The following is a 121,896-nucleotide window of genomic DNA, read 5'->3' as shown; positions in this document are numbered from 1 at the left end:
ATGTATCCACATCAGCACAGCGCATGCCCTTATTCACAACAAGATTTAAAGTACAAGTGCCATAACAAGTCGGTACAAAATGTAAAATAAGTCATATGCGATGGATGTACAAGGAAGTTTTTTTTATGAAAAAAAAAAAAAAAAAAAAAAAAATCTGTTCCTTTTTTTTTCCTTTTCTTTTCTTTGATTGGATTTTGATGCTCCTTCCTCGCAGTGCTGTCCCGAGTTCTGCCAGCAAACATGACAGCCGACTCATCAGTGAGGGAAAAATATATTCAATACTTCTCAGAATTGTATTTCTCAATTAGAAATTCACAAATGTATACTCCATAGTAGGATTTACTTAAGAAAATCTCATGTTTGTAAACAGTTTGCCCTTTTTGTCTCTAGTTTTGAAAATACATTCTAATCAGATCGAACTGGAGATCCATATATAGATATATATATATATATATAGAGAGAGAGATATACACAAATCTGTGGCAAACACTTAAAAAATAATCTGCAAGGAAATATATTTGCGAACAAAAGCTTCTCTAGTCTTCAGTTCCACTGATGATTGTTCCGGAGGCGCGGTCCAGCTGGATTTCACTTCACCTGAAGAAAACTACCAGATGTTTCACCACAACGAGCGTCATCGCCGCTCCGGCTGCCGGCTCCGGGCTCCTCTCCTCTCCCGAGCTGTAGGAAACGTGCGCTGGCATTTCGGTTGCTCCTCAGCATGGCGATGGGGTTGCTATGGTGCGTAGCCATGGTGACGAGGTTGCCACGGCTACGGGGAAGGGGCAGGAGATTGTGGGGGGGGGGGGCATGTGTGGTGAGCTGGTGATGAAGGGGAAAGGAGCAGGGGGACTCGGGCTCCTCCACGGACCACCTCGCATGTTCCTCGCAGTGTTTTTTTTGGTTTGGGGGTGGTGGAGGAGGCGTGGCGTCTCAGGACCGATCCTGAGTCACATCCCAGCGCTGAAGTTTCTATGCCGCCAATAGAGTATCTCAGTGATTTGTGCGTCCTTGCGGGGAGCTGTACGAGTGCATCTCGGTGTGTTTGTAATGTAATCTGTGTGCGTACTTCGATTTGTGCGTACACCAACCGCTTTGTGAAGCATATCTGTGCGTCGGCGAAGTCAGGTTTGTGTGTTTCTCTTCACCTCCCCCTCACAGGAGTATATTTTTAGGATTTGTTGAGGACACAAGTTTAAGTAGTCCAGACTCACAGATTCACTACGAGGACAGCTTGGTCTGCAGAATTTGATATAGAATTGGGCACAGGGGACACGGAAGGTAAATATAATCTCCCGTTGCAAGTTATCCCTGTGCATGATTGGGTTTTATTCTTCTGCGTTTTTGAATTTGAAAGACAGGTGTAAGAAAATGGATGACTATGTCGTCCTGCACCGTCACGTTTGTAATCACTGAGCACTACAGTAGAAGGTTGCGTCGCTAACGAAACGCATTTTAAGACCCATCGACCTTCAGCCCGACAGAGTGAGCCTGCAAGTCCAGACCAGGGGGGAACAAAACCCAGACTTAAAAGGTAGCCCAGTGAGAGGCCTGTCTGAGGTGCAGGTGTCGACAGAGATAGTCACAGATCCTTGTGGGCACACGGATCTCAGTAAACACACAGAAAAACGATTACGCGTGTAGAGATTGGATTATGTACGCACAGATCTCGTAACGCAAACACAAATCTCAGCAGAGCCACAAATATCAGCATCCGCTGGTACGAGTCCCCATTATGTACGCACCAAGCATTTTGCTGCCGTGTGTAGCTTCACATGTTTAAACCCAAAACTGCATTGTTAAAGTAATATTTGAGAAACGTGAGCTGAAGCGTGCGTGAAAGTAACTGCCCAAAAAGTAGGTGTAAACTGTACTTGTTCACAACTGTCCTTAAAAAGCACGGATCACTGCGGACATGCTGTTTATGTCTTTCACATTAAATCGATATTAGTGGCAGTGGGTGCATGCAGAGTGGCCCTAAAGTGATCGACTGCATGCACTTTCTGACTTTTGTACACTATGCACTGCAAATCCAAGTGTGACTCCGTGTGTGTGTCTGTTTTTTTTTTTTTTTTAAATTTTTCTTTTTTCTTCTTCTTCTTGAAAACGTGCGACACTCTCGTTACATTCAGAGTCTGTCACTGCGGAACGAATCCTCCACAGATGGGTCCGGCAACACCATGTCGGGATCACTGAGCATGCTCAGGCCGTCCAGGCTGAGGGGCTCGATGCGCAGCTCGTCCTCCAATGGGAAGCCTCCCTCCGAGTCGAAACATTCAGGCACCGTGGAGAGCGCACTGCTTATGTCCTTTGACAGACTGGGGTTGGAGTCATCTGACAGAGAGAGCGAGAGAGAGAGAGAGAGAGAGAGAGAAGGAATAGAAAGAACAAGAGTCAAGAGATGGAGAGAAGGAGACAGATGATGGTGGGTGAAGCTTCCTCTGAAAATCATTCCCTCTTGCAAACACTCTCGCTGCCCTCATCATGAGTCATTATAGCCCTTTTTTTTTGTTTTTTTTAAAGTCCATCTGATATTCCCCTCAATACAAGACCGTGGTGTTCACATATTTTCAGCTCTGATTCGACCAAAATATCAACGCTTCAGGATGAGGACATACAAAAAACAAACAAACAAACTGAAGCCATATTTACATCCCTGTGAAGTAAAAATAAAATCAACACACAATCTGTAATCGCAATAAATAAGCTGCTGACCTTTTGATTTGAGCTTCAGAAAGAAAGAATAAAAGAAACTTGCCTAGTTCTTTCTTTCGGGGACATTGTGCATTTAAAAGGTAACTCGTCAAAGATTCAATTCTTTCCGAGGCCAGCGAGCCAAAAGGGAGCACTGTGGCTCCTCCCCTTACCTTCAATTCAAGGCTGTTTCCTCACCTCCCTCATCATAATCACTCAATGGGACAAACAATTAACTGAATCGCCGCATGCAAAGTGAATGAGGTCACACAGTTTATAAAAAAAAAAAAACTACTTTGAAGCTCACTGGGACTTTTCTGCCTCGTTCACTTCGTTCTTCGGAGACCGCCCACATCATTTCTCAACTTTTCCAGCGACAAAGTGAAAAGTTTCAGATCACCGCGGGTGTGGAGCAGGTAACCAACGACCAAAGATCCAGAATGAAACGCACGTTTGTTGACTTAAACCAATGTGATAATTGCGGACTTGTTTTATACATAGTATATAGTTTACATATTACACAGATTGTAGTACATAAATAATGTACTTTGGATGAAAGAAATGTGAAGAGAATGTAAAAGTAGAGCCTGTCGGTGAAGTTGGCATCATAAGACTGGTGGGTTTTGTCTAAATTATTTTCTCCTGATGATGGTATGAATGTCTCATGAATTAAAGAATGAAATGTGACGTTCAAAGATTGCAGGACAAGATGTACAAGCAGGAGAAAGTCACAGAGTTTAGAGCACGTCTCTGCAATCCGGTATTAAGACATCAGTGGAACTCTTTTTGACCAAAAATAAAAGTAAAAACGAGGCCTGGGGTCTGAAATCCAAAGAGCCATTTTATCACCAACAAAATCAGTCTGGAAGAGAAAAACTAAATGAAGACAGACACGCCTTATAAATTTGCCATATTCACCAAAAAACTGTAGTTTGAGCGGCATTAATAAAATCAAAGTGATATTGACTGTTACACCCCGAGGAGGGACGGAACATATCTGGTAGGACACTGGGAAACAGTTGGATTTTTACAATTTTTATTTAATTTTCTTTTAATTCACTCGTGGGTTTTTAATTCAAAAAAAACGTTGAACCTGAAAAACAAGCGGGTTATGTACAAACTAGACCCCGACAAAACCCAAAACCACCCCGTGTCCCAAACTATCAAAATATCCAAAAGAACAAGTACCTGGTGGGCTGGCACAAACAAACAAACAGGTGCGGTACCGGGCCAACCCTGTACAGGGCCGTCGGAGCCGGTACCAACACCCAATCTAACAAACAAAACCCCCAACCTACTGTTGCAGGACAAACAAAAAACGAAAACAGGACCACCGATCCCACCAGGGAAAAAGGATCTGTGCTAACCCCAAACATACAACGAAGGCGGAAGAGCCGGAGAAGGAAGCCGCCTGACTGCGGGTACGAATGGGAGAGGTCGAAGTAGAGAAGCCGCCGGGCTGCGTGTCAGTACGGGATTCATCGAGAGAGGGCAGCCCCGAACGCTTTAGACACCGCCTATTTATAGGCGGAGAGGCGGGCTTTAACGAATCCTACAATAATAATAAATAACAAATACTGAGATAATCCCTCAAGAAAACAAACAAGGGGATATAGAGATTAATTCACTATTATTATTAAAATATTACTTTATATATATATATATAACAAACTAAATAAATTGACCTCTCCACGGAAGTAGGATAATATATATGGTTATAAGAAAACCTTCACTAATACCTAACATTGACATACGTTGAACTGTTTTCTGCCTAAATTCTCAATTAAGTCCCGACACCAAAATATAAGACAGCAAGATTAATATTAACGTTTATTCAAAGTCACCGAGATGCAACAGCAGCTTTAAATAGGCAGATTTAGCTGTATGCCTGGTGGTTTCGTTCAGATGCTTCTTTTTGCTGCTTTGTCGTTGCTTCTTGTTGTCATTAGATTGTATTGCAAGTTGTGCAAAGACCCAAACTTTAGAGGGTTTTCCTCCAACTGATGTAACTTCCACAGAACGGAATGAATGAATCAGTCATCACACTGGAATGCAGTGGAAACAACTTAGCTGCACGACCAAAACTCAAAATCTTACCAAGTTTATTAGTCTTGTCAAAATGTCTCTTCCCACTTGATTTAAGATGATTCACATACCAAGGAATATTTCAGCACCGTAAATATCATAAGTCAAACAATCACAAAATGATCTTGTTTTGAGTTGTATCTTAGAAGAAGCACGGTTTATTTTATATTACGTACATTTTCTAAGCTGAGGTTTTATTTCTATAAGATAGATCATTCCGATTTTAGAATTTGTGACTTATTTTAAGACAGAGTGTTGAAAAATACTGGTAAAATATAGCTTAAAGCTCAAGTTTTCCCTGCTAATTTTAACATCTCAATATTGTAAATCACATCTTAGTTCAAGAAATCTTACCAAGACAATTTCCACTTGTTCTATTGGCAGATTTTCCCCAAAAACTTTTTTAATTAAAAGTACCTTGAAATTAGTTTTTTTTTTTTCTTGTTATGAAGGGCTTTTTTCCCAGTGCAACAAAACCACTCTGTGCACATTATTAAGACATGCCCAACAGCGGAGTCACATCAAATAGAGCAACTTTATCCAAGTAACTATTTGCTTTCAGTCTGCAGTAACGAGTGAAGGAACTCCACTACTGTTTTAAAGAAGCGGAAACCGTCGTCACATTACACTTTTCAGTAACGAGCTGTTCTAACCACAGCAAAAATGCAAACATAATAATAATAATAACAGAATTCCCAACAGGGTGAGAATGACAACATTACATGAGTAACTAGTTACTTCTTATTTTCAGTGAATATTTGCATGAAACACGACGATACATTGGGAAGGACTGTTTCCTCACGAGGAAAGGGTTTTGTGCTGAGTTTGCATGTTTTCTCTGTGCACGCAGGGGATTTCTCCAGGTGTTTTTGTTTCTTTCAGTCTAAAAGCATGCAATCGAGGTTAGTCAGTGAGTGTAAATCATGTGTGTGATCGTCAATCTTTCTGATAGATTAGCAAATTGTCCAGGGTGGTACTTCTGGTACGTTTGCCCATTTTCAGGAGCGATTTTCTCCAGTGGCTCACGACCATAAGTTAGATAAAAACAATAGAGCAGATGGATGAATGGACGTCTAGCATTATATATCAAGAACCTACTGTAAAGTTTTTGTTGTTGGATGTGTGTATTTGTCCTTTTTGTATCATTTATAATATTTGTTTAGGAGGATCAAACAAACAAACAAACAAACAAACCAGCTTATTACTGAGCCCAGAACAAGCAACCAACTGCTGGGACTCACCAGTGAGAATAATGTTCGGTAGTCCTCCGCTGCAGTTTGAGTACAACATGTTGGACCTCATGTGCATCGGGTCCTGCAGGCTGCCATGGCTGCCGCCCAGCCCCGACAGAGCCGCCTGGGAGTAGTAGAGCGAGGAGGAGGAGGACGACGACGAAGGATCGAAGCACGATCCTCCCGCTGTGGAGCTCATTGCGTTCTCCAAAAGACTGAACTGATCCAACTACTCGGCAGATGGTGGAGGGAAAATGGCAATCGAGAGGAAACAGAGCGAATTAGTGAGCTGAGTTGGCGTCACATTCACCCTGGCAGCGTCTTTTATGTGATGACTTCCAGCCATTTACAATGTTTTCTCAAAACACTGATGGTACAATGAAAACATTATTAACGCTGCAGCGGAGCACACTGATGTGGAAATTCACTGCTGAGATCTCAATATAGCATAAAGAGACACTGACCGTACAAATATCACAACACCAGCGGGGTCATCAGCTGATTCTCTACATAGTTTCTGCTTTTTCACAGAAAACCTAATTTATGTTGCTGTGTGAATATTCTTACTACATCTGTGTCAAGTAGAAGCAAATATTATTTGTCTTTGCCTTTGGAGATGTGGTAAAGCTTTCATGTTACACATAAACAAACGTGATCGGTGTGTTTATCGTTTTCACCTGATAGGGGAGATTCTTGGTCTGACGATTAGAGAACTGTTGCTCCATGAAGGGGTCACCGAACAGTGCAGCCATACTGTTGTGCTGTCAGGAGATCGGGAAAAAAAAAGAAAAAAAAAAAGGGGTAAACGCTTAGCAGCTTGCAGAAATAAAGTGTTATGTATTTGAGTTTGTGATTTGATCAATTTTGATTAAATCCGCAAAATAACATCTTACGGAAGCTTCAGTGAATTTGTGGGTATTTAAGTTACAATGAATAAAATGCTCATTTTCTTTCTATCAGTTCAAACTCAATGACCTCAGGAGGTGTAAAGGTTGAGGCGACACTCGCAGCTCCATCTGGTGTGATGTAGGAGCAATGGCACAGCCAAGCAGAACGGGGAGGATGCAGTCGTGCAACACCTGCAGCACGAGGCATTACCAGCAGCACAGCAACATAATCGAACCAAAGTGATGTGTTAAACGTGGGACAACTGCTTTAATCTGAATAGGAAACGGGATGATTCAGAGATTTTGGCTGGACAGAATACTCAGGGTAATCTCTGGAGGAACCTGAACTATAACATTTACAGTTGAACTTAATTTAACCCTCTCGAAACGTTTGATTGCACATTTTTGCACAACTTGTTCTCTAACGAGCTTAACGGCTCCACTTGTGAACAGCACAAGGGCGTCATGGTCAAGCTGTAATTCATGCTCAAGAGCTAATGACAAGTTATTGAGGCATTTTTTTGTTGTGGTATACCCACCGTTGATGGTTTTTGTTACCTTCGCCAACAAAAGTTAGGCCGAACTATTAACCCAAATTGCATGAACAGTTCAGGGATGATTTGTCATCAACCAACAGAACTTCAGCATTTAACCTGAACATTGCAACAACATGAAGCAATTCAAACGACCATGGCAAATGATGGAAGGAGTAGTGCGGTGGATCACCTCGTCATCCATTGGTTTCCATGGTGACAAATATGGCGTTGGCGAGCGTGTGCGTTCTACTGAGTGCCCCTTCTTGTTTCAGTAATTTGTTTGACATGAAGAAATTATCACTACATGCTTCAATTGAAATTCCCTACTTTCACGATATAATATCACTGTAGCATCAACTTCTTACCTTTTCCATCAACTTCCATCCAAATATCCTTTATGTAAGTAGCATATATATATATATATATATATATATATATATATATATAGTTCATGAAGGAACAGGGCCTACGTGTGGATGGATGGCATAAAACATCAACTAGGTTAAAATGAAACGGAAGTGAAAGAAAATATTTATTTTAGGAAATATCTATGATGAAGTTGTCGTGTGCAATCAGTTTCTTGGATTAATCAATTTGTAGTTGGTTCTCATACTGTATAATGTACCTTAAATCTTTATTTAGTTTTACAAAAAATATTGAAAATTTCAAAATACAAGGTTTTAAAATTTGCAGTTACTGTAAAGAATGTCTGGCTGTAAAAATGTCAAAGGGTCCAGGAAGGATAGGATTGCAAATGTGGGCTTGTTGGAGGAGCACATTTATCCATACACAAATGATGTTATTTGACATCACAAAAGTGATCTTCTAAAAATGGACAATGTCTCTCGCCTAAATGCAATCTATTGTACCACACTTTCGTCATGTGCATGCATGAAAACTATGTGCAGGAAGGTTTTTAGAGTCAATGTTTAGAGCATCTACACTTGTATATTTTTTCAGTCATGAAAAAAAAAATCAACATTAAAGGTCATTAAGAGTAGACTGATTTGGGAAAGCAAATGCAACAATTGAAACTGTGTTGAAAGTAAACTGAAGCCCAACCTTGTATAAACACAGAAATCCACAACCATGTAAACACAATGTGAAACATTTGTCCACCTTTATGTTTTCTGTGCACAGTCTCACACAGGTTGGCTTTTCATGCCTTTTAGAACGTTGTATTAACTTTGATACACTGTATTCAGATTTTCTCGAACTCCAACCACATATCTGTCCTACCCTAACCATTAAGATAGAGATGTTAATCTCTCCCTAGAAATCTGAGAGAAAACAGATTTATATTCATTCAACTGCCAACCCATGCACCCATGCACGATGTGTAAAGACGCTGTTCACTCACTTGGCTTGTGTTGAAGTCTAGTGGGATGCTCTGAAGAGGGGACACAGGCTGCTGTTGTTGTTGTTGTGGCTGCTGTTGCTGATGAGGGTGTTGGCATTGACGGCCTTGGTCCACTGCATGCTGGGATTGTTGGTAGAGTGGATAGGGCGGGGGTGGCTCCCTTGGCATATTGCTAGTGTCCAAGGCAACTCCCTACACAGGGCAGAGAAAGCCAGCAGGAGTCACTTAAGACAAACGGCAATTCTAATCAAATCTTGGCAATCTGGTTTATTTACTATGATTGTACAGCCATTACTCACAGTACTTTCCTTGTGAAATGAGAGGGGAAAACTGCTTTTTTTTTTTACTCATACTTTGATTTATGTCATTGTCAACTTCCAATTTTCATGAAGGATCACTGGAAAGGTAGCTTAATTAATTTTGACAACTGTTTTTAGTTTAAAAATAAAATCGCAGTGGTGGCGCCAAAGTGCAACTCAATGAATATAAACATTCAGCTAGAAAAAAAACCCATCCTATTCAATTTCAGGATTTTTTTCTTTCTTTCTAATCATGTTTCAGTGCACCACAGTGCTATCCCTCTCTCAGTTAGTTACACACTTAGTTATGCAGGAGTGTGAGACCTTGGTGTGGTGTGAGCATACCTGTGTGATCGGGGACAGCGAGGGGGACATGGTGGGAGACAGCTGCTTGGCCAGACCCCTGTGTGCCTCGGCCCCGGGTGACAGGGTGAGGGGGCTGATGGGAGCGGGCCGCCGCCGCGGGGAGTTGCTGGACAGGCGCAGGGATGAGTTGATGGAGGGATTGCTGAGTGACGACTGCAGCTGGCAGTTGTTGAGGGAGGCCTGAATTGAGGGGTTGCTCAGAGAGGAAGATAGACCTGCAGGAAGAATCAAGACAGGCGGCACATGTACCACTTAATCAAAGACATCCCAAACTCATTATGGCATTTAATGGGAGGAACATGTGGAAGTTCTGAGGCGGCATGTACATTTTCCGGCGGGCTCGCCAAGCTGTTACCCAAAACACTAGATTGTTTTGTGCGACTGGGGAGGGTGAAGAGCATGGCGAGCAGGGGAGAGAAAAATGAGAAGACCGAGAGAAACTGAGGGAATAGAAAAGAGCTGATTGTAGCAGGCCAAAAGAGGGTCAAAGTTCCTCTGTGACTTTGGTGCCCGGCCAAGCTGTCATGGGAGCCAAACTACTCTCCCAAAATACCAAAAGCAGGGAGGGAAAAGGAACGGCAGCGGGTCTGATCACATCTGACATCCAGAGATTCATAGATCTTCCTAAGACCTGTCGCTCATGTAAGCAAAGACAAAAACCATGAACCTGCTTCAAAATACTTGAGCTGTGTCACAGTTGTGCGCTCCGTATTGAGGATAAAATGTTTGTGACGCTTACACTGATCAACCGCCATTGTTCTAAACTTCAAGCAAAAAGCTTGAACAACTTTTCTGACTAAAACCTACAAAAGACTAAAACCCCCTCCAGATGACGCTTCAATTCCACTGACATGCAACGATATTTTTAATCCCGACATTGACAAGAGGCACATGTTGAACAACGCTGAGGCGTAAATTCTGATGACAGTCAACATTGCGAGCGGTGTTGCTGGGCAACGGCCCCCCCAAACCCAGCAAGAAGACAGATTCTCATTAAGCACACAGCTGTAATAGCATCCATCAATACGATATGTGCTGCCAATTTTAAGCAATACAAAATGATACAGAAAAAAAGAAAAAAAAACAACAACAACGGAGGAATGACACAATAGCATCAAATTTTGATGAAATGGTTTTTGGAGCGACAAGAGTGCAGTTTACAGAAGCGCTTTATTCATTCTAGTAACTGAGCTACCACAGAATCTAATTTGCTTCGGGCTATGAGCTGCTAGTTTATGATCCATTCCGAGAAAGCTTAGATATCTGCTCTTGGAGCAGTTCTACCAAATGGCAAGAAAAAACTGAATATAAGCTCACATACTGAGAATGTACGAAAATAAAAAGTTATGAGACACCATTGCTGTAAACGATAGTCCTCAGTTCCATTAAAGTATAATGAAAAGAATATTTCAGCATTGTGATCTCATCACACCACAGAATGTTGTATTGAATGAAAGGAAATAATCGCAAAATCATGTAAATATCAGCGTGTGTCTGACCTGCACAGTTATCAATATACAGGTAGGTTTAACTGCTAACCCTCAACTATTCATTGCATAAATCATAAAGATATTTTGAGGAGATCTAAATAAGGAGATCGCCTGATTCAAAGGACACTTACAGATCATGGGAAGATCTGTATACTGCCAAGTACTGAGCAAATTTCAGGTTGTCGTTTGTGGATGCACCTGGAATGTGGTGGCCACATTATTAGGAAGAGTATAATCAATCAAACAATCAACACTACTGCAATTTTAGAAATAAATAGGCCAATTAAGTTCTCTAGTGATCTCAAGAGGAAAAATCAATTAGCTTTATAAACACAGAATTTATGGCTTAGCCATTGTGCTGGAAAATAATAAAATGTGTAATTAGAGGAGCAAAAGTCAAGATAAAGAACTAATGAGGTTCCAAATTGGTTTAAAGTCAGCTTTTATACGTGTGAACACACAGATCCTGATTAATTTCCAAATGTTCTTTGTTTTTACATCCATTAGAATCTGCAGTCAGGTGAGATTAATCACCCTTATTCTTCCTCTTGTTATGATGTACTCATTGAGCACTATTATAAAGGAATGATTATAAACAAACTACTAACAATGAGCGGTTTAGCGCACATACTCACCCTGTGAGTTACCGATGCCGAGGTGCATCATGGCGGCAGGAAGGTTCCCGGTGCTGCTGCCCCCGCTGAGGTTGGGGTATCCTCCATTGTCATCAGGGTCGAGTGGGGTGGACAGCGGCGAGGGGAACTGCAGGTTGCTGAGGTCGGGCAGCGAGCCACCGGTACTCAGTGAACCTTGGTAGTGGGACAGTCCAGGGTTCTGCTCCGGAGATGGGAATATGCTGCAACGGAGGGAGAAATAGAACAACACTAATGATCCAGACACACTTGAATGAATATAAGCAGTTAAACCAAAATAAAAAGATGAGTCACTGTGTGTGCACCTACTGCCATGTGAAATTGCCGGGATGTTTCGTCCACAATGTTTTTCCACCCACCCTCCAATTTGACGATTATTTCTTGTATTTCATTAGATTTTTTTTACATTTTCTGAACAAAACTATGAAAGGCAACTGTAAATGTTTAACCCACAACAATTTTGAGAGCACAGAAACACTGAACAAATACTGTGGGTCCCCCCCCCCCCTTTCTCTTTGAGGCGATCGTGACATGAAGAAGCCAAAACAGCTCGAAGTCTGTTGGTCGTTGTTTATTTCAACATTGAACATGAGACTATAAATCCAGGGATCTTAAATCTTCACAACCCTTTAAGAAAATTACATTGCTTTCTCTGTGATAAATACGTGACCTATAAATTAAGCCCCATCTGAGGCCATGTCTTGGCCACATGCACAACTGCTGCTGCAAAGCTAATGAATTGCTAATAAATAATGGAGCCATTTGTTGTTTTTTTTCTCCCCTAAACCATGTCACCGGAGGTGGTTTGTAGTGGGAGGACAATAGACTGAGCAAAATGATGTTAAACAAAGCCCATGGTGTCTGATTGACCCTTTTAAAATAAGAGGAACACAGTCATTATGACAGAGGTGTAAAGAGGAACACAGACATCCTGTTTGAAGCGGTGGGAATGTGTGGCATCTCATTTCTGGGATACCATTGTTTCTGCTGAACAGCTCCAGCATTTACTGCCAGTAGAAAACACCTGCATCCTACTTCAAATCACAGAATCTGGGAGGCGTATCAAGACATTTAAATACTTTGTTTAACAACACAGTAGTGTTAATGTGATACAACAAAAGTAGTTAAGACAACACATGAGCATAAGAACATTTTGATTCTGGTTTAGACTCACTTGATTCCCGGCACTTCACATGATTTAGGCCTTGACGCCATCGACTGGACCTGACACATGAACAACACAACCATTAATATGCAAAAAAAACTGGTTTTCAACCTGAACCAGTAATAATAACAACAACTGCATTTTGACATTATGTTATGATATGGTTCCATTATTGACTGGTTGCACAGCTATTATGAGGTTGGATGTCAAGATTGGTAGGACAGGACAAAAATACCTAAACAAAATAAGGCTAGGCAAGGAGGCGCTTCCAATATGATAAACATCCTCAGTATTTAAGAAAGCAAAAACTGCACTTTTATCTCTCTTTAAAGCATTGCAGGCATTCTGTTGTCTGTAAAATAAAGTAGGTTCATACCACAGCAGTGTAAGTCTGGGCATCCTCCAAGCTACTGTGGAGTTTTATCAGTTATCTAACAATCACAGATTGGCCCTAATCAAACTCAAAAGACTGTTGCACTACCTATCTTTTATCCTGCTACATCAACTTTTTTGGGGGGGGGGGGGGGGGGTCTTGGTTACCAACATATCTCACCCACTAACAGGTGCACTGCATATTCCTGGTGATTTCTCTATTATGGTACATGACAGTTCTCATAACATTGTAACGGATGGTTGTGAACCTCAGGCATGTTTCACAAAACGCAGGGTGTTATTATCAATGCTAAAGGTCACAGCTTCTATGTTGTGTCGCCTACAAAAACCCACGTATGCTGTCTGAATATTTCCCATTGGTTTTCCGTCTTTGTGCCTCAGATATCAAGCTTACAAAGATTGCTGATTTGATATTTTATCACCAGATCATTTGGTTTTTTTTGCGATTACACAAGAAATACTGGTTCAGCGTGAACCAGTCTCTGTCAAATCATGCAGGAATTAAAGATGTAAATCTGACATAGCAATCATTCTTATATATATATAAATATAAAAAAAGAATTGCTCAATCTGATTCTCCTCTGTCCTATTTTGGGAACTTGAGCACAGTAATAATGCATCCAGATGTCAAAAGGGGAAACAAAGAGGACATAGTCAAATCAGATTCCATGATTCCAGTCAGGTATCTCCCATGTTTCACAGATGTGAGAAAAGATCTCACCTTTTTGGCCTCCCACAGCTGCTTGGGAAGAGGTTTATTGACGCAGATTAAATTCTCCTCGTTGGACAGAGCCGGGAAGGAAAAGACTGCGAAGGGAAATAAAACAATTTTCATTAAATGTGTTTTCCACAAACAATCTATTGTCAATTACAGTGGCGGAAAAACAGCTGTCGGCCTCCCAATACATTTGTGAAATATTGCATTAAGAATCACTCTTAGGCCTTTAAGTGCAATTTATTTTGGAACAGTCACAGCCAAATTACAATTTAGGATATATTTACATATCCTAAAAAAGCCGGTAAAAACTTAAAATTGATTGGCTCAATAAATATTAGTATTCATATTGATAATATATGAGTATTGGGTCATTATGGTACCTGTGATCCACTTGTGAATGTTGTGTTTTTTATTTAAAGGCAATTTCTGCTACCGTGCTTCTTGTCAATATAAAGTCAGCACATTTGAAAGTTCTTCAGAGACAAAAATGGCTAAAACATGGAACTTAATGGAAGAAACACGCCTGAAGACACAGACCACAAACTGATCTGCATATGCAGGGAATGCCACCGAATGACATCACAGGAGCTTCAGCAGCAGTGGTCGAACCAGACAGGTGTTCCATCTGCGCTGTATGGCTGTATGGCCAGATGTTTGCCCGGAGGCGTTTGGCCGAAGCACGCAAGAACTGTATGGCAGGGAATTGAAGAAAGATTCTGTGGTCAGACAAGTCCAGTTCACAGCTAATGTGAGAGTACGCAGAACGCCAGGTCAAGCATTATCGCCAGCATGTACAGATCCTACTGTCAAGCATGGTGGAGGTCTTAGAGGGGCCAGTTCAATCCCCAGACATGAGCCACATTGAAAACCTGTGGTGAATCATCAAAAGGTCGTGTTCAAAGTGTTAACAGAAGAAATAAAAGCAGCAAATCAAGAACGGGACCAGATTACTCCTCAACAGTGTAAAAGCCAGGATTGGAGCTCTATTGAATGTTGATGGCAAGACAACTACATATTAATTTTCAAATGAGATGGTTTATTTATTTTATGTTCAGTTTTGAACATTCTCTATTATTTGCTGACTTTAAAACAATGTTGAGAACTGACATATGAAACTGTCAACAATTTAGTTTTGTTAGTTTTTCTTGTAAACAATAAAAAAAATTTAAAAAAATCATTTGTATTTGTGTATGTCTACTGCAAACACACCATTTGAGATTGTGTAAAAATGTTAGGTTGTGTAAAAATGTTTTCCACCACTGTGTAGTTTGATTATCAGATGAAACTGCCACTCACCGTCTCCGGAGCCATCCACCTCGGCTTCATTCACGCTGGCTGCATGCCAGCCTCCATGTGAAACAAACAAACACAAAGAGGAGAAGGGGGAGGGACGATTGATGAAGAAAAAAAGAAAGATATGAAAACAAGATCAGAGGAACATTAGAGAATATTCAATTTTAAGCAGCTGTTTGACTAATCCCAGCATGTCTGGAACAATAATCAGCCCTACTGACAGGAACAGGCCCTCTGGAATACTCTGCAATTACTGTGCAGTTTTATAAACACAACAGCTGGCACCTGGCATCATGTTATTAATCAGACAGATGAGGAAAGGAAGAATACAAGTTGGGCGTATGTAGTGGGCACGGGAGGGTTCAAATACTGATTAGGAATAAAGAGAGGGGTCATTGTTTTCCTTGCACAACAAAGAGGCTCTTGTCTTCCTCCTTATACCAGACTCGATACCAGATACACAAGCCTGACTTTTTACCTTTTAACTTTTCATTCATTTTGAGTAAGACTTCTGCAATAACAATTCATGTTCAATACTTCTGTTGCTTATGAGGAAAATCGTTTTTTGTTTCTCTTGACGTGTCCTTCCAGTCCCTTCGTGGCTCCAAGTTGAATAGAGCTTCTCTTAACATTAGCCTTTGATCCTCTGCCCACCCATTCCTTCTCCTTCCATGCCCTCATTCTCTCTGAGGCCCATTCATTTTGAGAGACAGCTTTTCAGCGGCTGGAACAGATGGGACAATGAGGCGATACAACAGTCTGGCATTGCTGCATTTGCCCCTTCATAAGGTGTCTAGTGGCTGCAGCTCATAGCTGAAAGTGGGACGGAAAGAGGACAACCGGGATGGAAAATGTCTAGCCCGTGTCCCTGGCCACGCAACGCATTCAATATGGGTGTTGTAAATGCTCTGGATAAAGAAAATAACATTGCTGTTTCCTTTGGGAACATATGATCAATCGAAGCTCTTTCAGCGGCAGAGGTAACACTAGATCTCCACTCTGTAAGGCTGCTCCTTTCTGGGTAGAAATCCCACACCGTAAGACATTGTTGCTGAACTCCTTTGCTGTAAGTGTTTCTACTTGGCAGAGTGACTCATACCTGTAATTCCTAGTTAGATGCTTCTTTAATCAGCCAGGGCTTACACCACTCAAAACCTGCTGAAACCTTGAGAGGTGTCAACGAGGCCCTCGGGCTTTGCTCATGCACAGAGCCGCAAGACTGCGCTGCTGAAATGAACCATGAATGTGCCTTATTCACTTTTAGAAGGAAGAATAGGCAGCCTGAGGAGCAACGTGTAGTATGCATTTCTGGACGATATACAACAAGCTATTCCCAGATAATACATGATGTGATTCTCCACAAGCAAAACTTTTTATTTCTGGCCATCATAATTAACTCTGTATGAATTTGGACTGCTCCAGGAAGTTTGGCATTCAAGCAAAATGAAGTGCTTGGCACGAGACACTTGAAATGCTTGAGCTGAGCATTTAAGGCAGGAGTCTCACTTAGTACATGCTTTTGCACGACTTTGCGGGAGGGGACACGGAGACCAGGGGGGAACTGTGTGTGTGTATGTATATATATATATATACACACACACACACTTTTTTTTAAAGCACATGTTTAGCATTCAAATAAATCATACCAGTAGCAATGCAAATCCATATAAGTCCAATAAAAGTTTAAAATCCAAATCAGGATTGTTCAATGATGATCTTCATTGCTTTACGACATACACTGGAATGTCTGCATAGCCTTGTTCGATGAATAAAGTAAATTTTTCTGTACATTATATATGATGTCATAAATATATGTAACAGGGAAAACTTTGTAGCCAACATAAGACTGTTAAAATTGTTTCCTGAACCAGATTATTCATGACAAAAATAATCACTACAGTAATTAATCATGGAAGCATTAACTGGCTGCAGTCGCTAATAATTGAGACCAAGGAGTATGCGCTAAGAAGTGGATATTTGATTTAGTATATTTCTGCATTTCTGGGTAAAACATTTGAAAGCAGAGTAGGTTTGTCCTAGATTTGACTGACATCTTCATTAGACAATTCAGACAGATGGCACATTAGCAACACAATATTTCTATTGGATGCATAATTACCCTAAAATACAAAATACCCCTGAGCACAGGATGACTCATCACACATTTGACTCATCAAAAAGGGAAAAAAACAAGGGCAATTTAGGTGAAATTACTGCAATATTCATTGTTGAAGCATTATTGGGCTCACAGTAAGAGGAATATCAAATAGTAGCCTAGAGACAACCAATTACAACTCAGGATATACATCATCATTGTATGAAATCTTTAAAGACAAGCTCAAATTAAAAGCAACACCCAAAGAACAGAATACATTGCTTGTATATCATGGACCTCTTCAGTGTGAATTCCTTCTGTGTGCAAAACTCATTCTTGGGCCAGAACTTGAGACAATATCCTGTTTAAATGTGTTGGCTAAACACGGGGAGCAGTAATCCACTGGAGGAACACTTCTCCAATCCACTCTATACTTCCTCAACACAGAGCAGGGCCAAAGAGATGGGAAGATGAGTGTGAGGGGAGGGAGACAGGGAGGGAGAGAGTGAGAGAGGGCTCTTTATTCTGACTGGGAGACAAATGTTCCTCTTTGGCCCAGTGGCAAAGGTATAAACAGAACATTTTAAACCAACTAAGGACCACTGTGATTTGTGTAACTGTGCATCTGTGTGGCTTATTGGACCGAAAGGCAGCTGGCTGGATGGACTGTGTTCCCTGTTAATGAATAACCAGAAGAACAGAAACACAAACACCATAAAGTAGCACGATTACAATGACATGAGCCAAGTATAGAAAACAGCCTGCATGATATGTGCAACCAGGGGACTATGTGATTAAAAACCATCAGCTCTAAGCAGTAACCGCGCCGGTTTGTACTCTGACTCACTTCTAGTATATTATGCGGACAGAGATAAGTATTTCTTAATGCAAAAGTGGATCTTAATTATTCTCAATAGACAATTTGCTGCCCTTGTTGGTGGAGTGTGTCATACTGTTAATATCCCTCCATCTTTTTCACCTACTAATAGATACTGTTAGTGTTGCTCTTCATGAATGATTAGAAAGTCAAATAAAAAAAATAAAAAAAAACACACACACACACACCTGCATGGTGTCTCACAACAGAGCAGCAAAAACACAAATAGATCAACTTCAGCTGGAAAGAATGTCCAGTTTTATTGTCAAATATGTGTCGGTGTGTATTCTGCAATTTCATGATGTGTTTTTCACATAACAGTGTGTTAAAGGTTTTGTTCTGTAAGGTATTTTTCAGCAACGTGACAAGGATAATTTATGTCTGTTACTATTTTACAACAGAAGTTTAACTCCTCTCACTAAAATTCAGAAAAGGTAAATCACTGTTCATTTCCAGAACATTTTACCTTAAAGTGTGTGATACTGTGCATCAAGTAGTATCACATTTAAAGGGAGATACTTTCCCATTAAATCAATATTTGTACTCTGACCCAAAAGTGACGTGAATCTCCTCAAAAATACAACATGTTGCAGTGTTGTAAACCAGAATAGCTGTGATAGGTAACGTCACGATTATCTCAGCTAATACACAGTAACAATGTTACCCAGTCTGCCTCAATTTGCCTAAATTCAGTCTGATCTGATGTAAAGACTCTCAAAAGTAATCTTTGGTCATGCTTTTTGGCTGCATATTGAACATGGCCCACTCAGTTGCATTTGTTTTGAATTGTCACAAAAGCAGTCGAGATTTAAGGGCAAAGTGTTAAATAAGCCACGCTTACATGCTTTCAGTTTTCTAAACAGATTCTGTTGGACTCTCTTCATGGTAAACTAGTAAGCTAAAGATAAGTATGATTCAACAACAAAGAAGTCAAAAATAATTCCCTTAAATATTATCTTAAGATACTGTGGACCACAATCTACAGTTGATAGCTATAAATCACACAGTCCATCACTATTAGAATTTAAAATGAGCAGGGATGAGTCAACGTGCAAACGATGGAGGTGATAAATGATACTTTATAAGCTGGCATGAAGTTAAAGCCACATGAAGGACGAGCATTCATGACAAGACACAAGTTTAAACATAGACACATAAATAAAGAAACTGCTCTCTTTGAGAGCAAAGCACTTGTGCTGTGAATGAGTGTGTATGTTACTCTCACCATTGCGCTGTGGGGGACCTCTGCCCATCTGCTGGTTCATACCAAATGGGTCTTGGGGGTTTGGGTTCATAGCGCTCGTATGCAGAGCTGAGTCTGAGTTAGTTCTGTGTGGGAGGAAGAGGAGGAGGAAGAGGGAATTTATGCAAAGTATTCCAGCACCTTGGACAGAGGCAGGAGGTTTGTAAAAGCCGTGAGGTCAGTGAATCATTCTGCTTCCTGCTCTGCCTCCACACAAGCTGCATTCATCTTCAGGCTCAGACTGACCTTAGACATAAACACCCTCACAACACCACACAAAATATTTGTCAGTCTGGGACAGAAACACATTTTCACTCCGTGATGACAATCAGAAACAAACACCTATTTTAAATGCATGATTTGCCATCTTGTCTCTTGTGATTCAGGTAAATGCAAAGAAGACACCTGCTCACATAACGTAAAAATGAAGCATTATTCATACATTTTTCAATTTATTTTGAAATAATACATTGACTTTAAAAGAGACATATTATTTGGTTTGAGGTAGCCATATCCTGGAGTGTATATGAGCTGTAAATTTACACATGTACACATGGGCAGCTTTCAATTATAATGAGCTCTCAAACACACATCCATAGGCCAACCCACACAAACCACTGAGTCCTATATCACTTCAGCTGAGAGCTTTCTTTACTGTGCTCCATTAAGCCTCAATGGCTTCTTTCAAGCGTCATTCCTGCTTTCCTTCGAGTGCACTGTAGAAGTGTTGCAATTACATTTCCGTTTGATCCACTCTGATGCTTTTAAACCTGCTGGGTTTCATTCCAGGTTGGAATTTTATATAGTCAATTAATGCAGAGGTTTATTCTTGAATAATAATAAAAAAAAGTCGTCAAAACATTTTCTCAATATTCAACAAAACCAAACTTTCATGTACTGGAGCCTTGCAGCACCCAGAAATTCGGAGACTACAAATAGGTTAAAAAGAAGAAAGTCAAATGACTGTCGATCCATTTTTTTTACATTTGGAACACATTCAATTGAACTATATTCAGAACAAGTGCAAATTGTGAGTATTGGGAATTAATAAATCTCCGCTCACGCCATAGCGCGGCTGGTATTCTGTTTACAAAAAACTTGAAAAAAACCCCAAAAGAACATTTTCAAAAACCATATCAAATCAGGACTTTGAGAAGGTTGTCAGAAGGATCAAAGCAAGTAAAATGTGAATTAAGAGCCTTGATGTTAGCCTGCAAATGAGCCAGGAGTCCTACTGTTGGGTTAGTACAACAGGAACTACTGATTAATATTTCAGAAATACCAAAAACATGAGTGGAAAAGTACAAAAAGAAAAAGAAAGCATCAATAAAATAAACCATAACAGTTTGTAGTTGAGACTTTGCGGCCATCTATCGCAGTGCTTCAAAGGAAGAAAGGAGAGGATTATTGAGATGTTACAAATCAGGCAGAGATTTACAAAGGATAGAATCCAGGATGTTATGTGGCCAAGAGAGATTGGAAAAAGACAAAGAACTGAATTGCTGGCCTCTGTGAGCGAGGGATAAAGCGGTTAAGAGAAGCTGAGGGCAAAGAGGAGTGACAGAGAGGGGGATGGAGGGAAACGAGGGGTCAAGGGTCACCTGTTGAGTTGTGATATTAATCTAAACCCAGGCCGTTTTTCCTCAGTCCATGGCTGCTGTTCCCTTCAAAGACAGAAAGAGGAAAACCATGACAGACAAGTTTAGTGGCTGAAAGCAGAGTCCCCCTGAGCTCCTGCCTGAAATTTTGAGACGAGGCGATACAGACTTAACTAATCATACAAAATATTTCTTTTTGGAGCTGCTTAGGAAGGAAGAATCCCAGGAAAATACTGGGATACAGTAGAAGACCCATTAATTTTTCAAGAAAGGTATAGTACAGACGCAAGGAAAAGAATACCATTGAAAAGAATGACAACAAGCCCAGTATATATTCCTGCAGCCGAGCAGCTGGAAACAGCTGCTCGGCTGTTTCTAATGTAAAACAACACAAATTTTTTTATTATAAAAAATGGTGCAACACAACCAGCTTTCAGAGTAGTGGCTGGGCACACAGAGAAAGAGCGTAAACAACTCCATGTGAAGACTCATTGTCAAAGTCTGAAACCGTGGAATGGAAACAGTGACTAAGTGGACTTTTCTGAGGTATTCTGCAAAAAGGGGTCTTGACTTGTTACAACGCTAAAAGCAGAGAGAAGACGCTCAATTCTAACTGGTGCAACCAGTCTTTATTTAAAAATACAAAGGTCTACCAAAGAACTGAAATAGACTTTTTAAGAGCCAGAGTATCTAGACGCTCCCAGAGCAATTGATAACTAAGTGTACCGACTTCGTCTTCAATGAATGAAAGACACAAAGGATTATGCATTCTTATTCGGTTCATTAGATTTCATTTCTTTGGCTATGTTAAAACTAACAGTGCAACACACATACAGCAATGACCACAAGTGTCAGAAATGGCTTCTCTGCTGGCTTGAAAAAATGTTAACTTTCAATTTCAAGCTGATAAGATCAAGAAAAAAAAGGTTTGTGACTGAGGCATGTTTGAAAGCGGCTGACAAATCCACAAGTGAGCAGGTGGTCAAGCTACATCAACAACCAGTAAACTGCCACTCCCATTTGGTTTGAAAAATTGAAACACACCTTTTCAAAGTTTAAAGGAAAAAAATGTGCAACTTAAAATTATGAATTAACGAGAACCCTCAGAATGTGATCAAAATGAAGCATAGCACACAAAAGTAAGGACATTTGTTTGCTATTTTTTCCCCCAAAAGGTGTCACATTTGAAAAAAATATTCTCTATATGAGATTAACAGCAGGAAGATGTGTTTATAGAAAACTGGGAAATCTTCTCAGCCAGCTTGTACTGCTACTGAGTTTCTGGTACTTCACGACCTGACAAACAATCCTGAACTCAACTCCATTAAACTCTTGTGGGATCATCTTGGGTGAGCTGTTCGAGCCAGGGTTACCAAAACATCCAAGTTGGCTAACTCTGGAAAAATGGTTGTTGTGCCAGCCCACTGCAGTGTGTGAGCAGGCTTGTGTGGTAAGCAGCATGCGGATGTTCTGCAACACCGTTAAGGTTGTGTGTGATTCTTCCACAAGCCACGGGGCTTGTTTAGCAACTGTCAAAAATGTCCTTCAGACTTCCATCATCCAATCTGCCAAACAAATCTGAACAGTCAGCCGTGGAAAAACATAAAATACAAATATAACTTATAAAGCAAAACAAACATACAACAATTGTGACAACAGAAAAATTACCAATTACTTTGTGGAACGTTTAAATCTGTGCTTGGAATAAACCGCTAAATTATGGGGAAGGATCAGCATCTCGAGCACGGGATTACCTGAGAAAAGACAAACGACTTGCAATCAAGCATGCTGTAGACTAGATACCTCGCTAGACTGCATCATCACAACCTGCGTTTCTCCATCGTGGTCTGCGAGCTGAGAAGTCAGTCATTTGAATCAGGTGTGTTAGAGAAGAGAAGACATCTAAGAAAACATGCCGGACTGGAAGCACTCGCTGATTCCAACAACTTCAGGCAAAAGTAAAACTTTTAATGGATGGTGTTGGCATTCACAAGTCTGTACAATTAGCTTGGTAACCACATTGGAATGTGGGACAACAGGGCCAGATTAACCCTTTAGTCCCCGTGGGTCAAAAATAGGATGTAGGTTTGTATTGAGCACACCTTCCGTCCACTCCCTCTGCTTTTATGTGCAACCTGTTGCCTTAAAATACTCATCAGAGACACAGCACTAACGACTGAAGTTTTAAGCATGGTTTCTTTAAATAGAACACTCCGGTCATAAAAAAATGATGTACCGCATCACTCTAGAAAGGTACACTGATTAAACATAAAAACATCTGAGGGTGGAGTAGTACTTAGCACTGCCACCTCACAGCAAAAGGCTACTCCCTGCTCAAATACTGTGGTTTTGTGGCCATTACTACACAGCCTGATTGATCCCATTGTAAAATGAATGGCTATTAGTGTGAACTTCAATACCTGTGAACTGGAACTCTCTGACACAAGACACCCTAAAGATATCTGAATGAAGAGAATCAAGCAGCAGTAGTTTTATAGTCTTTTTGTGTTTCTATATTTGAACCAGTCATTATGTTTGTTATTTCTAGTATGTGGTGAGTTGATAGGGGTCAGAGGTCTTGCTCAGGGAACCACAGTGGTGACCGGTTTGCTGTGGAGATGGAACCTGTGAACTTCTGATCCCAAATCGAGAATAAGATCAACATGTAGAAATTGATTGGTAAAGTAGTCTAGTTTTATCCGGGAGTGGCTGTGTATGAGCAGGAGTGTATACATTTCGTTAAAGGAGCAGTACGTATTTTTATGATGTTGATCATGCGATTTAAGGCTGCAAAACAGAAATGCAGGCTCTTTAATATGAAAGCAGCAATTAGGCCACCTAGATTGAGGATGAAAGTCCTCCCAAAGGGACAGCGTTGGAAAAGATTTAGCTCTCTCCTCTGGAAATCCTTTCCCCATTGCAGCCTCCAGGGAGCTCCAGGGTCTGAGATTTCATCCCAAGAGAGGCGGGTACAAGAACAGCAGGCCAAAGATGGGCGATTGGGAAAGAAGAAGGGCGTGGGACTGGACTGAGGGTCTGACCCTGAAGCAGATGGTCTCTAAAAAGACACCGAGCCGGACTCAGGTCTAATGTCTCTGGACCCCTTAAAACCCCAGTTCTCTTTTAGAAGGTCTCAGTCACCAGCACACACTGAAAGTACTGACACCCCTTGTATACAAACATACTTGAGTTAACTTTTAAGGACAGATGGAGGATATCAAAAATCATGGCTTGCCTCACCAGAGATCGACAAAGTTGGGAAATTACGTGTTTTTGTACATAAAAAAAAAAAGAAAAATCCAGAGAGATGATAAAATCTGTTGGCAAGACTTCTGGTCACAGAGCGGTTAAAGGCTATGTGAACAGCTCTGTTCCCCTGCATTTCTGTCATGCCTAGCAGGCCCTTATAACTGGCCCAGTGCCTCAAAGTGGTGTTGTAATCCGGCCAGGAAAGCTTGACACCAATCATCTTAATACAAACAGATGCATGCTACTAGAGTATAGTGAATTAGACGTGCATGTAGTTTTTTGTTTAATTGTAGTGGACATCTGGAAGAATTTGCAAGACTTCATCAGTGAATTGAGGACGTCTCATCTCCCTTTGTATTATTTCAGCGTGACTCAGGGCTCAATAGAGGCTATACCATCTCCTGGATGACTTCTTGTTGTAAGAAATGGTTCTTTATAACAACCGATGTGTGAATTAGATTTGAAATAATCCGATAATGATGAGATACGCCGATAGTATCTTATGACAAATTTTGTTTTTGATTTTTTTTAAATCTCAAAACAGTCCTAACCATCTTGTACAAAATGACTCTTACAAAAAATGTTGCTCTGTTCTCCGTTCTCCTTGGTTGGTGGAGGCAAGCTGACAGATGTTTGCTCTCTGCCACTTGTCAGTGCTCGAGAGGCTGGGTGTAGGCAGGGAGCTGAGCACACTGTTGTGATAGTGAAAGCAATGAAACAGTTAAAGAGCTCTGTGGCTTGTCTCCTCGACTGACTAACGATAATGCAGTGCAGATGTAGCTGGCGTTGTAAACACTTACCGCCCCACTCTCCCCTGAGACGGACAAGCAGGGAATCTGATTCTCACTGCAGCAACACGAGAGCCTAAAACCTTTTCCAGAGATGGTTAACTTTAGCCCATCGTCCGCTTTTTCAATAACATAATATATTACCAATAGACAATTTTGAGAAGTACAACACAGAAAATGTTCTTTAACATTACTTCTACTAAAAGAATCAACTCCCAGATCTGGCAACATGTCAGCCCAGACAAATCCCCCCTCTTTCCTTCCAACAGCATTGTGTCCTTATGAGTTACAAGTTCCATCTGCAGGCTGAAACTAAAACCACAACACTGCAAAAGCAACCTTAAAAGCAGTTCATTCGATGTACTCAAACATGAGGCTTACAAGACAAGGATACTCTTGCAAAACCGTGTTGTTGTAATGACAATAGCCCTGACCCAATTTAGGAAATTACCAGGCAGCAGTGGAAACATCCGCTTGATAATGGTGAGTGGGCTACATCTTTCAAAGACGCTTGGTGCGTGAGGCTTACATCCATGTGTGCAGTTCGATGTTCTAAACTCAGAGAAACAGTGAGGAAATGTATATTTGGTAGTTTATACCTGCATTTTTAGAGCTGCATTTTGTGAATTGCTTTCCTCTTATGCCACTTATGCCACTGACTCTTATTTTGAGCTTCATGGTTTCTTGCCGATAATAAAAAAATTAAGATGTTGTGATGAGAATCTTTGTCTGGAAAAGAGGTCTACCCTCAGAGTGGGTTTCCCCTGGGAGGACAGAAAGGATGAGTTTGCCTGCCAGCAGTCCTGACCTCAACTTCATTGAACACTTGTGGGATCAGCTTAGGTGAGCCATTTGTGCTGGACTGACCGACACAACCATATTGTGACTCGGGACAAATCCAGCTGTAGAATGGAATGCTATCCTACAGCAGAGTGTGAGCAGGCAGCATGAGGAGGTGGTGTCACTCATTATGTAGCTGTACGTGATTCTCCCACACACTACTAACGCTGCTAATTGTTTAACAAATTGGTAACTTGCCAATGCCTCATTTCTTCAGGTTCTAATTTCATGTAAACCATCCACCAACATGAAAAACAAATTAAAAAAACATCATGAACCAAATTAAATGATCTCCTTTGTAAGGGAAATGCATTTTTTTTTTTTTTTTTTTAATGTCAAAGTTCCTTGAGTAGACAAGAATCATATGGATCCGAGCGGTCTCCAAGTTTTCCTATTCTTACCATTCATTTACGACTAAAAAACCAACTAATATGTGTATCTCTGCATGTGACAGTAAGGTCCAGATCCACTTCCGGGGGGGGGGGGGGGGGAGTTTATTCCTGTTGCACAGTATGTCTACAATCTGCTGCAGGTTGAAGTAAGATGGTTTAGATTTGGCCTGGATAGACTTGACAGAGATTAAGCCAAGCATTAACATAGTGAAGGAGAAATACAATCCGAGAAGAGCGGAATAAAGCAGAGACAGACTGCCATGCTGGATTATTTGGGCATCAGTCATTCATAGGAAGTCACAATAAGGGAACAAAGTACTACTCCTCAAATTAAACGTGAGAGTCTGCTCACGGTGCCTTCACTGTGCCACATGGCTCCGCAAGAAACACACCCACTCCAAGAATACTGACGTCTGGCTGCTGTGAGGACGTTTGTCAGCCAACCTGTTCCGACGCCGTCAACAATGACGAGAGGGCGTGGGCCTCATTCATTTCTACCATACAAACAAGCTCAGTGCTGTGTGTGTGTGTCGGTGCTGTGGAAGAAGACGAGGCAGGGAGATTGGCAGCCCGCCAAGAAAGCACACAAAACACAAGCGTGGAGACAGAGCAAGACTGAGGAGAGTGAGTGGGGAGGAGCTTGGTTGAGCTGTTTTATCACAGGCCTATAATTCACTCTCCTGTAAACACTGGGGAAAAGCCGCCAACCAACAGCAGACTGGCTTCTCGATGCAGGCACAAGCAAAAAGAGGAAAACGCTATCTAGTAACTCGTATGGAGAGCAACTAGTTTACACAGAGATTGAATTTCAGGTAAGTGGAGGATTCTCCACCACAGGGCACTGACAACATTAAATCCCTAAACAGTGGGATGTCCACTGTAGGGCATGACCTTTAAAAGAAAAGGCTATCTGTCAAACACCTTTAGTTCGATGTATCCCTCTGGGGATGACACAGCTTTCTCCCGCATGAAAACAAGTGAACAATCAAGACAGGCTCTCATTAGCCTGCCTCTACTGTCACCCAGAACATTAAATGATTATCCATGCCTTTGAAAGAGACGATTGGCAACTTTATTTAAAAAAAAAAAGAAATGATTAGCAGAAACAAAACAATTCCATACAGGAAGCCCCATAGCGAGAGGAAACAGTTCCTGTTGTAAAATAATGTCATTACAGGAAGTGCACAGGAAAATAAGCATTCTTTCATCAGCTTAACAGAGGCGCTACTCACCTTCTCCAGTTGTTGTCCGGAGGTGGGGAAAGGTACACAGCTCCATACGGAGAGCTATCTATGTGAGTGGTGGTTAGGGAAAGCTTTGTCACAAACAGAGAAGCATCACTGTAATATCACTCAATTCAAGTAAGGCAAAGACATGACAAATATATTTTCCATCAGATTAATCCACAAGCTTTTAAATATCAAAAAAAAACAAAAAAAAGTTTCTATTTGAAAATGTAAACTGATTTCTAGAGAACATTTCGCATCAAAACTACTCATACAAGAGTCTGTAGAAATTTGTGAGGAATTTCAAATTCAAAAATTCTTAGAGAAAAACACAAGCTTAATTCTTAACAACGATCTCGGCAACAGGGTCTGGTCTTCCACAGTGCAGGAAAGTTAAAAATAAAAAACCAACAACATTAAAAAAAAAAAACTTGTCTTGTTCAGAAGATGGAGCTCCACCTCAGCCGCTCCTCTACATTCATACATCGCAACGACACTGTGTGGTATAAAAGCTGTTCAGGACAAATTGTTGATGCACCTCACCCGGTACCAGCTTTGCAACACCCATTTGAATACCAATTCTCCAAAAATGAGTGACCTATTGAAAAACACATAATATGAGCACCCATCAGATGTAAACACACCGTTTTAACACTCATGATGTCCCCTTTATCCAATGTGGCAGAGGGGGGGGAAAAAAGGAAGGCAACATTCCATTTTGTAACACAATGAACTCCTCCTCTTTGTACACGATAGGAAGCTTCAGCACAGCCGTTTCTACAAACAATGAAGGGGTTACTGTGAAACTCTTGGACACCCTTTGAGGACGTTTACATCTCATCTAACAAGACGGAAATACAAATGATCAACAGGCTATTAGCTGTTGTTACATGTTCATGTACATATTTAAAAAAAAACAAAAAAACCTGCATTGCAATTTCCTATTCAAAATCTGTGTTATACGTACACATTGTGAAACAAGAAAACTGAACGGGAAAAAAAATAAAAGCCACGAAGTGAAACAAATTAGGTGAAGCCTTAATTCTGACTCTGGCATTTGTTAAAATGTGACAAAACCTTATCACAGTCACTACAAGAGCACTTCGTAAAATCAAGGCCAAACAAAAAGATTATATTTTATTCGAAAACAGCCAAAACACGGCAGTGAGTGTGAACAAAAAAACTTTAAGGAACAATAACCCGTCACTGTACTCCCGATTGCTCGCGCGCATTTAAGGTTAAAAACATAAACTATAGCACAAAAAAACATTTTTGTGTTCAGTAGAATATTTCTTCATTTCAATGCTTTTTGGCAATAAATTATATATTCCTGGAAACCTGTTCATTTCTCTTGTATATGATCCTTCCACATGCTACTGAAGCTCCAGTTCTTTTGAATAACAAAGCAGGTAAATGGCAACTGTATGTTATCATCCAATACATCCAAAAACAGTCAACATCAAAATAGGCTGTTTGGCTTGATATAGTAATAACAATAAATTATTGAATAACAAATTTGCCATGGAGGCAATCTACATACTCAGTTATGCTGTTCATCCCACATATGCACCTTTACTTACAAATATGACAGCATTTAAAAGCGAAATAAACACACTTTCCAAAAGTTCAAGATTTAATGCCCAAAAAAACTTGCCGAAACATTTTACCTGAAAAACAAGTAACTTCCTGAAGACAAATTTGGTGCTTTATTTTTTAGTAATGTTTTTAATAATATTAGAGGCAAAAAAAAGAATCAATCACTGCTCCATAAAGCACCTGTTTAGGCCTGTGAGAATATCATCAATCGTGGGACAGATACAGAGACCGAAGGTTTCTTGTCACTCATCATCCCTCATACAAAATACGGGCTAAGCCTCGTTTCAAACGTACACAAACACAGCACAGTAGACAAGACACTGTTGTGGTTTCTCCACAACAAAAGAGAGGGTGCAATCCTGTCAAACTGGATTAACACCTTCTAACAACTACAATGCTGAAGTCACAACGTAAAACCGTAGATGACACATTTGTGTTGTGTGTCTGGTATGCAGCCTAAAAAAAGAACGAATGTGCAGCCATTCCTGCCTTCTCCACGATCAGTGACGGTAAAATGCAAGAATATCTCAAAACAAACCTTTATTTCTTTGGCCCGTCACAGCCCCAAACCACATTTCCATTTTCAAAATCTAGCACAAACATGGGTCAACCAAAGTCACAAACCACACCACACATTTTCCTTTTGGAGAGGTTTGACTGCTCCCTGCCAGCAACCTGTCATTCAGCCTTGCTTCCTGGTCGGTGATGGTCTCATTCACAGCAGCCAGATTCAGGAGAGGCCCTTCTTCAAATCAGAGTCCTGACAGAATAGACAGATTAATATCTGTGTTAGACTGAACCGTAAATGAAAGCATCAAGCTCCTTGGAAGTGGAAAAGATCCGTTTTAAACCATAGAGATGATAACTATAAGAAAAATTGGTAAAGTTATCATTTAAACTGGCATTTGTATGTGATGATAGAATAATCAAACAGAATCAAACCCTGCTCTTTAAGCGAGTTTCATAGAAAACTGTTGCCCAAAGCAAAAATAATGGCTCCTTTCTGTACGTGTCAATCTTTTTAGTGCTCGTGGATTTTATCAGGGATGAGCCACAATAATGACTGATTTTAAACAGTATGCATACTTAGCCTTCTAAGTATGCAATGGGTCAGTGTGCCAATGATTACTTCAGAGCATGTCAACTGTGGTACCCATGCCTGAGGTAACAAACTCCTGATCTTTTCCCATAGCTGCTACATGGGTATTTCTTAATACAGCCATATTTTTTTAAGAAAACATTCAGAAAATAACATCAGCAACTTTGAAAGGAGATTGTTTCCTTTCAAAGAATCAAGAACTTCCAGTATCACTTGATGAGGTCTCAATAAAAAAATTCTCTCGATAGGATTATTCATCCAGTAAGACAAACTCCTTATTGTTGACATTTTATGTGGCATTTTGCTAATTGGAATTAGGTCACTCAAGGACCTCAATCTGACCTGTTTTCTTGACACTGCGTTCTTTTAAAAAAACACCCTATTGTGTTTTAAAATGGAAAACATTCTTTCAAAATAATAAGCAAAATCCAAACAAATTTTCAGTTTTGTCATAACACTATGCACAGCAGTCTGTTTGGATATCTATTGCAAAACAAAAACTAAAATAGGGAAAAACCCGCACGGGCTTGAATATGTGAACAAACTAATGGGAAATGCCACAGCCGTGAGTTGCTGGCACATAACAAATTGCTGATCTTGACAAAACAGGCAGACACAAACTAACAATTGACCATGTTTCTTTATGTCGTATTCAGCAGCAGAGATCCTCTCGAAATGGAAACCTGTTGACTGCCCTATTTTGGCCAGAACACCACCAACTATCTCTCAGCAATGAACTTTTTCACGATGTTGACGGAGTGGACTTGTGCTGAACAGATGAATGCGCAACATGCACGTGTGTGTGGAACTGACACCATCCACCCAGAAGCAGATGGAGCAACTGCTTCTGTGTTGATACTAACAAAAGCAGACTTCGAGAGAGGGTGCCTTCACCAAGGGTGCATATAGGGTAGACTATACTGTGCTCTACGTTACAGAGAGCATGAAAATACAGCTTATAATTGAGCACCACCCTTGATCAATCAGACACTCCTTCAAACAGTGGAGTGTGCCTATTGCTTGGCCAAACTGACTGAACTTTGTTTAAATTTAAGCGGTCAGCCAAAATATGAAAAGGACGTAACCATGCAGAAACAACAAGGTCAATGAGGAGATGCTCAACCGACGATAAAAAAGAAATAACCAGATATTTTGGACATTTTCTTCAAAGGCATTACAACCTGAAGAACATCACTTCATGCATCAGCATCGATTGCTCTTCCCAGAACTATACACCGATCTGACATCACATGCTGGGACAAAGGATAAACTTCTCTCCAGCTATAGAAAACCATAGAGACAGGTCACTGAATCATCTCTGCCTCGGGGACAAGAAGAACTAAACAGATCAGTTTGTGAAAGTGCTCTAAGTTGGGGGCGTACTGATGGATCAGTGGGCAAAATGGCATTTAATGGAAATGCTAAATATTCAGCGTGAATCCAGATCAGAACATTAAATCTATGTTATGCCCTTTGCGTCTTCACAGGCCTTCTATAATGTTTTTTTTTTTTTTTTAAACACATTTAAAACCGATCTGAATAAAATTACCAATTAATGCATGTATTTGATGCAGTGGGAGGATGTAGAGCACAGGAGCTGAGTGTTTTCAATAATCCATCAGGTCTAGTCTGATAAGGAGCTTATTGAAAAGCACATTTACCAAGCTTATATTTACATTTTTGTAGGCCCCCTGGACAAACTGATTTTTCTTTAACTTTTTTGTAGCGTTATAAGTCACAGAGGACGCCTTGGTCTTTGATTATTTCTGGGTCTTTGCTTAAATTATATATGACATGCCAACAGAGCTGTGATGAATTATGACAAACGTCACACATGTAACTGGTGACAACTAACAGCATTCATGATGATTAGCTGTGCATTGCAAATGAGATCCTTTTATATAACACAATCTGATTTATAAAGCCTTGGAGAGCCTGAATTATTTCCAAAATGTTGCAAAAACAAAGACCATCTTCAACTTGCAGAAAATTAAACAATTAAAATAATGTAATTATTTTCACTGATCTGTTCCTCAGTCATCACCATTAGGAAAATTGCCAATTCTACCTCCGTTTCAGAATCACATAGGCTTCAACACAGAAAGGCTTAACATCCACGCAACCTCAGTTTGCATTCAGAATATGCAGAGAATCCCCTACTGTCAACGTCCATTAGGCATGAGTAAAGCACACTACCTCTGCTTCACATTTCAAATTAACATAATGACTAACTCTGTCCCGAGGCTGCAAAACAGCTGCCTACACTAGTATCGTCACATTTGAAACCATAAACACAAATGCCATTTTTAAGAAAAAAGAAAAGGAAAAAGAAAATGCACCAAAGACCAACCACCTGGAAGCCACAACACACACGTCCACCTTTTACGAGGCTGGAAGCATCTGCATCACATGGAAAACGCGTTTGTCGGGTCGCCTACTGTTGGTGGTCCAGCATGAAAAAGGATATCTGCCGTCCGTGCTTGTCGATGGGTCGGCGATGTGGAGAGTTGATGCGGTTGCGATCTCTGTGGACCCTCTCAACCAGTCCGTGGTGGCGGGTCCCTCTGACCGAGTCTAACCCTGAATGGAAGCCGCCCTGCAAGAAGGGGTGAGGAGGAAACGTTCACATCAGAGAAGAAACACAGCAGTTAATCAAAGACAGGCAAAAAGAAAGAGGAGTCTGATACTTTTTTCTTCTTCTTCTTTAAATTGTACCATTTCGTTGATACAATCATTAACAATGTCAGATGCCACATGTCATCAAGCTGACTCTTCAAACTTATAACTGAATAACACAACAGACACAATAGTGGACGTGAATAGAGCCTTTCCCTGTTAGGTAATGGTCAAATACTTTAGTACTGATCTTTCAACCACCACAATATTCTAACAGTGATTGCTCAATACTAATGTAACAGAATTAGGGCTGTAATACGATAAGAAGGAAGTGGAATATAGGAAGGAGCCTATTAGATTGTAGAATTTTCTTCCCCGATAACTGATTTAAAATACTTCTTTAAGCAAAAGAGGTCTCTGATTTCGAGCCGTTGGAGCAGTGTTGCAATGACTGCTCCACCTCAAAGGGCTATTCTTATGGTTAACAAGGGCACCTTTGCCTGGACCCTGCAAACTCCTTGGGGAGCTGACACAAATACAGAGCCCAGTGCAACAGAGAAATGCCGATAAATCACACAAAAGCAGTGACTGCTTGAAGCAGTGCTGAAGACTACTGCGTTGGTATTCACTCCATCTTTCTTCCAGTCTGCTTAAACTCTTTTTGAATTATTTAACACTCTCAGGAGAAGCTTGTTTGCACTTCTGAAGGTCCATCCCACTGTTTTGCGGTTGCACTGCTTGTTAGAAATGGGGGTCAAACACAATTAGCCTTGGAAAAAGCCAGAGATGAGAACAAGACCTTGAGTTTGGCAGATTGTAATCTCAAGGAAAGCAGAGTTTTAAAGAAAACATCCCTGTGTAGTGTCACATCAAGCCCTGTTTGGCTCAAATGAAAGGATCCGACTAGCTCTTCCAACAGAGAGATTGAATACTGCAAGATTACATTTTGAAGACACATTCAGATCAACTTAAAACAGCGAGAGCAAAAGCTGCTTCATTGAAACAGGGCGGCTGCAGCAATACAGATGAGGTGCTGAAGCACAAGTCTCTATCAAAAAAAAAGAAAAAAGAGGATAGACTATAGTTGCCCCACATGGCTTTCCATTTAATGGCTTCCTGTAAGATCCAAAATGGTAACTTTAAATTCTTCATTTAACATACTAAGCTCTTAACAACCAGGCTCCATCTTATCTTTGAGAGAGCTGTACCATATCATTTGGGAAAAACACCTCACTGTCAGACTGTTGCTTAATGGAAGTTTTTCACGTCTCCCAGAGTGAAATGGAAGGCAGAGCTTTCAGTCATCACTTTCTGCTCATGTAGAACCAGTTCAGGAGGTCAGAATAGTCTTTATGTTTAAGCCCAGGCTTCAAGTGGCCCAATCTGATAAAAGTCAATCGAGGCTCAGGTCACCGAAGACAGTTTTCCAATTTTGCTGTAATCGGCTTTAAACTTTTTCAATGTACTGAATGTCTCTCTTCTCATCACTTTTTTAATTTATTTTTTAAACCACCCTTGCATCTCACCCTCTACATTTCCCTTATTCTCCTATTGCCTTCTTCCCCTCTATGCATCTATGCAGATATTACTGGCTGTGAAGCTGTACGTATGTGATCTGCAGGTCCTACTCTCATTCATCTAAAACATGTTGAATCGTGAGTTGTTTATTCATTTCTGTCCTGTTGTTGTCACTCCTTGCTATTCCCTAACCCCCGCCGGTTGGAGCAGATGTCACCCCCTCTGAGGCTGCCGTTTGCTGCCGGGTTCTTCTTGTTAAAAAAATTGTTTTTTGCACTTTCTATTTTAGCATATTCTTGCTCAGATTGATGGATTGTTCCTCTATATTTTAGAAAAATGTAAAGTGCTGTGAAATGATGACATTGTAATTAGCATGTGACTGAATTGTGGGAGATTCAAAAAAAAAAAAAAAGACATAGTGGACCTTCAGGCAAAAAGACCTGGCTCAACTTTGGTGCGACACAATAAAGAAATCATAGGCTCAATTTCACATTCCTGATACATCACTTCACACAATCAGCGAGTTTATCTCATGATCAACAGAACAGAGGACAAAATCTGTTCTCTCAACATTACAGAGATATATAAAATCAAGTAGGGTAATACAACCCAATAAGGACTCACACAGCCATCACACAATACTTCAATGGATGTATGACAAAGTTATTTGCAGCTTTATCCTTGACTTTAACCCATGAATTCATTAAGATCATTAACAATTTGAGATGTTATTTTCAAAATTTCATAAATATGTCCAACATTTTTTTTTTTTTGTAAGTCTGGTGGATATATCAGTGTTCCTTGGAGGTTAAATAAATGCCAGTTCCATTTAGCTATTAACTACAAAGCATTGTTCTGACTTGTGAAAATCCTCTTCGAAATGTATTTAGCCATTGAAATGAACAGAAACGTACTGAGTATTAAATGAAAATTGTAAGATCTGCCTTGGGCCAGTTTTTAAGCGGTGTGTGATATTTAATGTGATGACTGTATAAGAGAGGTGTTGATACATTTTAATTTGGTGGTTTGTGTGGGTGCTGTATATTCTGACTGTCATTAGTTCCCACCTGAAATTCAGTACTTGTGTGGCCGATTTGATTGACGTTGGGCAGAGAGCCTCCGTAGTACTGCGCCCGCGACTGAGACAACCGGAGCTGTTGGATCTTCTGAAACTGCACCTGTCAATCAGGACAAAGGATAAAGGTTATGGATTTGCAGTCCTTGTGTATAGAGAGGACAGTTTTACTATGTATGGTTGTATGAAAATGTATGAAATTATAGATGTATTCGGCACAAACAAGAACTTTGTTTTCAAATACTATTCTGAAATTGAACCGAGGGAAAAAAAAAAAAAAGTGATTAGTCAGATCAAAGAGAAGAAATGTTTGCAAATTTCACGCTCAGAGGGCACCAAGAACACATTCTTGGAAAAGGCAGCCTGGTATCCAAAAAAGCAATGTGTCAACAGATACAAAGATTCTGAAAACAGTGGGCAGTCTGTTCTGCAAAGGTAAGATTTATCAAGCCAGTCCTTCAATGTGATCAAGAAAAGTCACTGGTGCAACTTTAAATCTCCAAAAACAGAACTTATGACACTTGTAACTAGCAAACAAGATAATTTGTGTGTGACAAGCAAACAAGGGGTAATGTGGTGATTCATAATTCAGATGGCAGTGTATAATTATACTCTTTTGCCAGTAACTTTTGCAAAAACAACTTGTATCTCCAGCTGATCAGAAGCTTTGGCCGGTATACAGAAGCCAAATTAATTTGCAACAGTTACAGCAACAAAATAACAGTTCCTTACACTATATGAACCAAAAACATGTAGGCTCAAGCCTGAACATGAAAAACATCACACTTATAAATGAATTTGCAATACTAATAAATATGTTGCTTTGATTTTTGGGAAAAGAATGCTCATTAAACACCCAATACTAGATCCAACCTCGACAATGTGATATGCTCTTTGAATCTTCAGATGCTGCATGGACCCGAAACACAAGTTGAATAATTAAGATACACGTCGGCCTGAAAAGATCCATTTAGTTTTTCATCAAATTCTATTTTTTCTCCACCAAATACAGTTTTTTTTTTAAATCATTATTATTTCTTTGGCCATTCAGCAGTTCTGCACTTTTTTTTTTTTACATAGTAGAAAAACCACAGCCTGTATGTTTTGATAGTACTACACCCCCTCCCCAGACACAATCTTGTTGATGAACTGACAAGGTAAATATAAAGATATGAGACTTGATTACTAGACAACATGCTTAAACAAATTTGGACTGGGGTGACGCCAACCACCACTGTGTTGTGGGGTGCAGTTAATCTGGCCTGATTTGGCTTTTGCAAGGTCCTTCCTTGTTGAAGGTTCCCTGGTTATTCCCGCTGAGAGAGTATTTTACACCACAATCCACTACATATAGAAAAGCTTCATAGATATAAAACATCGATGCAATATTTGCAAATATCGCTTTTACGTGTGAATGCTGCTTTTATGTCGTAACTCCATGATTCAGTCCTTGTTTTCTGTAAGCAGAAGCCGTTACAAATGACCCTGATGCCTTGAACAAAGCAACATCTGTGCACACTTTCATTTCAATGAGGATAGATATAAATATAGACATAAAATATTCCAGCGTTTGAACGTTGGTGATGCTGTTGCATAACATCCAGCATGCATACTTCAGTCATTTATCATTCACAAAGATGCAACCACCCTGCAGCAACGTCAAAGTAGCCTGGATGCCGCTGGAGTCCATTTGTGCATTAGGGAACAATGTACACTTCTTCCGAGTCCCTTCAGGGTTTAAATTAGGTCCTCCAGTTGTCGGTATAAACATTAAAGCAGCTACTTCTAATTCCAGATGTTTGCTGGCAGTGTGTCCTCTGCCCAGGCCTGATTCAGCCTCACTGACTGGGCTTTTCTGTCTCACCGAGGTCAGCGCCAGTTCATACCTTATGGCCAACTTTATTCAGTGCCGCCTCAAAACCACATCCTCTTTGACTGGCCATGCAGGAATCTCCCACTCATAGAAGGAGCACATTGTGAATCAATGCTACGGAAATAATGTGAAAAAAAAGGTCTTTATGTCATTCCAAGACAAACTATTTTCATTGCTTTGAGTGGTTACTGTATCATGTTTTAGATGGGGGGGGGGGGGGGGGGGGGGGGGGGCAAAGAAATAAAGCTACTCCAATAAAGCATGTGTGTAAAATGCAAATACAAAAAAAAAAGAAAAAAAAGAAAACCTGTCTTTTTATGTTTGTGATGGATATATGGCACAAGTTCCAGCTCCCACAATAATAAATGAAGGTGGTATAAAAGATGGATGGATATTGATTCCAGAAACAATTGCCACACACTCATTTTATTAAAGTGACTTTTTGAACAATTGCACACCGTGCAGACAACTTAGGCCATGTTTACATGTACCCGGTTATTTAAAAAAACGGTGATATTTCGATGTATTTGGGACTTGGATTTACACATAAACGCAACTAAGAGACACCACAAAGGATGATTCCCGAAAACTCCGGCCACAGTGAAGATTTAGATAAACTCAGTTTGCATCTAAAGGGGAGTAGACAATTCCTGACATTGTGTTTTTTCCAGGATTCTGATTGGCCATCATGGCTTCATGCTTCTCGTTACACTGCCCCCTACAGGTTTGGCTGCTCATAGTAGCTCTGAACCCGGTGTATATGCGGGTAGTGTCAATGAAGCTTTTTTGTAAACGTAGAGGAGGAAATATCTGTTTTTGCAAAAACCCAGGTACGTGTAGATGTGGTCTTACGGGTAAAAAAATATATAAATATATTTGAAGCGGTGACTGCTTATTCCACTGTACTTGTTTTGAGGTCTTTCACGATTTATGAAGCCAATGAAAGAGTGCCGTCATTATGGAAACGTGATTAGTCAATTCGTCAAATAGGTAACAACATGCCATAACATACTCTGATCCAGGCTTATTTCATAAGCTGATTCTGTGCTTTTTTGCATTCTAATGTTTGGTCGGGTGCCAAAATGCACTTGCACTATTTTGAATCATTTTGCATTTTGAAATATTCCAAATGTTAATATAATGAACACAGACTTGATGTGAATATGAAAAATAATGATGTGCCATAAAAAGAGGGGGGTGGGGGGTTAAGACAAACCGATATATAGACTTATGACTTATAAATGTGTATGACTGGTGTGGTGCATAACTCTACACAGATATATCACGACAATCAAGTCTGTACAGCTGAAGATCTGAAGAGAAAAAGGATGAAAGCATCACCTGAGTCAAATGTGAGAGCAATGACTGATGATAGGACCGAAAAGCAGCCTCTGGAGCTCACCCCTCCCTTCCCTTCTACCTCCTCCAAGACCAAGATGCAATAATGCCAGAATCACGTTATTTATCTACAGATCTCTATTTCATTCTTCTTCATATATTTGTCATGTTTTCATTCTTCTTCTTAGTCGTTTTGTTTTTTGTTCATAATTTTCTGTTCGGATAATGTCAACAGCACTCAGGATGCAATGTGCATATGCTGGGAAATTTACAAATCTGATTAAAAGGATCTCAGAATGCAGCTCTGCTGACTTTGTATATTAGGGACAGCACAAGCAGAGCAACCTCGGAAATGTTCTACAAATGTGAAGGCAAATTAAAATGCATTTTGCTCTCGAATGCATTGAAAACAACGTTGTTGGTTTTTTTTTTAAAAAAAAGTGTATTTCTGTAAACTCCTACACTCTTAGTAGCAAAGTCTGTCACATCATCCAATCTTCCACTGTTTTGACAGCTTAATATCTGTATCTGAGCCATGTCCTGTTACACATTACATAAGAGATCGTTACCACAGATGAATGACTGCAAGAAGAGAAACAAGAAGTACAGGTTGAGCACCACAAATCTCCTGCCAGACAGACATGGATGCGCCAAACTTTGGAACACGCGTCCAAGTTACAGCAGTTAAAAAAAATAAAAAAATAAAAGACCACTTGTTAACAATGACGAGAAAATGAAGTGCTTTTACCCTTGAAACGGTGAGGTCTGTCATCAACTGTTCAAAGGCCCGCGTCTCCTCTGCCTGCTTCTGGTTGTGCAGCGCGATCTTCTCGCTGAACTTCCTGGGGTTGGAGCCACCGGTGCCCGGGGAGCCGGACATTGTGCGGGCCGCAGTTTTCTAACAAACTTCGGCTACTTGCAATTGCAACAAAGAGGTGGGGGTGAAAACAGCACTGGAAGTCTACCTCCCAGAGTCTCTCAGCAACCACGGTTGCAAACCCATCAAGAGTTTTCAACACCACATTATCGGTGCAGTGAACTCGGACGGCTGCAGTGACGGAGCTGAGCTCGAAGCTAACGCGGCTAAGCTACACGAAAGCTCCCGTTGATTAGAAAAAAAAAAAAAAAAAAAGTTGCTCTCCTACCGAACAAGCGAGAGGGCAAAACAAATCTGGACTTGGTTAACTGCGCTCGCAGGTTAACTTTGTACACTTTCGTGGTTGACGGCGTGGCGTCTACAACGAGTTAGAGGCGCGATGTAACTTCATATTGACACATTTCCAGCGGACCACTTGTTTGAATCCAGCGTTGACATAATAACGTTAGCCGTCGCTGCTAACGTGACGTTAGCCGACTCGGCTAAGCTGCTGTCAGATCCATGTCAACAACCTTCTGAACACTTTCTCGGCTCCCCGACGCTCGTGCCCCGTCACCATCCAACACGCCCGTGTTCAAAGCGACTCCTGCCGAAATATGTGTCGCTGTCGTCTGGGAAAGTTGTTAGCATAGGTTAGCTCGATGTGGCTAACGGAGCTCACCAACAGTTGGGCAAAAGGTTTTCTTTCTCCCCCCCCCCCCCCCTCTCTCCTTCACTTCTGCTCGGTAATCGGAGTTTCAACAAGTGTCCGCCGCCCCTGCGTGGACTCCACTGGATCTCCACAAAATGTTAGCGGCTCACAAGCAGCCTCCGGGTGTTCATTCAGTGATTTCCACGACTGAGTGAAGTTGTTATTTGGATGACAGCGCGTCGGGAGTCCTGCGTTAATCCAGGGACAAGCAGCGGAGGGGAGATCTCAGGCAAACTCCACGGAGATAAACAAACTGCGGGTTTATTTTCTTCTTCTTCTTCCCCACAGCCGGAACAACAGCCTTTGGAGAAAAATGCGCGTCACGCTTGTTCAGTTAGCCTGCCTTCGGTTGTCGGGAGCTCGGAGGAGCAACTCGGATCCGCGGGGTTGTTATCATCCAAATGCGAGAAAAACATTACCTCGTTAAACGCGGAACAGTTCCGCCCGGTGGCCAGCAGGGCGGCGACAAAATATCACATTAACCAGGGATTACTCCCAAATACTCTCACTATTTTTGACAAACAATTATGATATTAATTATAATAATTTCCAAAAGATAATTGAAAAATAAACTTGTTCCCTAAAGAAACATTTCCATTTTCCTCCCACCACCCAAATGCAGCCATAAAAAATTAAATTTAATAATTTTTTTTAAACAGTTTTAGAACAAGGTAGTAGTTACTTCAAATGACAGAAGAACCCACATCACTCTTCTTGTGATGCATCCAGTATTCCATCTCTAGGTTCCGTCTACATTTCACTAATATTTCCAGTATTTTATGTTTTAATTACTTTATGATTTGTACCATCTCATACAATGTGTTAAAATTACTTATTTTTCATAAATCCATTTTTTTTACAATTTTCATTATTTCATTCAGTATTTTTCTGCATCATTGTTCTCATGTTCACTATTTTCAGATGTAGGCATCCTACGTAAAGTGTTCTGTACTTGAGGTAATTCATTAATAAATTTTTGCTCGAAAAAATGTTTCAATGACACTTGGACCAGCAAAAAAAAATAAATTGTATTAAAATAAATGTATAGTGTTATGATTCTGGGATTCTTGCAGAGAACAGGATGAAAGTGAAAGTATAAGAGCAAAACAAAATATAACACAGCATCTCCGCACACTGTGGTTTGTTGCTATGTTTAATAGTTTCAGTCTACGGTTCCCTTCGCAGGACTATTGGAGAATAGGTTATTTTGAAGTCAAGAATGCTTACACTTTTCAAGTGCAACAGTTTCCAATTTCAAACTCCAGACAGACTTATCTTCCTAACTTTTGAGAAGATCTCAATAGTTTGAATATTACTGTACTCACATTTTACACAACCTGTCATTTCCAAAATAACAAATTGTGTTACTCAAAAGATACAAACCCATCTATGGCTCCACTTTACATTTGATTGGCCTGAGACATGGCAGAGTTGCATGCAGTGGAAGACAAATCAAGAGAATTTCCTTCATTATTTTTTTTTTTTAGGAGAGACGATATTTCTAGTAAAAATATTTAATATTTGTCATGCCAGCATTGCCCTGGTTTTGTGAAACATTTCAATATGGCTTGCACTTTTTATAGTTTAATTTTTAAACACCTTACACTTTGTTGGTGACCTTAATCTATGGCCAATTACATAAATATGTTGTCAACTTTTTACATGGCGTAATGAAACATCTGAAAAGTACTGTGACTACTCAACTGTTCCCTTGATTTGGACGGGGATACCCTTAAATTAAACAAGAATTCTACACTTCAAACACACCTAAGTTGTTTTATTCTAAATCAAATGTGTAAAGAGTTGAAATACAGAAACATGTACATATCAATGTTCAAATGTTTAATGATCTGACTTAATGAACTGGTCCTGTTTCATAAAAAATCTTTATATCTCCTTTCTAGAGCTAAAAACATGTAATAATGTTTCAGAATGGAAATGCAGTAAAGGAGCCATGTGATTCTCTGGAGTCTCACGCTGCCTGACAGATATAGGACAGACTAGGAAACGGGCACTTTGTTGGTAGTTTTAATAACAGGTATTGTACATTTTACTGACTGTGAAGGAAATCATCAATTCAAATGAAGTGCTTGCCTTGGATTTTGGCAGCTCTACATGACAGAGTAAATAAATTCAATAAGTGTGCATGGAATCTCAATTTTAGGCTTATTGAAATAAATCAAGCCACTTCAATGCACTGACAAGGAGGTTAGAGTGACATCTACTGGAAAAACTAGTTACTGTAATAATGCACAACCTCAAGTACACTTGTTTGATCCCGCTTATGTTTTGCAAACATTTGCTGCAGTCTGACAACATATAAAATATACATTTTTCTGAAGTATTTTCAACAAGAAGAATTTCTAAATCTCATCGTTCCACATAACTTCCAAATTCTACCCGGCCTCAAAAATTAACAAATATGTTGTGATTACTTGATTGTTTTTGGAAAGCCACAATAAATCTGCACTTTATTTACACAACAGAAACACCCCACAGAGACTAACAATAATAAAACATTTCCAGTAAGTCCTCTGTTGAAAACCAATAAATGAACATATTTGCCCAGCTTTGTGGAAAATCCATTCTAACATGACGATTAAATACCTACGAAACTTTATTCCATGACAAAACAGATTCAAGTTGGGCAAATTGAATCTGATATACTCACACATCAAATTAGGTTCTTCAAAAGTGATGAACAGCTCAATATGAGCGCTGCTTTTTGCTGTGCAATGCTTCTCTGACACCGTTTTCTGTCATGCTTAAACAAATTTTAATGTTTGCTTGGCCAGGTCAGATCAAGACAATGACAAAAACATTTTAAATACATGGTTTTCAAAATTGGGAAGGAAAAAAAAACATGGCAAAGAAGGGGTGTAATCACTTCTCTTCCTCATTGAAATATTTGTTTGTTATTTTTACAAATTGCATGAGATAAAGTCAAACTTTGGACTAGCCAAACGCTAAAATGCCAGCATATTGATTGAAACAAAGACGGCAAACAGGCTTCCGCCAATCACTTGAGCAAATCAACTAAACAGCTACGAAAGACATAGATCTCCATCTTTACATAAAACATATAATTTTAATTAATCAAAGCCCATGCACAAGATATTCATAATATTTAAAAAGCAAAAAAAAATAAAAAATACATTACTTAAACCTTCGACCTAGCTGCAGTTTACAGAACAATAAGACAGTTAAAAAAAAACTTGCACAATGCATCAAGAATAAAGCACATATGGTGATGGTTTGCATAGGCACATTGAAGTGCAGTAGGGAATGTGAAGGAGATGGGATGGGTCAGGCTTTTAAAGCAACCCTACAATGGGGGTTTTGTGGTTTTAATTCAGTGTCTGTGGTCCTTTTTGCTTTGTTGATTTTGTCTATTTCCCATAGAATTTCTTGTTGAGCAGGAAAATGAGCAGGTTGACATTGACGGTGGCTTTGTCGAAGATCCTCATCACCGCCACACCTTCATACTGCAGCTGGAGGAGATCCTGAGAGACAAACAAAAACAAAAAAAAAAAGCTTAATCAAAAACTGAGCAGCTTTACGGGAGAACTACTTCAACATGTATAAGAAAGAGAAATCACACCTGATATTCTAACGGTAATGTCTCCAAGTGCACACCCATGAATTTGGCCTTCACATCAAAAACTCCAACAGACTCTGATGGGGAAATCTCAAAAATAACATTCTTGAACCTGTGAAGACAAAAGCGGAAAAGGGAAGAATGAAAGAGGAGAAACAACCAGCAGATCAGTTCAGGTTGTGCTTAAACTTGGAAAGTTTTGTTTTCTGCAAATAACTCATTTATTTTTCAGCTGCTTTTATTCAAAGCAACATATCGGAGGAGTCACACAAGTAAACCTGATGTCAGAGGAGAACAGCCTGAGTAAAGTAGTGTTCACCTTGTTGAGCAGTTAGCTGGACAACATCAAAGCTGAAGAGAGTGCATAGAAAAGTTAGCACTCTAGTAAAAGTCATTAAGCACTTAAACTGGTATTTCAATACTGAATCTAAACAGGTAATATGATAAACATCTGTAAAAAGGTACATCAATGTTGTATAAACATAGCTTCAACAACAATGCTCTGTGCTACAATGAATGCAACACGAGGATCCATCCTTAAGACGTTTTTGAAACGTCTAAGTTCACTTCACTTCACACCTGTGCATCTTGGGTGACTCTACCATGAGCATATTGCGCTCAAAGACTTAGTTCTGTAGGTCTGCAAACCACGCATGACAGCGCCCACGACCCTATGAGGGGGGTGGAGGACGTTGCAACACAATGAATGTTGGATAATTGTTGTGCAATTTTAAAAATTTTCCAACAGCCTGAAAAATGTGCGAAAACAGCGTCGGGAATTCCTATAGATTGAACGGCAAATACAATAAATGGCACTTTTAAAGTCCGTCACTTCGCGAGTTTGGTCTGTGCTGCATTCACACTCCAATCGGACTTTAACTGAACTGCACCAGACTTCATTTCCAAAAGTAACAAGACCCAGTGTTCACACTTCCACAAATAAACTGCAGCAACTAATGCAGCAAACCCATTGGGTGTTTGTTTTAACGGGACAAGTGTGAACACATCATGGCAGAGGCTGAACCAGAGTCTGATCTGACATAGTGGCTGACTGTGCACAAAGGCAATATACAGAGTGCATCATCTATTTTCATTGAGTGCACCGATGTTGATGAAAGAAAGAGAGTCTTTTGTCTCTTCTTATAAATAATAATAAATATAGACTCATCAGGCTTCACAGATATTTATAGCCGTTTGCACTGCTGGTGGAACTAAACAGGTGAACCTACACAGGGGTAGAAAAGCTTTTACTGTCGGAGTGAGCTGAATGATGATGATGAAGAGTTGGAATTGAGGGGGGCTGTTAAAAGTGAGTGCAGAAAATTAGCATTTGATGCAGGCACCTCTGAGCCTGTGGAGGGATATGTGGTTCGCGTGAGTCGTTTCCTACAGGTCGAAGACCAGTCATGCGGCGATGTCTGAATCATCTGCAGAGTTGTGCGTACGCGGGGACTTGCCACATTTGGGTATGTACTAATAACAAATCTGTCTTAAGAACTGCACAATAAGTTGGGGGAAAAACCCTAAACCAGATTACTTTTAAATAACAAGGAATCAATCGAACGCAGCAAACAAAAGGAAAAGAGTCAAAGGTGAAATGATATTCAGGACATTTGATTGAGATTATTGTGTAGCATGAAGTTATAAATAAATATATATATATATATGTTCAGTTTTGTTACAGCAGCGTGTAGAGACTGTAGACATATAAAGTGTTCAGAGAGTTTGTGCCTCAAAAAGACTCATCAGAATATCAATTCTGCATCTATGCTGGAGAACATGAATCTTTAATCGATATTCGGTGCCCGACAGACGCAAACTATGAAGCTTGGTTCTGCCTCAAAGAAAATATAACCGCTTCTGATCGAATGCAGAACTCACTGATTGGGCTGCAGATCGTCTATGGAGATAAGCACACCCTTTTCATGGAGGCGAGAGGCTGTGTATTTCTGCGAAACTTGTTTACTCTTCTTGGCCTTGTTGTCGCCGGGTTTCTTCGACAATCTGTGGAGAGAAAGACGAGAATAGAGGAATTTTGCTTCTGGTCGTCTTGACCGCAGCATTCAGCATTTCATGTAAAAATATTTCTGCTTTAGCCTTTACTGAAAACTGCATTCATTATATAGTAGGACATTTATAAGAGGGAAAAAAAAAACATGCTTTGTATTGAGAAGAACAGCAACTTGTTCATTATGCTTTGAATAACTTGGCCTTCATGGTAAAGTATATAAGGTTGCTGCATTGACTTGAAGTTGTTTTGCTGGTATATGATCCAACAGTAAAGAAACACTTCACTCCATCTGAAGAGGAGGAGGATCTCTACTCTGGAGATTTAACTCCTGGACCTGCAGTGTGGGTTTTCTTTCTAACCAGGCAGCAGCCGCCCTCGATAAGTTTTGTCATTTTAGGAGTAAAGAAAATGCTTTGAGACCCCGAGATCTTGATATGAACCACTGCCAGTAAAATGGGCTTTTGGCAGCAGTTCAGATGTGAATGTTGTGAACAACTGCAAAGAAGAACAATACATTTTCTAATATTTTCAAATCAGTTGCGGAGCACATTTGCAAGTCTGGGAAAAACAGAAGAAAAAAAAAAAAGTCCAGTCTTGGTCCTGCAGGATGACAATCCCTAATGATTGTGTCATCACCAAACTCTGCAGAAAGCCTGATAATCCTGTTAATGAGACATTCATTATGACGAGGAGTGTTAAAGCTGGGGCACGGCAAAAACCTGCAGGACTGCAAAAAGTTCAGACATCCATGATGTAGCTCATTAATCTGGAGTTTCAATACAATGCTTGCACTCCTTAACTTAATTGTGATAATGGTTATAGAAGGATACTCACTTGGCCTTTCTGTTGAGGCCCTCCATGCAGGACTTGATATACCGATTGTAATATTCCGACTGCTCGCTGTAAAACTTGGCCTTCGAGTTCAGGGCAGTGTTGGTCTGCTGAAGTCTCACCAGCTCGGCTTTCCTGCGCTGCCGATACCGTCTCTGGTTTCTGATGTCCTGTGGCAATACAGACAGAGGAGAATGTACTTCCACATACACACTAGATCTCATCCGTTTCTTTATTATCATTTCCTTTTTTTACCTTGGAAATGTCATTGATGAGGTCCTGATAGCGGTTCTCTGGGTGAACCTTTCCCAGCTCTGCCAGCCGCTGCAGGTTGCTCTTGATCTTGTCTTTCTTGCCCTGCAGAGTCAGGCTGTCGTCCACCACTGGTTTGACCTGCTTCATCTTTTCTGGGGTTTTAGCGTCCCTGATGGCCCTCCGCTGCATGGCACGCTGGTACTCTGCTTCCTGAACACAACCGCAGACAATAGATTTAAATCAGAGGACCATGTGCTGTTAAAACATGTGTCTATCAGGTGATTGAAGTACAGTATTGTGAACAAATTTATTTATACAATTTTGTGTCGTGCAATTATTGCAGGCGTTCCCTGTGTGGCAGAGTGTGCTTCTTTGATGTTTACATGTAATTTCACACAGTGGAAGTGTGATCTACTTTTTCCACGTTAACGGGTGACTGGTTTGTGACGGGCTCATGACTTGATGAGAGTACCCCCTTATAGATGCCATCGTATTTGTAGCTTGGGAACCATGAAGAAGTTGTTTGTGGAGTTTTATACATGTGAAAAATACCATGTAGTTCTTGAGTCTCCTGTAAACAAGAACCGTTCTGATCACTAAAAACTCGTTATTGTCTCGTTTTATGTGTTTTAGAAAACACAAGAAAACAAGTGTGTGTGTGTGTGTGTGTGGCTGGGGGGACGACTGGAAAGACCATGCTCACCAATGCTATAGATTTAAAAAAAAAAATTTGAGGGGGGATGAAAAAATGTAAGTGTTACTGCAATATTATGTGAATTAATTCAAAAGGGAATTCATGTATGTTAAATAACAATAAAAAGTAAATAAATAGAGTTATGATTGAGGTGAGTAAATTGTTAAAATTTCATTCTTGGCCATAAACTTATTCATCGAAAAAATATTAACATAATAAAAACCATTCAATCTAAATTATTCATTAATATTTTTTTTACAAAATATTTCAATTATCTTAGTATTAAAAATGTTCAATCTAATATATTTATAAAAAAAAATTCACCAAATTATTTCAATTATCTTAATGGACAAACTATAATAAATATGTTTGTGATTCACACAAAGGACAGCAGCAATCTGCATCTGTATTTTGTGGTATTACTTAAAAATTGTCCCATTTCCTAAAAACTCAGCAGTTCTTGTTGGAAAGAGGACGTTGCCTAAGAGGCGGTGAGTGCAATTCAGAGTGCAGGCCGTCGCCCACAAAACAGTTCTCTTTTGTCTTGACTTGTGTTTAATAAGCGAGTTCCTGTTTTTTTTTTTTTTTTGCCACAAGGCAATCCAGTAGTTTTCCACTCAGATCAAATATGCAGTGTCGGCATTAAGAAAGGCTGCTGAGCTTCTCGTGGGATTCTGGATTGTTTACAGTAATTACAGCTACTTATGATTGATGTTCTGTTTTGTATTACAATAACTTTACAATATCTGTAGTTCACGCTTCATATCTGACCTGTTCTGTGTTGGCTGATGAATCCAGGATCTCAGTCAGAGTCTCTCCGGGCTGGAACCGAATCACATCCACAATGAGCCTCTTGGTGCTGGAGAAACAAAAAGACCCATGAAATATAAGAAACCTCAGTCAGTTCCGAAGTGAACACGCTACCCAATCGTGCTGGGCCTGAATCTGAACGTGTGAACTCACTTGAGAAGAAGTGTTTTGGCATCCATTTCAGCATTGGCCTCACCAGGGACATCAAACTTGTTTGTGAGTGTGAGTGAGACTTCGGTCTTCCCCATCAGCTCTTTGTTAGGGTCGTCAGCAGGAAGAGGATTTTCGCCTGAGTGAGATCAAGCAACAAGATGAAACTGGACTATTTTAGGTGACGGAACGTTTTCTTCTTGTCCCGGGTAAAATATGAAAATCAGTAAACAAAATGTGGGGTGGTGATTAGAGCTACAGTGTGTAGAACAAGATAACGCTTCCTAAAGTAACCAGATTAATCTTCAGACTGGAGACTTTGGGTAACAGCATGTTAGGACTGTAAGATTAGCCCTTCAAAGACAAAATATAAAAGAAAAGTAATTGATGACTACTTTTTGATTTCATAAGCACCTGGCTTGCTTTTAAAGCTCATCGTGTTGTTCATGTTAGTTTCATTGGACTTGCACTGACGACACCGCCAACTCCCCCTGTTCCAATGCACTCACCAATGAGGGACTCCACGGTGGGAACCTCACCCAGGTCCTCCAGCAGCTCGTGGATGGGGTCATTGTGCTCGGGGGCAATGGCATCCTGATGGTCCAGCAGCAGCTGACGAGACAGAAGTACACATCAGGAGATTCAGATTGGAGCAGACAAAAGTCTCTCAAAAAATCACTTGTTTGCGCTGGGGTCTGATGTTGAACGGTACGTCTCCCCAGTTAACTCATGAATCCTGAAATATCTTATAGGCTGCAAGCTTTATGACCATAAGAGCCGTTTTCTGGATTTTCCACCAAATAAAACTTGTAAGTTTTAAAATAAGTAAAAAAAAAGACAAGAAAGAATGCTTTTACATACCAAAACTAGGGTTGCATTTATGGAGTGACATAGGTACAATTTAGATATATTTTATTATGTTTTTAGTTTTTGTAGCCATTTTTAGACCCTTTTTCTCTTCTTTTTTTTTCATGGATTTCCCACTTTAGCCATCTATAGTTGTTTACAGCCCCTGTGTGCTTCCAAATGTTAGAGCAGTTTGGACTATAAGAGATTGCTTTTTACTTCCTCCCCTTTTCTTCATTTTGTTAAATTTCTTTTCTATTTTCTTTTTTCCTTTTCCATTCTTCTGGAACACTTGGCCGCCACAAGTCAGTTATTCCTGTGGAAACTTCTGGAGGTACCGAGGTCCAAACGGAAACTCAGAGGGGACAGAGCTTCTTCTGTTGCTGCCCCTCTGTTGTGGAGCGAGCTACCACTGCTCGTCAGGACAATCCCCTTCACTGTCCACTTTTAAAACCAATCTGAAGACCACATTTTATTCCCTAGCTTTTAATCATGTTTGAGACTCTGCATCTGCTTGTATTGTTGCAATCTTATTGTTTGTCTTCCTGTATTTATTGTTTTATCGCTTATTGTTATTATAAGGTGTAAAGCACTTTGGCTTCTGCCAGTTATTTTAAAGTGCTCAATAAATAAAGCTGACTTGACTTATAGTTTTTCTGTTGTTTTTTCCTCACTTTTCTCTTTCTTTTTGTGAAATAAAAAGTTGTACTAGCAATGTTTATCATTTTAGTTATTTTTTATTAAAAATTCTAGTTTTTTTGTTGTTAAATTTTTTGCGAATCCATCTGTTCTGGCCGTTTTACCTTATTCAGCTATTTTCAGTCTTGAAATGAGACCAGTTTTGAAAACCAGTGTGTTATGCAAAAAATAAATAAATATATAAATATAATAAAAAAATGTTTATTAGCTTCAGGGAGCCGCTACAGAGGCGCGGAAGAGCCACAGGTTGCTAAACCCTGCTATGGACCAAGCTACTATTCATCATTGTCAGTATTACGACCAATACAATTAAACCACTGTCAAACCCAAGAATCCAGTTACAAACATCTGTAGTTTGCTTCTTGACCGACGACTTTACGGCTGATCCTATTTCAATGAGCTTTACAAATCTGAAACCACATAGACGATTTTATTTTGTTTTTCAAAACAGCTCAAATGTGCCAAATGACTAGAACCCTTTCTATTTTGGTGACTTCCGAGGATTTAAACAATGATGTGTTAACTGGTTGACACCCCAAAGTCTCCATGGATATATTTAAGACACACTCTGTCTTAAAATACTGTTGCCACCACCTTTCTCCGTCAAACACGTTACAGGTACGTATGCTTCAAGTTTTGATGAATCTTGTAATTCTAGTTTGATTCATTCAGAAACTCTTCACCCACCTTCAACCTCTGCTATGGATAGTAAAGCTTGCAACACCATTTGGATAACCAAATACCTAATTGAATTATGTTGCTTTTCCTTTGAGCTATTAATTCATAAAGGCGGGGGATGTTATGGGCTTCAGCCGTGTGGCAGTATGAATCAAGGAGCGTTTTCTTTGTATCTCTCAACAAATGCCATTCCCTGACTCACCTCAGTCTTCACTGAAATGTGTTTCTAACTAATTTTACGTTTGGTACCTGTCGTGAGATTTCAGATTCAAAGTATATCTAAAAAAAAAAATAAATAAATAAGAACAAAGACTGAATCTCACTGTGTGAGTGTTGATCATCTCTCCAATTGAGATGTAGATGACAGGTTTGGTGACTGTGACCAAGTCGGAGTACTGATCCACGTTGAACTTATCTTCCAGTGAAGGAACGTCGCATGCTGCCAGGAAAAAGCGTCTGATGGAGCGAAAACAATGAAATGAGTCAAGAAAAAGAGCTTTAAAGAAAAACATGAGACAAAATGACAAAGCTAATGACTGCTACAATAAAATTATTGTCAAACATAATAAAAAAAAAAAAAAAAAAAAGGTCAATCACATCACATCTGCATCAATTGAACATTTCAGACCTGAACTTTTGGTAGGAGGCGCTGAGATATTCATTGATGGGGTTGAGGTGGGCGTTGTCTCCCAGAAACATCTTGTTGGAGGCGGCGTGTTGCAGCATCTTGGCGATGGAGCCCAGGTTTCGCCGCTGCTCGGTGGTCAGCTGGCCGCCAGCGGACACGTCGATGATGTCGAAGGCATCAGGCGCCACGATGGCCGGGTTCATATAGCGATAATACAAAAGGTTCCCAATAATCTGAAAGAGCCAAAGTAAAGAACTCACATAATTAAACCACAAGTTCTGAATACTTTCTGAGCTTTTCTGAGGAGGAATCCTGACCAAGAGAGATTTGCTGGTCTTAAATGAACAACTGTGACACCTGCACTTAAATAGTCAAATTGTTGTCTGTTATAAGAGGATCATTTCAGAAAACAACTGCAACTTCACGGATGAAAAAAGTGTGTGACTGGTCGTGTTCAAAGCACCTCACTAAAGTCAGTTAAACTTGACGTTAAAAAGAGAAACCCAAAAAGCAATAAAACCTATGATTAAGTGGTGGAATGAATTACAAATGTGATCAGGAAACAAAGGTAGAGATTGAAACTTCATGTGCAGGTGAAGAGACAGTGAGCAAAGCAACATTAACACCATTAATCAAAATAAATTGTAGACACCTTACACACTGGGTTGAGAATCCGCTGAAGTTCCAGTAATGTTGTTAAATGTATTTAAAACATGGGACAACTTAACCTTGCTAAGTTTTGATAAAGACATATCGTCTTTTTCAGGACTGTTGTCCTTGTGTGTATGTTTCCTTTATAAGATGGTTTGGATTAAATCACAACAGAAATGATTCACATGCCCTCCGGAAATGAGGAAGAAAATTGCCAAGTGCCTGAAAACAGCTTGAGAAGAGGAGAGCCAGAAGAGTGGCGAGGCTCACCTTGATGTCAGCAGACAGAGAGAAGGAGGAGACCCGTAACTCGGAAAGAGAGGCTGGAACTGATTGGCGAGATGGAAAGAGAAGAGCAAAAGCAGAGGAAAAGGAAAGATATGTGTGACCAACGGTGAGGGCAGAAGCAAGAAGAAGATGGTAAGAAACTGTTGAATGAGGAGGATCAAGGAGGAGACGCGACGCACGTCAAGCACTTGTTCTCTTCACTCAGTTTTGACAGTCAAAATTTGAAGGCAAGCTGTATATTACTATAGAGAAAGAGGTTTTCTCAGGATTTTGTGTGATTTGATTTGGTAAATTTTAATGAGCCAAAAATCTCAAGCCCAACACATCAAACAAAACCAAATAGATTCTGCTAAAGCTACGTATTCTTTGTGATTGGGGTGAATCGATTCGTTAACAACGAGAGGAATCACAGGGTATCTGGCATCAAGCCGACAAATCACAAACCTTGAGCAGCTCATCCTCAGTGGCATCAGGAAACTTCTCGTGAAGCGTATCCTTGAGCACCTTGGAGATGAACCTCATCCCGTATCTGACACAGAAAAACAGAGACACAGTGAGGCGACGACGACGGGGCTGGGAGGGAAGAAACGGGAGCCGATTTCAGACTGCGCAAGTCCAACGTACGGTATTTTATCCACCGACACGATGATGGCAGAGAGAAATTTGTCGGTGATCGTCTTCATGTTCTTGATGGAGGCCTCCAGTCTCGTCCTCACCTCCTCGTGAGCCATCGCCTGCTCGGGAGTCACGTCGTACGGCAGCTTGCTGTTTACAAGAAAACAAAGTTTGCAGGTTTGTTAAAAAGGTTGCAGCAGGTCCATCCCGGTCTATCAAAAAAATAACACAAAGGGACACACAATCAGTGCTGAATGCTCTATATCCAGAGACGCCAATTAACCGAGCAAGCATGTCTTGTAGAGAGAGAGTAAGCCAGAGTAAAAACAATGTGTTTAAGTACACAAACCTATTGTTTTGATCTGATTTTACATTTTAATATTAGAATGTTTACATGTGTTTCTCCCTTGTCTCCCTTCCCAATCAAATTGTGGCACAGTGTGAGTGTAATAAGTATTAGTGATCGAATTTATCCTTTTGGGTTGAATAATTTTAATTACAGTTCAAACGTCTGAAATGTTTTTGTTCCCCCGGTGCATTTTCTTTGGTCCTATTTTGCCTTTGGAGATAAATGTTCAACCGTAGAGAGGAAAAGTAGAAATCGCAAGATTAAAATCAAAATAAAGTTTTTCCACACTTTTTCTTTATGTTTGACATTCAAAAATAAGAATTCTACATTTATTTAGCAGACAGTCTCCTAAAATGCAACCACAGTTCCTGTCAAACATGATAAAATCTAAAAAAATAAATGTTTTTAAAACATATTGTGCGGTCAGGATTTAATCGTTATAAATTAAGTATTTATGGCCAGTCATTGCTGTTGGGATGTGCTGCATGATTAGTTTGACTAAACACCAGGTAGACCAGGTGTAACACTTGTAACACCCTTGATCCCAGTGGGCCAAAGTCCACAGTGACACGCCTGAGAGTAATGAGTGTGTGACCAACAGGCTTCCAGCAGACCGTCATAATGCCACATTCATTAGACCCGGGTATGTTGTAGCATTAATACATGTAAAATATGCTGGACCAGGAGTGCCCTACAATCAGTGTTGGAGAACGAAGCCATACACCCCGTCACAGCCCAGCTACAGCCTCATCACAGGCTTACCTTGCCTCTCCGGTCTGCGTCTCCATCTGGTTCACCCAGCTCTTGTAGATGTCCACCGGATCCGTCTTGATGTTTAGCGTTTTGTCGTCCATGATCTCCTTGACGACTGGTGCCAGGATCTGCCGCAGCGCGTTCTGTCCCCGCGCACCTCGGTGGAAACTCACCACCATCTTGATTACTGTGGGATTTCCTGTGACAACCTCCTTCATCTGGTCCACTTTCGACCTGCAGACAGCCATCGGGAGGGGTGGGGGGGTTAGGCTTTATCAGAGCAGCAGTCAAAGCGTTTTTACGTGTGATTTGTTTTTGCAGGGACTCTCACTTGATTTCCTCCTGCAGCGCGGTTTTAAAGAGCTTCAGCAGCAGGTACTCCTCCCTCTGGTTTGAGGCGTAGTTGTACAGAGTGAAGATGACGGAGTCCATGAACTTTGTGGATTTATTCTGAGGCATCTGGAAGATCAGCTTGGCGAGATATGTGGGGTTTGTCTAATGAGAAGAAACACATTGTGTTAAAGATGCATTTGGGCCTCAAAACCTTTTCACATTAATAACTTGTACTGAGGTACTTGATGTGGCATAAAACATTAAAGGCTGATTCTGATTCAATGAGCTCATTATAAATCAATTCTTTCATATGTGACAGCTGCAGAGCACAGAGCTCACTGTTCACATTAGCAATATCCAAAGCTTTCCAATAAAGATCAGCTGTATAACTTAACTCCTGTTTACTCGAGGTATATCACCAGACTATCCATGAACTTAGTCCTATTCTTTGTCATTAATTAGTAACTCTGTTTCTATCAAGTGCTAACCATTAAATTATAGAGCCTCTTACTCCAGCGAACAAAAAACCTTATTGTATGATACTGTAACTTCAGTTGAATATAATGAGTAAATCAGACAGACTGAATGAGATAGTGAGTAGTTAATTTCACGTGGTGTGAATAACACAGTGATAACTATAACTGTTGATCTGTAAAAAATATAATTCACTGATTAGCTTCAGTACCACACCTTTAACTCTATAATAAAAATAGACAATAGATTCCGTTCGCAAAAGACAGAAACTGGGATCTAGAAATAGTTTAAACCACTTTTAAGCAAAAGTTTATTTGTATTTGCTTTAACTGATAAAGTAACCCCACTATGTTTTAAATGATTAAACTAGTAACCGTAATAAATTACTAATTGATAACTTGCACAGCACTGTTTATACCCTCCTGAATAAAACATTCTGAGTAAAGCTATAACAAAGAGTCATCGTTATGTTGTTACCTGTAACAGGTAAAATAAGTACTGGTAGGCTTCCAGTTTGAGCCTCTTCTCCTTGCTGAGAGCCTTCAGGCCGCCGCGCTGCTTGTTCATCATCATCATGTCGGACAGCTGGCCCTTGTTCTTCTTGGTCAGCTTCTTGCTGTGAGACACCACCTCCTGCAGCGTGATCTTGTTCTTCACCAGCAGGCCGATCTTGATGTCCATCAGGTTCAGGTCGTTCTCCAGCTGCTGGTTGGAGCGGATGTTGGTCACCACCTCTTCGCGGAGGCGCATCAGTTCCAACTCCTCCTGGAAGTCCTGATCGCTGTGGTCCAGCAGGTGGACGAACTTCCTCACCACTGCCATGGGAGGGTCGTCGGCATTGACTGTGAAAACATTAGAGGAGTTATAGCTGCACTGAAATCAGGGAATGACATTTTGGTCATACTTCAGGTCCTACTCACTCAGCGTCTTGTAGTCATCCCTGGCCTTGTTGGCTCTAATGAAAGCCTGAATCTTCACCACGTCGTTGATCTGTGATAAAAAACCAGCCATGACCAAATGATCAATAGTCCTCATTACACACAACACCACAGGAACCGACAGAGAAATCAACCTAACATGTCAAATGGAGACGTCTGTCCCGGAGGGGCAGGTGTAAATGTCAACGTCTGCGTGGAGGCAAACTCACGTCCAAGCAACTTGATTAAAGCTTTCATTAAGTAGCAAGCAATTTGTTGACTTTTCAAACCAATCATTAAGACAGGAAATGTACAATGCCGGTTGTCAGTTAATTGAAATTGTCCAAAATTGAATCAATGGCTAATTTGTTTTGATACTCACATGATCTTTAAAGTACTTCAGACGATCCCTGTACTTCTTTCGGGCTTGATGCATCCGAACCATGGCCTGGATCTGAGGAAGACGGACACAAATCAAAAGACGCCTCCAGTAAACTGCCGTAACTTGGCTTCATATGTAAAGGGGGAAAAAAACATTATTTTAAAGAGAATAAACATTCTAAGGTTTTTTTACAGGGTACTAAACATAACTTTATCATAAGTCAATCCCAGCTGGGCCACATTGTAATATGTTCCAAGTGGATTGGTTTTTTGTTTGTTTGTTTTTTTTAATCTTACGTCAATTTAAACAAATTATAACTTTGAAATTATTTTTGAATTATTATGATTTGATTTTCCAAAAGTCCAGGTCTAAAAAAAGGAATTAAATTTCCAACTTGTAGGATATAAAATGTGCTCTTCCTCATTTTATGAGAGGAAAATGCTGCAAATTTTGTACTCAAAACCAACTTTTTGTAGTTACCTTTCTCAATAGAATCAAACTATACAGGACTGTGTTTTCATTGTGTTTTTACACTTTTTCATATTGAACATACTCTATTTATTTTTACTCCGTTTTCATGCACTGCTGTATGAAAGCAAAGTTTTTTCTAAACAAAAAGCTTGCTTAGAAAACAACCCATCCAATGTTGATTCTGATGACAAACCAGGTTATGAATTGAAAATGGAGCAAATAAAGTTTATTTAATGAGAAATTATTATCAAGATTAGAATATTGGATTTTCCCCACTGATTGTAAAACACGGCTCCACAGTGTCACTGTATTCAATCAAGTCAAGAAATCAATCATATCTATGTTTAATAACCGAATTAATGCTTTTTTTCTCTAAATCTATCTCAACCTAGATACTGCCTTGTATCTAGGGTGTGTGAGGCATTGACCGTTTTCAGAATCTGCACAACAGGAACTGCACAGTCATCCTCTGTCATGGCCGGCTCCTACAATGCTGCACTAATCTATCTGATAAGATATGCCTGATAAATCTACCTTGACAGCCTCATCAGAGTGGTCTTTAAGATACTGCTTGCGGTCCTTGAACTTCTTCCTCTGCTTGTAGCCTTTCCAGTGGGCCTGATGGGGGGGAAAAAAAATGTATGAAAAAAGACAATAAACTTCAAACATTGGCTGATGTTTTTGTTTCAACGTGGATTTGTATGATTGATGAAAGCATGACTATCTCACTTGTATGCTTCTGACAGCTGGATCTTGAGACTGCAGGAAGTCCATCCGCTCCTTTAGGCCTTTCCTCACCATGTAGCCACGGCAACGGGCTTGGAGCTTGGTGATCAGCGCTTCGTTAGCCAACCACAGCTGTTCTCGATTGTAGGCTGTGGTTACCCCGGAAACCACGCCCTGACAGGGATTGATTGATCGATATCAATTTTCAAAATGTAATTAACACACAGCAAATCAGGAAAGCATTCAATCTTCAAAGTATAGTGGTTAATGACCATAATCATCATTCTTACACAGAAACATATGACACATTAAACAATGAGTGAAAATTCCACCTTTTACCATTATTCTATTATTTATGTTTAGAATGTATACTTAGTTATTTCAGTATATTATCAAATGTCTGAGAAAACAGAGACGATGCAATCTTTTTTCTATTTTTACACACAGGTAGTTAATCGTATGCAGATAATGAGATAAAGGAAGTAGAAAAAGCTGGAGATGCTCCTACCTGGATGTCCTCTTTGTTGAGCTGCGTGTTGTTTTCCACAAAGTTCTCCGGCTCCACCCAGGTGCCGTCCTTGGTATTAAGGTTGTAGTAGTAGTCGTGTCCTCCCTTCACCCAGTGTTTCACCCACTCGCTGCCGTTATCGCCTGAGCAAGCAGGGTGACAGTAAGTGACATGAAAGTCCAGCTTCTTTCAGTTAATAGGAACATTTTAAGAACAATTTCTTGGTGGGTAGTAACTCATAAGTATTCCATGGAAGAAAAGAAAAAGAAAGTATCACCATACATTTACCTACTTATTAAACTAATTGTACATTTATCTCTTGGTTTGTGCCAAAATATATATTTAAATGAATATAAAAATCTGGGCATGTTCAAATAGAATTGAGTTAAAATAGGTTGCTCATTGAAACCTTGTCAATAAAACGTGATCTTAATGGTGTTAAATAGCATATTTGTCAAAGCTGCTTTTAACCATTATATTGCAGGTAGCAGGAACAGTCCTCCGGTGGATCTGAGACAGGTAGATAATAACATTTCAACATATAAATAAATAATATATTTGAAGTAATATATTAAAGGCTGTAGGATTCATTTTGCATTTAGCCTGAACTGCAAAACATTATGTTTCCATGCACGGTGCGTTCAGGCTCTGCGTGTTAAAATATTTGGCTAATCAGATGTTGCACCATTGCCCGGAATTGTGAGGACAACTGATCAGAATTCTCTTCATTTTTTAAAAAATGTATCGATCAAAAATCAAGTAAAAATGAAGTTTAAAAAGAAAAAAGAAAGAAATGCCCAGTTAGTTAAAACTGGGTCTAAAAAGAGAAAGAGCGCTGTAATTTGGAAGCACATAGATAAATGCTTGTTTATTTATCTCAGGTCAAGATTTATTAATTAAAAGTGCCCAAACATTCTGTTTTTGCTTGTTCGTATTTCTCTCCTCACCATCTTTCTTCTTCTCATCTTTAATCTTGGACATGTTGTCCTGGTACGTCTGTGAACACTCGGAGGTGACGCCGTACAGTCCTGCTCCAGGATTACGCATAGCGGCCAGACTCTGAGCTGCATCCCCGGTGTCCACTGCCTCGTTGATACCCTGGATGGACTGCGAGACTGCAAATACAAATATCAGCTTCAGACTCCTATGACAAATGTGTGGATGCAATTCAGAAAATACGTGACATAAATGTCTGTAAACTTACACAATAAAGCCTCTTTGGTGTCTTGGTTCGCCTTTAAAACGGCATCTTGGATCTCATCCAGCCACAGCACAGCAGAGAGGTCCTGTGTCTCCTAGAGAGACAGAAAAATAAAAGTGTGTTGAGAATCGAAAACAAAAACAAACAATGACATGCAGGCACTCTGATAGATTTATACCACAAACCCTGTGAAGGGAAATTAGGGCACGAACACTAAATACTAAAGACAAAAGAGCATGGAAACCCAAAACATTATATATTTAGAAACAAGACATTACTTTGCAATTTATGTGATGATTGAAATTGGCTCAGCAAATTAATGCTGGAGACTTTGTATTCCCCTTAAAGTTGAAATGCTAAAGACAAACAAACTGTGTCTACAATGCCTTGTACCTGAATGATGCTTTATTAAAGTGTTGAGGGGTGAATAGTAAATGTATCAAAGTAAAAGTAAAAAAAAAAAAAAAAAAAAAAGATTGATAGGACTGACTCATTAATCATATCACAAATAACCACAAACTTGGCAACAAAAATATACCAAAATTACACCAACAGTGGTTGTTATTTGTTATACATTAGACTGTGTCAGAGGCCCAGAAGTTAAGAGTGCCAAACTTGTGCCTGAAAGGTCGGATATTAAATCACGCACTTCTAATCCCCATCAGGAAGGGCAGAAAGGTGTAAAACTAAATCATCAATCATGTGATCCACCGAGGCGACCCCAGAAGTGGGCAGACAAAAGACAATCCCATTGGTTTTCATTATGATCTTCGTATAGCACCATTGCCCTGCATGCTTAATATAATCTTATTCCCACCTAACTACGATAATTGCTTCATCACCAACATTTTTTTAAAGACACACCATTCATTACAACCAGGTGTACTGAAGCCGCTCTTTCTTCATGATCAAGATTAAAACAACCAACCAACCAACTCTCTTATCTGCAATGATGCAGCATAGCATCCAGGTGGCGCCCTCTGCCTCTGCACAACCTGTGAAGCAGCTACTTGTTGCTTCTGCTGCTGGTCTCTAGAGTCTGGTAAAACAGGCAGCTCATTTCCCGCCCCTTCATGCTGTGCTTAGGGGTGAAGGAAGGGAGGCGTGCACATGTGCATGTAGGTGTGTGTGTGTGTGTGTGTGTGTGTGTGTGTGTGTGTGTGTGTGTGTGTGTGTGTGTGTGTGTGTGTGTGTGTGTGTGTGTGTGTGTGTGTGTGTGTGTGTGTGTGTGTGTGTGTGTGTGTGTGTGTGTGTGAGAAAGAAGTGGGCGGGTAAAAACTGACACTCGATCTTGACAAGTTGTTATGCAAGAGGAGGGCAAGCTGGTCTGAAATCTGCAGCTGCATACATGGAGGACTCCAGCAGGCTCAGTCTATACAGTAAATAAAACCTTGAGGTGCTGATTGGTGTTTATATATTTGCATTTGGTGCAGTATAATGGGTATTTGTGGCTGATGAGTCAATGCAGCTGGCGGGAGGCGTTAGACAGGGTGTGGTGCAGAGAGCTGGCGGGGAACTGGAGGAAGAATTAAGATGCAGCTTGATGAAGTACGTTAAATATTACGACAAATTGCAGGAATAGAGGAAATTAGAAGTTCAGGACATCGTGTAGTTAAGAGAGACAATTATCTACGTCAACTTACCTGTTTTTTCTTACTTCCTTAGAAACCGTGGTGGGAAACAACAGATTCTACTTCTGGTTTTTTTTCTAGGATGAGGCAGAATCCAAACATTTAAATTGGAATCATGGCATGGGCAATCAGGTATTCTTAAATGAGTTTAAAATGAAACATTTTAAGGCACATTTTACAAGGGTGACCACAGCAAGTCATTGAAATTTGCACCATACACTTGGCTCCTTTTCACTTCTTGTGCCCTTGGTACCGCAACTGGGATTCAAACCGAGGTTCCTTAAACTCAAGGTCAAGACATAACCTGATGCCTCACTATGTTGGTGCGATACCTCAAGGATGGAATAAAAAAAATCAATCATAGCATTTTATCTACTAGTTTGAAAAACCCTGGTGCTGGCTTGTAAAATGTATTGAGACTTAGATATATTTTTCAATAATTTAATAATTACTACATGGCAAGACAAACGTGAATTTTCCAGTTGATTTGAATGAAATGAAAACTAAGCGTTTGCTCTCTGTGCAAAATAAAAACAGGTCAATTTTTATTTTCTTAGGATGTATTTCTTTTCCCACAGGGATCTGTGCTTCTTTTGAGTTTTATGGTCCAATTTGTTTAGAAACCATGAGGTCATTCATACATGTCTGTACATGGTGGAAACACACACACACACACACACACACACACACACACACACACACACACACACACACACACACACACACACACACACACACACACACACACACACACACACACACACACACACACACACACACACACACACACACACACACACACACACACACACACACACACACACACACACAGAAAAAAAGCACATGACTCTACACAGCTCCAGCAGCGATTGTTGCAGCCACAAAGTCAAGTGATAATCATCTGAAGAGGCACGGAGGACAATATTTAGCTTGTTAGTCAGTGGAGTCTGGGCAGGACTTCCTGCTGTTTTTCTAGGCACCGCGCTCAGCCTACAGTCAAAGTCATCGCCTGGCTCACCGTCGATGTGACTAACTGCTCTACTACTGCCAAGTTAATAACGCCACAACGAGAAGCCCATCACAGCTTTTTTCCGAAAACCCTCGTGTCCTCAAATAACCTGGAGACAGCTACAGTTTCTAATTCGTCGAAGCCGTGCAGGCCGTCTCCCTCCACCTCGAACCACGTTGGAAGCACCGCCGAGCCCTCTCTTTCAGCCGGGGAATCCCTCGGCTGCATCAACCCTTTGTAACCTTACCGGAAGTTCACACTCCTCCAACCACTTCCTGCCTTTTGCTCATCACCTCCATCAGCCCCCTTTCACCAGCAACCAGAGGACGGTGTGCCCAAAGGTCTCGCCCAGTTTTTTTCACAGTGGTCAGCTTTTCTGCCCTTTTATGGAAGAAGTGGCTGGCTCTTTGCTTGTTATTTCCTTTGCCTGTGAAATGAGCAGGAAAAACAGGCTGCTTTTTTTTCCTATGCACTTTTGTTTGCTTTTAAAAACGGAACCCAAAAAGGATGGCTTTGAGAATGCCTTTTCTCTAAATGTGATTAAAAAAAAAGCTCTATTCACTGGATAAAAACAGACTTAGTACAGAAATAGATATCCTGCAATGAATTGAAAAAATAAAATTCAATAAAAATCTATGTCAACATTCAACTGTGAGCAACAAACCTCTAAGCTGAAGGTTTGCACTTTCACCTATTGCCACAACCAGATCTCGCTCTCTAACCTGCAACTCAATCATCTTCGAAGCCTAAAAAAAAGAGACTGTTTTCCCATAGCAGCTTAATCAAATGATGCTGTATAAACTCACACAAGAAAGACATTCATGAGTTCATGTCCCTCAAGTACCGATAAGACAGGCGAATTGGCAGAGAAAGACAACAGCCGGCGAGCGACCGCTGCCTCTTTACAGTGTGTGTCCATCCCATCTGACTCAAACTGAAGAGGAAAAACAACTTGAAAAAACATTAGGACAGCGTGAAAACACGTGAAAGGCTAAAAGAAAGAACGAGAAGCTCAGACGAGCACATGTTCCACTCAGAAAAATGACAGGAAGCGAGCGGGAAGAAAAGATGATCACATCATGACATCAGCGTCTGCTCGAGGACTGAAAAGCCTGAGTCACACGGAGACATCTGCGGTGCCTCTGATGTGCTTCACAACCCCTCAGAGAAATGGTGGAGTCCTAACCCGTGGCTGGCTGTGGATCCCGCAGCAACATGGTGTCTTCTTTTTTTAAGCCATTTCATAGCAACTTTTAATTATTTTGAAAAGAAATAGAAAAATATAGAAAATCAAATATAAGCTTCAGGGAGCCTTACAAACCTCTGTGGAAGAGTTGTTACCTTGCCTGTATTAGTCAAAGTTCTAAGCTATACAGATGCATATCACTTTACATCTTGAGTGGATATACTGTTGGTGGTGTATTTTAGCGGGTTTGCTGTGTATACCTGCATGATACTGCTACTTTTGAGGATCATTCTGAAAATGATCTAACAAAGCGGCAAATCTTTATTGCAGTTAACTGTGAAATGAGATCATTCATCGGATGACTTGAAATACATTTGTATGTATCGTACGGTCACCTGATTATCACCATGTGTACGAGCTGCTGTGAAAACGCACCTTGAAGTAGCTACAGTTGGACCGTGTTTGAATAAAGTGTTTGCATAGTGAACGCATGATCACCACGTGTAAGTGCAAAAGCAAATTCCCGCACGAGGCTCTCAGCGAGTGCTCATTCTACACCTCATAGTTTTTTTCTATTAGCAGCAGTGAGAAACATGAGGTTGTGTCTTACATGAGCCTTCTCTCTACGTGTTTCCAGAAGCTTGTCGTGGTAGTGCTGGGCAACAGACGGATCCACGTCGGTCAGCTTGGCCGAGGGGTTCTGAAGCATGGCCAGAGTCTTCATGGGGTCTCCTTCGTCCAGGGCCTCATTGATCAGACCGATAGCGGCAATTCCTACGCACACATGACACACGTCAGTCCGCCGATCACGAGATAAGCCAGGAGGATGAAAAAGAATTTCTGCAGTCAGAGATGAGCAAAAACCTTATTTTTTGATAGAGAGTAAACCTAACTTTGGCCATGTTTGCTCTTATTCTCTGGCAAGATTATGAGGACTTTGATATCAATAGTTTAACAGTGTTACAGAGATGAAGTTTCATTAACAAGTTAAGCACTTTAATAATCTGAGGAATCACAATCAATACTTGAATCAGAAAAAGTCAGCTCTAAGATGTTTTCTAATCCTGGCATAACAGTACAATATATACAATACAGGAACATATCACCCATTCCCATACGTAATCTCTGTCAAGAAGTGGGATCATCGCACAACTAGAGCTGAAGAAAACGTGCACATTTTGTTATATTTGTTTGATTTGTCCAATAAATGAATAAACTTCATTTTGATTGTAACAGAGTTTCCTACATAAATTATATTTATGATCTGTTGCAATGGGATTATTTAATTTGTATGATTTACCAACTACTCATTGTGGAACACATTACTCTGTGACATACTTGGACCACGAAAAAGATTTTCAAAAGGAAATGTCTGTCTATTTTGGATATTAGAACAACAAAGGTAAAAAGGATGTTTCAACTAGAATGGGAAAATCTGTTTGAATTTACTCTCAAAATGAATTGTTGTATTCTCCTGTAAAATATCATTTAGAGTCGACACATTTTTCAGTATTATATGACTGTAATAACTTTAACAAGAAATTGAAGATTTTGATCATAACCTAATGACTTTGCCGCCTAACAGTGTTATGTGGCCTAGAACTAATACACTAAAGTGCATTCATAGCCTTCTATATCTAACTTTTGTTCCTCGTTTATCTCTACTCACTTGATGTTTCAACACAGCATTTCTCTCTAGTCTCTGGTTACTCTAATTTGGCAGAGGGTGCGTTTGTTTCATTGGTGTGTATGTTTGCTTTCCTGTCTTCTGTTAGACTCGTAAACAGTTCAGGCTTCTCTCTTCCTTTCACCCGGTATCAGCTGGACAGGACCTTTTGCAATCCTATCTGAGTATCAAAGACCGACGGATGCGTCACTTACGTTCGTGCTCCTCCTGCACAGCCAGGTTGACTTGGTCGATACAAGCCTGAATGTCGTTCCATGTCAGATAGTCGTTGCCGTCGTCCCGGGCTGCCGCCTTAAGACGCATGAGCTCGTCCATGTACCTGAAGAAACACGGTCGTTAGGCACGACTCCAACATCCTGCCTGATGGAAAACACACGTTTGGCTCTCCGCTGTCGGATGCTGACCTCTGTGCGTACTCGTCCTCCACGTTACTGAGACCAGTGACGGCACTGGACAGCTGTCTCCAGAGCGCAGCTCGGTCTCCTACATCCATGGCCTGATTCATCAGCACCACAGCGGACAGCATCTCCACCGCAACCAGCAGCTCAGGGTGGGACAGGGAGCCCTGCATAGGCAGAGGTCATATTGTTTCACATGTCAAACTACCAATAAAGAATACAGGAAATAAGTAAGAATCTTATTTTGACAATTAAAGTCAATCATACAAAAGGTTAAAATGATGCAATTCTGTTTCTAGCTTGGTATATGAAAAATATTGATGAAGATTGAATTTGTTTTAGCGGTGAGCATTTGGTTGGCCAAAAAAAAAAGCAAAAAAAAGAGACATTCTAAGCTGAATTTCAGATTGTCAAGAAACATTTTCAGTCCAAATGACACATAAGTGAATGTCGAAATTCATAATCCAAGTTCAATGTCGAAGTTCATAATCAGCTACATCGCTGTCCTATCAAAATGACAATAAATACATTGAGACCATGGATTCTAAAAATTATTTGAAGTATTTTTGTGTTGGATTTGACATTCATCTTCTCGGTAAAATCAATCTGTGGACCACCTCAAAAAACAACAAAACGTTGCAATTCTAACCACTGAAATGCCATTTATGACAGAACGTTAAAAATGTATGTATTGAGTATTACAAGTTAAAAATAAACCTAGGGGTGTATGGCAATTACCAGAATATTACCAAAACAAAAATAAACTGTATAACCCACAAGAACATCTGTATTGCTGAGTCATGAGAAGTAGGAATTCATTTTCAGGTCATCAAGTACCTTTATTCTCTGTTCAAATGCCACATGTTGAAATGTTTCCATGCTGTTGATGTTGCAGCTGTGAGCTCAACATGTGGTATTTTTTAAGTGCGAGTGTGCAGTTCTTGGTGGTACCTCCGGGCTTTGCTGCTGCAGGCTGGAGAGCTCTCTCTGGTAGAGGTCCGCAGCACTGAGGTAGACCTCGGGCAGCTGGGCGTCAGGGTTCATCAGCTCCTGCACCGTCTTCTCGGGCACGCCGGCTCTGATGGCGGCGTTGATGCGTTCGACAGCTTTCAGCACTGCACAAGAAGTGAGGTTAAGTTAGAAGGGCAAAATAGAAGGAAGAACAAAAAGGCCAGAGGAAGCTTACTCTTTAGATAGCCTTCTGCTATCCCGTTGGCCAAGTCCACGCCGCCCTGCAGCTCGTCTTTGGTCAGCGCTTCTCCTGGGGACACCTACAAAGACGGACAAGCAGGGATGTCACAACTTCTTTGCTAAATATAATCAAACGTTCATATTAATGAACACTGTGCCTACCTGCTCTTTGTTCTCGCGGTCACCCTGCAGCTGTTTGAGATACCAGTTTTTGTTTTGAGGCTGCAGGTTTTGAATGCCCAGGGCCTTCAGCGCTTCATACAGCTTATCCTCATCGCCACTCAGCAAAGCTTTCTCAGCGGCACTCAGCGCGTTGCTCACTGTCAGAGAAAAGGTTGACATTTCACAAGTGCACCACAGGACATGAGCCCAACCAATAAACCTCTGGGTAAAAAAAAAAGATGCGTATTTATCACCGTTACATGGGTGAAAATGTATTAATACACACATTACAGGGGACTTTGATTCACTACATGGACCTAAAGCAAATCTCCCTCAGAAAAATGTTTAAAAATATGCACAGATAAAAAAACGTTTTACAATTACAATACGGTAAAGTGGCAGAAATGGATTAGTCAAAAGTAAAGTCTGCAACGTGACAAGTTTCTGTAGATGCAGTTTCTCTGAAAAGGCAAGTTAAATGTATTTATACAGCACCATTCAAACACAGGGCAATTCACAGTGCTTTACAAAGAAATTAAAGGAATACAGAAAAGCTTTACAAAGAAATATATTAATAAAAGCAATACATTAAAGCTTTAAAAAAAATGAAATGAAATACATTAAAACAAATAATAAAGCTTTAGCAGGAGCATAAATCTAGCCAGAGGACAATCAGGACCTGTGCTATGACCTTTACCCTTTCTGGGACTCCAGACAAAGTCTCTGCTCCCATTCCTTCGTCGGGGTACAAGGAAAATAAAACCCCGTAAATAATACTCGGAATTAAGTTGTTTTCGTAAGTACAAATAGTAAAACTGCCTAATTCTTTCGTTAGGTACAAAGACCAAAGCCGTGAATTTAACCTTTTGTTTAAGTACAAAGAACACAACATGTGTGTGTACATGCTTGTACAACCCTAATCCATGCAGACATTTATGTCATGAAGACTTGTCTTCCTTCTGGGGACAGAAACCAGCTATCCACAATGAAACTATTAGAGTTTTACAGCAATGATATGTTTTCAAGTTAGTCTAAGATCAGAGTTATTTGAGGGTGGGGCAGAGAAATCCTACCCTCAAACTGCCACCCCAGAAGTTCCGCCCGAGGGAGAAGTGTGTATAATAATTTAGTAAGTAATCGATCCGTTTACGCCACTACATTACAGGGCGGTTCCATGAGGGCAATCACCATAGTTTAGGTGATGACATGTTTCACATCAGACAGGTTAAAGTCAAGCAAATAGACTAAGTCTACAGGAAATGAATGGAAGTCGCTGTGTGTGTGTGTGTGTGTGTGTGTGTGTGTGTGTGTGTGTGTGTGTGTGTGTGTGTGTGTGTGTGTGTGTGTGTGTGTGTGTGTGTGAGAGAGAGAGAGAGAGAGAGAGAGAGAGACACTCACCGTTGACCTGGTTGACGTTGCCCTGGATTTCAGCCTGTGTGAGGAGCTCGTCATAGATGTCTCTCTCTGCGTCTGCGTTCTCCATTTGCTGTTGAAGCAGACAAAAATAAATAAATAAATGAAGCTTAACAATCCTCAGTTTTGGGGCTATTTCTATATTTCATAGATTTACATCGACTCACGAGTGTGTGTGCTTTTTTTTTTTAATATCCTTAATTTATTATCCTAATATGTTTTAATACATTTATGCCGTTCGTTTCTGCCTTTGTCACGTCGTCACACATCATCTAAGCTTCTCACCCGTTTGCGTGAGTTGGCCACCTTCTCTCCTTTGGCCCGGTACAGAGTATCGTGGTACTGGCTGGCGGAGTTAGAATCCAGTTGGACCAGCATGGCGTTGGGGTTGTGCATGGCGGCCAGCGTGCCCTCCGGTACCCCCTGATCGATAGCCTCGTTGATGGCGATCACAGCAGCGTGCACTGATGATAGAGAAGGCGGATGAGGAGTTGCTTCATATTGATTAAGGAGGGTTTTTTTTTTAAATCTGTATTCCATCTTGTCTTGAAAGAAGATATAGACAAGTTTACATTAGAGCATTGCTCTTACTGTCATATAGTTATGATGGGAAATAAACTTCCATTCTTTTACAGAATAGTATCAGTGATGCGCCCTCAAAAAAACATTAACTATAAATAAGCTATGAATATTAAATATTTATACTTTTTTCAGATTTGAAATTCCTTCTGAAATTTAATTTATTTGCAATTACTTTTTCAATAGAAATAGTCTTCAAATGTGTATCCTGCAAACCCAACAACAAATAAGACTTTATATCGATTTAGACTCACTGTGAAGTTAGACTTTATTTCAGGAAACTTTTTATAGATTGTTGCTATTCATTTGCGATTTCCCTCTTATTTGTTGGTGATTTTTCAGTACAACACTTTGCAAGACTGAATAATTATATATTTAATCATGCAGCATCAAAACCAAAGTCAATTCTAATTCTAATTTATGTATTCCCTTTTCTTTTTCTTTTTGATCTTTAGTTATTTTCCTGCAAGTGCTCTATCATTATTTCATTTCAGAGACAAAAACATTATTAAATCGGTGTGAAAAAGAGGTTGAGGTTGTATCGGTAAAAAAAATACATATCCACCACAATTTATCCATCTCATTATTTGTACTGATGCCTAATAAATGATAAAGAATCTGAAGCTCTTGGATTCATCCCTAAGAATCTGACATCCAAAGCCTTCTCACATGCTGCTTCGTCCACTGAGAGCTCATTGGCCAGGATGCCGCCAATCTTGCTGAAGGCGGGCATCTGGATGCCGTACTTTTCCAGCTCACTCTTCATGTTGTTGATCTCCTCCTCTGGGAGAGAGAAAGCAAAGAAGAAGAAACAGATCCATGAAAAAATAACAAAAAGGAAACAAGGGGGTGGGAGAAAGAAAGAAGGGGTAAGGGAAGTTCGGTGGAGACAAACTGTTCCAGGCTCATGTGTTATATTCAAGTTTCTCAGACTGGCTCTCGGACCGGGAGCTGAGCAGCAAAAATCTCTCACAGTTCCTAATGACTTTCACATTTCCAGCAGCTCCTCCACGTTGAAGCCTGCCATGCTCTGTGCTCTCACTTCTGCTCTCAGGGTGCACACAAGTTCAGCAGATTCTTAAATATCATGTTTACTTTGGCGGCATCAATCATTGCGACTTCACAGGGAGGGGATGAGGAAAACAGATGAACGCATGAGAGTTGAGGCTCGAACCTACCGGTGAAATCTACTTTTCCATAAAGATCCTGGATCTGAGGAGCCAAACCCAGCTTGAACAAGTACAGGCTGTAAAAAAAAAAGATGACAAATGGAAACTGATGTGAAAAAAAGGACGACACAATGTGCAGCCAGAGGAGCAAACGTCAAACAAGAACAAGGTGCAGTGGCATCGAACACGGGAACAACGAATGATGTATTGTGAGGGGTTTTATTTAGTTATTTTTTAAAGGTTGCACATACTACTGCCGCAAAAGGGTGAACTTGAGAGGGTAAGGGGGGTTCAAAGCTTCACCAGTCAAAAACATCAGCAATATCAAAGTAAAAAACATTATTTTACGGTAAAGAAACAGATGCACATTATCTCCCTTTCACCCTATGCATATTCTAATTTTAAAAAATACATCAAATCCTGATTGTTTCTAGCTGTGTTTTGAATGTCTGGACATCGAGGTTGGCCGTCTGGCCTCACAGAAAGAAAGCACCAGTCTGGACTGCGTAGAGTTTCCATGTTCTCCCTATGCGATTTGGATTTTACTTCTGCACATATCTCAAATGAAACCGATATTTCAGGGCTTGGAAAAGTGACATTTAATACTAATCAATATTAGTTACACTAATATTTTAAGCGAGGATAAGCTGGAGCAGTTTCGCTTTAGTTTGTTTCAGTTTGACGTGTTCTCAGTTTCCTGCCTCAGCCAAAGAAATGCTTGTAATCTTGTCCAAGATTTTCTTTAAAGCTTTTTTTGATCTTATGTGACATTTAAATTTGAAAATGTGAATATAAATATAAATAAAACGAATGATTAAAATCGATATGAATAACAGAAAGAGCTGGCATATTTAATTTTTTCTTCAGCTTTTGAGAAAATCAGCTGGATCATTGAAGACTAGAGCCGATAAGATTGTGTTGACTTCTGCAGCTGCTTTCTGTCCCAGCTGTGGTCAGCAGCCATCCAGGGGAGGGTATTAGTGTGGGAACACGGTCAAGTCGGGTGGGAGAGGAGGACTGGCTATGAAACAAGGTCCAGCATTTAGATTTTACTGGAAGAAGATTGCAAAAATAAACAACACAGATCATCACTCACACACAGGCAATTTTAGAATGACTCATGAATCTAAAACTTTTGTTTTAGGTAAGTGGCAGGAAACAAGAAACCTTGAAAAAAAAAAAAAATCTCAAACACGCACAGGGAGAACATGCAACGCCAACACAGAAAAGTCCTCAAATCCGGACTCAAACTAGGGATATTCCTGACGTGAGGCCAGAGTGCAAATCACTACGCACCAGTTGCAGAGTGATTTTCTTTGATTTCTTTTTATTTTCCTACATGTTTTGCACCTGTAGTACAACAGAAATATTGTTTTCAAAATTTAAAAAAAAAAGAGGTAGAGCAAATGAAAAAAGGAGTCTACTTCAGTCAGATTTCAGATATCAAAGATTTTCTGTTGATGCTGCCACACGGAGGTGATAAGAGGCGACTCTGGGCTTAAAGGATTTTCTGTGTAGAGTTCTGTGCATTGGCTTTCTCAAGATATTCCAGTTTCCTCCCACAATACAAAGCTACCAGGTTACCTGCTGACTGCATTTTGGCCCAAATGTGCGTCTCTTGGTTGTTGCCCTGAGATGAACTGGCTAACTTCTCCAGATTGCACTTGTGGGTGAAGAAGGCTGATGAACACCGAGGAGCTTTTCAGTGTGAAACACTAAAAACAGCAGTTGCCTGTTGCCGGTATTTCAAATTTCAGTAAGATGCCTCTGGGCTGCCCTTGTTCTCTTCCTGACTGCAAAGCCATCTGCATCCACTTCACCTGAGCTGGAATGCTCTAATGAAACAAACTGTTCCATACCTCATATATCACTGGATCCCTTCTGCTGGAAAAACTGCACTGCTCACATCATAAACTGTCACAGACTTCCAAAACGTCACAAACCACAAGTGTGCACGGCCCACAGGAGATACCATAGCTTTTTAAGCACCTCTTAGATATGCTTTGTTTTATCATTTTCATTTTTATATCATTCATACTTGAATTATTGACATTTAATTCAAATGTTTTTTTTTTCTTTTTACTTTATTGTTAATTTTAAGAAGAAATTCGGTTTTGAAGTTTTTAGTAACGGTGATTTATTTTCCTTAAATTTTTTATTTATTTTTAAATCGAGTTTCAGAATGTGAAAACATCAAAATTCCTCAAGCAGCACAAACCTGAGAGCATGTATGCAGTAGATGCAGCGCGGCATGTTCTTTCTGTCGTATATGTCTGTTGTCTCGGGGTAGAAGATCTGAAACACAGACGGGGAGAGAGGACAGTGGGTCGGTGCAGCATGCCATCATGTCGCAGCATGAGTACAGGCGTGATTCGGGATATTGGCTCAGATGAGAGATTGCACAATATGAATGCGCAGCCACACGTCCTGGCACAGACTCAGTGGGGCAACTGGGGTGAAAACTTTGAAGGTGGCTGCAGATTCTTTTCACTGCTGCCGGTCGATGATATTTTGGGCTCAACCTTCAAAAAAAATAATAAATAAAATGTTCCCACCACTATAATGACGCGTATTCAGTGTCCCCTAAGCTGAGAGTCTTTGAGAGGATGGAAACTTCTCAGAGAGGTACTTTCACAACACCAGATCTCTGCTGACTGCTTTTAGGGGCGAGTCCTTTTAAGGGCCTAACAGGCAGCGTATTAACAAAGAAAGAAATAGTCCCTCTATATAAATATACCGATATATTTTTTTCTTTCAAAGAATATCTCAATACGTTTAGCAACATCCTGGAAGCTGCAGGATTCACGTCATCATTCTACATTATGACGCTTCACTGACTGGAAACGTTTATAAGCAGAGTAATTCATGACCACCATGGGCAGGTATTTTATTTCACTGTTGGAAAAGGGGAAAAGAGTGGCTTACGTAACTAACAATGTATTATGGGGTAATATTTTGTACTACTACAATTCACATAGTATATGAAGCGTTACCCAAAAGTAACCTGTTGGTCTGTTCTATCAAAATATTACGTATGTTATGTATTTGTTTTGGTATTTTGATTTGACAACCAAGTATCATGAGGAATCAGAATCTTTTAAATCACAAAATCACATTGTTTTGAGGATTAAAAAAGTGCTTTACATGTCATTTGATGCAGTTAATATCCAACAATATATAAGAAATGGGGTGCTTTACAGCAAAGGTTAAACATACATTAACTGCTTTACATTCAATGAGAAATGTTATGAACACTAACTTTATTTTGTTCGGACTGTAAACTCGGTTGCAGGTTGTTTAGCAGGAAGGTGAAAGTGTCTGTGTTTGAACGTGACACCGTGACGGACGTAGAATCACACTCACCTTCGGCAGCCCCTTCGCCGCCATGGCGTTGAGCCACTGAATGACATTGTCCGTGTGTCTGAAATGAAGACCTGTCGCCTATGAAAGAGAAGCAGAACAAAGATGTTGTTCACTTCTTTTTAACAGGGTAACCAGTAACCGCAATAAAGTAATAATTTACACCAACGCTAAATATACGTGATAAAGGCACCTAAAATCTGCATGTTTTCACCTTGTAGCGCGTCTGCTCGCGGTCGTAGATCTTCTTGAGGGAAACGGTTTGCGGGGCGAAGAAGTTTCCCAGTTTGGCCAGATAGACGCCGTTCCTCAGCCCCTCCTCCAGCTCTGTGGTGGGAGGCAGCTCCTCGTCCAGGCAGGCCTCCATCCATCTGTGGGGAGAGAGCGGCAGGCATGAGTCACATGTGATAGTAAACACAGCATGGAAACACTCATAGCTGTTTATTTACGGGCTTGATTACTGTCGTTGAAAATGCAGCAAAAGGAGAAGCACCGTCTTTGATTAGAGGTGTTCTCGTACAGCAGTGTTCAATAAATACACAATATACAATAATGTAAGTTCACAAAATCTGCTATAATTACAGAACATTAAACGATGTTTGGCTTTTCATTCTAAATTAACCGTATTTAATTATTTTTCTAACTGCTCATTGAATGGAAGTCTTTGTTCATGCATTGTCATTTGCAACCTTATCATTTTGCACCAGTTCTAATCTGCCAAACAATACTAATCATGGAAGACTCCAGTCACCATGTTATCACAAACAGCTGGTAACACTGGAACCAGTAGGTGGACCGCAAGAACAGAGATACAAAAATATTAATATAATGAAAGCGCTGGTAGTTCAGTGAAAGGAAAACACGACAGAAGTATGTTGGGGGGAAAAAAAGGATTTACGCCTTTTGTGAAGGAGGGCGAGGCTGCGTGTTTGAAGTTTATTACAACAAAGGTATTCAAATAGTATGCAGTGTGCCTATTATCATTGGAAGTGGTAACACAAGTTTTCAGGATGCGGCTATTTGAAGTATTTGAAATAATATTTGATGTAAATAAAAAGATAAGCTGCAGCAGTTTTCAAGTGACCCCGAGGTCAGCAAAGCTATCTCCTTTAAGAAAAAATTATTATCTTAAGCTTTAAAGGCCCAAGAGAGTAATAAGGGAGCTTGTTCCTTCACAGAGACCTGATTGTGGTAATGTAGTAAAAAATAGAAGAACAGGTCCTTCTTGACTATGAAAATGTCACAAGATAAGATTTATCAAACTGCTCCATCTCCTGCTGAAGGAGCGATTCATCAACATTAAAAAAAACGTACCGTGTTTAAAATTCTTATTTTTTATATATGAGGCTAAATGGTGTGCTGGTGTTACAAAGGGTGATATCGCCGCTCTAATGGTGGGTTCACCTGCTCGGTGGATAAATGCTTTTTAATCTAGCGCAATCTTCAGTGACTGATGTTTCACAACAAACTCCTAACCTGGCCTGTGGTAACCTCTCAGGGCTCCCAGCATTCCTCTTGTGTGACATTTCATTTGTTGCAGGTCGTACTGCGGAATCACATTCCTGCTGTGCCCGTGTCGGCTCCGAGCCACAGATGGGGGCACGCTGAGCTCTCAAACCCGGATGGCCAGAGCAGACTGAATTCCACCATCAAATGGCATCACCGTCCAGTAACTACACTTAGACACAGCCAGCTTTTGTTTAAAAAAGAAAGAAAAACAACTTGTTTTATGGCCTCTTCTATCTATCAGAAAGAGATCAATCTTTCTGAAGCAGAACAAGTTTCTTTTACAGCAAATGCAGTTGAATCCATCCTGACTGGCTTTCAAATTGTTGTTGATTTCAGGACATGTAAACATAGTGTACAGTCGCTAACTGCACAGCTTAACAGCAGCTCCCTTTCCTGAAGGATATTTAGGTCCGGGAGCTGCTTGGCGTTCAGGCCTGTTTCCTGCCCGTCTGGCAGAGAAATCATTTACACAGGATTTCTCTCATACGTTTTCTCTCATTTGTTGGGTTTCTGTCTTTAAAAAGCAGCTAGAAATAACTGTGTTGTATTTGGTGCTATATAAATAAAGTTGAATTTGTTTGAACAGTAAAGGTGATTAATCCATTTGCTTATTTTTAGAATTCCGGCTGCTTCTTTCCGGAATAGCCAGAACCAATGAGATCAACATATTTATTGAATACAGTTTTTTGTTTTTTTTTTACCAGATGTGCTTCCTGACACAGCCTGAGCAGTTACAGGATAAGACTCTTCCTCAGGGACCCGCAGTGGTGACCAGGCAACAGTGAGGTTTAAATCATTAAACCGGAATAAACTTCTGTTTATTACGACGACCGTAGTACTCTGTACCTCTGAAAAGTTCTCCATGTACAAGAAGACAGTGTGTTATTGTTATACTCTGAAAGACTTTTGATTTCAATGTATTTGTGCAATAAGAAATGAATAGACGGTAAATGAACAGCCTAAATGCAGAGAAAGTTTACAGCGTCTTGTTCCATTCACTGAACAATAACTATAGCAAACTGGATTACAGGCCTCTCCCACTTCAGATTTGTTTGTACATTCATTAAGAGTAGCATGTAGCTCGGTCTATGCACTGCGTCATTAAGGTCACCAACTATCAGCTCCGATTATGAAAACCTTGAGTTTATCATTGGTTGTGAGGAATTTCCCAGTGAGGCCAAACATGGGCTTTTGAAAAAAAGGCAAACAGCCGCCCCTCTTTTCATCTGCTCAGAAAACACTCCCACTCTTTAGTAACTGAGGTCTTTGTCAGGCAACAACAAGGTTAACTATTTCCTGAGTGAGATTAAAAGATTCCTTTCCTGCTGCAGACAGACCCCCACCGCTGACAAGCACACACATGCGTTCGTAGCACAAGAAGAGCTGTGTAGACCTCCACTGACTGAATTCAAATACAAACTGTCCAATTCTTTAAACAGAGCTGGACTTTTAGGGATTTCCTAGGTTGTGATTCCTTGCTGAGACTCTTGGTCCTGGAACAGATATATGAAGACACACTCACGCCCACACCGCAGTGCAAAGGGCAGCTCAGCCGCAGCTGAAACAACTTCCCTCTCAGGAAGTCGTGACATGGGCTCTGCAGACAGACCTGCTATTGAGGCCGAGGTGACCGACCCCATGGTCTGCCAGCCAGGAACAAGCCCCGGCTTTCACTCCACAGAGGAGCAGTGAAAGGCTCCATAAAGGCTGCTAAGTAATGGCTCTTTTATCAGGGCAACACACCCTTCCCAGGGAAGCACAAACACGGACACACCCTTCACTTAACCAGTGAGAAACGCAGCTATGATCGGGATTCGCGAATGTCACCAACAGCAGCAAAGCTCAGCCAAATTAAAAGTCAAACAATGTGTGGTACTTTCACAGGCATGTTGACAATTTCAAAAACACGGCCACAAATATAAAAGCATTGGTTGGTATCTTGGGAATTACTCCGAAGTAAATAACAAGCCACATCTGAGATAGGAAAGTAAAATAAGTTCCTCAGGGACACACTATCTGAAGGTTAATGCGACATAATCTCATCCCAGAAGGATTATCACTTCAAACAATGTAAGTATAATACTACTACTACTACAAATAATAAGAATAAGAATATCCCAGTTGTTGTGATTTCATTGACATTATTAAACTATGTTGCAGATTTCTACAGTTTGGTAAAAAAAACATTACGATTTCTGTTTGTAACTTTTGTAATAGCATATAAAATGCTGTTTCATTTCACAATCACACTGACTGAAGTGTCAACATGTGGTAAAACAATATGAAACAGAATTATCACACCATCCTTTCGGATTCTGATTTAATTATTAAACACAGTCTGGACCTGGACGAGTGGCATAACAGATGTATCTTTGAGCTTTTCTGGGTTTTGTTTCTTCCCATCTTTAATGTCCAACCCACAACTATGAGACTGTGAGGTTGTTTTTTTTAAGTAACACTGCATGTCACTGGTCAGGAGTGTATGCATCTTCATGTAAATAATCTGAATTGTTTTCTTTTCAACTTCCCAACTTCAAAGTGTTTCAATAATGCAGGGCTGGAGTTAGATGTACTTTATTATAAATCACAACTACAGAGTTAAACTTAATAAAATCTATGTTTTCATCCTGATGTAAATAGAACTTCACAGTTTCAACTCACAAAGGCATGATATTTACACATTTTTGGTAACCATCCCTTCCATTCCCTTTTCATCATCAGATGCATGTTTCAGGAAGCTGAGGTCCAGCCAGAGTTCAGAGGTCATTCGAATAGGAAGAAGTCTGCCGGTGACCAATGTCTCTTCAGGAAGACAGGCCGACTCCCTGCCAACAGACGAACCACAGCTGATCTCGAGGAACGTCCTCGGTTTTCCTTCGCTACTGAAAACTAGATCTTTCCTTTCCCTGCAGCACGACTTTAACGGTGTCGCTGTATAATGGCTGCAGGTGGTACGTTAACTGAAGATGAAGAAATTGTGCGCTTGTATTATGTACTTCCTCTTTCACAGGGTTTCACTCTGATAAAGCGTTTCCTCAGCCGGTTAATGTTTAGCGAGATCATATAAGGCTTTCACTGACAATCTAAAAGACTCATTTTGAATTGTCCTATCGCTCTTCCACAATGAGCAAATAGAATTCAACAGCCATTGTTTGGCTCACAACCACTTCATCGAAAAAAAAAACAAAAAAAAAACACCGAATATGTGAAATTGATTAGAGCGATACAGCTGATTTGAAGCATATTTAATTGATATTATATTTATAGATAACATGAATAACTTATGAAAAAAAGAAAGAAAAAAAGCTGTATTTTTCAACCAAACCTAACAGGATTCTAATGTGAAATACTTTCTCCCATCATGGATTTGTAAGGTAATAATTAAAACACTGACTTTATTTTCGAACGCAATAAATCATAGCCATTGTTCCACAAGCAGCACCACAGTTTTGAATCCCGTCTCGTAAAAATAAACATGATGAACAATGTTCCCTTGGCTTCCCGCACTGATTTTGTGGCATTGAAAACCAGATTGCTCCAGGTTATCAGACATCCTGCCAGGCTCGAAGCAAAAACAAAGCTTCTCAACTCACGAGGTGAACGGGGTCAAAGAGAGAGGTTTGAAGTGCTTCATATTTTTTTTAATGATGGATTGATTGACAATAAAACAAAAGGAAACTCAAGACTTCCAATTGCTGAAACCTCATAGGAAACCTTCCAGCACGATGCAAGTTTAATGTGCTTGATCCCGGTGTTAAAGCTACCTGCTATTTTACACCATGAATAAGGCCACAAGGCTAATTTCATTACAATTCTTTGAAAGCACACAGATGGAGAACGTGCAAATTCCAAGCAGAAAGCCTCCCAATCAAACTCGAACCGAGGATTTTGTTGCTGTGACATGAAAGCCACCATGTGGACCTGATATTTTTACATTATTTTTTGGTTTTTCAATGCATTTGATCACACCAGTATAACAGTTCAGTTGTACCGGTGGACTGCATCTTTGGTGTTCCCCATATATCCAGTTTAACACCCTATATTTCCTATTTAAGTCATCCACAAAATAATAAGCTCACTTCCCAGTCTCACCACATACGATCAGTTAAAGGCTGAATTGACTGAAAATAGATAAATACCAGTTATTTATTGTACTGACACCGCGAGGAAATGTGGGCATTTGTTGCTTTGTTGTATAATTGTACTTCAAATACCTTTATGTCTCTGAGCTGTTTGGTAAACAAATAAAGCCACAGTAATTGTGCTATCAGACATTATGTAAGGCCTGATGACATATCAACTGATAATACAACCCACATTTGGACTGTGGGTAGAATCCTTTTAATCAGCATTTTGTTTAAATAACTGTTGAGTAATGAAGGTCATGTCTTAACACTCAAGCAACATCGAAGCAAAGCTGCAGTCAAGTGAACACGCTCTACAAGACGCTATTTTTTTAGACAACAGATGGACTGAAGTGTGATGGAAAGCAGGAAAAGGTAGAGTAACAACAACAATGCACAAGTTGTCAGAACATTTCAACAATGCTCTGTTCTGAATTGCCGCGCCCTTTAAAAACGCGTCCGTTCATCCATGTGTCCTTGAGAGAAAATAGCAGGAAGTGCTGTGTGCTGCTGAATTGCTGGAAAGGCAAATCAAGTGTGGTAACTCTTATCTTATCAACGTCAAGGTGGGGACACTCTCCCTGTCCTGTTGTCTGCTACACGCCTCTTCCATTGTGATGAGTCGAATAAACACTTTGATGGAAGTGACATCTGACAATGTGAGAACAAACAACCAGCATGCTCCACAAGCCAGTGGGAGATTTCAACTTGAAGCTTTGCTTCGTTTAAGAAATGAAGAAGAGAGGGACTACGAGAGAAAAGAGATGATGGAGCCAAGTTTGTCCATTACATGCCTTGCTGCAACACTGGAATCTGTGCACCATCCGCCCTCATCCCAGCGCCGGAGCAGACAGATTCACACTGTACCTGTCAGATCTGTGTGGCCAACGAGAAGTGAGCATTGCTTAATGGAACTAATTTAATCGCACCGTTAATAACACCAAAATTATTACTATGATGATGTAGGAAGGATCTCTTCTTCAATTTCAACCTGAACATTACTGAAAAGGTACAAAATAGCTATTAAATGTCTGCACGAGATATCGCAACTTTATCACCTTCATGCAACATTTGCAAGACACATATTGTCGTACAATGGCTGAACTGCAAGATGTTTCCAGGTACTGTGCATTCATGCTCTGCATGTCGATATTTTATCGATAACTATAGTGTAAATACAGGACTTGCTTTTATGTTTTACTTGATAATGAAAACTGAAATTAAAATGTATGTAGGTACGATCATTTGTGGTGAGGTAGGTTGTTCGTATCTTTCTTAAGTTGATTCATTGGCCTCAGAAGCATAATTGACCTGGGCTCTACAGAGCCACATCTGTACATACACATATATATATATATATGTATATAAAATAGATCATCAATTGTGCCATACATGACTCAATGCATGATCAATCTCTGCTTCTGTTACATGAACTGTTTGTCATTCTGAAATTAAACAAGTGCAAATCTTGACAGGTACAGTCATGTCGGCTCACTCGTCACCATTAGTCTGTGATCGGGAAGGGCAAGTTTCATCTGCAATATATTCAACCGAAAAATTGAATGTCTCATCTTGCTGCTACAAGTTTACTTTTGTGATTATCAAGTTATTCTCTGCATATATTGGTGTTCATGCTGGTAAGTAGAAGGCCTGTTGAAACAATCAGTAAAAATGTGCCTATATCCAGCTGTTTATAATAGAAAAGTATTATTGGCTTCCGTTTGGTTTAATTTGACACTCTTCTTTTCTATTTTTCTGTGTGCAAAATATAGATTCAGGCTGTGACCTTTGGCCCACTGTAGTGTGGGATGCCTCCCTCTGAGAACAATTATCCATCAGATCTGACCTGCTGCGTTACAGCTATTACTGTCTCCTGCCGAGTGCAAATACCAGCTGAGGGCCGACGTACAAGGCTGTAATAACAGAAAGCCAAGCAGCCTGGGCCGGGCAGACCTGCTGACCACAGAGGTGGTAAGAAGGAGGGGCCGGTGAAACTGCTGCCTCAGCCAGAGACAGGCTCTATCTCTCTTTCAGATTCAAAGACTGTTTGTTTGCTGTGACGGAAATCCAAACTGGAAGAGTAACTTGCAGTGTTGGGTTTCACCAGAGGACCAGGTGAGAGACGCCATGGAGGAGGGGCGGGACGATTCCTGCAGGGCCTTTATGGAGCCCTGATCCCTCTCCCTTTCATTCCTCCTTTCAGTCCCGCATTCTTGCCTGTTTACTGCCAACCCCGGTGACTCAGGGCTGTTTTTCGGGAGGCCCCGCCGTCTCCTAGGCAGCAACCACCAGGTAGCACTCACACCACAATGGAAATACACGCTTCAACAGGGCTGCATTAGAGAAACTTCTAGTTTTGCCGACTTCACGGAAAAAGTGCTTCAGAAATCACAAAGACAAAATCCACGCTCCTACAGGCAGAACATACACACTCTCACACAGAAAGGCCCTTCAGAAGGACTCACACCGGGGCTTTGTATAATTTTCTTTTAGCAATTAATTGTCCATTCGATTTCAAGCAAACATTAGGAACTATTATAGACATTGTGCTGTTTGTGGGCGATGAATCCTTTTTCTCAGTCGTGCACCTTCCCATTAAAATGTCTGCAAGGACCTCAGCGTCATGCCAAGAGCATGTTAACATGGTGAACGTGTGCCTGCTTGTAGGCCAACGGTTACATGTCACGCCCCCACAGTGAGCTCATATGTAGACAGGTTTGTAATGCAGCCTAAAATAACATTGTTTAATCTTATATGATTGCACGTCCAGAGAGAGAGCCCTTAAATTTAAATGAGCTGCCTATACTCTTCCTGCTTTTGCTTCTGAATTCTTGATTTTCTGATTTAAAGCTTCGGCTTGCTGAAGATTAAGTTATGTAAATTTAACATTGCAGTTGTTTTATTGTCCTTTTAAGGAAATGTCCGTGTTTGAAACCCATACGCTCTTTTTTGCATTTTCCCCAGAATGAAAAACAACCGAGAGGTAATCACATTGGTGGTTCAGTGAAAACCCGACTTATTTAGGAGTCAGCGGGTCAGCACAGGGATCCCAGTCTGTCACCCGAGATCAGATTTTGAGAAGGTTTTGTTCGTGCGCTGCCGTTCTCCTCAGACAAGCACAATGTCTGGCTGTGATATTACATAATATTTATGGCAGCGGCACCTCAGCATTAGAGTGTTTAGAAACTTTTAAAAAACAGGAAATTACATGCGAGTGGCCAGAGCTTCGAGGGGAAGTGGGCTGGTTGAGGAGGGGGAATGAGAAAAGGGAGCTTCTGCAAACACCGAGAATAAACCTCCATCTTTAGCTGAACATGGGAATTTCTATTTAAATACTTAAGCCTTTTTTTAGCCGTTGCACCGACTTGAAATCCTTCCATTCTGCAATGCTCGCATGTTTTTTTTCTTCTCAACTTCTGTGAATCCTCTTTTCAGTATTGCGGCCGGGTGATGAGAAGCAGCAATGAGGGAGGGGGGAACTCGACAGTACGACGCGAAACAGTCGGCTGTGCATGATGGATTACAGATAAAACACAGATTATCTCTCCGTTTGCTGTGATGGATTATCTCACTGTGCCTGTGCAAACGATTCCTCCTGAAGGGAAGATTAAAATATGGACACGTTGCACAAAGCAGCAGGCTCTCTCATATGAAACAAACTGGTGATGTAAGTAGTGACACAGCATAGTTTGACTATCATGTCATTTGAATAAATGGTGATGAGAAAAAGTCTGCACTCCACAGTTTGTACATCTCAAGCTCGGGAATGTTCAGGAGGAGGAGAGTGAATTCTCTGTATTTTATTTCAGAGAGGGACATCATGAGAGGAGCAGGTTCGTGTCGCCTTGAGGTGAATTTTACTGCAGGGTTATAAGCTTTAAAGCTTGAAACTAAATTATGAAGCAGCAATAATCAAGTCAACTTTGTAAACCTAATAGCATTAAAATGATTAAGCAATTTTTAACATTATACTGAACGCTATTTGACATTTTGTAGTGCAGCAAGATATTCATGACTACTTTTACTCAAAGACAGAAAAAAGTCTTTATGCGAGTAGATTCCTCATTTTGGCATGAAATATAAATGACTTTAATTTTTATCATTGCTATTACAGCAGTAAAACACATTACAAAGTCATTATGAAAATCACATTTTCAGTCCTCCCATGTTGAAATATTGAGTAGACTACTTAAATTAGATTTCCCACGTTCAATCAAGTTAGGATTTGTGTTGTGCAAGTTACAGAATCTTTGAATTGATTAAAGTTTCTAAATCTTAAGAAATACAGGAGTTGCTTTCTGAGCTTCCTGGGAATGTTACTATCAATAGCCTCTTTCAGATGTGCCTGTGTTTTTTTTATATGGACATTAAGGTTATGCACATATAAGGCTAAATAATTTTCATTGCAATGTCAATATTTACAATACTTGCACTGCAAAATTAAATAAATTTATATAGCTCAATTGTGTTTCAATGCATTGGTTCATCCATGCTCTACATGAACATATGGGACTTTATGAAAGAAACTACAAGAAGAGAAAGCAACGGCAAAACGGCTGAGATACTACCAACATGCAGACAACACTATCCTGTTTGCAAAAAGGTTCCAAGTGAAGAAGCAAAACCTTTTTTGCGTTTTGTGCGTCCCTTTACACACGACGACAACTTGTTGAGTATGGCTCTCAAGGTGCAACGTTTTGAAAATGCGACAATAATAAACAAGGCAAATGCAACTTTCTATAAACACTTGTGGTCCATCGCCGTGTAGACACTGGAACCGCAGCTACTGCACATACGCATCACAGCCGGAGTAAATAGTTCTTCTGCACAATATCAACGTTCAACAACATTCTCCTGGGACTTGGTAGTTTTATAGTTGACAGTCACCGTAATAACAATGCAACTTAGTATTCTGTCCGCACGAACGTCCGTGTGCTCGCCATTTTGATGTTTATAGCGTATTGTTGTCAGCACACGTGTCGCCTGACGTGAAAGGAACTACACAATGTTTCCACAGCTTCTGTGTAAACAGACACAGTTTTAAAAATGTTGCTGTGTACTTTTCTGAAACGAAAACGCAAAAGCAATGCGTTTTCACACGAAACGTTGTGTAAGAAAGAAACGCCAAGAGATACCGAGGCTGCTAATTTACCACATGGACTGTGAATAAAGGCTAATGCTAACCTTACTTAAAGTCACATATCTTTCATGCTGCTGTCAGGAGGAGCAGCTCAAGATCACTGCAGTTAACTGGAGTTTAGTGAAAGTTAAAACAGACCTGCTCCTCAAGAAAGACAATAAATTAGGATCATTTTTAAGTGGACAGGGCAAAGAGACAGCAGCGCTGCAGCTCAACGACTGTTTCAATTTACAACGAAAGCAAAGAGGAAGAAACCACCAGAAACGTGACTTGATGTTTCAGATTAGTATTGGTTACAAGCACATTATCCAACTGTATTTTACATGTTACTTTCTAATGCGTTACTCACATCATGGCACAGAAATGAGAAAAAAAAAGCAAGAGTTCAGGCTATGTCAGCTGTTAGTGCTGTAACCTAATTAATTACACCACACTGTGTAATTGATTTACTCAAATAGGACCTTCCTCATTTCTGTCCCAATTCCGCTCATGCTTTCATGGCAGCTACATCAAAACAGTGTCTATAAAAAGTGCAAAGTTTGTCTTTCTAACCAAGTCGACCACAAGCGCATCCTTGTCAGAGGCTACATATCTTTGCAGTCCAACCTGTTGGCTGCACAAACAAACACATCAACACAGTGTGTCACTATGACTTCACCGGAAAGGACTGCAGCTGAGCTCCAACACACAAGAACTGTAACATCACCTCGAAGTGCAGAAACACTGGAAAACAGCTATATCAGCGTAAACTGGTAAGGATAGAAACCTGTCGAACAACAGCTAAACTCTGCTGCTACCATAGCAACAGTAGATTCACATTGACTGTACTTATTACGACAGGGTGCGTACTAAATCCTGCATAGCACGGCGCATTGTTCTGGATGCCTTCGATCAGAATCGAATCAGGGTGCAAAGATGTCTGAGAAACTCCCAGGCAATTAAAATCGAACAGGCTTATTCAGAGATAAAGAACCAGTTTTATACAAGGAAAAAAGTATTTTGTTTAATCGGTACAAAACATTTCCATTATCTGCACATAAAGATTGTTCATCCAGAGTTTGAGTTTGGAAAAAAATGTTGTGTGGTTACAGCTGGGGAAGGATTCAACAGGATTTCATCCTAAACGCCGTAACAAATCGAAAACTTTCCTCACAGGCTTGAGTTTCGTTGTACAAGGGGTGACTCAGAGTACAACACTGCGGGGGCATTTCTGTGTTCAATAAGGAATCTCTGAAAACTTTGGAAACAAACAAACACATGCAGCCATAAGGACATAACAGTTACAGCATAACACAAAAGTGGGTTGTAGGAAATTGATACAATAAAAAGATGTGATTCCACCTGTTTATCAGACTGTAGCTTGAGATAACAATCTATGTTAAGAAATTGAAATACAGCCCATCAATGTTGCTTTGTTCAAGGCTTAAACGTCACTGCAAAGTAACAATCGGCTGTCTGTGAGTGTGGGAGGGAATGGAAAGTTCATGATAATGGCTCACAGTAAAAGGTAAGGACTACAGTATGCGTACATGCAGCTGCTGTTGAGACACAACAGGCACAACAAATAAAAATCAATAAGCTCCCTGCTGGAAAAAGGATCGGGATATCTTTGGCATCTTTTGTAAATGGGGTCAGCACTTAGTGACAAAATAAAGCCTAACTATAGACTAAAGAAGTGGTAACAAGATGGGAACCTCCCTTTCATCGGTGTGACGTGTATTTCGATGCCTCACCCCCTCCAGGATGCTGTGGCGTCCTGAAGCCACTCCACTAATACCAGCTCTCACTGGCGTTACACATCTCAACCAACACATTACTGACTTCACCAAACCCAGCTTATCCAAACAAGGATGCTTCCTTTCCAAACACATGATTCATACTAGGGCTGCATAATATCAGGTAAACATGCAATACGAGATAAAGATACATCCTTAATTACATTATTCAGAGACTGTTTCAATGTTTACGGGCATTGATGAATAGTTCATTCAGCTCTACATGCATCTTTAACTTTCCAGGTGTATTTCAAAAAATCCTAACCTGTTGTATTATGTAAGGGGCTGTGGACCTCTGAAGGTCCGACAGCGTTGGGATCGGCTCCAGCCTGCTGCAACCCAACGCTGGACGAGTGAGATACAGAGAACATCTGAAGAAATGGATGCTTTGTCTATATTTGTTGACATAATTGACTTTCTAATAAAGGGGAAATGTTGGTTTGCATCATAAGGTTTTGAAAGGGGATCAAAATCACAGAAAATACGCTTCTTGGCTCAAAAATACAGCTGGGCATTAAACTTGAGAGTCACTGCATGACAAATGAACATTTCTTACAAAAAACATTATGATTAAAAAAAAAGATGATCAGGTACAACACATTTGAAGTGTGCATTGTAATTTACGGTTTGATTATCAACTATTAAAATGGAAAGTGGACCTGGACACGCATGAAAACAGTCAATCATGACCCCACCCACTTTAGGTCGACGATTCCCAACACTGGTGCCGGATGAATCGCTGCCCTCGTGTTTTTGCCGTCTCCTTGCCTCAACATGTCTCATTCAAACATGTGCAACACTTATTGTTTTCTGCACTTTTTCCCTGTAAAATTACAGGTATCGATAGGAAAAAGCAGATCTGTGCTGTCAAAAGTGATCGATGCTAATCTGATCTCCGCCCTCATTTTAAGATGAAAATTCAAATTCATTCCACTTTGCGTTCCAGGAACGAGCCACTGTGATATACAGCAGTTTGGCAATTTAGGCAACAGCACATACAAGACCAGTCATTTTCAAAATGGCATAATTTTTCTCCAAATCCCTGAACTTTCATGAAATTTCGAGGTAAAAAGTGAACCCTGTCATTTGAATACTTTACAGAAAACACTAATTAGACACCATCCCAGCTTGGACAGATCTCTGTGTGCTGTAAATACACCCGAGAGTGAACCACATACACACACACACACACACACACACACACACACACACACACACACACACACACACACACACACACACACACACACACACACAAAACTTCTTCATAGTGTTTCTCATCACCTTCCTGCTGTCAGATGCAGGACGGATACCACAGATGGCAGGCAGCTCGAAGACCAACAGCGGCGTGTGCAGTGATGTGGTAAATGAAGTGTTTGAGGAGTTAAGGGAACAGGAATAGGAGGGAGGACGATACGGCTGCTCTGAGAAACACTGCAGCTGACAGACAAAAGTAAATCCTGCTGGTTTACCAATCAGCTTCTCCCATAAAGTTGTCATTACCTCACATTGTTTAGCACTTAAGACTCCACGGCAGTAATCCACGGAATTACTGCTGAGGGCCGATAGAAGGAGGGAAGCCCTAGCAACATTTCACTGCAAATATTTTTTAAATATATGCTCTTGTTTAAATGGAAAAGTTCTCTTTTTCATTATCTATTTCAAACAATTTATCTTTTGCGTATTTCAGATTTGTTACACCAACTGAAATAATTCAGACCTTTTCTTTGTTGATGATGTATATATTATCTGAAAATCTAAAGTTTTGTATTTCTTTTTTTTTCGCCTGAGGCAAAAATGATCAAAAGTAAAAAAAAAAAAAAAAAAAAAAGACTTAATAATTTGGGAGATGCACCTGTTCATATGTTCCATTTTAACTCTTCTCTAACAAGTTCAAGCAAAAGGTAATTAGATTACTCACAACCAGAAAAACGTACAATGTTTTTTTTTTCATCCGTTATCCGGTTTGACATTCCTGTGTTGATGAGACGAGTGCAGGTGGCACAGCAACGTCGTGTGAAGTGATAAGAACTGAAAAGTCAACTTAAAATTGATTTAACCAGGCTCATGAGTCGCCTGGGGGTGGCACTGACACTGACAACACAAGTTGTCAGTGTCATATGTTTTTGTCATGATGCAGTAAAACCTGCCAATAAAAAGATTAAAGAGGTGGAAGCAGGTTGGAGTCTGGACACATCACCAGTCCATTGCAGGGCAAGAACAAAGACAGTTAAAGTCACACCTAGTTAGAGTCACCAGTTAACCTAGAGCAAAAGGATTTTGGACCGTGAGATGAAACTGGAGAAAATCCACATACGCAATCAAGGAAAAGATGCAAACTTTACACATGAAGGTCAAAATGGAGATCAAATTCTCCCTGTGGGGCAAAACTGCTCATCACAGATGCACTTGAGGTAAAAAAAAAATTAAATAAAAAAAAAGGTTAAAAACCTTTAAAGTACAAAGGTACGTGTTCCACATGTGACTGACATCTCCAGTAGCCAAGAGTTGAAACCAGAATCTGAAACCAGCCCTGCTGTTGGTGAAGAGGAGCCACTGAGGCAAGGCTGAATAAGCAGTATATGTAGGGGTGGGGCTTATTAACTCAAACATTTCTGTTGGACTTCCCGTGGGCTCACCACCTGCAGGAAGGTTCTTAATCGGTGCAATGTGATCTGGGTGACAGTGCTCAGACTGCCACCCCCGTGACCCGGAAACGGATAAGCGGGAGAAGATGGACGTATTTCTGTTAGATGCAGCATCGGGGCACACCCTCAACTGCATGACAACTTTCGACACAATTTTACAGGAAGAGAAAATGAGTAAATCTCTCTCTTACTTCCTATTTCTACAGAAAGCAGCACATTTGCAACCCGAAAACCTGTTCAGTCTAGGATCAAGCCTGAATACAGTGAAGAAAAAGCTTTGCAATCCGCCTGGATTCGCATTAAGGATTTTAGTTTTTTTACAAAATATATTTCTAGATCATCACATGCGTTTATCCTGTGTGTCACAGTATAGATTGCAAATGAATGGCACAGGCCTCTATTCCAGGCTTTCTGTGTTGCGGTTGCATGCTCTACCTGCATGTGCATGACGTTTTGGGGGTACTTCCTTCCACAATCAAAAAACATACATAGGAGGTGAGGTAACGTATGTCTGCGTCAACCCTGTGATGGACTGGTTACCTGTGTAGGGCGTATCCTGCCTTCTACCTTGGACAGGGCGGATATAGAAGATGTATAAACGGACCTGATCCTTGATAGCAAATACACATATCCACTTTGAGCATTGTGGTCATTACATCCGAGTATAAACTTTTGTTCTGGTCATATCAGTAGCGGCTGAATTTTAGCAATAGGGTTGATGAAATGTATACACTCTTCCATTACTATTATTGATTTTTGTAAAATATATACAAAACATGTACAGTCTCCTGATAAATTTAAAAGCTGAAGGCTAAATACTGGGACGTTGAGGAGATATATGCCGTTATTTGATTAGTAAACATTAAATAAAATGATGACTCATGTCGACGATTGACAAGTCTTCTAACCGTCGCTTCTGCTCCACTTTCACTCTGTTGTCACAGAAAAGCGGGAGGAACCCTGCTCACCTGTCGAGTCACAACCTTTCAGCCACACCCAAAAAAAGAAAAACCAACAACAACGTCACCCGTTGAAAACATCTGCTGAGTGAGTGATTTATAACCAACGCTACACGGCTGCACGTAGAGCAAAGACGTCAGGAAGAGAAAAAGAAATACGACAAACCTGGACACCATGCAAAGCAGCCGTGACACGCTGACTTCATACATTACAAAGTACCAAACGTCATCAGTGAAATCTGTGGCGAGACTGCCTGACATTGTTCGCAGTCTGCTCCGAGGAGGGAATGTGCAGTCAGCAGCATGCAAGGATTAATAAACATTAGAATCAGGCTGAGAACATGTCCAACGGCATTCCCGGCAACACTGAAGGTGCAAACGGGTCAAAACAAAAAGGAAAGAGGCAAAGGGAAAGTTTTGCAGTCAATTTTTACAAATAAATTTGAAATATTGGCCATCATTGTTGGGAATATTAATAGTTTATAAAATAGCATTGTGTCTCTGTCCACTAGGGACACAGTATTCCTGCACAGTATTAATTGAAAATGAGATATGTAACGACGTTGTCAATTCGTCCAATAGTGATATGATGTGATAAACAAAAACTATTTGATTTGAATGATTTTTCCTTGACTTTTGTTCTTAAAAAATATTGATATAATAAATGAAAATTCCACTATATTTTTATATTTTGAAAATGACCAGATTCCTGTGACAACATCCAGTCCGGCTCGATCTGCGAGTGCTGCTGCGTACCAGCATTTCACCAAGGCTCGTATGCTTTAGCCATAAATTCCTTTTCACCCACATTTTTTCTTGCTGGTCGATGTCCCGTCAACCATTACAAAACTCACAACCCTTCCTCCAAGTACGTTGTGAACTCAGTCACTCACAAATCCACAGTGACCAAGTATCTAGGACAGCAGGACTCCATCCAACTTCCAGATATACTGTGCAGACCTTTTGCCCACTTACCCGACTGGAAGCTTTACCATTAAGTTCCAGATGCCATTTCACTGAACTTCTTTTGTTGGGGGACTGTGCCATAATTCTGAGCCAACACTCAGCAACATGAAGTATGTCTGCCTGGCGGTTCCATTAGCAATAGCTTTTGTCCACAGTAATTGCTTTTACATAATCCATGCTTTTATTCTTTTAATCTGTTTCAACTGTGTTCAGTTTATTTGTATTGTCTGTATCTTTTATCTCTTTTATGTAAAGTGTGAACTGTGCACTTTTGGTCTGGTTTATTCTTTTGTACAGCACTTTGGACCACTGTGGTTGTTGTATAGTGCTTTATAAATATGGTATGGTATGGTATGGTATGGTATGGTATGGTATGGTGTCAGCAGTGCTGAACAGGTATTACTTTCTCTTTAGAAGAGATGTCTGGGAAGGAACTTTTATCATTTCTGTAATTTTACTTAATGCACAAAAAGAGACAAGAACAATTAAGAGGGTTACTTGAGGAATCAGTAATTACAGCGACCCGCACGGCATTAACAGCTCAGCTGATGTAACGTAATTCCTACTTTTGTGAAGGATATATAGTAAATCTCAAAAACAAACTGTGTAAATAACTTGAACAGCACCGCCCGAAAGAGCAGAGGAACCAACAACCATTTTGTTTTCTACCTCATTTGGACGCCATTAGGGACGAACAGGTCACTGAGCATTCAAATTAGGAGTGATAATGACCGCAGTGGGCTGTGTGAGCTTCCTGTCGCGTCGGTTGCTTCTGATGGGAACATGGAAATGAGAGCGATAACCTGCCGTTTGCATCTCTCAGCTGTCAGACCAAGGTGAAGTCACGAAGGCATGCTGATGCTCTATTGAACATCTGACGGCGGCAGTGTTATAGTAATGACAGAGCCACAATGCATTCCTGCAGTTGTCCCCATAGGTACGTTCTCACACCCTGCAGAGCACCTGTCACAAGCATTCCCATCATGCCGCGCACTTCAACGCGCACTCCCAGCATTCCTCCCCAGCAGGCTCAGATGTTCCCCACATGGAGCCCAATCCACCTGAAGTCCAGCGGGAGAAACAAACAGACGCCTCCTGGAGACAACGTGCGAGATGGATCCATCCGTGAGGAGGGCACCGGGTGCAGTCAGCATCACTTGTTTAGACGCTTTAACTTCACAGAAAAATCTCTTTACTTTTTACTGGAAATGGCTGAAAATCTCTATGAGAACTTTGTTTTACTAATAATATTTTTTGATTTGTTATTAGTTAGATACGCTATGTACTGCAGTAGGAGTGCCTCACTAATCCTGAATTAACGGAGTCCCGACACGCAGATGAAAAGGTTAAAAGTTGAAGCGGTCAGGAGAAGCAACCTGCTCATTCTCCAGTAAATAGGAGTTCTGTGAACTATTGTTGCTCATGCTAAAGTTGATAATAGGCACCATGAGCAAAGACGACACACACAGCATCCAACTGTTAGCTTTCACACAATAACAAGTAATGAGTCCAATGGAATTTCACTTACGTTAACTAACTGGGTTACATAGCCAATAACAATTATAATACATTTCTAGTGTCAAAAGAAATGACATGACAGTAACAGTACTTTAAAATGTCTTCCCAGCTCTGGCCACCAGTATTTTCTTTCTATAAATTCTACGCTCATCTTTAATAAACTTTTAAAGAAAACTGGCTTAAACCAGGTACGTCAAAGCTGGGCAGCTTGGAGACCTCCTCTCATTCAAGTAGAGCAACACTTTACTGTACTACAAGTTATTCCAAAACACTGTTATTTTCAACTAACGCATCCAAAATGACACTGCCGAGTCCCTTCTGAGGTAAAACCACCAAATAAGATGGAAAACCTGATAGCAGCAGTCTTTTCAGGAACTTCCTGCACATCACAGATGGACGATAACAGCAGAGCAGGTAAGGCGGAAAATATCCTCACCGCAGACATACATTCAGCATTATTTTTTTTTTTCTTAATCAAAATCAGAGAGCGCTGCAGGAGCACAGACTTCACTCATTCGCACCGGAACCTGTTGCCACGACAACGGAGGTTTCTGTGGCAACAGCATAAGATACCAAAGTCAACAGGGACTGAGTCACTTCCTGTCGCATGCGATCCTTCCTCTTTTCAACATGTGAGACCGCGGAGGCATCAAAAGCTTTAAGTGTGCGTGCGTGTACACACTACACACTACTTTTACATTCACGCATGATTCAAGAGGAATTGTTTCTCTGTATTAAAATTAAAAAGTACCTTTCTTTCTCCCTTGTGGTCGTGTACAACCGAAACAAATATAAAATGGTGTAAAACATGTACATTTAGTGAAAAAACTTCATAGATATACTACAGAGACACCATCACACAGACCTATAGCGTTCAATATCGACTGACATTTACAGTGAAATAACTCAATTGAGCACAAAAACATTTAATGAATGAAATATCATCCAGCATTTCAGTCAATATAGAAAGTAGCCATACATATATAACTGGTTAGATTTTTGTTTTTCCAGTGCTAAGCTTTATGAGAACACAAGAACATTTGCTGAATGACTTCAATGTCAACGTGACGCCAAATTTCAGCTCTCCAAAGAGTTTTGAGCCTTTGTTGGACTGTCAGCACAAACAAGCTGGTGAGATTCAGTACAAAAGATGTGAAACCTCATCAGAGAGCAGACTGTAATCCTTTAACTGTAACTTGAGCGTAAGACGGGATTAAACGATGGTTTCCGCCCCACTGAACTGCAGTCTGAGTGTGAGAGGCTTCGGATCAGGATGTGCGTCTGCAGATGCCGGGAACGAGTGAGACAATCTTCATCTCACATTTAATATACGAGTTTATCCGACTTGGCGGCAGCAGGCTGGAGCCGATCACAGCTGACTGGGAACAAAGGCAGGGTACAACCTGGACAGAACCACCAGGCCATTACAGGGGAAACACACAGACTGGGAGGGGAAAACAACAAAGTCGCCCACATTTACAGGAAGAACATGTGGACTCCGCTCAGAAGGGTCCCTTAGCCCCGTCCTCAAACCGGGGTTTGTCTCACTGTGAGACAAGGGTACCAACCACTACATCACCTTGTGGCCCATCGTCCAGAAGTATTTCTTGAAACTGGCAGCATAAACATGACCTGTACATGAATCAGCCATAACATTACAACCACGTGTGTCATATTGTGTTGATCCCTTTATGCTACAAAACGTCCCAGTTGAAACTGGACTACATTAGACCTCCGCAGGTCAAGTACCTGGCATACGTGGGTTTTCTCAGGGTCCTGACACAATCTGAAGGCACAAGTTAGATTCATTGGTGAGTCTAAATTAGCCATAGGTGTGATTTCTCTCTCCCTCCAGCTGTGAATTAGTAGGAGCCGCACGTGCTTCATCCAGCAGAGGGAAGCTGGAGCCGACGCAGCTGATCGGTGGGTGAATTTGTTTATTCATTAACAAATAAAACCAACTCAACAACCGTGTCTTTGGACTGTATGAGGAACTCATAATCCCTGTAGGAAAGCCACACATGCATTGGAAGAACATGCAAAGTTCTCACTGTGAGACTACAGTGGGAGCCACGACTTTTCCGTCAAACCTTTTTATTGCCCTGAAAGACCAAAAGAAATTGATAAAATGCCCCCATTCAGAAAGTTGACTTTCAATTGACACAGTCATATAAAATATCAATAAAAATAAACTGAGTTGCATAAAAAGTCGTTTGGTTTTTTTTGTTTTGTTTTTTACAAAAAGTGACAAAGATGTCATAATTTCAGTTATTATAGTTACAACTAATAACTTGTTAATATAATTTTAGTCTTTTAAATAAGCAAGAATAAATACATTTATATAGTTTTCCCTTTTCGATTGAAAAATGTTTCCTTACATTGTGTTGTATGACAATAAAGCAAAGTGCATGTATTTAATATGGAGGTGGATGAATAGTTTGTTTTTCATTATGGATTATTTCAGGGTTGTTTTCATTTAATTTGTGTTGATGTAATGGTTAGTTAATCACCAATATGGCTTAATTTACTTCAGTCCTTTCATTGTGTCCACTAACATCCACTGGTCACATGTTGAAATGCAGAGAGGATCCAGTTCAGCTGACTGGCAGCAGGCTCCATCTTTCCTCCATCCTCTTACCTTTTGGCCTCCTCAAGGTGACACAGGTACTCGTAGGCCATGTTCTGCTGCCGCCGCTCATCCATCTCCTCGGCTGTGAGTCGCTCCATGCCATCCAGGACCGCTGCAAAACCCCCCCAAGAAAGAATTGTTCAAACGAAAGCAAATGACAGCAATGACTGAGAGCGAGACCATCTTGATTTTATGCCGTTTTGGCTGAATTCACAGCGGAAACATAAATGATCAGTACTGTATATGTTGGATAAATTATCCGCAAACAGCTGTTTCTACCATGTATTCCTCTTTTCTTTTTTTTTTTGTCCTGGTTGCATAACTGGGAAAGTGTTGCCACCCAGACACAGGCCCCTCGAAAGCTCCACAGAAGAGACTTATTAGTCATCTGTGCAGCCAGTTAACATGAGCTCAGCCTGCTGCTGCTGCTGCAGGGGCCCGTCGGTGTGTATGAAGTAGTCATGCCTTTGTCTGTAAATGGCACGCTTATTCATACAATCAGAACAAAAAACAATGCAGCGGGAAGTTATGGGGCAATTCCCATGCCATTACACAAGAGTGGAGCTGCACAGCAATGCTCCCAAAAGCAGTTTTTTGTTGTTTTCTTTTTAAACAAATTATGGAACGTGGGGGCAGATGGTGGAGGGTACAAAGAGGCCTCTTTTCAGGGCCCCTGTCACATCTGAGGTGTGAAACTGGAGCCTGTATGAGGACACACACATCCTCACCAGGTAAACTGTGACTGTGGTAAAGTGAATGAGGAAAAAATACAGATATACACACACACAAACACAAGAGTTTGGTTCAAAGTGGAACAAATTCATACAACAGCCTCAAAAATGATTTAGACTTTTTTTTTTCTTGGGCGTTGGTTGTGGAGTGCAGACAGAAGAGCTCAACTCAGTCAAGGTTAATCTGCGCGGTTTAAAACATCAGAGGCAGGGGAATAACTTGTACTGTAAAAACTTTGACGCAAACTGGCACAAGCCGTTGGGTAAACTGTGGAAAACAGGCCTTTGTACTCTGCCAGGCATTGTAATGAAATAAAATAAAACGCGGAAGTCATAATTAGGCTGTAACCATGCTGTCAGAAATCAAACTCGACCTGACTTGCTGCTACGAGCTGAGAAAAGAGACATTTGGCAGGTTTGGCAGGAGTTTGCATGAGAAGCAGGCGGCGGCGGTGGAGGGGGTGAACCAGCCTGGATCTGGTGTGTAAAAGTGAGCAGGGGGTTGAAAAAAGAAAGAATAAAGTCTGAACTTACAGCCATATCTCGGCCGGAGCCCGTCTGTCTCCTCTGAAGTTGACATCCTCCCCTCTTGAGAAACGCAACTCCGCGCTCCGCTTCACTCAGAGAACAAAACTTTTACGCGCAGCCTGAACAAGTTCTGGTTCCCAAAGTCTCCGGAGCTGAAAGACGCACAGATCCGAGAAGAGAACGAAAGACGAAGAAAAAAAAAACCGGGAAGGACCTTTCGGCCCTCTTGTTCCTCCTCTGCAGTTGCAACTTTTTTTCTTCTTCAAACCTCACTGATGTCACTGGGTGTGTTCCTCCTACAATCCAGAAGTATGCGTTTCAGGAAACAGACCTGCGGGCGGGCGTTCCGCGGGCACAGCGCCTCCTGCTGTCCGCCGCGGACAGGAGGCAGAGGACAGGCCAGGAGCTGGTCAAACTGGGGCCCGGGGACCTGCCAGGGCCAAAACCGAACACATAAGAACCAGAAGGCAGACCATGGGAGCAGGGAGTGGTGTGCTCTGTGAAGGGAGCCGGATCGTGTGGAGCCCGTTGTTGTATTGATTTATTTATTTTTTTAAGTCAACCACAGGTAACTCATGGTTATCAGGGAAACTGCCACGTGTAGCAGTTATTTTACCTATTTAATTACCTTTATCTTAATAAAGCTTTTACTGTATTTATTCTTCTTTTTTATGCCTTATTGTATTTTTTTTAATAAACAATAGAAAAGACTGAGGTGAAAAGCAATCGCAGACTTATTTTTGATGATCCAGTGAAACGCTTCCTTCATTCATGTAGAACTTTATTATTCTGATGTTGGTTGCATTGAGCAAGTCTATTTTTATTTTTTTTGCAGAGGAACCTGGATCAATGAAGCACGGGAGGTTCTCTGACCAGGGGGAGCGATTCTGTGGGCGATTTGGGACACCAAATATCCAAAACTGGAGAAGCAAGAAAAGTAAATGTGGGCGTGGGCAATTTGTACATACGAACGGCTCGCAACTTAGAAGAGCTGTTCAAATGACTGACTCGTACACGAACATCACATCTTTACCGCACACGGTCAGTCAGTCAGTGTCAGATGGGCAGACCATGTTATCAAAACTGTAAGCAAGCATACCACCAAATTTAAAGTGCAACTCCTTGTTTGTACTGCACTAAGAAAAAAGATCATATAATAGAAGGAATACAATGAGATCCATGTCAAAAGAATTTCAAAATGAAATTTAGCTGGTATAAGGAGGCACAGTTGATTTTAAAGAAGAAATTAAGATGTGAGTCGCTGCGAGGTTTGACTGATGGTGGAGCCCCGCAGTGGTGGCGTGAACAACAGCAGTTCTTGATTCTGGGTTTGCGTTTGACGACAATATGCTTTATTTACATTCTTTGTTGTGTTTACTGTTTAGTCTACCAGCAACAACATGCACTGTTTGTTATTTTCTTTTCAGATTAAGGACGGACTAAACTGACTCATGATACCATGTGAAGGAACAAAGAGGTATTCCGGGATTAGCTGGAATTGTTCATGACGTTGCTCCCTGCTAGTTTTGTCTTTGATGACAGTGTTGAGGACTAACTATTAAAAAAAAAAAAAAAAAAAAAAGAAGCCAAAGCAAGACTGATATTTTGACCACCAGCTGACACAGAAGACAAATGTCACAGTGCGGTCAGAGAGAGCAGCAGCAAAAGAAGAAGTAACTTTATGTGTTGCTCAACATCTTTTTGACCAGAACATGTTGCTGCCGCCACCTGAGGCGCTGTTTTCTAATGATCAATACTGGCTGCCAAGAAAACTACCTTTTTGAGTATTTTAACGGGGACCTTTCCAGTATTTTATTTTGAAAAAATTTGATTCATTTTGAACTTTTGTAACAGAACAAACATCACAGCAAATACAAACATGACAAGTCCTTCGATACAGATGAGGTAAAGGAAGGGGGGAAAAAAAGGATATGAAAATGGTTACATAACAAAATGAATTGATTTGGCAGGAAAAAAAGCTCCTTAGAGAAGTTGCAGAATTCGCTTTGTGGGCCAGATCTCCTGTTGATTGGGAGACGATTTAAGAGCGGTGCCTAAAACAACAGCTTCTCCTCTCCTTGTAGTCAATAACTTATTGAACTTATAATATTTTTGGTAAAAAATAATTACATTTATTTGTTCTGTGACTTTTACCCAAAACTGAAGTACCAGAGAGCAACTCTAACATGCAGTGTATATAAGAACAAACCTCCTTCCTGCACTTTGTACAAAGGGGAAAAAACCCCAGAATCAAAGGTTCTGAGAGACGTTTGAGGAGAACACAGCAGCCTGTGAAGTGTCTTGTTCTGACTCTTTGATATCCTGACGCACAAAAAAAAAAAAAAAAACCCTACCAACTCCTCTTCAGACCTGAACCAGGCCTCCTCTCCAAATCCAGCCTCTAGGTCTTATTCACACATACTTGTGATTCTCTAGATGCCTGAGATATTTCGGGTGAGTAATCTGCTGTAGAGTTGGAGTGAACCGTAATACAAGAGAATCAGCAGGTGCGGTTTCTGATTGGATTTTAGAGAAAGACTATAAATAAAGTACAAGTAACCAAAGAAATGTTTAGATGGTACCGAATCCCACATTCAGCTTGCAGTTGTTGAAATGATAATAAATTAACTGCCTCTAGCGAATCATCCAGAATTTTGATTCCTTGATCATACCGAAACTGGCATGTTAGAACCTAAACCAGGAAGGAAATCCTTGTTTTTTATGTTAGGATGCATGGTTGATGGGGGATCCCATTGATTGTTAGACGTTTGATTGTGTTTATCATAAAAGGACCATCTTTAACCTCAGGTGGAACTATACGTGTTCCATTTGTGACCAGACTGATTAGAGACAAAGAGAGAACAGTGGGCAGCATCAACATGGGTCATTTTACCATTTTCAATTCATTGGTTAGACTAATAATGGGAATTGGAGCTCTCAAAGAGGTTTACTAAACTATTAAAAAATTAACAAGTTAAAGGTGACTGTAAAATGTGTCGTTAATTGACAATTTTAAAAGTTTAACCTCTTACTATTTTATAGAAATATATAATTTTCTATCTCAGTGATTTATGAGACTTCTGCACAGGCTCATGTTATTGGATTATTGCAGGAAGGGGTCCTTGTTTGAGAATATTGGTCTCAGTATGCAGTGTAGGGGTTAATATTTACTGTATGTGTTTTTATGTTTTATTGAGGACAGCAAACCAATTTCCCCGAGGGAATAACAAAGATTCCTTGGACCTTTGACCTTCACAACAAGAGCTGACCTAAGAGGCTGCAGGCTGGTAATTTACACCGTAGTGTAACAATAACGCATAAAAATCACGGACACACACTCCTTCCATTCAGTGTTCCTGCTTCTCTCTGAAAAAAAACACACACAACGAATGTCTTTGAATATCTGGAGGGTGATAGAGAAAAGGCCCAGCGAGACAGTAGCAGACGCTATCGGGACGAAAAATGTTGCATCTTCCAGGGCGAGCCAGATCAACGGTGGAAAGGTTTTATCCTTTTTTAGGCGGACATTCTTTCCAAAAACTTGTTGCCTTTGGTTTATGTCTTGTTATTCCCCTTCCAAGCTTGCAGCAGGGGACACATCAGTCTGTATGCTGTCCTCTAATCCTGGATTACACCATCACAGTTTATATGTGAACCAATATGATCTGATAAAAGATGATGCCTAACAACGGTCAAGTCAACTCTGTGCACATAGGCTGTAGCTCTTTTTCTTTTTGTTTTGTTTTTCCAATGAATGATACTTTAATGGTGATGAAGGTGATTTTATTTGGATCAGTGATATTTGAGTACAACCCCAGTGAAAGTACAAATCTTATCATAATAGAACATAGCACATCGCAGGTCATACCTGGACACAAAATTATAATACAAAATCAATGATAATACGCTAAATGATCTGAATTCAGAATTGAACAGGCTTCACATTTTAAGTTCACATCTAAAAAGAAATGATTGTAATGGTGGAACAAATAATGTTTGGAAATTAAAGTTCAAATATAGTTCAACTCCACATTCCATATCTGGCCTCCTCCACTACATGGTTGTATTCATGCAAAAAAATAAAAAATAAATATATACAGTATATATATATATATATATATATATATATAATCCTTTGTGCCCTCCCCTAAACTTGGCATCAGATCTGCACCCCTGATTAAGTGTGATAAAGGTTTCACAGACTTTCAAAATGAAAGCATCAGTCAAGAAACGCTGTACAATAAGAACTGCTTTTCAGAGCCCCCCCCCCCCCCCCCCAAAAAAAAACGTGAGTGATATATGAGTAGCTTAAAGCAAAAAACGATGTTCTGTCATTAATTCACAAAAATTACTCAAGCAGTTTCTGAGAGTCTGAGAGAACGCCACAACTTTTTTTGGGGGGAGGGGGCGGGGGGGGGGGGGGGGGGGGCAGGTCCACTGCTTCCTCATTCGCTCTGTATTGTAGAATAATCAGTAATGAAACCAATTGGCTGGTAATGTTTTTTTTTGTTTTTTTTGCACGTGTAAGAATTCCTCCTTCTTAATGTAATTAACTGATCCGAGCGCTGCTGGGTGCGTCGTGCCTCCATCCATCCATCCTGCAGACCTTCTGCGGCCTCCCGGGCGGGGCTCCGTCTCTCCGTATAAGAGAGCAGAAGGTCCGGCGGGTGGAGGGAGACTCTCTCGTGGACCAGCTGCGACCTTCTGCTCCTCCTCCAGCCTTGAACGTCTTGCCTCGTGCCCGGGACCACCGCCCACCCCCCCACCCCCGCCCTCCACCCGGCCCACCTCCAGCACCATGGACAGCTCCGGGATGCTCCGCGGGCTCCTGCTCCTCGGCCTGCTGTGCGTCCTGTGCGACGGCCAGGAGCCGCAGGACGTCTCCGCAGAGGACCTGGGAGAGCAGAGACTAGAACCAGCAGCCGACAGAGACCTGGTCAGTACCGATCCGGAGAGGCTTCAGTGAAGAGAACTCGAAGTGGTGATTCTTACAAATTTAAGGGAAATCAATCATTTGTGATTAGTATTCTATTTGGAATTAATTTGGAGAAAAAAAGGGAAATATTTCAAAATAATTAAAAAGTTGTGCAAATCTAATTTTTCTCTCATTTAAATTTCATTCTGTGCATTCCAAAAAAAAAAATTGCAGGAACCATCAAAGACACTCATGACAGTATATTTGGTTGATACTACACATTTTGCTTACTTTATCAAGACTACTGTCATACTGATAATTGTGCATGTTTATTAATCAACTTCGTCAAGTGTAGTGAGACTTCTTGTGAAACCCCCATCACATCTGTTATGCAATGAATACGAGTCCAAATCCTCAGCTCATTTTTTAACTTATTTGCTCCAATGAAAATTTCAAACTGGACTTCATGGTGACAGAAATTTAATATGAACAAGTCCAACTGCAACAGATAACAACAACTGACAAAAGGTAAAAAAAATACCTGCAGCTTTGCAGTTGGTATCGATTTGCTTCTTAACGAGGCTGCAGGTTTGATGACCTTATATCACCGATGCCATTGAGCAAGACAATGAAGGTCAAATTGCTCTTTATGTGTCATTGAGCACCTTGGTAGACGTCACCAATGGTGTGTATGGGTGAATGTGATTAACAACGTAATCGCTCAAGGCAGCAGTGGAAGAGAGCTGTAAAAGTGAAATCCCTCCACCATTATAATGAGAAGTAAAGAGGTTTTTCTACATTTTTATGTTCTATTTGCAATAACCCTTTTTAAGTTTTCCTAATTGTAGTTTTTTAATAATGAGAATTCTTCCTCTATTAAAACCACCAACCTTTTTGCAATCAATGAAATGCGATTCAAAAAAGAATTGTGGGCAGTTAGTACTTTAGGTGTCGTCTCACAATGTGTAATGTTTTCCAAAGTGATGTACAGTGTTTTCTTTTTCTCAGATTTCTTTTTCCCTTCTAATATTTGCGTTTTTATGTCATTTTCACCAACTCTCTTTATCTGCTTAAATTACCAAGCCCATCAAACTTACCAATGCAAGTCCAAACCAACACAACATTATTTTTTATATTTCCAGCTTATGTGTTATTCCAAATATGTAAACTTAGACTCAGTAAATTAAAAATGATGCATGATGCATGCAATGTTTAGTTTCAAGAGACTCGAGTTTCCACAAAGACAAGGCATTTCAAATTTAATTCAATATAGTATTTTACGGCTGAATTAAACATTTCAGTATATTTGATAGTTTAAAAACATTTAGAATCTAATTAGTGACACAAAGCAGCATAAAAATGAATTGATGGTTGGATGCCATCATACAATATGGTAAAATGTCAAAATTCAACCAGTGTGTCATTAAAAAACGATGTGAGTATATCATCATAAATCCCTTTTTCTTCACTCTAATTTTCTTCATCCTTATTTCCACTATTTGTGATTCTTTGCTGGTCAGATCGAAGCTCTGGAGAGTCTGCTGGGCAGGATGCACAGTCCCGTCTCCAACACTGAGAAGCGAGGGAGCATCCCAGTGGTAACCTCACTTCTGCTTCCTTTGATATCAGTGCAGCTCCAAGGGCGTAATTTACTTATTCTAAGACGATGCTTAGTCATGACTCCGCATTGCATGCGCCTCTCAGTCACTGTTTAATTAAACCAGTTAACACAAGATACCTGCCACTAATTAAAAGATAACAAGAAAATGCCAACAACAGTCTTTCACTCAGTGCAATTACAAACTAATCAAGAACATTGGCCAACTCCAATTGACTGAAACTGAAAAACAGCAGGAACATTTCAATCCTCCTCAGTGCAAATATATTACTCATTTGGGCCTAATTAGAGCCAATGAACACGATTTAATTATTCTACTTAAATGTGTCAAAGTGATTTATATCCCTCCCTTGTTCCCTTTTACCATCTGTTGAATAAATCACGTTGAATTGATGGAAGGAATTAAAAATAATGAATCAGCAGCAGACATTTCTAATTAACATTTTCTTCACAGTTTCTTACAGCATGTGCCAAATACCTTCAAAATAGGAATAATAATTAAGGGAAGGCTTTTTGTCACATAAAGATTACAAGTATGAGTTTGTGAGGAGGATTTATTGATGAACTGAACAGAATAAATAAATGGGGAAAAATTAAAATCCCACTATTATAGATGTCTATGGTGTCCAGAACTTAAAGGATATATCCATGTGAGTTTATCTACTTATCCAAGGGTCCTAACACATGGCATAAGACACAGTGATTAAAGAAACAGACCAAAATAATAAATAACACACCACATATCATAAAGATTTTAAAGATACAAACATCTTGGATCAAGAAGATGAATTCTCGGCAGGGATAAAACTGATGAAACATATAGTTTTCCCCACATTTATGGCAACACAAATATCAGTGTTTTATGGAATTGAGTGCTACTCTGGGATCAGTATTTATTTATTTATGCAATAAAAAGTAAATTTACATCTTCACCTTGTTCTGTTTCTCTATATGGAGAATAAGTGTAATTAAAATAATTGAAGAAAGTGAAAATAATGGAATTGTTCTAATAATTTTTTCTCCAAAATGCAGGGAAAAGTAAACATTTTACAGCTTACAGTATTGAAATGGCCAAACTTTCATGTTTTTACCAGTTTTTTATATATATATTCCACATTTTCTCTTACAGTAGTCAGAAAATTGGAAATTGGAAAGCTTCTTGTGCCACTGACCATTGGATGTGAACCAAGGAGAACTTGAAACGTGACCGCTAAATATAAAACGCCTATATTTTTCTCTCTCCCTGTGTCTTCCTCCCCTCCTCAGTGTGGGATGGGCGACCGCTGTGCCATGAAATACGGGCCTCGCATCGGGAAGCTCTGCGACTGCGGCAGAGGAGCCAACTGCAACTCTTACCTGCTCAAGTGCATCTGAAGCACCGAGGACTTTTTGCCACATCAGCAGGACCAAACACACCCCGGCACACTGCTCATCATCCATGTCCACCATTTACATTGGTTACGTGTTATTAATGCCTGAGGATAAGCATGTTTTTTTTCTTATTCGTGACTGATGGAGTGCATTGTGTTCTGTAGCATGTAAAAGTTTCATGTTTCAATAAACACATGAGTCAACATGTGGTTGAGCATTGTTTTTTTGTTTTTTTGTCACAGTTTACTCGGAGCTCTGTGGTGTATTGGGTCGAAGTTGATGCACTTTGTGTTAAACACAAGAGGATTCTGCACATTATTAATTTATTTTCTACAATGTTTAACTATAATATCAACAAGAAATGTTGTCATTTTGTACGTCGCCATCGGTTCTTGTCTGGATTAAAAATACAACGGTAATGAAATTAAAAGCATTATTGATGCCTTAACACAAACCAAACATGCTTTTAGGGCACGGCTCGGTAAAAACCCTGAAAGTCTGTTTCAAACATACTTCCTACTAAAGCCTGAATATCTCGGAATGCGTCACCTTTCATATTTTTATCAACAGCTTCCACTAAAATGTGATGTACAAATCAAACACAGCTGCTCACTTGCAAAAATGCTGTTTATCTTTCAGAACGGAGGCCATTTGAGTTCTTTCACTCTCACATTTGACTTGTTTTGCAAAGGATGTTTGCTTAATTTTTAGTTGGTTTAGCAGACAGAGGAAGTGTACTCAGCTGGATATACATTGCTGTGGAAATGGGAGCTCTTCAGTCTGTCACGTGAACAAAAACGCTTCTTGTTTGTTCAAACAAACTCCACTGATGCATTTTCAGATGATGTTTTGCCCTTTGAAAAGCATCCCCTCCTGTGAGCGGCTACATTCTGAAATTCTGCACATCTGTTATGGAGGTTTATGAGGATGCCAAAAGAAAAAAAAAGAAAGCCTTTCATAATAAAGTTGTTATGCCAGCTAACATAAATAAACACAGCTTGGGATGTATTAACCAAAATAAAACCAAAATAAGTGCATAAAAAGTGTTGACTTGTGCATGCAGAAACTGCAAAGCTTTGATATTGCTTCAGGCTGAGGAGCAGCTCAAATACTTGCACAAACACTTCCTTATCTCCAGGAGATAAAAGGCTTTCTACAGCAACCCAGATGATATTCATCTCATTTGGGCGACTTGTTGAATAGCGTTCAGATGTTTTATTAATAGCATCTTTTATCTCATCTGAAGCATGTTTCAAAACAATGGAGGAGAAATGATGCGAAGGTTGTGCATTTAAGGGCAGGAATCAAAATAAACTGCTGCAACAAAGTACACAGAACAGCAAAAGTAAATGGAAATAGGAAACTACGAGAATAAATGAAAATGAACAAAATAACACATGTGACATTGAAGGAATGAAAAGATAAGAGACCACAAAGGCCCAGAAAAAACCAGGCTGAAAACACGTTGTAACGGAGGAATACAAAGAAATCAGTTCGGGGTTGAGCCTTTCCTTTTCCTCTTTTCCTTTTTGTTTCCTTCTGGGTTTAGTACTTGTAGCATAGTAGCAGCCGTCCATGTTGTTCCAGCTCAGACTGAACTTCTTCCCACATCCGGTCTCTGGTTACGATCGTCACATACATCTGTGGGAATTTCTTCTCAGCACTAAGTCTCTGCAGCATCTCTACTTTTAGGTGATTTAATAACAATTGGAAAAGGCATTTAAGGGTTAATTTAGTTCATTATCTTATAAGATAATGTGACCACTGAAAGCAAGACAAAGGTGAGCTTGATGAATTTTTGATTTTGCTTAAGGAACTAATTTGATGATTACCCGTTTGATTTTTTCTTTTGTTACTTTCCTGAGACTTTGAATAAATTATTATTCAGAATATAAACTCAGATTTGTAATACACTGACAATAGCAAACATTCAACATGTTTGGCACTTTTGAAGGTAAAGGAAATCAAAATTAACCAAGTAAACCAAAATTGACTCTTTGGTTCATCTGAAGTTATTTATCAAAACATTTTAAACTCTATGCCTTGCACATGCAAAGCCCAATGGGTGGACTTCAAAAAATAAAAACTCTGAAGAAGAAAATCATCGTCTGTAGATCCCAACAACAATTATAAATCTGAAAGTACAAAAGGTCTGGCCCTCGTTGAAAAAGGATTATTTGGTGTGTCTGTGTGCAGTTTGACCGTGTGAGTGGAAGTTGGCAGCACTGCCGTACAGATAATATAAAACACATCTATTTTATGTGTTTTATTTCATCCAGAAGGAATTATAGCCCCCAAGTCGCCCCAAAATCGAGAAAAAGTAGGATCCAGTATGATGAGAACGAGCAGAATCCTGACGACGCTAAAAACATGTTGCCGTGGAAATTGTTTTGCTCCTGAGCAAGCTGAGCAACTTATTTTAGAAGCTGACCTTTCTTAAAGTTTCTTTCAAAGTCTGCGCCCCCCTGCTGCTTCACACATTTCCACAAAGCCTGTAATAACCTGCCTATTGTTTTGTTTTTTCTTTTTGCTGAGCTTCACCTCAAACTGTGACAAATGAAAGCAAAGTGCCCAGCTGTGACAAAAGCCATGCTTATTACAAACATACACATTTATATATAAAAAAAAAGAATAACACACACACACACACACACACACACACACACACACACACACACACACACACACACACACACACACACACACACACACACACACACACACACACACACACACACAGTAGAGATGCCGCTTGCCTGCAGCCAGTAGATACATGCATTCCATTTGTCCCGGAGAGCGTTAATCTGCAGGACCATAAAAGACTGAAGAAGCTCATTTAAAGGTCCTTTGGCTTTTTCTGGCTCAAAGGAAGAGATAGTAGCCAAAGAGCAGTGTAATGCTTCCCTCGCCCAATGCCTCAGGTAAATCAGCCTGTAATAAAAAACAAGTCAATAGTGGATTAAAAGTGTCTTCATTGCTGAACACTGCTTGGTTGAAGCTTTCCGTTGGTTTGTTTTTGCTTGTTATAACAAAAAATAAGGTAGTGTGGCACGTATCATAGCCAATAAGACACATATGCCAACCAGTGTTATCAGAAGTGTGTATGGAATGACATAGACTCGATGTTTCCAAAGAGATAACTTGACTTCCATCATCTACAGTGTCTCCTGAAAATAGTTTCATATCAGCTAATTGTGATCCCGACAGGCACTGAATGGAAATCATGATACTTCGTCCTGCTGAAGCCAGATATATGTGAACAGCCTTGTTTTTTTCCCCCAGACAGTATGCACTGAACCCTTTAATTTATTCCACAACATGCTTCATTTGAGTTGAATATTAAAACTGCTGATCAATGTACAGGACAGGTTTGTGTTCAGTTACTTAATTGTCGTTAATCAGTTTTAGCTGCTTGGAGAGTGAAGCGCATATCAACGTCAGCTCACATTTACTCACAATAACGTCTCACTGTATGCTCAGGTATCTGCACAACAGATCATATCGGAAGTTAACTTGAAATTCACGTATTTTAAAATCCACGTGGAGCAGTTGAAAGTGAGACTCACATCATTAACTCTAAAGTCCACATTTAGTCGCTTCTGACTATGTTTCACATCAAAAATATGCCAGGAACAGCAGCATTAAATGAAAGCAGCATTAAAACAACATGCAACATGTCAATAAAGTCACCAGAAAGTGTTTCCTAGGATCATTTTCAGTTTGATATTGATCACTGGGAGCTTCCTTTTCTGCTGACGGTATGTTTTTTTTATGCTTTCTGAGAGATGAAGAGATGTATGGAGCAATTACTGCGATGGGCTTTACATTACTTTTCACAACCTCACTGACGGGGAAAACCCACAGAGACAGACTGACAGACAGAGCCGGTCATTTAGTGACTGCCCAAGGGAGTGTTAACAGAGTTAGTGGTTAACATTTGACCCTGTGATGAAACAGGCTATACTGTGTTTTTGTTATTGTCATTATTATTATTATTATTATTATGAGGAGACCCCCTATATGTGCTACACACTCAGAGTCAAGTCTTCTGATAACAGCAGGGATGAAAAACAACCCAACGTCACTCAAATTCTGCTTGAAAAGTTAAAAACAGATCCGATTGATTATTGTCCCAGAGCTTTTACCGAATAATTTAAGCCCCTCCGACAGCAAATTGCACCTTCCAGTAACTCACTATTTCACTCTTTCACCCGAAAAAAACAGAGCAGAATTAACTTTTTTCACAGTATGAATGTATTATAGATATTATCACTACATTAAATAACCAGAGAATGTTTTTTTTTTTGTCTTGGCTTGGATGGATTTTTAGTGGTTAGTGCTGACGACTATGCAGATCAGCCACAACAATATGAACGGCTATGTAAAAGGTGTAGGTGGCCCAATTCAACCAAAACATCCCTGATCTTTTGAATTGAGACGCTCAAACCATTTCTCAGTTATTTTTGATTTTCAATGTGGTGCATTGTCATGCTGCCATCAGACAATACAGTTTGCATCACACTACATAGATCAGGGGTAGCCAACATAATGCCTGCAGGTAAAAACTGTAATTATTCAGGAAGGAACAAAAAATGTTCACTTGCTGCTTTATACTGTATTTCCCACAGTCTAAAATGTAACATGATAAAGAGATTAGATCAGATTAATCTTCTAGTTTACTATAATGTCATGGCTGGATGGTGTAAGTTAGAGTAACTCACTGTGTCATTTCATGATGGGAGATATGACAATATAAAAAGCTTAAACATAAGAGACTGTTTGTCCCCATTCAATCCACCCAATTAATCTAGTTTTAATTGATTTGTTGTTTTTGTTCCCTCTTGGGAGCAGCGAATTCACTGGCAGATTATTACCTTATGAAGTGATTAGCTCTGCGTTGGCAAACAGTCACTTATTACATCCAGAGGACAGTAACATTCATTTGAAGTTGTGTGTTTGATCGCCTGACAAATGTAAATCCAATATGCTCTCAGTCTGCAAAAAGCTCCTCGGGGAAATATCTCAAGTTATCACCACTAATTCCTTTACTAAAGAGACATGGAGTGGCTTGTTGAAAAGCATGCTGCACATAAGAACTAAGCTTGTGTTTTTCCTCATGTGCTCCAGTCATGCAGGCAAACGTACATGAATCAGCAATATAACTATAATAAGTGTAGTTGATAATAATGAATGTTTCTTCTGGAGGCCCCACCTCACAACTTCCAGGACTGCTGATGACACAACCGCTTCAGGTCTCATGAAGTCCTCATCTTGGTAAGGCAGGACTATTTTGGTCACAAAACAGAATGTTGTGGATGATTGGTGTAAAGACATGTACATTTACAGGTGGTGATGATAGATCACATTTCCACGATCATACAATCACGTTGTAGAACAGCAACAAATCCAACCACCATCAGATTGTAGTTTCAAGGGGTCATATTATGCACAATTCACTTTCTAATGGTTTTACAACAGTAATATGTGTCCCCATATCTTGGAATGAGAAGTCCTCTCACTCCCTGTTTTGTTTACATTTTTAAAGAGTGTGTCGCTCCAACGAGCCAATCAGAAATCAAACCCTATATAGTGTCATCGGAGTTTAGCCAATCCCAATCAGGGTAGGCCCTCCCTTTGACTCCTCCCACAATTAGTCAGCTCTGCTCTGGCACATGGCACCACGAAAGGAAGTACTTCCTCCTCCTCCCAAGATGGGTATGTGTGGGCGGAGTCAGTCCAGCTCACACAGACACAGCAGATTCTGAATGCAGCTCCGATGATCCAATATTCAAATGGAGGAAAATCAAGGAAAAGCTGGATTTAGTGCGATTAAATGTTTTTGGACCAACAAGACCCGTGAGAAAGTGTTGAAAAGCTGGATAACGTGAGCCCTTTAACTTTGAGTTCAGAGCGTTAAGGCAACTTTATGGATGCAAACTACCGTTAAAACCAAAAGAAGAAGAACTTTCAGTTTAGACGTTGATATGCAAGATGTATATGTTGGATGTACTTTTAGTCCTAAAGCAAGCATTTTAATCTCAAATAATATAAACATTTATTATTAAAACACACACTGCCCAACAGATCTTTAACAATTTGACATTAATAGAACATATGTTCCATTGTGTCTTTGTCTTCATAACAGCTACGGTGTGTGGCATCAAATCGGTTAAAATTCCTGATTGATCCACATCTGACACAATCATAGTATTTGTTCCATTTAAAATAAAAGTATTTGATATGTGTGTTGCAAGTAAAACTTTATCATTTGAATTGTTGGAACTGACATGCAAATATTCATCAATATCGGCCTGCATTATTCATCAGATTCCCTCATTCATCCATTTGAAGAAAATCCACAGCTGTGAGTGACACGATATTTAATCGCGAGAACTCCAACAGTGTCTTAGTCTGTGAAATTGTAGAGTGAAATAATTAGCTTAGTGTACTGTGACATTGGAGCGCTGGGGCGTCACAGATCCCATTACACCTTTTCAGCATATGCATTATCACAATGTATACTGATTACACTGGCAATTTATCATTATACTGTATGCATATGCACTGGGATCCTACAGCAGCATGGCAACTGTGAAAAACATTTGTCACATCTTTTATTGAGTTATTCTTTTTATATAATTCTTTATGATCTTTTACTGATTTATTGATCCCTTTGGGAAATTTACTGCGCTTAACCCATCCTAGTGAAACTTCACTGCACATACTGTACAGGGGCATTGGAGACTGTGGTGGTGCAGCATTGGAGGAGGTGCTGGGGGTCAAAGGTCTTGCTCAGGGACCCACAGAAATCTATCGGCTGTGGGATTTTAACCTGCGAACCTCCGAGTACAGACTCACACCTCCAGTTTCTGAGCCACCATCTCACCTAAAGCTGTGCCAATGAAAATTTAAATACATGAAATATAACTGAATGATTAAAACATGTAGTTTGTATATGAAGGTTCATTGCATCAAATGATAAAATGATGATAAAATGTATTATCATCATGTATTATGTATTTTATTTCAAGAAGTATAATTTCTATGAAACTGATAACTATTGGTTAAGACAAAATGAACAATAAAGATAAAGGCTCAAATTTTTATCTTTATTGAGAAAAAAACTAAATAAAATATTGTCAGTAAAATGCATGTTGTTAATTGAGAAAAATAAGTTTGGATAATTCAGTGTATTATTTTTTTTTTATCAGAAAACCATTACCGTTATTTTTGATAATTATTATTTTTTTCTTATTTAATTCTTACATAACTCTGTGAATGCACTTAAAAGCTGCATTATTTCTGTTATGGCATTAATTCATCAACAATAAAACTTATTCTTCTTCCTTTTCTCCCATTTGTTTATTCCACACTTGAGGTAGAGCTCTGCAGTTATTCAATGAACTGAATATTTCTCAATAAGGATTTTGAGGCGGCTGGACGCATCCTTTTGAAATATGCTCTTTGTTGCTTTAGCCAATACTGCTATAAAGATGTAAGCCCGTTGTAAGTTTTAGTATTAAATTGTAGTCTATTTATTTTTGCTGTATATAAACAAGTCCATCATATACTGAACTGCAGTTCACTGTTGTATTATTGCTGCTGACAATCTGAAAAATCAGCCACAGCTCTTTTCTGCTTCATTGAACTATGCAAAGCTTATGAAAGGGATCCATCACATGTTCCTCTGAGCAAAATGTAAAATGAGGTTTCTGTATTTTCAATATGAATGGTCTTAATGTAGAGCAGCTAACACCACGGCAAAAATGGAAATCCATTCATGTGAGCTGTAATTCAAGCACCTCAAGGCGTCTAATCTTCATTTCTATTCTCATATCGTACCCAGCACGTTCTCGAGAAGTGTGTTTCACGGATGGACAAACACCGTGTTGGAGCTGTGAACAAAACTGGAGATGCAATTACTCTAGGTTCCTGTGTGCACGGCTCAAATTGTAAACACTCTATTTTTAAACCAATAATCTGGACTGAAGGGGAACACAACACGACCGTCTGTCTGCCGCCATCATCGCTGCATGGACCAGATATCGATCAGAGTAAAGTTTGGGAAATGAAAACAAGATGATTGTTTGGTTGCAATGTGGTGAATCACAACTCACCACAACATCACCACTAGTTTGCATGTAGATTAGATCTAGTTCACTTGTCATTTCTTTAAAAGATATTCTTGATATAAATAGATAATTCACTTCATAAATTATCATTAAATCTAATGGTAAATATGAGCTCACAACTGGTTAGAGGAGTGTTTATCGCAGAGTGAGTCAGTCCAATGACTGATTCACTCATTCAGTTTAGCTGCAATTACACCAGTTAGTCTATAAAGATGCTCATTGTTCTGAATGTTGATCTTTTTTTAAAAGAAATGCATTTGCAAACTAAGGATGATGAGGAGAACGAAACAGCTGGGATAAGACAAAGCTGACGGCAACTGACCAAAAAATGTTAAATCATTGAAAGCCTTAACAATAGAATGCTTCTAATACATTACATTTAAAGGAGATACAAGGTACTATGTGATAGTACATGTGCCATTCTTCAGGGTTATGATAGAGTAACAGAGCTGCCCCTCCATGAAAACATTGAATCCTCGCTCTAATTTCTTAAGTCTATACGTCTGATATATCGTAACTATATCTATATTAAACTCTCTGCGTAATCCTTAAGTGCAATGAATTCCAGCTTCTCTGCAGAATTTCTTCAACACCTACGACAGAAGTAACGCTGAAGAAGAGCAAAGCTTAATGTGGGCGGAGAAAGGATACACCCTGAACAAATCCATCACAAGGCAAACACAGAGAGACAGATATTCATATTTACACATTAACATTTAGAGTCACCAATAACCTTCAGACACATGTTTGCTGGGGTGTGGGACTAAACCTGAGTTCACTTCTACAGAGAAACCCACATGCAAAGGGGGAAATGTGCAAACCAACTAACATGCAGCCAAATGAGGGTTCATGTTTAAGGTACTATTCTTTTTTCCACTTGCTGTTTAGAATTGCTTTGTGATTTTTTTTGCTTTCAGACCTTAAAAAAGTCCACTATCCACTAATCCACTATTTTGACAAATCTAAACATCTTATTGATGAAAACTACCATGTGCCAAATAGTTATACAATGAAAACTTGTGACGTAAGTGAAGAAAGAACTACTTCTGAGGGTCTGCATCTATGTGAAATAAAGCAGGGCTTCTTCAGGCTCTGGATGTGTGGTACTGCTGCTGCAGTGCATCTTCTTTGAATTTGATCCGGCACAATGTCCAGAAATAGACCTTTCTGTTGTCTGGACTGCAGTTTCCTTTCCAGTTTTTTTAAGCAGAGATCTGTGACATATGAGTGGCCTGAGAATTACTCAGTATGTCATTGTGCAGCTTAGATTTTAACTTTCCTGCAAGCTGCAGTACTGTTTGCTGTGGAAAGGTGGTTTATTAATTAATGATCATTTATTTAATCTCATCCTTTGCAACACTTCATTGTGAACATTTGGATATATTTTCTGCACCTTCTCCCTCAATTTTGTGGAAATAGGGCGGCGCGTTTGATGATATTTTGACTGAGATTGTTGAGCAAAACACTTTCTGACGCACGTCTATGATGACGCTTAAGCAGCAAACCTGTAAACTGCCACTGCAAGGAGAATTGCACCGTCAACAAACATCTATAAAAACCAGAAGATGGCGCTGTTCCTTTACAAATGTGACCTAAAGCCTGAGCAGGTTTTTATTTCGCTCTCTCCCTCCGAGGTTGAGGATACAAACACTTCTGCAGGGCAATAGAATAAATTAGTTCCTCTCATTTTCTGTATGAATGCTTGTTGGTCAAATCAATTGACGTCAAATATTGTTCCCTGCACAGTTTCAGTGCAAACCGTTTGGTCGTTTGGTCTGAATCCCATTAACTCTGGTGCTACATTAGTTCAGCTTCAATTCTTTGTTTCTTCTCCATGATGATAACTGTAATACTTCATTTGCTGAACTGCATTTCAAATAGACTGACACATGACTTATTTAAGTCACTAATAATGTTTTCATGTTATATAAAACATACACTTAGGTTTGATATTCTTTATATTCACAAACAAATGACTGATATTTCAACACCCAATCTTTGAAAATCTATTAAGTCTCTTTTATACATATATATATTTTATTTTATTGTTTTATTCATTTTGAGGTTTCTGCTTACAGCTCACTCAGTTATCAGTAGGCAAACAGTGCATCTGTGATCAACAATGTATACATACATATCCTCCTTTCATATAGATTCAAGCTGGAGCGGATGCTGCCTGTTTATCACAGAGCAAACACCAAGAGGCACAATCACACATTCACATTCACAACCACACTGGGAATTAAGTGCTAACCGCTCGTCATCTGTGCAATCTCAGGATTGGTATGATATGCAGAGATGAAATGCCCCATGCATTGAAAACGGGCTGAGTTTAAAGTTACAGAATGTGTTTTCCAAGTTCGGAGTGTGTCATTTTCTTCACATGAAGCTCTCATGTTGCTCCAGGAAGAGACACGCCTTGACACGACCGATGGTTTGTCTGTGAACAGCAGAAGATTAAAGATGCTCACCGCCAACCTTTGGATCACAAGTAATTTGCCGTACAGAGACATTAGTCTCATTTGATTGTCAAACTGAAAGACGTTACGTGGTTCACAGGCAAAGACAGAAAACCAGGGTGACTAATGTGAGTCATTACAACAACTCGAATAACAGCTGCTCTCCAGGATTAATTATTCAGGAACTCTAATTAGTTTTAGATGCTTGTTAGACAGGATCTTTCTTGTTTATATTTGTTACTGTACGGAAGAGCAGCAAAACAAATGTTTTAATGACTGTAACAGAAGGAGGAATTTTATCTTGGCATGAGATGATTATTAAGCAGAATGCCACATCTTTCATGATACTTATTCAACAACAAAGAATTCTGGTCAAAGTTGGCCTTAACCTGGCTGCAGGCGTTTCTTTACTTTTATTCGCAATGGTATATTCAGTGTTAAAAACTCTGACTTTCAGAAGAAAGTGTGTTGTTGAGATTATATGAAGGTCACCAAACTGTTGCTGCAGCACCGAAGCTACTTCCATCTTCTGCACTTTATGGAACTTCGGGAGTGGAGCCAATACAGACAGGATACACTCAGGTCGACAGTCCATCACAAGACTAACACAGAGACAGACGGACACATGACAATTTAGAGCCGGGGTGCCCAATCTTTATCAAGTGACCACAGGAAACCCAATTTAATCAGGAGTGGGCTGTAAAAGTTAAGCATGACACCCAATCCCCAAAATATTTTCCTTTGTTTCAGTGCTTTGAAGTGCCAGCAGATGAAAAAAATTGTTGATCTGAATTCTTTTTCTGAAATGTGATCTTAAAAGGTTTTAAAAGCTCTGATTTGCTATTTGCTACGGTATTTTTATCAGCCTTTTGCTTCTCAAGCCAAACAGTTTCCGCAAGTTTCCACGTGCATTTTTTTTTTTAACAAATACAACAGTATAATTAAACACCCAGTGAGTTAACTGGAATCATCAGGTACTTCCATTAAACAATTAAAATAATGCTTTCTTTGTGATTTCCCTCTTTCTTATATGGGCTGGAGCAGAGGCTTTGGCAGGCCAGGTTTTTTTTTTTTCAATTTAACACCCCTGGTTTAGAGTAATCAGTTAGCCAGAATGCACATGTCTTTCTCCAATCTAGGAAATTTTAGAACCAAGAGAACACCCTGGTATGTATGCAAATTAATGCAAAATCCACATGGGAAGACCTCTAAGCCCATCAAACACAAATCCTGTTACAATGAGGCAAGGGGGGTAACCACTATACCACCATACCTGGATATTGTTCAAATGCTGACAAAGCACATTTATTCTCAAGATCTTTGCAGTTTTGAGGCCAAACATGAACATAAATGAGTTATTTTTGTACTCATAGGCAAAAAAACCAAATCTGAAGTATTTCTTTTAGAATTCAAATTCTGAAAGTTAAGTATTTCACAAAAAAAAACTTTTTGATCCGATGAAATAGTATATTTATTATGTTAATAATATTGTCTTTACTTATGAACTAAAGTTTTTAGCAATTCAGCAAACAGGCTGGTCTATGTGTTGAGTTGGAATATAAATAAAACAAAAACAATGACTCTTTATATCCTTGACTTTAATTGTATAAAAATGTCTAACTAATATCAAAATAAAATTCTTAATATCTGGAGATATCCTAGATATAAAAAGACTGGGATATTGAATGTTGTTGTTTGCTGGGAACCTTAAATCATTTGGAGTTGATGAACTATCAAGAATAAATGTGGATAACTAAAACAAGATTTTAACCACTATACAACCTCAAGACAATCAAAAAAACAAAAACATGTCCAACCAGGAAATACCTCCTCCCTTTGTGTTTCAAGTGGACTTTGTGTCTCTGATGGTACCGAGAAGCACATGTGACAATGGACCAAATCTATTTAGTGCAACTTCGCCTCTTCAGCAGCCTTAACACACTTTGCACATTTCACATTCTCCAAAGAAAAACAACAACCTGCTCTACCAGGCCGCCTCCTTCACAGGTGTGAATCTTGTCTGAGAACGGACTGGGTGAGGGACACTGAAGCCCTTTACAAGAAGAGCCAAAGCCGCCTCTATTTTTTGAGGAGGCTGAGGTCCTTCAACATCTGCCGCACTCTGCTGAAGGTGTTCTATAGTGATGAGCGCTATCCTCTCGGCTGGTGCATGCTGGGGCAGCAGGCTGAGGGCGGCCATCACCAACAGGCTCAACAAACTCATTAGGGAGGCTGATGACCTGGTGGGGGTGGAGACGGACTCCGTGCAGGAGGTCTCAGAGTGGAGGGTCCGGGCCAAACCGAGGTCCATCCTGAGCAATAATTCTCACCCCCTCCATGATGTCCTGGTCAGCATCAGGAGCTCCTTCGGCGCCACACTCATAACGCCAAAGTGTACAACAGAACGCCACAGGAGATCCTTCATATCTGTGGCAACTACACTCCATAACTACTCCTTGTAAATAATGTATGTTGTGTTGCTTGTTAAGCTCACTCTGCCTGCTACTCCCTCACTGCTGAGCTTAACTCTGTATAGATGAGCAGTTAACTTAATATCATTTAACTTTACTTAAGCCATCCTTTTCATTCTGTGTGGAACTATGCCAAAGGATTTCCCTCAGAAATAGATAAAGTACTTCTGATTTTTATTCTGACAGTCAGTTTTCATATGTTTAGGTTTTTATGTCTATTGATTTGCAGCCCTTTGTTTCAGAGTAGAGTAGAGTAGAGTAGAGTAGAGTAGAGTAGAGTAGAGTAGAGTAGAGGCAAAGTCACTGAAAGATCGAGTATATTGGATTGAAACTCTAACTCTCTGTCGTCTAAAATCAAAACTTTATTTATATAGCACTTACAGCACAATGAAATGCAGCACAAAATGTCCTCTGGTAGTTTTAGAATTTGCCGAACGTCATAAATGGCCGTCGAGTTATGATTTTCAGAAGTATGCAAGCCAGTCCTTTCAGTAGTGAGATTGGTTCTACTATTCTACTCTACGGTGGTATAATGATTAGTCCACTGAAAATATCACAGGTTCATATCAGGGCTTGAAACCTTATTGTGCTGAGTTTGCATGTTCCCCATGTACATGGGTGGGTTTCCTCCTCCAGCCCAAAACATTAGTTTGAGCTTAGTTGGTGAACTTGATGAAGCGGTATACAAGAAGGATGGATTTCTAGTTGCTTACGACATAGCATTGATAATAAAGGCTCAGATTTAATCCTGGTGTGCGGCTTTGGAATAACCGAGCTCCAGCATCTCATATTGTACTCAGCATCTCTGATTCTTTTCGACACTCGGCAGAGACTAGATGAAGGGCTCTCTAAATCTATACTTCCCTCTTTGTGGCAACACGATGAACGGGAGCGCTCAGTGTCATGGGGAGTAAAAACAACTGTCAAGGAGCCATTCAGGAGGGGGAACAAGCTCACAGCGCAAGTTGGAAAGAGAACTTGGCTCAGGCTTTGCCAAGTAAGTGTTTCCATTATCTAAATTCAGATGTCAGTGTCAGCACATATTTGAAAAGTTTCCCCCGAGCTGAGATTACAGTTAGAAGAGGAACACATTTGTATAAGTATATCAGCTCAGCTCAAATATAACTCAGGCTCAATGCCTGAGGGAATCAATGCTTCTTCTCACCAACAGGAGGGGGGGAATAAAAACTGACTACACAAGACCAATTTGACATTTTGGATAATATTATTTTGAGTAGACGCATCTACTGCCAGTCTGGGCACAACGCATTTGATTAACCTGAGGTATACGTCTTTGTCTCAGCAGTAATTATTGTGATAATTAAAAGCTCATGGTTTTAGATAAATGTCAGCATGAGGATGAATCAGATTTAAATCCCTGAAACCAGCAGTATTAAATCTGCCATGTGAGAGAAACTGGATACAGGCTTTCACTCTGCTGGTAACATAAAAACCCTTCCAGCCACTAGCCTGTGGGTTATGATAAGAGTGAATGAAACTCCATAATGTGCATCTGCTGCCAAACACACTGAACGCAGCTGGATGGAAAGTACGATTAGAGATTGAGTTTTTTCCTGTATTTAATGCAGCAGTTAAAAAAACAAAACAAGTGATAAGTCCTTTTCAATGTGACAGAAATAGTTTTTGTCTTTATTTCAGTGTTTTAACCTATCGCTGTTAAATATCTGTCAAAACTCTCCCTCCTACTTTTACCTGCTCTTAGTTATCCCGTGACTTCTCTGATGGACTTAATTCTTCCACAGATGGTTTTCCGTCTCCTTGTGTTCGTCCCGTGATGGACTGATGACCTGTTCATGATGCACCCGGGTTCGCTGGGATTGGCTCAAGTGCTCTGTGACCCTGAATGTGATGAAGTGGTACAGTAGATGGATGGATGATTTTCTCAGTTTCAAGATGGCTGCATGCAAGTGAGACTTGTTTAAACATGAAATTTAATGTCATTGTCTTTTAGGCATTTGTGGCATAATTTTTTTTTTTTTTAAAGATCCAACAAGTAACATTTCCTATACCACTCTGTGCAACTTCGTGTCACAGATCTGGACCCGATATCAGATGACTATGAACAAAAGCAGGGCGCAACCAGGACACATCATCACTCCATCATAGAGGGAACACAGAGAGACATCGACATCACATCTACAGACCATTCAGAGGAATCATTTAAGCTCAAATACATGTTTTAAGGACAATGAGAAGAAACCAGCGTCGAAAAAAAAAGCAAGCTGCTCACAGACCAACCTCCACACCCAGAGTTAACCACGACACCAACAAGTGTGTTCCTGACTATCTTTTTCTCAAAAAGAGCGAGAAGAACAGTTTCACAGTTTCACCTTATTTTTATTGACTTGCAATATTGGGATAAAGTACAATTTTTTTTTAATTCTGAGCATCTGAGAAAAATACAAAGCAGCACATGTTATTCAATCCAGTCTCAGATGTTATCTCACCTTTTTTTGTTTGTTTTGGATTATGTGATGGACAAGAATTAAACTTCAAATTCGAAGTCAAACACATTTTTCGCCTTCAGTCAGTCATTACCAGACTTAATGATTATTATTTCACATTTATTTCAAAAATCAAGTTCCATTGATCTTACACACCTGCTTTATTCACTTTGGGCAAATTCTTTCTATGAGGTGACGGTGCTAACCACTGCATCACGTGCATTCAAGTAAACATGCAATCATCCGTGTTTAAATGGGGGCAGGGCAACACAGAGAGACTATAACCCACATACACACTTATGGACAATTCGGATTACACTAATTCACTTGGAGAAAATCAAGGTATTCACAGGAGCAACCTGGAATATTCTTGTTACCATGCAGCTCATCAACCACCAGAACAGAACAACCAGTACCATCAACTTCACTTTCACCTCGTCAGAAATCCTGAAACCTAAACTAGATATTCTTCCAGCTTGATCAATAAACAAATATTGAATTTAGATAATTTTTTTACTTCGAACTATACTCCCTCTTGTGCTGATAACATCATTTATCATTTGACAGAGTTGAGCATGTGTCCCCAGTGATGTTCTCGGGAAACTTGGTTTCTCCCTGACCTGTTCGTTACGTTAGCAGTTGAGTCTAAATCGACCAAAGGTGTGATTATGTTACCAATCTGTGTGAGACATGATTGACTGGTGACCTATCCAAGGTGTAAATTACCTCTCACCTGAAGTCAGATAGTCTACAGGTTCCCGCAACCTTGTCCCGTTAAAGCAGGAAGACAAAATTAATGGATGAATTTTTCAGCCGCTTATTAACGTGTAGCAGCTTTAGTGCTCAAATTAAAACCTGTACAACCATGAGCTTTCTCTGTCTAGATCACATATATATTTTTATTTATTCACAAACACACATGCAAACACCCAAGCATGCCAGTCTACTTTCAAAGCCATAGCTATTGCTCTGATATTTTAACTATTCTTGTCTGGATCAGACCACTCTTGTTGAATATTCTGTATCATATTAGCTCTGTTATGTCCTCCAACTAATATTAGTCAGCAATTTTCACTCTGCGGGAGCAAGTAGGGTTAACAGAGGGAATTCAGGGAGCAACGCATGGCTGCAAACTTCGACTTAGTGCAAATATATGTTTGATATAACAAATACATTCAGTGCTGATGACAGTATTGACCATCAATCAGAAAGTTTGCTTTGGTTTTGTGGTTTTTGATCCATTATTATTATTTTAAGAGTAAAATGTACATTTATAAGAGGAATTTTGGTGCATGCTCACTGATAGCAAAAATGCTCCGGTCTGATCAAAAGGGAGCAGAAAGTGTCTCATCAAAGCTTAAAAGAAGTTAGATAAAATTTGTAATATATAAATATCTTGTTAATAAGCTCATTCCAATCAAGATTTTGCTTGTATCCACCTGTGGCCGGCGCAACATGCACCATTGTGCAAATTATTTACACTTGTATGATCCAACATTTTCATTTTTAATACCAAACCAGGGAACTTTGCTCTATTACACAACATGTTCTTGTCCTCAGCAAAATAGCACAAGTTATGTTTTGTTAGAAATTCGACGCAGTACAGTACTCCTTCTGAAAAGTTTTGTTTTGCATTCCATCACATTTACCATTTCTAAATCATCCAATAATGTGTTCTGACGTGTTTTTTTTTTTTTTATTGTGTATCATGAAAACGAATCCTCGTGACGGCATTCGGTCTGTGAATAACTGTGCAGCCTGTGTGGATTTCTCCTTCCATGTGACCTCCCTTGTCACTTCGAGTCGCCACATTATAACAGTGAAATGCCTGGAATAGTTTTGACATTGATTTTCTTTTTTTCTCTCTCTCCCCTTCTTGAGTGTGAAGCAATTGCTTTGTATTCACTCTTAACAATGACAGAAACTTCAGATTGGAATTGATTTGGGGATCTCGGGAGAATGGAGCTCAGTTACGTTTAAGATGCTACCCAGATTTAATGATTTGTCTCTTTATGTCATGATACTCACTGAACATCTTTTCTAGTAATAATCTATGTTCGTAGGTAGATACTGCTCCTGTTGCTGTGGAGGTTTGACAACTCTTTGAGGGGCTGTAGTGAATCATTTTAACTGAAGCTATTCATCTGCTATGGCTACACTGTAGTTGAAAACTAAAATAATTAAAATTTTCAGTGTTACATTCAGACATAAAGAACATGGACGATTGCGTTGGGACATTGAGTTATAGTATGAACATCTTGTAATCCTAAACCTGACTACTCCTGATACCTTGTAGCTTGAATTTTTCAGTCCTGGATCATCCTAATGGTTCTCCCAACACCTCCGTTAAGGCCTCTCTATGTGGAATATAAACAGGCAGGTGGAAATACTATAAACCCAAATTACAATACTTTGTGGTGAATGTTTAGAAGTATTTTCTTTATCAACTGCATATAAAAGCATGGTGTTTCTGGACTGTTCCTTTCTGTGTTATCACACCTGTCCCTTGACTCTCATCTTAATTACCGTGGCCACCAGGAAATCTTTACACCGTGAAATCCAACAGTGAGTAGTGAACTCCAAGTAATGAGCTGTTTGCACGATTGACCAGTGGGGCTGTTCTTTATTGGAGCGCAACTTCATGAAACCTGATGACTCCTGTGACCTCCTGACTTTTTCCCACGCACATATTGACTGTTGGCATTTTGAGCTTTTTGCTTTTAATATTGTCAGCAACTAGAGAATCAATTGTAATTTGATGTAGCTGAGAATTCTACTTCGACTCCCTCGAGGAAGTAATCCTTTGTTAATATGTTATTAGTTATGCGTAACCATTTTCGTATGAGCCATCAAAAACTAAAGCATGTAATCATTCTATGTCTCTGCATGTTCTCAGTGTTCAAGGTAAGAGGCATCTTAAAGCAAATTAATCAAGGCATATATCTCAGAAGACATTTCATCCTTTACCCGAGAGGCGTCATTAATTAACACTGTTCTCTTGACCAGGTTAGCTAATAATCGTTGTGATCTGCCCATTAAAAACAAATTGAGACTATATAAACCTGTCATAACATTGAGACAAAATACTCAAATGTGGAAATTCAAGACATTAACATTGCTTGA

General features: G+C 40.0%; 3 protein-coding genes across 3 annotated transcripts; 1 reads left to right on the top strand and 2 right to left on the bottom strand.

Moving 5' to 3' along the window:
• Window positions 1-902: 902 nt before the first annotated feature.
• On the bottom strand, window positions 903-39,532 carry crtc3 (CREB regulated transcription coactivator 3). Its single transcript, XM_080458580.1, has 15 exons — window positions 39,343-39,532; window positions 35,376-35,486; window positions 32,613-32,770; window positions 27,486-27,539; window positions 20,988-21,050; window positions 19,369-19,472; window positions 15,175-15,225; window positions 13,882-13,967; window positions 12,777-12,826; window positions 11,585-11,805; window positions 9,439-9,674; window positions 8,795-8,986; window positions 6,689-6,772; window positions 6,021-6,240; window positions 903-2,334 (listed from the first exon to the last, which is right to left on the bottom strand). The coding sequence occupies exons 1-15, from the start codon at window positions 39,472-39,474 to the stop codon at window positions 2,129-2,131; spliced, it is 1,968 nt and encodes a 655-aa protein (XP_080314706.1). The 5' UTR covers window positions 39,475-39,532; the 3' UTR covers window positions 903-2,128.
• Window positions 39,533-41,926: 2,394 nt separating this feature from the next.
• Window positions 41,927-95,646, bottom strand: iqgap1 (IQ motif containing GTPase activating protein 1). The gene is made up of 37 exons (XM_080493207.1): window positions 95,349-95,646; window positions 94,093-94,195; window positions 73,030-73,186; window positions 72,819-72,896; window positions 71,674-71,750; window positions 69,465-69,532; window positions 68,956-69,069; window positions 67,993-68,171; window positions 67,693-67,780; window positions 66,295-66,452; window positions 66,128-66,212; window positions 65,893-66,056; window positions 64,948-65,108; window positions 64,738-64,862; window positions 63,467-63,630; window positions 59,034-59,124; window positions 58,777-58,944; window positions 57,830-57,972; window positions 57,325-57,495; window positions 57,130-57,213; window positions 56,125-56,196; window positions 55,746-55,815; window positions 55,303-55,667; window positions 54,350-54,513; window positions 54,028-54,252; window positions 52,926-53,066; window positions 52,746-52,830; window positions 51,363-51,595; window positions 51,058-51,190; window positions 49,021-49,123; window positions 48,515-48,650; window positions 48,323-48,410; window positions 46,858-47,067; window positions 46,606-46,772; window positions 45,642-45,764; window positions 43,764-43,872; window positions 41,927-43,665 (listed from the first exon to the last, which is right to left on the bottom strand). Exons 1-37 carry the CDS (start codon window positions 95,392-95,394, stop codon window positions 43,552-43,554), a joined length of 4,962 nt encoding a protein of 1,653 aa, XP_080349333.1. The 5' UTR covers window positions 95,395-95,646; the 3' UTR covers window positions 41,927-43,551.
• A 4,494-nt stretch (window positions 95,647-100,140) lies between these two features.
• Window positions 100,141-103,249, top strand: cartl (cocaine- and amphetamine-regulated transcript-like; the record flags this gene model as incomplete). Its single annotated transcript, XM_080458479.1, has 3 exons — window positions 100,141-100,278; window positions 101,778-101,855; window positions 103,142-103,249. 3 exons carry the CDS (start codon window positions 100,141-100,143, stop codon window positions 103,247-103,249), a joined length of 324 nt encoding a protein of 107 aa, XP_080314605.1.
• Window positions 103,250-121,896: the final 18,647 nt, after the last annotated feature.

The sequence above is a fragment of the Lipophrys pholis genome (assembly GCF_963383615.2).
Source record: "Lipophrys pholis genome assembly, chromosome: 2".
NCBI classification, from domain to species: Eukaryota; Metazoa; Chordata; class Actinopteri; order Blenniiformes; family Blenniidae; genus Lipophrys; species Lipophrys pholis.
This window is presented reverse-complemented; position numbering and strand designations above follow the sequence as displayed.

Coding starts and splice junctions, on each gene's coding strand:
- crtc3 (XM_080458580.1), bottom strand. CDS start 39,474: ATGTCCGGCTCCCCGGGCACCGGTGGCTCCAACCCCAGGAAGTTCAGC. Junction 35,487..39,342: donor CAGACCTCACCGTTTCAAGG/GTAAAAGCACTT, acceptor CCTGATTGACAG/GTGCAGTTTCAGAAGATCCA. Junction 11,806..12,776: donor TGTGAAGTGCCGGGAATCAA/GTGAGTCTAAAC, acceptor CCTCCGTTGCAG/CATATTCCCATCTCCGGAGC.
- iqgap1 (XM_080493207.1), bottom strand. CDS start 95,394: ATGTCAACTTCAGAGGAGACAGACGGGCTCCGGCCGAGATATGGCT. Junction 55,668..55,745: donor GGATGACTACAAGACGCTGA/GTGAGTAGGACC, acceptor ATGTTTTCACAG/TCAATGCCGACGACCCTCCC. Junction 51,191..51,362: donor GCCTCCTACCAAAAGTTCAG/GTCTGAAATGTT, acceptor TCGCTCCATCAG/ACGCTTTTTCCTGGCAGCAT.